The sequence below is a fragment of the Columba livia genome, chromosome 1 (genome assembly GCF_036013475.1).
Source record: "Columba livia isolate bColLiv1 breed racing homer chromosome 1, bColLiv1.pat.W.v2, whole genome shotgun sequence".
NCBI lineage: Eukaryota > Metazoa > Chordata > Aves > Columbiformes > Columbidae > Columba > Columba livia.
This window is the reverse complement of record NC_088602.1, coordinates 19,234,915-19,364,532: the sequence shown is the minus strand read 5'-3', so window position 1 is coordinate 19,364,532 and position 129,618 is coordinate 19,234,915. Positions and strand designations below refer to the sequence as shown.

Here is a 129,618-nt window from a genome sequence, read left to right as displayed (position 1 = left end):
TCCATTCCTGGCCACTCTCATACATCCTTATATGGAGAATCATAGAAATCATAGAAAATATTATGAGAATAGATGTCATTTGGCCCATCTTTATACTCCACAGTAGGATCATCTCCACCTCAATTAGTCCTGAAGGTGTTTGTCCTACTTCTTCTAGGGAATGCCTGGTGATGGAGACACCATATACTTTGTAGGCAAAATGCTCCAGCACTGACTGGTGTGTACTGTTTGAATAATTTCCCTGGGAAATGTCTTTCAGATAGTCTTTGTGGGATTAATTCTCTAAGTATGGATGTCTACAGGTACATATCTACAAATACTGTAGGTTTCTAAGTTTCTGCTAGAAGAAGTGGAGATCTGGATCTTGATTCAGTTGTCTCCAGATAGGTTGTGTACCATTTACCCTTATTTATCATGCTGCTTCCCATCTTAGACTTAACAAGTCAACTATTTCTTTAAATGCTGTTTATTCTCAAATCCTTTTTGTTCCTCTTTGGACTCCTCACAGCTTGTTTGCGTAGTTCTCACAATAAGGAACTCGAAACCAAACACGTGGTGGAAGTGAGACTGCATGGCATTAAACGTACGCTGCGTGAACCCCAGCTTATCTTTTAGGACAGTGGGTGGGGAACTTAATCAGAGGAAAAGCTCAGTTCCACTACATCACGGCGGAAGCAAAAGCAGTGAGTGCAGCTGCACAGTGCTCGCTCCAGGCTATACTTACTGCAAAGCTGAGCATTAAGCAGGGGTACACAAGGCCTGGTAGGAGAGGACCCAATTCGGCAAGCATCATGTCAGCAAAAGTGTGCTGGCTGTTTCTCGACGATTTATGTCTACAGTGCTTTAAAAAACATACTCGCAAATACAAGGTGCCAGAAGTGCTCTTAGGAAACTTCATTATCTCGATCACTAGTTTAAGAAGGTATTGCCTTCATTCTTGAAGTTGTGGAGTAAATTTTCAAGTTCACGTGTGGGGGAGGAATACTGAGAGGATTTTTTGCATGTGTCTAAAAAGCAAGTGGATCTAAAAATATGCTCCATTGTAGCTGAGTGTTCAGAAATATTACCTTTTCAGTTCTATTTTTATAAACAGCTTAAGTGGTTTATAATAGTTCCTTAAAAAAAATCCTTATTACTGTAGTACATTTTATGATAGAGGATAATTGTTTCTGAATTTTCTAATTGTTCAGGTGTCAATCAGACTATAAGAAACTCAGAAGAGTTTTGTGAGGATAGTGGAACAAACTTTAAGTGCAAAGAGTTGTCTGAGGTCAAAGGTAATACAAAGGAAATATCAACAACTAGACTGACATTAGGACTGTGGGAGAATGCATGAGTGTCTGCAAATAATAGTAGTAAATCTGTAGTAGTAAATCTGTACCACTTTGATCATACCTTGATTTTGTTTTATATATATATAAACTTTATGTTGTTCAGGACTTGCTGACGTACAGGACAGCCTGCTGCTTCTAGTTATTCAATTATTATTTATAGCTTGTATTACTGTTACACTTAAATGCTTACAGTAAGAGACTGAGAACTTGTTCTAGGTGTTGTACAAGCACAGAATGAAAAGAGGATGTCTGTCCCCTCCATAGCACCTCACTTAGAACAAGAGAAGATAGATGCCACAGTCAGAGGCATGTGATCTGAACAACCACTGGCTTTGGAGATAAGAAATGAGATATCTGGAGATCCTACATAGACAATTCATCTTTTTCTCATTTGAAAGTAACTTTCCTACTGAAACTCTATGGTGAAAAAAACAAAATCATCAAAACTGAATTGAAATATCTTTTTAAAACCAAGTAATTTTCTATGTTTTCTTTAACTGACACGAGTACTTGTCCCAATTTGTTGCTGAGAATTTTTTTCAGTTGTTGAAAATTTTCCCAAGGTGAGAAAATTGTTTCCTGTCTGTCTCTTCCCCAGAGTTCAGTGAGACGAGGGAAAGCTCTTCAGTCTTGTGGCAAGCCTGTGCTGACACAAGGATGCACACAGTAAATTGTACAGTGCACTTTTCATGATCAATGAAGTAATTTTTAGTCAGTCTCCCTGATTTTGACTTCTTCAAAGTAATGCTTAGTAACAATTCCTAAGTATGTCACTAGTGCTTTTCAAAATTTAGAGTTAACCATGTTGTAGGTGATCTCTGTGTAAGGACGGCTTCTTTCTAGGAGTACCACGAGAAGAAATGTTAAGAACACATGGAAACGATGGCTCACAGCATGGCATTTGAGAGGTGGGATGTGGAAAAGGCCCAGGCACTGGTTCTCTTTTTGTTTCTAACCTCAAATGTCAGGTTAATTTTAGTTACTGCTATTGCTTTTACTTTGTATTCTATCTGTAGCTGGTCTGAATTTGCTTGAGCGTTGTAGACTACTGAAGCTAAGGCAGAGCTGACACTAAGTAGGGTTGATTCTGTGTCAACAGAAGATTTGGTATTGTTTAGACACACTGTTGTGAAGTGAAATCTCACCATCTATTTAAAAGTGACAATGTGAAAATATTGACACATTAAAGAGGCATAATGATTTCCGATTTGATGTTTTAATATGTCCTATTGCAAAATTCACTGGTTTGATTGCCATGTGTGCAATTTCCCAAAATTACTTATGCAAAACACATTATGAAAGGGCAGAGTCTTAGGCAGAGATAAAAAGACAGCTCAGAAATGCTTTCCTAATCCAAATATACTTGCCCCATGCTAGACCTACCCTAAAAGGGATGATTAATCTTTTAAATATCGTGAAGACCTCAAAAGCATTCCTGTGTTTCACTGTACAACACATTAAATACAATGTATTGTGATCGCCATCCTGGTTCAAGTAAAAATAACAGTGCAGTTTTCTATTACAATCCAAAATGAATTTAGTCTGGAGAAATGTACATTATGCTGGATGGAAAGCTGCTTCTCTGTCAGCAGCAGCATGTGGGTTTTCAGTCATCGAGGACATTTGGTGATGTTTCAGCTTTCACAGATGAAAGGTAAGGAAGATTTACATTTATACATAAACATGCACAGCATGGGGGAGGTTTGTCTGCCTCACTGCTTGCGGCAACTGTTCAAACGAAAATGAACACTTGTTAAGAGTACTATTCTGGGAAGTGCTAAGAGTCCATGCTGCGCACTGCGCCAAGGGCCCCAGGAGATATACACCTTAGATGTGAGCCACACCATGCTCTGGCGAACAGGCGTATCCTCAGCTTCAAAGGGTTATGGAGATCAATAAATTGTTTATTGACCAAACATGAGAGAGCTCAGCAGCTAGTGGTGGAGGTTCCACCATATACCAGGAACATCCATACTGTGACCTAGGGAGAGACACAGGTTGATAAGAAAACATCAGTACAATTACTAACACTGCAGGAGGTAGGGATGTGGGAAGAGTCTGTGCCGTGTATCTGGCTTGGTACCAGAGCACTTGTGTTTCTGCTTTTAATGAAATCCTGTTTGATTTGGGACAGGGCTTTATTGCAAAATCCTCAATGTATTTGTCTTACTGGAGGCAAATCTATCTTGCTGTTCGCTGAGGGGATAAGTGCAGAGCCACTTTCTTCCTGGCACAGATGGGACAAAGTGAGCTCTTGGCTGTTCCAGATTCACATCGTGCTATAGGATCCTTATTGTTGGGGATGGCAGGAGTTGCTTGATGGCAATATTGAACAGCTTTGATTTTAGATCGTGTCCATCTGTGGGTTTTCGCCCCTGCTAACGGCCCTGTGTAGTGAGTGTGTTCAGGGTTCTGGTGTCCAGGTGTTCTGCATGAGATTTATGTTTGTTTTGCATCCTTGGGTAGTTTCTCTCCACATGGATTTTGGTTGGCAAATAACCAAACTGTGCCTGTTTGTTGAGCAGAGGAACGGTTCCCTACCATGGAAAAAAAAAATCCCCAGGCTGCTTCTGTTACAGACAGAGCTGGGTGTTCCTGGGACAATCTAATGTCATGTTAGAGAGAACTGAAAAGAATACTGAAAAATTACGAGGCTACTGTCTTTGCCTTATCTAGATATTACTCAAAAGAGAATCACTTGTTCTCATATTTGCTGCTTTTTAGTATGTAGCAATGAGACTTTAATATAAAAGACAGCTGCCTGACATCAGTCAGACCCTGAATTTAGTCTCACCTCTTTTTTCAAGAGGTATCGCTAACCTAAGATTAGAACCTTGCAGCTTTGGCTTGGCTTAGCTGTCTTAATAACAGCTTATAAGCATCTTGCCAAAATATTAGCATAATATGTACCAGGACTGGCTCTGGGAATACTGCTGTGTGAACCAAGCCTTTCTGTGTGCCTCTTCAAATGTGTTGCTGAAGGCTACGGTTGCAGGATGATGATAATCCGGTAATGGTTTGCACAAGGTTAAATTTGTATCCTGTTACCTGAACAGAGCTTGCAGCAAGCCTGAATGAAACTTGCTGTTCTTGCCTCATTTTCTGTTACTATATTTCCAGGATCATCTGCTAGTGTTACTGCATATATATTTGCATCACAATCAGTATGATTAATCTGCTATTTTTACACAGGTGGCAATCTTCTATGTTAGGAAAATGCCAGGTCCTTGCCTTAGATATCACAACTCTCCCCATATCAGTCCTTAGTTTGACAATTAATTAAATTTGATTGAAATGATGCCATACCCTGGGGTTAACCTTTTTATTTGAGAGTAGATGAATGTTTCTTTCTTTAATGTGATTTATTGTTTGGCTGGGTCAGAGTTATGTATTCAGAAGAAGGCTAAACTTTAAAACAACAAGTAAAAATGCAGACTTCGGGTCAATTGATTCTCATCCACATAGGGCAGAAATTTGTAAGATACTCACTTTAGCACGCGCTAACCAGGTTAAGACCATGACTTCGTTCTAGCTGACAGTGCTGTATCTGATCTGGTTTAAAACTCAGTTGCCTAAGTACCACCGGCAGTTTTGATGTGCCAGCGTGGTACCACATGTGAGCTGTGAAACATGACAGCGTGACTTTGGGGAAGCTCTGGTGATTCGGAGAGTCTCCCTGCTGCTCTATTGCATGCCACCGACACTCGGCGTCAGTCTGGCTGCTCAAGTCTGTTCCTCAGCCCACTCCTGCAAACCTAAACTCCCTACTCCGAGGAGTCTGAGAGGGAATCAGTCTTCTCCAGGATCACCACTAAGTCTGGTCTATTTTTGTCTCGGCCTTTCTAGCTACTCGAAAATCACAGCACAGTGAGTATTAGTACTTTGATAACTGCATTTTTAAAAATAAAAATTGAAAAAGCTACATACAGTAAAGCAGAAGATGTTTGAAAGTCATTGCTTTGTTTAAGGTCAAATTCAGAGAAATATGGCAGGTTCTTTCTTTTTCATTCAGCTACAAAGCTCTCGGGTTGCTCACTGAATCCAGTTCTTCGATGAGCCTCACTCTCAAATTTGCTTGTCTTGAAATGGATTCTGATTTGAGTTTAAACTTATGTCAATATTTTTCTCCAGAAGCCTTCAAGGAAGATTTCAAGGAAGGTCTCAGATGAACCTCTGTAAAGTTCTCAGGAGTGTTTTGGAGTGCAGTTTATAACTGTAAAAAGTAGCCACAGAAAATGAAATTCTATGTGAACATATTATTGGGTATCCCTCTGAGACAGAATGTTTTTATTGATAAATAAGTGAAAAAAAAAAGTGGTTACTGGTGCTTTATAGAAAGTAGTTATGAAGATATGAATCTGGGAGCAATAGTGCATTGGTGGTGACTCCTCTGTTTCCCTGTGGCCCCCCAGGTCTGGCCTTCTGACACTGAGATACCATGATGTGTGCTAGAAGATAAAAGATGTATGCTGATAAAACCTTAAACAATTAGTTCTGTGCAGTTGGCAACTCCACTGATCCTTGCACATGAAATAGCATTTTAGACTGAGCAGATGCAGTTGCAAAATCTTTACTTTGGAGCTGCCTGATTCAGCTGAGAAAGGGGCTTCACGGTGTAGCTTCTCACTGTTCATTCCTGGCTTGATGGCACTTGTATTTCACTGCTCTCTTGTGGGGGATGCATAGGAAACTGAGCCTTTTGGGAGGTTTTATTAAATTCTGTTATTGCAAACTACAATAAATCCAGCTGGTGCGGAAGTAAAGATCTCTTACGTGTGCTCATGTATTTTTAAGAGCTCCAGCTAATGCTTGGGGGAGGTTTTATATATATATTTATACATATATATAACTATAAAATTAAATACTTTCTGTATATTCATCTGTGAACTTGTTTTAGTCAGTGAGTAACAATCAGATGAGGTATGTTTTAAATGTCTTTTTGTTTTCACTGGACCTCAACATCCATGTAGTATCAAGGAGGGTGGCATTAATTACTCATACTGTGTGATGTTCTGCACCTGTTGCTTGTGCTATTTATTACTTTCTATTGTCAGGAAGTGCAGTACCTAACAGGTATCTTGAAAAATCTTGCCAGATTTTTCCCCCTATTTGACAAATGTTGTTTCACCAGAAAGGATTTTGATAGAGGGTTATTTCCCCCCCGCGCCCGCTCGGTGATTTTGTGCCAGGCTTTGTGAAATGCTGATCTGTTTTTTCTGTCCAGAGAAAGCGCTCAGTAACAGCATCAACATTTAAGACAAAAATGCCTGATCACAGGGTTACGCACTAGTGGTTATGGGAAGAGCCGTGTTTGCTTCAAATTCAACTGCTAATGGGTTTTGCATTAAATTAAAAGTTATCACGGGCTTATTGCAGTAACTTGCAGACCAGCCAGGGTCGTGTTTGTGTTAATCCTGCACCTGCACTCACTGCAGAAGACTGCTGCTGGAACCTGTCAGACGGTGTTGATCGCAGCTCTGGTGTGTGTTGCTTTTGGGTGAAGCATCCTGGACTGCTCTGAGCAGCCGTGGTGCAGAGCTGCGGGCGCCAGGCCCTGTGTGCAGCCCTGGCTGGGAAGCGGCTGCTCCCAGATAGCAGCTCAGGTTGCTCAGAGTGACTGTCGCACTGTCACCCCTGCTTGTGCTGAGTTCATAGCACACTTCCCACTTGGTTTTGGCCTGGGACAGCTGATGCTCTGTTGGACAAAGCCTGATTTAGCACAGGCCTGGGACTATTCCCTGCAGGCAGTTTGGATGTGGCCAGTCTTTTGGTGGATGGAGGGTATCTACATGGATGTGAGCTCTACTGTGCCAATTGGTCAGATAAGAGTCACTGGCATGGTTATTTACTTGTATGGATATGGTGTAATGGATAGTTGAATCTGCCTTAGTATCTGTGTTTTAATTATTCCTGTGCCATGGGTTTAGAAAGTATTACAGAAGTGCTATGAGAATAAGTACATTGAGAAAAGGCAGTGAGATGCTCAGAAAATGTGGCTACCAGGACTACTTAAACACCATTGATCAAACTGGAACACTTTGCAATTTCTTTTCCTGCTTTAATGTTCTTGCATGCACAGCATAGGTGACACTTACAAAGCATTGAGAGGTAAATGCATATAAGCCAGCTACCTCAAAGTAAATGACAGGAGAAAAATAACTGTGCCATCAAGGGTGCATATTACTGTATTGCAAAGCATGGGAATGTTTTAATTGCTGCCAGGACTGAGTGAGTCTCTTGTTATTCCTATCTGTTGTTCCTCTTTGTTTCCCTGTTTGGCATAAGGAAAAGTATTTATAAGGCCCTCTTAAAAGAAACAGGCAGTGTGCTACCATCCCCAAAGCAGCTCTTTCTGCACCCAAGGAGTCATTCTGGTCTCCTTTGCAGTATTTTTAACACGTAGCCTGACTTGAAGAATACAACATGCTGGCTAGAAGGCTGCCCCGATGACGTAGACACAGACAGAACTGTGATGGGCCATATGCCAGAGCATTTATGGCTTCATTATTATAACTCATTAGGTCTTAGTCAGCTTAAAAAGAACAACACTTGATTGTGCCAAGTGACAATGTGTTTGCTTCATGACTGTGCTCTGCTCTGTACTGTCTCTCCTCCCAGTACAGTGCCTGGTTCACAGAAAATGTTCCCTCAAAGCCTTTTGTGACCCTGGCATGAGCTTCCTGGGCCCTCCTGCTCCTGGTGTGGTGTGTGATGGAAGGTGTCCTCTGCTGGGGGATATTCTGGATTCATGCCGTAGCCAGGCCTGCTCCAGCTCCCTCAAGGCCAAAGGCAGTACCATGGCCTGAGAAAGGAATATTTAAAGACCTGAATGTACTGGAGCTTGTTTAGTGTCAGAGCAACTCACACACCAGCAGCTAAATAAATGCCAAACTAACTGCAGACTCACAAACGTAGAAAGCCCTTCAAGCTGAGCTTTTAGTTAAGAATCACTGTTCTCAAAATATCCATCTAGCTCATCCCATGGGTCACCCGAGCTACCTACTGTATTAAGGAGACCAGGAATTACTTTCTCTTTCAAGTGAAAATATGTGGCAGGTGTGAGCATCCTTTCCAAGGTAGAAGGCCAAGCTGAATGTTTCCTGTCCAAATTAAAGGTCAAATGTGCCAGCAGAGAATCACGGGAGCCAGGGCAAGATGCCACTAATGAGATGTTTGAAGCATCTTGGCTCAGGATGAAGCCTGGGCTGCAGGAACAGGGATCTGAAGCCCTTCTCTCTCCTGTCGTGCAAGATATCACGGCCCTGAGCTCCAGCGCTCTGTGTGCCATGTGTGCTCTGCCCATCAGCGTCCCTCGGCAGCAGATTGCCCATCCCTTGTACCTGTCAGGGACTGGCTGCTTGTAGCCCTTTTGAAGTGCTTATTTTGAAGGGCAGCAGTATGAGGGAGGTGAGGTGGGGAGAACGATGGGAAAGATGCTCAAAGAATTAGCAGATTCAGTTGCTGAAATTTATGACTCAGATTTCACCCCCCAAATTGGTACTGTTTTCTTTAAAACACCAATTTATTCCCCAGGCTATAACACCAAGCTCCTCACGCAGCCCCTGGCCCTGGGCTTTGAGCTGGGAATGGGCAGGAGCCAGGGTACCCGCATGGCAGCCGGTACCAGAGAGTTCAACCTCAAGTGAGGGTGGAGATTCCACTCTCAAACTTTTAGGCAGGTTCAGAGGGCAGAGACAAAAGACAAGAAGAGGCAGCAAAGTGTATTTGAGCAAGCTCAGAGGAGCAGGGTTGAACGAGCCGTTTTGCAGCTCTGTGCAAATCCAAGAGGCATTAAGGAGTGTCAAGGTGTTCGTGATGTTTCCTCCTTGACTCTCTAGCAGGACTGTCTATGGCAAGTACTTTTAAAATTGGCCCAGTCTTGGGATTTCTTTTTTTCCCTGAGAGTAATTAAGATGCACAGAAAAAAAGATGTTTTTTCCTATGTCTCTGCTGATGACTGCTGTCGACCTGTTGCAGATATTTTGCCTTGTCTATGTTAGAATTAGACCTGCTGTTAGTTGGTGTCATGCCTGGGCTTGTTCTGAGTCCACTGGCATCTGCTTAGCTGGACCTGAAAGAACATCCAGATAAACCCCAAATAAAATTAGGAGAGTTCAATGTCCTAAAGGGGGGACTGGTGACTGGGGCCAATCTGTCAGGGCATTTCTTAGCCGCTAGCTCTAGTAATGAATAAAAGCAGTGCTAATCACTCATCTTCTGCAAAACATTCCCCTTAAAGATATCAAAAATCAAATTTTTGAAATTTGGACTATCATTTATTATGTCTTTAGGTTTTTTGGCTATGAAGATTGTGGAAGAGAAATGGAAAGTTAATGTATCCTAAAAACTGGATAATAATATTTTTTTTTCTCCATTATGAAATGTAGCTTTTCCTGAACCCCTCTCCTGGTGGGTCAACTCCAGCAGCGGGGCTGAACTTGCATTTAACACCTTTGAATGCTCCTGTGGCTGTTACTTGTGGTGATATCCAGACCAAATTTGTCAAAACAGTAGGCAAGATAAGGGCAATTCAGTCTGAACAATTTGTCCTTGAAATTATGGGCACAAAGTTAATAACATAGCTAAGACCTTAATTAATGTTGTTTTCAATCCCCTTTCTGAACCAGAGCTATTGACTTGTCTGGTGTAATCTCCTAAATGCAACCCCATGAAAGCCTTCACCCACATACCCCATTGTAGGAACCAGAGCACCTGATCACAGCCTTCTTTGTTGTCCTGTTCAATCAACCTTAAATACCAGTAGCTTTGCCTCAGCAGCAATGCCTTGGGCATGATTTGTCATGCTCTGTGCACTGACTCAGTACCCTGCACTTCCTAGTGAATCTAACCTTCCCTTTTCTTCTTCAAAGTCCTTGAGGGCAAAAAACTATTTGCTGGTAGTAGTTCTGCTTTTTTACGGACAGAGAGAATATTCTATTTATTTCTAGAGATGTATATTTACCTTTCATGTCCTTTTCGTTTTCTTGTTAGCTAAGAAGCTATTGCAAGAGTTTATTTTTCCCTCGGTGGATTTTTCCACATAATTAGTGAGAAATGGCAATTGCAGTGTTCACGATGTACTTCTGCTGTGGATAAATCACATTCAAGCACTGTGAAAAATGTAGTGTCATTTCCCACCAAATATAATAAACAATATTGTATCACCTACTGAGTGGCAATCTGTAAAGCACTGGCTGCTCAGGAGTTGATGCAGAATGACAATTTAGTGGTTGATGTCTTCTGTTTACTGACAAAGCCTAGGTAATATACATTTGTAGTCCACAGGCTGATGTATAGTGCTTGATTTTTATTTCACAGAGGCCTTCTGGAGGGGCTGGAGTGGAGATGATGGTGATGTGACTATTAAACACCCTCAGGAGTGACAGCCATACAGGGCAAACAGAAGTGGTACTGGTACCAGTCTAGCTGTGGTGCTTGTCTTGTGCCCTTCATCCCTGCCTGCTGACTGAAGCTGGCAGCTTTTGGGATGCAGATACGATGCAGATACAATCCCATCAATAGTGGAACCGGGATCAGAAACCTAGTCATTTCTAAAATTACTGCCTGTTGAGAGGACTGAGATAAATGGGCATCTTGGAGGATAAAAGGTGCTCTACCCCTTCATTTAAGCTTTTCAGCAAACCCACTTATGTTTTTGTTGAGATAAAGCAAAAGAACACTCACCACCCTGTTTAGTGGCTGCCCAAGCCAATCAGGTAAAGCCGAGGACTCAAAGGAATGTCATTAATTACTGTGCAAAATCCTGGTTCCCCCACTGAGCAGTGTCCCTTAAACAAAGCAACAATTCTTCGCTGCTACACCACGCAACGTTTCCTCATGCGGTTGGTATGCAAGGGCACATGCTGCATGGCAGCAATGAAATGTGATGCAAAGGTAAAAAAAAAAATTCTCCGTCATTTACTGGTACCTGGCTGACAGCCCTAATAACAGTAATTTAATAAATGATTCAATATTTTTTATATGAGCAAGAAAAAGGTCAGTTCTTCACTGTTAAGAGAATGAGACTTGTATCTCAGATGCCCAGCATGCAGTCCATTTGCTATGTGCAACATCCTGAGAATAAACCCTGAGTTTAACTCTTCTAGGCAGATTCTGACTCAGGAAGAGCACGAAGGCCTGATCCCGTGTCCTTCAAAAACAGGGACACTACTCTACTGGACTCCCATATAATACAGATAAAGCTCTGACATTGGTTAGTTAGGTTAACTTCAACCATTGAAGTCAGTGAAATTGCTGAATATTTCCGTGGATACAGCAGAACAGGAAATCCAGGAGATTATTTCTGCAGCTTACCTTCGTTCTCAAGTCTGCAAACTCTCAGCCTGGTCATAGGAGATGCTCCTTGCTGCGTACTTAGAAATCAGTGCAACAGGAGCTTACTTTCTACTCACAGCTTTCACTTAAAATCAACTGCAACAGCTTTCAGCCAAAGAAAACTTTCATGACTTTACTGAAGAAGCCACTTAAACAATTGTTTATGGAAGATCATAGGAAACCAACTGCTATTTGTTTTAAACAGAAACAGAATCAGTATCCTTTTAACCAGATGTTTTTTCCTAGCAGTGTCTCAGCTGTGGATGTCACGAGACTTGCCATACTCCTAATTCCTAGATGGGAACCCAGGTGTGATATTGGACACGCTGGCCCCTTTTCTTGTGCCAGTTTCCTACATAGGTGAGAATTATAGCTGGAGAAACCAGGGCTGGATGGTTCCTTATAGGTCACCTATTGGCCTTTTACCGCAGGAAAAATTAACTGTAACTACTCCACCCCTGGGACATGTTTCTCCAGTATGTTCTTAAGGATGATGAGGATGGGCAGGGATGAGCTGAGGCCTCATGTGCTCTGAGCAGGTTGTGGGCATCTTCCACACCTTTCCTGGCCACTCACCTCCGTTTTATTCACTCTTTGGGTGATTTGTGTCTTTTTCCAAGACTTTGGCTTCTCTTCATCCTGTGTTCCTGTTTAACTGTACCCTTTCCTGAGCAGTGCTTCATCTTTCATTCTGTAGATGCGTGTCTGTAAATGGGAATTGTGGAAGTATGGAATTACATGCATTACACTAAATATAAACAGATTATTTTTTTTTTCTATTTTTGTTGTATTTATTGAAATGTGTTTCAACACAGGAGTTTGGGAAAGAAGGGTAGCACTTTTTGTCTTGGTTTCATAGCAAAGACCTCAGCTGTACTAATTCAAAGCCATTATCATGCCTCTTGGTTGCCTGGATGATATCAATTAGCTGGTTGTGGCTGAATGGATCAGTGACATGTCCCCCATGATAGGAGGGACATGAGAAGTGACAGTCTTTTACTCAGGTATAAGCCTGGTCCAGCCACCTTAAGTTTGAAATAAGAAGAGAAAGTGGCACATAGGGCTGGTTCAATAGATGAATAAAGAATTTCAGAATTCGTAGCTAAAATTCGATAGTGTCCACTTGCAGTTAATTTATGAAGGCATGCAAACCCAGAAAAAATGGCATTGTTTATAGGAGAGTGTCACAGGTGGAACAGATTAACTGAGATCGTGGTCACATCTTTTTTAAAAATCAGTAGCAGATCTACATTTCAAATGGTATTTTCTTTCTGTTTTCTCTCAGCTTAATTTCAGCAGGGCTAAATTCCTGTTTTCAGGCTGATTTGCACAGATGGATTATCTGGCAGAACATAACACAGACTCCTGAAAGGATCAGATTTCTGTAGCTGGTTGCCATAATTCACAGCATATTTAAGGCAGTGCAAATTTGCAGCAGAGGGAAAATAGAGAAGACAAGACAGGAAGCAGAAGAAATGATGCCAAGGTCACATCAAGATCATTGAAGTAACGGGAAGGAGATGCACTGATTTCCTCAGCCTGTGGGCTGGGCCCATAGGAGACAGTTACTAGGGCCCCTGGGCATTGGGGTGAGTTCATTTGTGCAGTTTGTGGCTTGTAGTGAGATTACAGCAAGAATGAGTTTAGCAGAGTCATCACACTTTCGTAAAAATCCTTTCATTTATGCTTGATGTCCTGTCCCTTCCATATGTTTCACTGTTCCTCCTCTGCACCCTGATTTTGTAGCACATGCATTAAGAGGCAGATACATTTCAGGTGGGATTGGGACAGGATAATGAAGCCTGATCTGATTAATTAACTGTGGGAAAGGATGGCAGGTCAGTAGTGAGAGGTGACACCAGGGAAAGTTTACTTCAAAGTTAACTGCATAAGAGCTGCAGGCACTATTTCTCTCTGCTTTTTGGATCCAGGAGTACTGCTAAGCCCTTGAGAAACTGTCCTGACTATTTTCTCTTCTCCTTCTGTGGCCCTGGAAAATGGGCTATTTTATTAACAGTGGAATGAGATGATTGAAACAGCCCTTGCTGTTTTGTGTACTAATGTAGGAGAGCATCATAATGAAGCTCCTTTCAAAGCAGTAAGATTTATTTAAATGTTTAACATATAAATACATGTTTAACTGTGCCCCAAATAAAAATGCTTGAACTGGGGTATTAGTTACCAAAACAAAGGCACAAAGGACAAATAAAATTCTTCAGAGGCCACTCCAGCTTCTTCAGCAAGATAGTAAAAGACAAGACAGAATTGTCCGTTTTTCAGGGAGGGATTCAGTCTGAGATTCTGAAACCTGAATATAGGGGACTGGGAGCTCTAGTGCAGAAGATCCCATCAGATTGGATGTGAGGAAACATTTCTTCACAGAAAGGGTTGTGAAGCGGTGGAACAGGCTGCCCAGGGAAGTGGTGGAGTCACCATCCCTGAAGGTGTTTAAAAGAAATGTAGATGAGGTACTTAGGGACATGGTTTAGTGCTAGAGTTAGGTTATGTTTGGACTTGATGATCTTAAGGGTCTCTTCCAACCAAAATTATTCTGTGATTCTATGATTCCATGATCATGGGTAACAGCATCCCAGCTGAGGCATCCCTGGGTGGAGTGAGCTGCTCAGCAGCCAGGCACTAGAGACCTGCACGCCTGTTTGGTTGCCTGCACATAGTGTCATTTCAGCTGCTTGGCCTCCAGCAGGCCATGGCTCTCCGTAGGTCATGGGGCTGTCTGCCAGCCCCATGTGGAAGTCTTGGGTGTCCCATGGTATCCCAAAACCCACTAAATCCTCAAATATGGAAAACTGAATCAAGGAGTAGGTAAATATGTCAGGGTGAACTGAATTATTCTCTGGGGTCTGCTGGCTGTGCTTTCTCGGGATTCAATCCAGTTGTCTGCACATAGGGGCCTAGTGCTGATCAAGATGTCTTTGAGCATCCAAGATGACTGTTTGAGTTGGCACAGGACCTATAGGAGACTAATGTCATTTCCAGCAGCAGCTGGTGACCAGACATGTCAGATGGCACTCAACACTTATCTGAACTGAGTCCTAGATTTCCACAGTGTAGATTACTCACATGTAGACATCTCCAAATGCATGCCCAAATGTACATGGGTACTCTGCAACTGCTTGCTACCCTGGGTTAAGTACTCTTATCTCGTTGAGACAGGGGCATCAGCTGATAAACCCAAAAGGCACTTTCAGTAATTGAACCCTGTCGTGACTGCAGAGTACATAGTTACATTTGAACAAAGGATGCAAAAATAATAGGATTATGGCTCAGAATTTTTATTCTTTACTTAGGCAAAACAACATTCAGGGTTGTTTGCAGTACTGCTGAAGAGTATTACTTCACATTGAATAATTATTTAATACTGTGTAATCATGCTAAGATATTGCAGTAATTTCCCAGGAACTAATCTCTAACCACAGAGAATGATAAATTGGCTGACATCCATTGATTCGTTTGTGACAGTGTTTAAAAAGTAGAAGTTATTAAAGCACTATTTTGATCAACACAGCTTTACTGATTATATATCTCATCTATCTTGCTAGGTTGATTTCTGTCTGTATTATTATTAATTCTGAAACTTGGCTTCTTCTAACAAAGAGCTATTTCTAAATCTAGTATTTCCATTATGCAGTTAATTCCGTCTGTTTTTTGAGCATGTGCTAGTTACAGCTGAAAAGTCAGTGTTGGCAACATGGTATTATGTGAAGTGCCAATGGGGTACACAAAACTACTGACTGATCAGTGGCAGACTCCCCTCGTGTACTGCAACTATGCTGGAGAAGTCAATGTCACCAGGGCATAATGTCACCATGGACATTTTCTCCACACCTCCAAGCCCCCCTTCTGTGGGGTCTGTACCTGTGGAGCACTGAAGTCATGGCAGACTTCACCTGCCTTCAGTCATCTAGAAGTAAGGTCCAGGCTGAGCTTGTGAAAGAGCCTCTATCAGTGACCAGAGAGGCAGAGAAAGGCATCTCAAAGGGGTGTCACTTCCCCCATTGACTAGAGAAGGAACTAAATAATGAACTGAGGCTGGATACCTAAATTTTAGGCAGCTGAAGCTGTGTGACATGAATACCTTCAAAGTCCTAAATCTGTAGGAACTTTTGCAACAGTTCTGGAGTCTTTTGCTCTGCACTTGGAAAATTGCTGCATCTGCTATGATTTTAAGTAAAGGTCTATTGTCAGTAAAATTGAGACTTCAGTAATAAGCCTGACATTTAAAATTGTGTTAATGAATTGAAAGACCCAGAGAGAGCATTTAAAATTACATGCCCTTCTATCTGTGCATTGAGTAACTAATGCTGGTCTCATTACTAATTTCTGTGTAGTTTAGCAGAGTACTCAGCCTATTATCTTACTCATTTCATCTGGAGCAGAACTCAAGATTGACAAGTACCACTGTGCATATCGTTATCAATCACTGGCACTATTTCTGCATTGCCTTAGATGTACTTTATTACTGATATCAATATCTTGTATTCTAGGACTCCAAATAAAATGATCTTAGTTTTAAAGGTGCTAGAGGAGAGGCAAATTTGAACTTTGGCATCCCTGAACATTAATTAATAGTGAAAACAGATTTCCAAATGCAGAAAGCTTTCAATTTTTTTTTATCTGATATTAACTTATCTCTAAGTGTGATTTTAACATTTATTTTCCAGTCTAATCGATCATATGTAATGGATTGTATGTTGATCATCACCTCTGATTTTAGAAGTTTTATAGTGGTGTTTGAATCTCCTAAAGGACCTTGTTTTTCAGTCATAGGACCCTATAGCTTCTTTTCGATGGCACTAAGAACCTTAATGTCCCGTTTTAGGTTCACACAAACCCAAGATCATTGCTTTAAATAAAACATAACAGAAATACTAAAAAATGGGCAATTGTTATCAACTATGCCCTACATTTCATTACAGTTACAAAACATTTTAGGAGTCTTTGAAATGATCAAATACTAAAATGCAAATGTTGGCCAATACCTTTCAAAGCTGACAAACCATTTGGGACATCTTATTTCTTAAGTACGCACCTTGACACCTTGAGTAAAATTGCTAAATTTGACAAATATGCCAACTCCTAACCTCTAAAAATCAATTCCTTTCATTCAGTTGAATTAAAACTCTAGAAACATGGACCACTGAATGTACTGATCTTATGTTCAGGAGGAAAAAGGCACGCTTCTTCCTTTGAATGCTGTTTTTTTCTGTCAATCAGATTAATGAGCAATCTTGGCTTAGATAGAGATTTTCTGTACAAGTTTTCTTTTGACCTTGAATATTAAATTTGGCTCTGGCAAGCAACACCAGTAAGTATTTAAATATGTATACTTGGGATTTCAAGGTTTGTTTTTCTATTTTTCCTTTTTATCTGGTGCCAAGAAGGCTTTATTGCAGAATTATTTCTCCTCTCTTTTCCAACGAATCAGTAAAATTCTACCTATGTCAGGGAACAAACTTCCTTTGGATAGGTATGCTTGCAGTATCTTCTGCCTATTTCCTCCTGATGTCCCAGTTGTAGTGACATAATTTTGCACTTACGATCAACAACAAAAGTAATTCTAGTTTTCCAAATGCCATGTTAAGGAGTCTGATTATCTCAAACCAGAAGCAACAGGGTGATTCTTTTCATGAACTCTGCATTATCAAGTTGAGAGAACAGAGCTGTGATACTAAGTTGATTAAGGCTGTTTGTGATATAATCTGATATCTTCAATGAGATGAAGAAGAAACCCACCACCGATGACTCCAAAAAATGTCTCTTAAACAGAAGTATCTGTATTTAGAAAGACATACAGGCTATTGTTTAGCTTTCTTCTTATTTTGATGTGTAAGTCTGAGAGGTCCATCAGGCATTGCTTTTTTTCAACACATCTTTTTCTTTCCCTGTTGCTGCTAGTAGCTGATGGGAGCTTCATCTTCCAACACTAGACTCGGTTTTTGGTGGGAGTCCTTTTTTCTCCTCTGATTATAGGTCAGCCTCAGACAGCTCAGGACTTGGCCATCTTGCTGCCTGCCTCAAAGCCTGTAGATAGCCACTACTCCTATGACACTGAAAGCTGCAGCATTCCCATTATATGACATTCTCTTGGACACCTGAGGTGACAGCTGATGGACCTCTTTGGTGCAGAGCAGCCTGATGGGGAGGGCAGATGTGGTGATGTTCTTGCCCTCAGGTATGAAGGGACTCTGATGTCTCCTGAGTGAAGAGAGAGTGAATGCGTTGATGAGATTTGGAAGATCATGAGAGACTTTAAGGGCTGGTAGTTAAAAGCAGGCCACTCTCTCCTCTAGAGCTTTCCTGCTTTTTCCCACTGTCCTGTAACCCATCCTGAAATAAAAGTGACAATGTAGGAACAGTCACTCAGAAACAGGTACTCTTGGATTAGTCTTCTATGAGAAAAATCAAGAATAATTTATCAGATTTCTGGAGCAGGAGGTTCTGTGCCATCTGCAATCCAGATTCTGTATCCAGTTCCAGGTCCACTTTCTCAAATTGACCATCAGATACTGAGGTCACCAGAATCAGTGGCTGCTCTTCAAGATGTGGACATTAATATGAAATGCTTCACATTGAGATCAGAGGATACACAGTTGAAAATCAGTGGAAGAGACATTAATATTAAGAGATTAAGAGATTACTTAGTGGATTTGTCTGCTGCTACTCACAGTGCTTCACTTAAGTGGATCTAAAGTTTCATCTTAGTTATGGAATTTGCATCATGATGTGAATAAAGAGGTCATGGAAATGGTTTGCCAGACGTTGCAATGAGCACATCCCCTGGAAGCGCATGTGCAAGAATTGATTCATTGACTCACTGAATTAATTTGTGTTTCAAGCATTAAACTGACAGCTGCTAAGCGATTAAAAGAGATGCCTATTCTTAAGTGCTGATAGAAAGAATATAGTGAAGAGTTTTTAAAAATGTACTGTTACAGCACACTTTGTGACAACTTTCAGTCCCTTACACTTCATTAATTATTAGCAAGTTTGACAGCATAGGACGGCTTTGATCAAAACAGTCCAGTGCTCCAACATCACCCCAAAATGGCAGACAGGAATTCCTGGAGAAAAATGAAGCAATATTCTTCCCTGCTTTGGACCACAGTAAGTGGGAGTGTAATTGCCATTCCCATGTAATTTTCAGCAATTTTATGTTTGTAATAATGGAACCTTTTAAATATTTAAAAATTTTTTTAGTCACAAAGGAGCCAGTACTGCACAGAAGGCAGTTGTTCATAGGTGTATCTTTTGTAGAGGCTGACTAGGAGCCAAGGTCCGGCTGCCAAAGTCAGTGCAAACCCTCCCACTGAGCCTGATGTCCTGCACAAGCACACGGGCACGAGTCCCAGCATTGCCTACGGGTGACGGGTGCCCCATGAGCAGGCACCCACCAGAGACACTCCTGCTTCGATGGTGGAGAAGAACTTCCCAAACTCAAGACATCCTGGCAGCATCTTGACAAGATGGGTCTGTCTGCCGGTTAGGTCCAAAGTATGTTTTTTCTACTCAATAATTGTGCCTCTTCCCTTCTCTCACCTGTCATTTCTTTGGTGAAATAACAGGGTCAGTAACTATCTGATTTAAGAAAGCCCCCTCCCTGCTTCTGAAGAAAAGCAGATGCTACTTTGGGGATAACTTCCCAGAGTTAAACCCTGGTTTGAAGAAGATTATGATTCACAGGACATGTATAAATGCTACCCACTGTTCACCACCTCTTGCTGTTATACAATCTCTTAAATCTGATAAACACTTCTAGAGCTTTGTCATATTCCCTTTGTTCAGGTACCTGAACAGTCTTCTGTAGGATAAGATGTAATTGATATAGTTTAACTTTCATTGTACTGCAGATTTAAATCCTCATGGAAGATCCTAGTTTATCAGAGGGAAAAGTCTTCCATTTGGGATAAAAAAAGGGCTCAGTTCAGTACAAACTGCTCTCTAGTGAGCGTAGGGGAAAAAAAACAAACCAAGCCAAAACTATTTTAATGAAAAAATAAAGCTGGTAATAAAGAAAAAGGTTCACCATCAGGACTTTGAGGCAAATAATAGAAAAATCTCACTTCTAGGCCAGCAGGCCCAGGCTGCTGCAGGAGAAAACCGTTTAATGTCAGAGAGGCAGCAAGCTGCTAGAGGGGGACATTATCCTGTTGGTAGACCCCTTCTGCTCAGCAAGGACTCTGCACCCACTTGCACCCACTTTGAGACTGCCATGGGGAATTTCTCCCCATGGATAGGAAGAGACAAGTTAGAATGGAAGATACTTTTGTTGGACAGCAGATGTCCAGCTGGGCGCAACAGTGGATGATCTTGTAGACGTCTACAGATACTTGTTGGGAGGAGCTGCATGGTGGTCTGCCTTTTGCCATGGCTATCTTTGCTGAAATGAAATGCTCCCAGTGCCACGTGGCAGTACAGAAAGAATGAAAATCAGTCTCTGGATGTGATTTAGCAAACGAGGGAGAGAAATGATGAAGAGTTCATACCCACTGGAAGCTTTTGAAAATGTGGGTTCTGCACTTAGAAATGTTAGATGTAGAAAGTGGCATTCAAAATGGAAAAAGTTGCATGGGAGATTAATAAAGAACTGTAAGAAAGTGAAGAGGTATGGTATCAGAAAGGCATGTTCTCTGTAGCGAAGGCATGAAAAACTTTGCATCTTCAGATGAGTGGTAGTATAGAGACTGATAACCCAGGAGAGAAACTGTGGAGATCAGTCTGAAGAAATAAGTCCTGTTTAAATATGATACATGTGTGCGCACACACACATACACACCAAGGTAACCATATCAAGTGGTATGTATTTCCATTGAAATGCTTAAAGTCTAAAAGCTGAAATCAGAGAACAGGTATGTTTCCTTTTAAACTTGGAAGCTGACATAGCAGACACCTCAGAACTGGAATTGAAGAAACGGCAATCATTGGGATAGTGTGACACCTAGGAAAAAATGACTAAAAAGAGTGGCTGCCCAGCTCTAACAGTGGTGCTATGAGTTAAAGAAGACATGGAGTCAAATCTAAAAAATAGTTTGTGTAACTCAAAACACAAAGTCACCATGGATAAAAACTCCAGACCTAAACAGCAAAAATGCAGTGTTAAGACTATACGTTAGACCAGGATGGATGGAGACAATGACTGTAACATAGTCACAGAAATTAGAGAGATGACAAATGCAGAAAACCCAGTAGGAATGAGATACATGAGTTGCTTTAGATAGATTAAATACCTGCAGTGTGATTGCAACATGATGCTGGGAAGATATGAGTAGACTGCACCCTAAAGGAGCCAGTCAGGGAAAAGACAGGTAGAGCAGCAACTCCCCACTGAATCCAGAGCTGTGCACAGCCCTGGTTTTAAAATACTAACGTTAAAGTCACAATGTCTAATTTAAAACAAACAAACCACAAAAAAACAACCCACCCCCCCAACAAACAAAACCCCCAAAATCAAAACAATATAAATATTGTTACACTTGTAAAGAGACATAACAGGGTGAAGTGTTCACCGATGACATAAGAATTATCTGAAAATATCAGAGACTTAAGTAAATGCATGATCCCTCTCAAGAGCATCTGTAGGAAGACCAAGCGAAAAAGCCACCACAAAATTGTTGTGGTTCAAGAACTGCCAACCTTAAAATAATGAACTTAGTGAAAAAGTAGAAATAGACATTAACTCTGGGAAGCAAAATGTAAAATGATGGTAAGGCAGGCCAAAAAGAAACACAGAGTTTAAGGCATAAAAGTGAAAATGTCCTTTCTTAAATACACGTGAAGCAAGAAACCTACTGGAGAGCCTATAAGCACTCAAAATGCTAAAGAAGTTCTGAAGAAGTATTGGTCTATAACAGAAGAACAATGTTAATAATTTGCTGTGTTTGTTTTAGTGGAAGAGATTGGTGTTTCTTTAAGGACATGAATGCTGGAGGGTCACTCTTGAAACAGACTGCCACAGGATCACAGAATGGCTCAGGCTGGGAAGGACCTCAGGAGGTCTCTGGTCCAAACTCCTGCTCACAGCAGGGCCAGGCCTGTCAGACCAGGCTGCTCAGGGCTTCATTTACTCTAAAATTAGCAGAGAAAGTTTTACAGCGTGGTCCTTAAATCAGTGGAAGATGCTTACTGCTTGTGGAGGAAGGGCATTTTGAAGTTGCTAAATAGTAAGTTGTTCTGAGTGTCCTGTTGATTAAAGCTGCGTCAGTAACAGAGAAGCTGACAAATGTGGCTCTGATTTTCCACCTGAATTCTACAGATGGACTCAGAAATCAATGGGCTACCCTCAGCAAACTGAAGGGAACTACAGTAATGAGGAGGATCTGCAGATACACGGACGAACATGGCCTTGGGAAGGACTAGCAGAGCTTCTGCAGGGTTTCTATCCAAAAGCCAGTGAGCACAGGAGCTAAGGCAAACTGATTCATGTACATGAGTTTCCAGAAGGCTTTCAGGAAGATCCATCACTAAAGACTCCCAAAGATAGTAAGTTAGTGAGGATCAAGGAACACATTTGATCATGGATTAATAGCTCATAAAAAGATGGGAAAAAATGAAGCCATGGATATAAAGGTGTTGCAGAGACTTCTGAATCCTCTGCAGGAGTTACTAAATCTGTTGCTGGAGGTGGGGAGGTATCAGATAAGTCTTTTGGGGAAGGTCATAGCTGTACTTTCATTTAATAGCATTTCCTTCTTGAGTGACGTGTGAGAAATGAAACAAATATCTCGTAGTTACACAAAAGCAGCAGCAAGTCAGGACCTCACAGGATTTAGTTCAGTTTCTTCTTTTCCAGTTTCAATCCAGTTTAAGTTTTTTGGTGAAGGTGAGTCTGCACTGTGAAGACTAGTGTTTCTAAGACTAGTATTTCTTCTCTGTCATCTAAAAACTACTTCATTTATTTTTTTTTTTACAATGTACTTGGCTAATTAACTGAATAAAGAGGTTTTTATTTTTGAAAAATAAACTCTTTTCATAGAATCATAGAATAATAGAATCATTTAAGTTGGAAGACACCCTTAAGATAATTTAGTCCAACTGTAAACCTTGCACTGCCAACTCCACCACTAAATCATTCCTCTGTCACATCTATATGACTTTTAAATACCTCCAGGGATGGTGGGCAGCCTGTTCTAGTGTTTGTCAAACCTTTGGTTAATATATTTTTCATAATATCCAATCTAAGTCTCCCCTGGTGCAACTTGAGGCCATTTACTCTCATCCTGTTGCTTGTTATTTGGGAGAAGAGACCAACAGTCACCTTGTTACATTTTTTTTTCAGATGGTTGTAGACAGCGATAAGGTCTCCACTCAGCCTCATTTTCTCCAGGCTGAACAGCCCCAGTTCCCTCAGCTGCTCCTCATAAGCCTTGCTGCATGATGTTACTCAGGATGATCTGCTCCATAACCTTCCCCAGCACCAAGGTCACGCTGACAGGCCTGTAGTTCCCCGCATCCTGCTTCTGGCCCTTCTTGTAGACGGGTGTTACATTTGCCAGCCTTCAGTCACCTTGGACCTCCCCAGTTAGCCAAAACTGCTGACAAATTATTTTGCTTCTATTTAGGCTCCTGAAAATAAATACAATAGTTCTAAAAGTTGATCTGGCTAGGGATCGCAATAGCAAGCATGCATTGCTATGTCCTGTATCTCAGGACAGGAGAGTGTCCTGCAGGACAGCCCTTGGACCTGTAAAGCACCATCACTTCTGCAGTTCTGCTCAGGACAGAGGTCTGCGCTGGTGGCCTTCTTCTCTGGTGACATCCATCTCTTTACATGAAGGGTTCCTGGGCCCTTATATCTCAAAGTCTCATGTCGATCTCCCAGAGATGGTGTAGATGGTGTTTAGAGGTGATTGTGATGGACATCCCAATGTGGAAGCTCCTCTCAGGTTGGTGCTGTGCTGGGCAGGGCCAGTCATGGCCCAGGCACTATGGGCACATGGTGCAGAGGTCTGATTGCCCACACCCTGATGCCTCAAGTGCTTATGCATGGATCCAGGTTGTCCTCCAGCTAAAGAAGGAGTGGCAGGAAGACACTGATCGGGGCAGTTGGGTTTTGTTGGTCTGGCTGGTGGTGCAGTGCTCAGAAATACCATTTGGGCCTTTTCCAAAGGTTTAAAAAGAGTTTCAAGCTCTGCTTTAGGTCCAGAATAGGTGAGGGCAGGGGACTGAAGTTATCTCCTCAGTGCTGAGGAGGCTGCAGTGGGAGGCAGAAGAGCTCTGGTTCCACTGACTTCCTCACTGCGAGCTACAATGAACGCAAACCAGTCATCTCTCAATGAAAGTTTTAAGGACTATTAAACCCCCTCAGATACGTGTTCTGTAATTAAAATAAACCCATGAAAAACTGAAGTAGGCTGTGACGAAAACTTCCAAAACGTGTTCTCTCATTTTGTGCAGCCTACATCATGAAGCTAAAAATGATACTTGTATTTCAGCGTTGCTGTGGTTACTGATACTATTCTTCTGAGTCTTCAGAGGAAATGAATTGATTGTGTTGAGGAGGCTGTATACAGGAGATAACCTCTGACCTTCAGGATGGTTTCATTTATATTCATCTAACTTCAGACTGTCATGGCCTGATCTGCACTTAGCTGAAGTAGCTGTAGTTTTATTTTTCTGTCTTTGTACAGACAAGTTTAAACTCTAGCAGGCAAGGTTGAAAGTTTTCGTCTGAACTTCCAGAAGACAGGATTCATTGTTCATTTACTATTGCTCCTCAAAACACTTAGTGAGATAAATACCTTGTTGAATGTCCTGGTAGACTTTTGCATTTAATTTGATGAATTCAATGTATTTAAGAATGCAGAAGGTATTTTTTTTAGTAAGCATGAACTTACAACCAAAAATACTTGCTCTTTGAAGCCTTTCTCCATCCCCTTTCTGCCAGTCCCACACTGATTCCATGTGCCGTTTGCTGTGAATCACAGCACCAGAGGATACCTCAGGCTGGAAGGGACCCTCAGGAGGCCTCTGGTCCGACCTCCTGCTTGCAGCATGGTCAGGTATGAGGTCAGGCCAGGCTGCTCAGAGCTTCATCCAGTTGCAGTTTGAATACCTCCGAGGATGAAGTATTGGTTCCTGCCCCAAAATACCTGTGACTTTCCATGTGTAGGAGAGACAAAAAGGCAGAAGAGGAGCCAAGTCATAGGAAGGTATTAGGGCCATTCAGAAAGCTGATTTTATGTAGTTTCCAGTTTCTCCAGAAGGAATACAGCTATGCAGCCCTTCACTGTAGGCAGGCCTCTCCCTGTCATCAGGGTATGTGGTCATGCAACAGTTAATACCATCTCATAGCTGTGGTGCCAAGACATGCAGCATGTGCCAGTGTTGGGAGAGGCTGAATTCATTACAGCAGATGTAGTTGTGCATTAATCTTCCTACCTGGATGTGCTGGATGGAGTGGCTTATGGCTGTTAGCGCATGATGGTTGAGCGATGCCCCGGGGGAGGAAAGATAAGAGGTGCTGCTGCTTGATGATAATACCATTCAGCAATGAACTGTGAGTGGTTTGAGGTGAGTATGTGAATTGTTTAAATAAAGAAACATGCAGAATTGGCCTTGTTCTCAGTACATCTGTGCTATAATTGTGCTGTGCTGATGACATTCGGCTTAAGCTAACACGTTAGCTGCACTCAGAGCCCACTGATGGCAGCTTGGAGCTAATGCATGTCTCGTTCTACAGTCTCACTTACTAATGAGACCATTTGTTTCTTGGCTGGAGAAGATTAAAGCATATGCAGTGATTTAAGACTAGCATAATGTTGTAGGAACAGCTTAACTTTGTCTAAACCTAGTTTAGCTTAAAGCAAATGGGTAGTTGTTTGAATTGATACACACAATGCTTGTGTTGTTTTCATTAACTGTGTTTGGCAATCACTCTAAGCTAAATCAGGGCATCCCCTGGAGTGATATAATGAGGTGTCTCCTCAGATGAGTTACACTGATATAAAGAAGCTATACAGAAATGGTCAATGGAGCATAAAGCTGTCTGTAAATAAGCCTTAAGGCACAGTAGATTAAGATGGCCTGCTCAGAGATTTGCGCCAGTTTAATTAATTTGGTTTGTTATTTGAATTCCATTAAATTACAGAAAGTTTTGATTTTAGACAAAGCCTTGGGCCCTGATCTTCCATTCAGACCTGTCGGTAGTGCTGGCTGAACTGCTTTTGGTGAATGCTTTGTTTCCAACAACACAGTGTTGGTCATCACCAGACTATTAGTGAGTATGACCCAATTTGCCAAATACTTTCCCTGAAAGCAGTTTTGGGGGCTGATGGTGAGTTGGTCTCCTATTTACGATCTCTGAGCTCACTAGCTACGGCACAACTCAGGGTCTATAAGACCCAGGTTCACTTCAGATCCTCTGTGTGAAGGGATGTGAACTGATAGCACCTTGTCTGAGCGAAAAAGTTTTCTTCCTCCTCCACTGTGAGAGCTGTGTGCTGTGTCTCTGCTCTAATGCCATTTCTTGTATGTTTGGTTCATGCAGCAGCTTGGAGTGTCTTTGTTGTGGCTGCTCTGAGACGGAGGAAAATTAGAGGGAAAGAGTGGGAAACAAGAGGAACATATTGGCTGAAGTCAGGAAACAGCTCTGTCAGTGTCCTTTCTGGAGATTGTGTTATGTGGGTGGCTGTTCCTTGTCTGAGCAAAAGCTGTGGGCTGTTCTGGCTCCTCCTTAGACATGGGGTGAGGCAGTAATGTGAACTGGAAGATTCATAAAGGGGGTGTTTTCTCTAGAAACTAGTGTGATGGTCTGGTATGGAGTGAAAAACTCATGTTCTGACTCATCGGATTGCTGTGTTTCCACCACTGTTTGCTTGTGCCATGTTAACATACAAACAAGCAAACAAACAAAAACATAGCAATTTCGGACAACAGGGTAAGTCACTGTAACTGAGATGAATGTGTGGTACACACAGCAGTTATTTATAAAAATGCAAGAAAGGATCTTTACATAAAAGCATATAAATTTAATGTAGCTTGATTAAGCTTTGTATGAGTGGTATGTATTTTCTTAGAGTGCCAAATATGAGCAAAAACAAATAACCCAATGAGTAAACGGCAGTATTTGCAAGGAAATTTCCAAGGAAAATTTCTAAGGACATGCTGATCTGTGCTAGCTCCCTGTTTCCCGCTCTGAGAGGTTTCTCTGGCAGCGAAGACAGAGCATCTTCTGAGGGTCTAGAAGTACAGCTGAGCAACCATAGATTTGCTTTGTTTTGTTTTGTTATTTCAGCCCTCCCTTCCCGCCCTGAACATTTCTGTTCCAAAATATTTCCTGAGGCACATTAACCTGTGCCTCATGGGAGCAGCAATTTGGGTGACTAACCCTTCCATTTTCCTTCTCAGATGGTGCTCTCTGGCTAAGTGGTGCCTTACCAGGGCAGCACGTCTTCCAGGACACCTCGCGATGTCTGCTTGCCATTGAGAAAGAGGTGTGATACATCCTTGGAAACACAGCTCCTCCAAACAGCCTGGCTCAGGGAGAAAGGGGCAGAGGGCCTTCGTCTGGGGCAAGGTTGTGTTACATCTTGGCTTGCGTGTTTGGTGCAAAGCGGGGAATACCTGGCATGGAACAGTTCATAACGATGTTTCATGTATTTGCAGCTCTGAGGTGCTGCCAGAAGGAGGTGAGACCCTTTCCCTGCGCTGGAGTCAGACTCTTTGAGAGGAGGGAGGACCCTTCACTTCCCTGGTTGAAGGAGAGATGGGATAAGATACCAGGAGGTGTGTAGAAGACGGGACAGTTTGGTTGTCTCCTCACACTGCTGGTTCTGGCTGGTTTCCCCTGTGTCAAGGGCTGAGCTGCACACATGTCTGAGCTCCACACCTTCCAAGAGGTTTGTGCTCTGCTGGCTTTGGCATGGGATGTGCTTGCAGCCGCAGTATGCAGGTGCAGCCGGGCGAGAAAATACATCAGCACTGCTTTCAAAATCTTGCAGATTACTCATCAGGTTATTGTTTTTTTGCTTGTCGTTGGCACTCTGTAGGAAAGCACGAACCCAGCTGCACCCAGATGCTGTTCCACAGGACCAGCACTGCTGCTGGGGCAGCCTGGGACCCGTGGGCCTGTGGTGGTGGGCGCAGGGGCATTTCTGCAGCAGGGCAGGTCTTACGGGTGGATGCTTGGGTGGCATCTCTGGGGATCTCCGGCCAAAGAGGTGTCAAGGTGGGTCCTCCTCCGGCAGCAGATCTCCTGTGCACACGCAGATTTGACGTTTAGCTGTTTTGCGTGGGGTTTTTTTGGTTGTTTTTTTTTGGTTTTTTTTTGCCTTTTTTTTTTTAGCTTTTAGGACGGCACCGTCTAGCGGGCTGTGTCGGTATTACTGACTGCCGTAGGAGCTCCCGTCCCAGAGCATCCTCCCTCACAGCCGGTGGTGGGGGACAGGCAGCGCTGCAGCGTCGCCAGCACCCGCCGCCGGCCTCGGGATGCTGCGGTCCAGCCCCAGGATCCTGTGGTCCGGTCCCAGGGATGCTGCGGTCCAGCCTCGGGGATGCTATGGTCTGGTCCCAGGGGCTTCATGGCCTCAAACCCAGCTAATGGCCTCAGCAGAAGCACTACTCCTCAGCCTGCTGCAGGACTTGCTGCTCCCTGTATGCCATATCCTCAGGGAAAGGATGGCAATTTTCATCCATCATTATCCATAATTTTTTAATTCATCATTCCACATGGCATGGGGCAATATTAATAATTCTACACAGTGTTGTTTGTTTGTTTGTTTGTTTTTGTTTTTTGTCCTGATGAGAGGGAGAAAAGGAGAGGGAAACAGAAAGAAGCTGAAATATTTGAGATGTCCCAATGCAGATGCTGCAGATGAAGGGAGAGTGCTGAAGTCCAGAGGCCTATGCAGTGTCCCTTTGCCTGCAGAGGTGTTAGATGAGATGTGGAATAGTAATTTCAGGGTCAGAGAACTGAAGAGACAAAAAATACTCACTGAAAAAAGCGAACTCTGAAAGCCCTGGGCTGCCTAATGTCTTTTTGGAGTTGTCTCTGCTTTGAGCGCACACTGGGCTGCGTGACCAGTTGCAGTATAAATTATTCTTTGATTCTGTGATTCTGCTCTATGTCTGCATTTCAAAACAACAAAATTATTTGATGATGTATGGTCTTTGGGGGGTCATACTGCTGGCATTAGCCTCATAAAACTGACTAGTTACTTGTTTAAAGTACTGACATATCTGTCTGCAACATGGGCACATTTCAAATATTACTGGGGTCATCTTCTTTCCTTGGAATTACAGGATGTTTTCTGGCAGCTTTGGAAAAGAAAGACTACACTGCAGGGCCTGGCTGTCAAATTAGGGCTCTGTGCATTGACTGCATTCTTGAAATTACGTTTTAAGAAGTAGAGAAACCTATTTGCTGATCATAAAAGTGACAACATGCAGGGCAGAAATGAAACGTTTTAGATTTGAGGGAGAAGGACACAGTGCATATTCCCTGGCTCAGCAGAGTTCGTAGCTGCAACAGTGTTATTCCATACAAGCAGGAAGAAGATCTACAGATTTCCAGAAGAAGCATAAGTACATGTTCCAGGAACAATTACATTGAGTAATAGTTGAATTTCCAAAGGAAAACTGAAGGTTAGTTTGTGCCTTCTGTTAGCACAAGTAGCATGTAGAGGAAAGTCTTAGTTAACTTCTGAAATCAGTTGGACTTCAGAGCACAAATTGGGGGTGACACTGTTTGTTTCCCCTCCCTATTGGAGAAGTGAACCTACTGGTGATTTTGTCCCCTGGCAGGGGTTCAGGGTTACATGTGGTTTTTGAAGGTGCAGTGACCACACAGCTGTCAGTGCAAGCAGATGAGATCGAATGGCAACAGAGCTGAGCCATGTTGTACAGGTCAGGATGCCCTGCTCATTCCCACTGTCCTCCTCCATGCCTGCAGCAGGTATGGGGATTACTGCTTAGCCCCCATTTCACAGGTGTGACTAGCACTAGCTGCATATGCTTGGCTTTATAGATATATCAGGAAAAGGCATCATTCTGCTTATTCTCCATAGTGAGATGAACGGGGAGTGGAGAAGGTAAAGAAATCCCTAGAGAAAGACCACAACTGTAGCTGCCTGCAGCATTACACAGCTGTTGCACTTCTTGCTTACTCCAAGCGCATTTGCCCTTCAGTAGTTTCTGCATTATAAATGCTTAAGGTAGGAAAGGGTGAGCTTTGCAGAGATTCATGTGATTTGGGGCACAGCAGGTGCCCAGAGGTAAGACCACACTAAGTATGAAGGCAGGACCACACTGGACCCCTCAGAACCCCTGGGTCTGTCCCATCTCCAGCAGCCAGGTTTTCCTTGGGGTGACATGCCCCCCACAGCATTCCCCTGTGTGCCCCCCAGGGCAGAGCAGCCCCTTGAGAAGGGGGTCAGGGAAGGGGCTGGAGCAAGAAGGTGGCTGGTACTGGACCCGCTGCTGCACTGGCCACGGTCCTGCATCCTCTGCACCGCTGAACTGAGAGCTTGAGAAGAAACAAGATTATTGAATTTAAAAAAAAATAAGTCCCCTCAGAAACAAGATAAAGAGAAAGATTGGCACTTCCCCATGCCTTCTAATATAACCACGAAGAGGAGCAATTTCACTTACTTATACTCTTATTCTCCAGGCACCTGCTGACTGTTTATTACTGTAACGTCTCTTGTGCCTTTCTATCTGTTCATAAACAGCTCAATACCAGTGATTTGAGCATTCATTGCTTTAAACTGAAGCCAATAGTTACTGAAAGTGCTTATTCCACACAAGTTTCCTGCATTTTCCACAGAAAAGGTGATTAATGGACAACTGTAACTCAGGGGCTCTAGAATATTATAATGATGCCCTGCCTTTGGGAATGAGCCACAGTTAATTATCTGCCTTGGAGTGATTTGATTGTTGCTGGTGGGTTTCAGATAAGCCAGCTCCCAGGTACAAACCTCCTTTTCATTGTAAGAGGGGAAGGATCTGCGTAGCTAAACACAGCATTTCACAGCTGGGGGTCCTGGAGCTCTGCTGGTCTGTAAAGCATCAGCAAGTGCTCTGCAAGTTAAGAACAAGGACTTTGCATGTTTGCGTGTAGGCAAGGAAAGAAAGTGATAACTACACAAAATGGTCAATTTATTTTTTTTCCCAAAAAAGTCTCAGTTGACCTTAATGGAAAAATAACTTTAGTATCGCTCCTTTGCTTGCGCTTCACCATTCGTGAATGTACATCATTAGATGGTCAAATCTGTGGGGTGGGGGATGGTGATGAAGACATGCAGACTGTGGAGTTTGTACTTGGAGCTGAAACTGAGCTGGTTACCTGCCCTAAGTTCCCGCTGATTCCTGGGGAGGCAGCACCTGAATTGAGCTGGACATAAAAGTAACTCCTGATCTGGGCACAGCTTCCATGGGTTGCTCATCCTGATCACTCCTTCAGAGCTGTGACCTGCATTAGCTCAGGGTTTGTAATCAGAAAAGTTTTTCTCCATCCACTCTGGCAGAATTTCTGTCTTCTCAGAAAGCATTTGGTTTTTCTTTTGTGGTTGTTTTACTGGGTTTGCTTTTGTTTTATTTTCTTGTGGAATGGTGGGAAAATTGGTGTTGGAGACAAGTCCAGTGGATTCACACTGAGACTATGAGTCACTGTTTTTTGGCTTAATTTCCTCAGGAAGTGAGGCTTATTGGATCATGCCATTTCTCTTTCCCTCTGTTCTTCTCCCCCCAGTAACTTTTGGATCCAGTTGAAACCAAGATGGACAGAAGGGTAGATGTATCAAATAGTATGAAATGGCAGTGTGTGTTGGGTGAAAATAACTGGAGAAGGTTGGTTGCTTATGGAGGAAAAAACAGAGGTGTCCTGTCTCATCAGACACCCAGAGAACACAGCACAGTGGCTGGGATTGAGAGGGAGATGCTGGATACTGGGACACACTGGTTCTGCTGCTCACACAGGCATCAAGCCAGGCCAGCAGTGGGGAGAACCAGCCCAGACCACCTCCAGTTGTCCCTTGCCAGCAGGGCACTGAGACCTGGTCTCTGCTGCGGCTCGTGGATGGGTACATTGGGCAGCAGGGATTTAGAGGAAGGTCTGGACCCACTGCTTGAACAGGGATGGTCGATGCCTGAGCCAGGAGTGCCTCCAGCACCTTGTGGGAGACTGCTGGACCCTCACAATGTGTCTGGATGATGCCCCGCCACCCCACCACAGATGTGGTCTGTGGTGGTGACATGATGCATGGGTGGGATGTACCCATTTTTGTCAGAAGAGGGATGAAAGAAAGTGGTGGGAGAGTGTCCTTCTGTGCTCCAGAGGGGATTGTCCTGTGGGATGCAGTGTGTGCTACAGCAGTAACAGAAATAGTTAGTTCATCAAGCTCTTAATACCACCACCATGTTCAGAAAAACAGGATGAGGTTTAAATATGGTGTTCATAATTTTTTTCATCAAGCTGTGTGTGGTACTGAGCCAGATGGGTGCAGCCTGTATTGACAAGGGCACTCGCTTTCTAAGAAGGAGTTTTATTCATCTATCCATCTGCTTCATATCCATGCAACAGTGAAATGGAGCAGCTTTTGCATATTTATACCCTTGTTCAGCCTGCAGCACTTTCAGAACCAAATTACATGATCACATGGAAGTTTGCCCACTTAGAAACACTCCAGCAACCATAGCAGAATAAATATGAAATGAATGTTATAATTTAATTATTTTTAATCAATAGTAGACCTTGGCAAATTTTGCAAAGAAGTATTCATCAGCGTTAGCTCAAACGAAAACTGTGCTTTTGCTTTGGGATTCACTCTCCTTTTTAATGGTGTTCTGAGAATGTGCATATAAATGATTTTAGCTGAATGCAAATGCGGTGCAGAGAGGCCATTCTTCAGAAGGGAGGGTGGTCTTGTAATTATACTATCATGTGTCTGGAGCTTGTGGACAGATACTTAGTGCTGTTGCAAACATTCTTCATGATCTCAAGCAAGTCACTGAGGTGAAGCATTTCAGAACATGTACTGGATCACACACTTGTCCATCAGTTAGAATTTGGGTGCTAGATCCTACCTTGTGCCTTTGATAAATTTTCCCTTGTATGTTTCTAAATAGCTTCAATTCCCCTTGTGCAAAATCATATTTCCGTCTTGTCATCTGTAATTTTTCTTGCCTACTTACACCATAAACTGACGCAAGCAGGGGCTATCTCTATCTGTGCACTTCTGGGGCTCGCAGAACAACTCTGTGACCTCTGGAGCCACCATGGCAGAAATCAGTTCACGCAGAGTGAAGAACTTCACCAAGGTTCCTGAAATAGCCATCTTCAAACTACTTTGATTTCTTTCTAGCTGTGTGTCATTCTGGGCAGGGAGCAGGGAGCACAGAGCACAGGAATGTACTCTGCCAGGTCTATGTCAGCTTCTCCTGGGCTGCAAGGTCTCAGGCACCGTCTCCAGGAGATCCGGGCAGACAGGGCATCCTTTGGTGGGGTGAGAGTGGCTGTGAACAGCTCACCAACAGAGCTGGAATGCCAGGGACAGTCTTGGGGCTTTTGAACCATTCCCATTAAGTGACAGATTAAAATTACTTCTGTGGATAGTTCCCATATACAGGAAAGGGCTGTCATGACCTGCTAAAATACTGGTTACTGGCCACTATGGTGTAAATGAACACCATGGATAACTGGATAGTGTCTTCATGCTGCAGTGGGACACATGTAACACACCTTCTTATATGCCCAAAATATATGCTCATATACATGTTCAAAAGAAGTTGTGTTGGACAGAGGTAAAGTGAACGTGGTTTGTAGAGGCAAAAATGTCACATTTTTTGGAAACTTATGTATTCTCAAAAAGAATTCCAGAATTATCTCCCAATTCAAACAAAATCTGTAACCTCTCGTTTTCTCTGCAGGTTCCAAGGCCAATGCAAGTCAAGGCTGAATTGAGGTGTAAGAGCTTCCCCCAGCAACATACTCTCAAGACCAGATCTACCGTGCCATGAAGGACAGGGTAGCTGAGCTTCAACGAGAGCGACCTCAGCCCAGCTGCCACTTCTGCTGGTGGCTGTCACTGCCCCTTCAGCTCACCCTGTTCGGGCAGCGTTTGGCACACGCAAAGAGAGGCTGCAAGCAGCACATACGCAGCGCCATACCCTTCCGTACTAGGGTTTTCCGCCTAACCTTTGAGCTGGTAGCAATGCCATCTCAAATACCCTATCTCTGCCTGTGGTGCCACCTTGGTGTCCCTGCCAGGCTGTGCACTATGGATGTCTCATGGTTTCTCCTGATGACTGTACAACAGCCACAGCAGCCTGAGCTGTGGCTGTGCAACCACAAAGGCTGTGTCAGAGATGAGCTGTGGGGCCTCACGTGCCAGTGGTTGCCCCAGCCAGGGATGGGGAGGGGATAGCCAGTGTTGCAGACAAAGGCTGCAGCTCCCATCATCAATGGCTTGATAGCATTTAGTCCCAGATGCCACCACCAGCTGACAGCATTTGATCATGGATACCATCTCCACAAGCAGCACTAGGCTTAGTACCAGGCTATTTCTCCACTTGCACTTCTGCCTAACAAACAGGCTGCAGCCTCCAGCCAGGGTGAGGGTTTCTGCAGGAGCTGGCCGTGCCCCACTCCCTCCTCCCTGCGGGGCGATGCCGCTCTGCTCCAGGCTTGTTATGTCTTGCTCTGCAGCCTGCGGCACGAGTGGCTGATGTGGTTGGTGTTCAAGGAGCTGTGACATGGTGGATGATGGTGCTGAAAGCTGCATTAGCTGTTTGGGGGTTGTTTACAAAACCTGACAGTGTTTCTTGTCCTGTCAGTGCAACCTCAGTGCTAACAATGTGAAGGCATCAGCTGTGAATCTTTCTCTCCAGCTTGAACACAGACAAATCAAAGTATGCATATTGCAAAGCATTATACCGCATAACAACTCCAGACACATAAAAGTGGGTTTCACTGACATTTAATACTTGCTCTTCAGTGACAGCAATGCTCACATTTGTGTGTTTTCTAGTAGATAAATAAAATATATTATCTCACCTTGTTATAATCTATGCAAATGTCAGTGTCTATATCAACTCCAGTAGCTTGTAATGACAAAGATGGCACCAGAAGTGATCATCCATAGAGTGAATATTCTATTTTAAGTTAATTCATGCAGCAAAGTGAATATATTTTTCTAATTTATTAGCTAATATTCCAGCCAACAAGGCATTGTTTATCTATGATCTTTCAATTGCTTTTGTTCTTTATTTGCTTGATATCCATTAGTTCCATCTTTTTCCACTAGTAAACAAATTTTCTTTATATTGGGCATAAATAAGCAAGCAATAACACCAGGGTGACATTTCAGTGCAGCAGAATGACAGATACTGAAATCCTTGTGTTTTCTGGGCATAGTCAGTCTTACTGCAGAGATCTTTTAACATTTCTCCTTTATGCTTTCTTGCAGCTTGGACGGAAAATGAGACATTTAATTGCTAGAGTGTTCAATACTATTAAAAAATGGTGTCTTTACCTTTATTTCTTTCCCCTGATTAAATTTATCAGTTACCAATTCAGTTTTTCAGTTAACTGTCTGCATTTGAAACATTATGTAAATTGCCTTGGTTAAACCCCAGTTAGTAGACAGGTATAAATTTCCTCTAATAGCTATCTGTACCATCTGAGATTGTTACTTCTGTCCTAATTCAATCATAGTATTTTATTATTTATTACTCACCTGTCCTAGATTCTGTCCATACTTAAACACTTGTTTGATAGGACTTACTAGACTCAAGAGTGATGTCTGTTGAGCTGCTTTCCTTTAAGTTCTTGTGCCGTGGCTAACCACCTTGTAACACAACCCAACAAAACCCATCAACATGGTTATTATATTTTTGAGTGCATTCTCCCAAAGCTTGAACTAAGATGGATGAAATCTCATTTTCCGAGATGGGTTTGCTCTTTGTTTTGGTGTTTCTTTGTGCTACTCTGTAGGGCTGACAATTTTCACAGATACAACTGGATTTTGCCCTTTACTGGAAAGCCCCTGTGGGGTTTCACAGAAGCACTGGCACACAGACGGCCCTTCTATATTGCACTCTGTGTAGTTTTGGGGCTTTCCAAGTCCCATGCCTTTTTTTTTTTCAAGTTGCAGTCTATCTGGACAGCTATTTTTTCTCTCTCTACAATTTGTCTTATTTGAATAAGTAGGTATTCAATACTTAACATTTTTCACTGATATTCATCTGGTACTCCATTGTCAACTCACTATTCCTGAGGTGTCCTATTTCCTGGATGGTCATTGCCATGTGAGAGGAGAATCCATGTATGAGAGAGACAGATCATAAATCATTACAGTGACTGGAAGTTTTTAATCCCAGTCTTTTCCTGTGCTGCTGGCCTTTCCCAAGGCTTCTTCTAACGTTCAGGTCACACTGCCCACTGAGTCAGAGCTTCGGGCATGTCCTTTCATGTGAAATTATCGCTTGACTCCTAAAACATCATTCGCTTTTAGAGCAGATGCTCTGTCTCTGTGTCTCCGCATACTCCGTGTCTCTTAGGACTGCAACCTTTGCTAGTGTATCCACTTTGTTACCTCAGTCCCCTCTTTTAATCTGATTTTTGGCAGTCTTTCATGTGAGTTACTTGTTTATATTTATTTCTCATGGTTTGGGCCTCTTGTTCCCAGGGAGCAACATGTAGTATTAGTTAGCCATCTCCTGAACATGGCCCTTTGTTTTCCCATGTTGGCAGCCAGACAGCAATAGCTTGGAAAATCTATGAAAATAACAAGTAGATTTTCCCAGTCCTCATTTTACAGTATTTCTTTAGCAGACCAAGTTTCAGCTGCTTGAGCTGAAAGGAGGAGTACTTTCATTTTTGTGTATGTTTTTGTGCTTATGCAAATAACTGCAAATCCTCTTTCACGCTCCCCATATTTACATTAAGTGGATCCATCAGTAAACAGTATTAGCTTTTTTTTTTTTTTTTTAAAGGCTGAGTCTGGGTTCAATAGCAAAACTTGCTCCCTGATATTTTCATGTTCAGATCCTCATATTTGGTAGAGGTGCAAAATCCTTTCCTCTTCTTGGTGTTTTGCCCCGGTTCATTCAGGCAGGCTTCTGCAGCACTGGCTGTGGTTTCCTACCCACCCTTTTGAGCTTTCCCAGTGCTGTGCATTTGCTTGGTCTGTGCTGGTGGTGACTTCCCCGTGTCCCCTGGCCCGTGTCCCAGTGCTTGCTCCTCTGTGTGGTGCAAGAGCTGACTGCAGGGCTCTCAAGGATTTTGCCCCACACACGATTTTTCTTTTTGCGTCAAGACCACCTCCACTTTGTCAGTGATGGATCACTGCAACATGTCCTCTGTGCTGGGGCATGACAGAGTCTGAGCAAAATCTTCTTTCAGCCATCTTGGTGCCCCCATGTGGTCCCCATGGCCACCATCTCTTCTTGAGTGATATGGTCTGTGTCTGGCTTTTGCCCGTTAACATGGGAATAAAACCTCTGGAAAGTTAAATATTCCTTGCAAGGCCCATAATCCTGGTATGATTTGGCATGCATGTTTGTGTGTTTCAATGAGCTCTACCTTGTCCTTTTGACCTAAAATCATGCTCAACTCTTTAAGTTACCATTGTACTAGTTGGGACTTGGGTCACCCAAACTGAAACCTGGCTTCTTCTGTTACTTGCAGCACTATCTCTTTATTTGCTCTCATGGCCACCCAGGAGGGTCCATGGGTCAAAAGGCAATCTACAGAAGGTGTAACTGAAGCTTCTCTGTTTTCCAATAAATATTCCATGTTTTTGTAACACACACAGGGCAGGTTGCTGGAGCATTAGGATCCTGAAGGCACTGTCTGCCCCATCTGAATATGAAACAGTCCTAAAGTCCATGTTTCTTTTTTGTGTCCTGTATAGGTCACGGCTGCCTTGCTTGGTGGCTCTCTGGGCTCCCCAGGGGGCTCTTCCCTTGAGCCAGCTGAGGCTCCTGCACCTGTTAGCATTTTGGAACTGTCTGTGTTCACTTTGTTGTGATCGGTGCTCTAGTTGCTGGTTGCCCCATAAAGTCTGGATGGGTTTGGGCAGGAGCAGCTGGAGGTTTTGAGGAGGTGGGCATCCCTACTGTGCAGAATCAGATCTGTCTGGGTCAGGTGTTACTGCTTGTTCCTTATACAGCTCTTGTGATTTGTTTAATTAGAGTTGTTGTTCCAAAAAGTCACTAAAGGGTTTTCTCCTTCAGTCCTCAGCTCTGTGACCTGCTGAAATGCCCTCTGCATCTTCAGTATTCCAGCAAAATCACAGGTCTTTGCCTCAACTTTGAAATACTGGCTTTTCTCTGTTAACCTGGTTTTCCATTGAGCAAATAATCAGTGGCAAATGTTACTGCTTGGACTGTTTCACAGACCCCCTTCTTCTTTCTCTTTACATTTTCTGCCTGAGCCTTGTCAAATTGTTCTGCCTGAATGACTTTCCTCTTAAACTAGAGCTGAGTCAAATGCTGTTGATTTACAGGTTCGGTAATTGCCCTAGGAGCTGGTACCATCATTGCAGGCTTAATTTTGAACCTCAGCATTAGGTTGCTGTCTTGGTCCCTCCTGCATGAAATCTGATCCTGTATTCTGTACCTTCTTTCTTGATCAAAAAAAAACTCTTTGGGGCTTTCTCTTCTTCTGAATCGAGCAACCACATCATGGTTAGGGAGAGCAGCAGTACCTCTGCAGTCCTCTGCAGTGGGCCCTGATGTTCCCCACAGCTTCTTCCCCTGGTGCTGCTGACACCGGAACAAGGTTGGACAGCACTTTGGTGGGGTTATGATCATCCACAGCTGTTCCTGGGGCTCACGCGAGTTCCAACACCCCGGTAGAACAGTACCCACGCAGGGTCCTAGCAGCTGTCATACAGCTCTGGCTTGTTCCAGGCTCTCACTCAGGCCTGGCTCAAACCTGCTGCTGCAACCTTTCACTGGCAGCCGTGAGCCAGCAGTGACCAGGGACACGAGGAGGGTTGGGGATCCAGCACTTGGCCGAGGGGCGGTCAGAGGGAGGGGCGGGTGCTGACTGAGTAACCTGGTGACTCCCCATGAGCCAGCCCAGGGTCAGGCTAACCATCCCCTACCAGCCCAGGATCAGTATCTCGTCCCAAGAAACCTCCTGGAGGGCTGCAGCCACAGCCTGCTGCCGCATGGCTCTTCCAAAGACTCAGTCCTCCTCTGGCAAACCTAAGCATCAGATCCATGACCCTGAGTCTCTTTTGGGCTGTCTTCACAGGTACTCATTGCCAATCTGGATCTTGATCTCCAGTTTATGATATATTATCTCTTGTAAGCCATCCATCACATCCTGCCCGGGCTCACTCTGCCACTGGTGTGCATGGCAAGCTCTCTGCTGCAGAGGCACATGTGTTTCTGCCTCAGCGCCTTCATCAATTCAGTCTCTTGTTTTAAATCCACCCTTCCTTTTTCTAGACCTGCAATTTTCTCTCCAAGCCTTCCCTTTATCAATTTAGTAGCTAGTCAGTGTAGCTGGAACTTTCCACAAAGCCCACAGACAGCAACCTTAACAAGCTTCAACTTCAGTGCTCTCCTGGCAGGCTGTAAATGCATTCCTTGCCTTCTCAATGCACTTTTCCCCAGGCATTTCACCAGCTGCCATGGCTGGGCTCATACTGCATGTCCCAGATCCCAAACTGTGCTGTGTAGGGGACAGTCTCTCTTTCCCTCTGTGCACAGTCTTGTTTGTCTTGAGGTTGTAGTGCTCAGTACAGGAGCCCCAGGAAAATCTGAGCCTCGCCCTGGGGTCGCTCTGTTTGGGCCCCCTTCAGCATGTCAGGAGGTGCTGCAAGCAGGACACACACCACTCCACAGAATAAATTTGCTGGTTAACACACACAGGATTGCTGGGGCTTAACAAGCTATCCAGCTGAGCCCATGGCACTCACCACTGAGATGGCTCTCCATGCCTTTGCTGCCTGCACAGGCATCACCTCAAAGAAGAGTTGGTCTCTGCAGCCCCAGGTCCCATGCTCGATGTTGCTGAGTCTCCCTGTTTCACCTCACTGGCTTGCTTCTTGAGGGTTTTACACCTTCCTGTGATGGGGTTTTTCTCATGAATTCTTGAGCTGGTAGTGATGTCATCTCAACCACCCTACCTCTGCCTATAGTGTCACCTTGTGTCCTTTCCTGGCTTTGCTTTATGGATGTCTCATGGCTCCTCCTGACAACTGTGCAACTCCTGCAGGAGCCTAAGCCATGGCCAGGCATCTATGAGGTTTGTATCAGAACTTGACATTTTTAGGATGGGTGCTGTGGTCCACTAGGCAAGCTGTAACACACCAAGCAGAGACCTACACTGGTGAACACTAGGAATGTCATTAAGATTTTTTACTCATGCATAGAACAAAAAGGTTTCTTCAGAGCAAAAGAACAAGCAGATACTGGGTGTATCTTCTGGATGTTTGAGCAGCCGTGATTACGGGAGTGCGGTAAACAACAGGGCTGAGTTGCACAACTGTTGAAAGAACTTTAACTTCTATGTTGTGTGTGTGTGTACACAGGCTGGCACATGGCTTTTGTAGCCACAAATCAAGCCTATCTCTATTATTTACTTACTCCTCCTACCAATTCCCATTATTAAGTTAAATCAATCATCCCAGTTCTCTGTGATTTATGGCTTTATATTTTGCTGGGAATGTGTCACAAAATGAAAAGCTGAAGTTTTGATGTATTATTAAAACAAAAATTGTTTGCCTAGGGTGAGTCTGGAAGAATTTAGTTTTCTCTTGGGTGAATTCTGACAGATTATATAAATTTCCATCCTTCCCTCTTCTTCCTCCTCTTCCTCAACCCACACCAGGCTGCAAAGAAAGACTGTGAAATAGGTGGTGGCCAAGGCTCAGCCATCTCCCAACATGTTGGCCTATCCTGGCACACCTTTGTCTGCACCCTGCAGTACGTGTGGCACATTAGAGCTCTGCATGAAGACATGGATGGATGAAGCTGAAGAACTCAGCCCCATCCTAGGATGCCTAGATGGCCTCCAATAGCTGAGTGTGGCTGGCATCAGCCATGGCCAACTGAGAGTTCATGACTCCAAGCCTGGAGGTGCCATCAGCTAGCTGTCTGGGCAACATTACATGACATGGTCAGTCTTTGTCTTTGCAATGTTCAGCCGCGGAGAATCTGACCAATGTGAGAGACCTTGTGCTGGGAGGGGATGGAAAAGGAGTTTCCTATCCAAGTGAAGGGAGAAATGGCTGATCAGATACCAAGGCCACAGTCTGGGGGAAGCTGCAGTCCAAACATGCTGGCTTACCACCCCATGAGCTCTCCACTCCAAACATGGACACAGAGTTTTATTTTTATGTTGGAGTAAAAGGCAGAGAGGCAGGTATGGCCCTGCCACAGAAACAGGGGTTCTCTCCTGCATCCCCAGTGGTGTTTGGTCCACAGCTCAGCTTTGGCATCTGCACTCCTTTTCTTAGAAGACTCTCACCCTTCTTTGTTCTCCACCTGATCTTATACCTCATTTCCCATTTTTGCCTTTTCCTGAATTCACATTTTTGTCTCCCTTGCATCTTTTTTTTACCCTTCGGACTCCTCTCAAGTAAACAATCATTGATCTCAACTCTGTTACATTCACATGCAAAATCAGTGTTTCTGACACTGTTACTTGGGCATTTTAGGCCTATTATGGTATTAAAGATAGAATTATTTAGATGAAGGATGTCTTACATTGCAAGACACCCTCCTAATTGTACAGTCCACACTGGCAGAATCTGATCTACATTTTATGCTTTTTGGGGAAGAATTATCTTACTTTAACCTTACTTCCCTTCCCAATTTCAATTAAGGAAAAGTTGCTTCTCACCTCAGGCACAGCGCTTGCATACCACAGCAACAATATTTGTGCACGTTGTGCTCACATCCTGTCTCCATACTGGACCAGTTTTCAGCACGGTCCCCATTCCCGTCAGAGGCCCGTGCCAGTTTTGGAGCCTTGTGTCCCAGCCCATCCCCTGGCTCTCAACCTCCAGCCCTGTGGGCAGACCCCACATCCAAACCTCCATAGAGCTGCTCCAATAAGACATCACTGTGGGTGAGCTGAGCTTGTTTATTCTTGCAGAGACCTGGTTCACCTCCCTGTGTTGTCCTCCTCTGGCTCTGTGGAAAAACATGAGCCAGTTGTTCTACTTCCTGCTGCCCAACTGCAAGTTATGGTGGGGAGATGGAGGAGCCCGGGTTTCACTTTGCACCAGGGCCAGGAGGACCCATGTCTTTCTTCCTTTGTCCATGAGCTTAATAGACCTAAACTTGTCTGAACTTTAGTGCTGTCCAACTGTGTGTCCTACTATTACAATAGTTTGTGTGTGTGCAGGTGTGTATGTGTATTTATATATGTGCATGTACGTGTATATATAAAAAAAATAGATATAAATATATGTATGCATATATACATAAGCACATATACAATTATATACACATACACGCATACATATAGTGACCAACACTAGTAACAGGTAGTTACTATATGCAGAACAAAGTATGTATGACCCCAGAATAAAAATGTGAAGAGGAGTTTAGGCATGGAAGGAGAGAAGAGACCTTGAAAATAGAGGTGTAACATGATATTGGAAGCTCTAGGGCTGTACTACTCACCAATCATCAATCACTTGTCACCAGCGGAATTCAATCTTTGGAACAGGGATCAGTTTTGGGGATACCAAAGAAAACATAGCTGGGATCAATAAGGAAGCACAGCAGGTACTCCTAGGTCAAGGACGACCAAAACTGAAGGCCTGATCTGGTACAGCTGAAGTGGTGACTTATCATCTCTCTCAAGGTGCAAAGTCCCCAAGTATGGGTATAAAATGAGTCTTCACTGCAGCTGTGAAGCAAATCTTTATTGTGCAAGTGCCACTGCTGATCCAAGCTTCAGTGCTGCAGCTGCTGTAAGTTTCTTGCTTATGCTTTTATTTCTAGGTGTATTTTTGCTTACATTGCTTTTGCTGCCTTGATATCCTAGCACAGCTATTAGGAAAAAGCACAAAAACAGTACTAAGCATTAAAATGAGGTTCCCTTTCCCATCCTCTTTCTAGTTGATTATTTTTGGTAACCTGCTCTGAAACTTAGATGCAATAAATTGGCAACAAACTGAATGGTTGGTGGGGAGAAATATAACAAGGGAAAGTGTAGAGTATTGCATCTGGGCAGGAACAACCCCAGGTTCCAGTATAAGTTGCAGAATGACCTATTAGAGAGCAGTGTAGCAGAAAGGGACCTGGGGGTCCTGGTGGCCAACAGGATGACCATGAGCCAGCACTCTGCCCTTGTGGCCAGGAAGGCCAATGGCATCCTGGGGTGTATTAGAAGGGGGTTGGTTAGTAGGTCGAGAGAAGTTCTCCTTCCCCTCTACTCTGCCCTGGTAAGACCACATCTGGAATATTGTGTCCAGTTCTAGGCCCCTCAGTTCAAGAAGGACAGGGAACTGCTGGAGAGAGTCCAGTGCAGGGCAACAAAGACGATTAAGGAAGTGGAGCATCTCCTGTATGAGGAAAGGCTGAGGGAGCTGGGTCTTTTTAGCTTGGAGAAGAAGAGACTGAGGGGTGACCTTACTAATGTTTACAGATATATAAAGGGTGAGTGTCATGAGGATGGAGCCAGGCTCTTCTCTGTGACAACCAGTGGTAGGACAAGGGGTAGTGGGTTCAAACTGGAACACAAGAGGTTCCACTTAAATTTGAGAAGAAACTTCTTCACAGTGAGGGTAACAGAGCACTGGAACAGGCTGCCCAAGGTGGCTGTGGAGTCTCCTACTCTGGAGACATTCAAAACCCGCCTGGACACTTTCCTGTGTAGCCTCATCTAAGTGTTTCTGCTCCATCAGGGGGATTGGACTAGATGATCTTTCGAGGTCCCTTCCTGTCCCTGACATTCTGTGATTCTGTGTGAGATTTTTGTCAGGGAGCAGCAGGCGTGGGGCTGTTCCACACAGGAAAATGAGCTCCAAGCAGAAGGCCACTCTAGCAGAAACAAGACAGTGTCCCCACTGACTGGGGACAGTACCACAGCACCTGGGCAGAGCCAGATTCTACTGACTGCCCAGTGATCATCAATCAAGGTGAGGTGATGAGGCAGGGCCAAGGCCAGTGCTGGAAGACTAGTAAGTAAATCAGGATTGTTAGGGCACAGGGCTGGACACCAATGCAACTGCAGCATAGCTCAAGCAGGGGCAGAAGGTCCAGGGCTGAGCTTAAGTGGAGCTCCTGGACCAGTGGACAATGGGTGCATGTGTGGAAATACTGGGTGAGGTTGGTCAAGACCATTAAAGCACTCAGGGCACAGACAACTGGGTTGGAGAAGCTGCAGGTGGGTTAATTTCTGGGGTACTTAGCTAAAGTTAGGTTGTCACTCCTGTATATAAGTAGGGCTATGAAGTTTGCTAGCCCTCACAGCTGTCTTCCAGATGGAAACAACATTCTTCAGTAGTAGGTCTGGACTCAAAGTGCCTGTCAGGTTTGCAATGGAGGCATCATCTTGCCTGTCTTCCAGGAAGGATCTGAAAGTCTCCTTCAGCCTGTGGGTGAGACAGATCACAATTTTAAGTGCCTGGATAACTGCTGGGTTTCCAAATGCCCTGACTTTTGGCAGGCAATGCTGACAGTCAGTGACACTCCACTCTGGCACCCCTGAGATGACCTTGCAGCTGGAAGCCAGGCAGTATTCTCTGGGGTGTCTTTGGTGGTAGCAGACAACAATGTGGATAACTGTTGGTCAACATTGACAACTGCACCCAAGCAGAGGTTGTGGTCTTCTCAAAGCTGAGCTCTCTCAGCTTCACTGACTGCCTCTCCCTTCTCAGGTATAACACAACATGCTGAACTCTACTGAACTCCACTCAATATACTCCATGGTCCCTTCTTCATGGGGTCTGTCATGCTGTCGCTATGGTATTAGGACACCTTTCTGGTGCATGAAACAGGGAAAGAGAGGTGATATGGTCATATTTTCACACTGGGGATTCTCATTGGTCCTGTGTAGGGGGCACCTTTTTTGTTCCCTTACATGATTCCCCCTCTTTTTTTCTTTCCCCAAGACCAGACACATACTGAACTGTTTCAACAAGATTGTAGCCATCTGGTTAAGGAAAGTGATTTTTCTCCTCTGTTGGCACTTGTGATATCACACCTGAAGGATTGTGGCTGATTTTGTGTTTCCAGTACAAGAAAAACATTGACCTTTTAGAGTGAGTTTAGGGGAGTGCAACCAGTACGATTAGAGATATAGACACAGGACATATGAAGAAAAGGTAGGGAACTGGGTTCAGCAGAGAAGTTGAAGGGGAATTCTAAATGCATCTTTAACTACATAGTAGAAGGTGTCAAGAAGATAAAACCAGACTCTTTTTGGAGTGCCCAGTCAAAACACAAGAATTAACAAGATGCAGCAGTGGAAACCCTGACTAAACACAAAAAATATTCTCCACGTGGGTGGTGCAGTCCTGGGGCAATGCAGAATGGTGGTGGCATTATCCTTGGAGAAAGTCGGAACACAACTGGACAAGACCTTGAACAGTTTCTTGTAGCTTGGAAGTGAGACCTGCCTGAAACAAGGGGTGGACTAGAAACCTCTGGAGGACCCTACCAACCTAAGTTTCCATGATGGTGTGATTTTTAGTAGTTTTCTTGCTTCCCTGTGACAGCCAGGTGAACTGAAGCTGCTGGGGTTTCTGCTGTATTTTACTCCCACTTCTCTTTGCCTGGGCATCACAAAAAGACTCAATGATGCTCATCACAGCTGCAGTAACTCCCACTTTTGGAAGGTATGGTCCTTCCCTCCAGCAAGTTTGAAGAGCCTACTTTAAAAGGGACTTCAAGACCCCTTCCTGCCGGGTCTAAAGAGTTGGTACCTACCATTGGAACAAACCCAGAAAATTCCGCTCTTACCCCCAGTGTGGATCAAAGCTATCCAGAGGTACAATGATCATCTCATGGAGCTCAATGAGGAACAAGTCCAAGTTGACTGTGGAGAGTGCAGTAGTCAGAGTCTCTTTCTCCTCTGCACTCAACTCCTCGTGGTACTGCTCAGAAACCAGGCAGAAGGGATTCTGCAATGACAAACATCAGCAAGAGGACAGCCTGGGACTCCCTGAAAAGACCATTTGGGGGCTATATCGGATGGAAGAGGTAGGACTGGGATCCTCTTTGCTCCTGTCTCTTCTGCCAGGGCCACCAGGGACCACAGCACCAGCTGCTGATGTGACCCATGTCAGAAAGCACCACTGCCTCTACTACAAAATCTTGTGGATCACTCTTTTCCAAGGATCTTACATGACTAGAGTAGATGAATATTACTTGGTTCTTGCTGAAATGTAAGATATTAACATCAAAAATTTTTCCTATTTTTTCCTAAAAATTTCTAAAGTCTTCCACAGAAAATCAACTTTGTCAAAAAGTTTCTCTCTTCCCCCAGATTTTGTAGACAGTTTTCTGAACTGGGCTGCCTCCCTCACCTGATTCATCTGCACCAGCAGCACAGATCTCTTTGCTGACAATGTCTGCCACAGAGACAGGATGTGCCTCAGCTGAGTGCTTGGTACCACCTGGAGGAGGAGAAAACAGATGGGCAATCAGTCAGTCAGTTCCTGCTCTTCAGAAGGGCCACAGCTGGGTTAACCGTGCTCTGGGTTAGCTCACAGAATTATGTGGCTTAAAACTTCATGTCTTAATCCTTAGGGGAGGGTATGAGGGATAGAAACGTTCAGCCAATTTCTCATTCAGCAGAAGCAAAGTGCCTTGCTTACCGGCATGTCTCTGAACTGTTCCGCACTTGCATCCATCTTCAGCTCATTTTTTATGTACTCAGACAACTGGCGCCCTGGGTCCCCACCAGTCACGGCCAGGAACTCAGAAGCCACTTTCAAGGTGGCAAGTGTTTGGGAAATGGCATTCACTGATCGCGCTTCTTCCATGATCTGTTTCAGCTGTTTCACACTTAGTGATTCCTATCAATAGGAGAAATATAGCCATATTGTGACTCTCACACAAGGTCTGCATCCTGCAAGTGTGTCTGTACAGTGAAGTGACCGTATGACCTTTGGTACCAGTTCTGCCCTCTTATCAGAGGGAGACTTAGAGATAACTAAGTGATGTCCAAGAACACATTCCTGTGTAACCTCGTCTAAGTGTTCCTGCTCCGGTAGGTGGGTTGGACTAGATGATCTTTTGGGGTCGCTTCCAGTCCCTGACATTCTGTGATTCTGTTTACATGGGAAAGATGTAGACTCTACAAGGACATGGGTTCCCCAGTCTAGTTGCAAGCAGGAACAATAACCCACAAGTTGCCACCTGTGCTGATCTACCATGCCAGTGCATGGCATGCTGTGGTCACCATATCCCCTTGGCTTAGACACTTGTACAGATGAGTCCATCTGAGGTGCTTAGATTCTCTTTAGAGCCAGCAAAGAAAGCTGGCTCCTTGTGAGGCTCCAGCCACCTACATGATTTGGATTCGGACATTTTTACACATCCTGCAGGTGCTGTATTCTCTGTTGAGCTCTCTGTCCTCTGTGGTGGCTTAACAATAAACATCACTAAGCAGAAGAAAGCTTAGATGGACAAAAAAATTAAAGATGGTAAACTCTTTCATACCTGTTGCAGCTGTTCTCTCACTTTTGTTTTTGTGTACTGCAGGGTCTTCACGCTGTTTGGTGCAAAGGATGGAGCCGTCTGGAAAGCAAATGAATGGCTATGAAGACACAAAGTATGACCTGGCACAGGACAAATAGGAAACCCATGGCCATGCAGTAGGACATAGCTACCCATCTTGGCTGCAGGGCTGGTGGCAATGACAGCCTGGTGTAGGAGGCATAAGGTTGGCAGAAACAGGGAGAGACCACCCAAGTGGAATACAGAGACAGTGCTTGGGCATGCAAGGACGGAGTTAGGAAAGACAAAACTCATCTGGAGTCGAAACTGCTGAGGGAGGTGAAGGCCAACAAGAAGGTCTCCTCCATCAGTACCTCAGAAGCAAAAGAAAGACCAGATGAAAACTGGGCACACTGCTCAAAAGGGAAGGGGGCCTACTGACAAAGGACATGGAAAACCAACTCATCAAGATGCTCACTGCTTTCTTTGCCTCACTTTTTATTGTAAAGATCTGCTTTCAGTCCTCTGTGTTTACTGGCAAAGTTTAAAGACATATCAAGAAAAAAGGACAAAATTAGGGACTGAGATAAATTGCTGTTGTGGCAGCTAAGCATCACAGGGCTGCTCATTCACTTCCCTCCCCTCCTTACCCGCAGTGAGATGGAAATAGAGGAAAAGAAGAATTAAAGTGAGGAAAACCCCCAAGTGATACAAAGGTAACCACTCACTACGTCCCATGGACAGACCCATTCCTAGCCACTTCATGAGCAAAAGATGACTAACATCCCTAAAAATCCCCTCTTGCCCATTTCATTGCTGAGCATGATGTTATGTGGCATGGAATACTTCTTTTGTTTGCTTGGATCATCTACCTGGCTGTGTCCCCTCCGAAACTCTTGCACATCCCCAATCTGTTCACTGGGGAGGAGCAGAATGAGTAATGGAGAAGGCCTTTGATGCTGTGCAAACGCTGTCTGACAATAGCTGAAACATTACTGTGTTATAAGCACTGTTTTGGTCACAAATCTAAATCACAGCACCATACAAGCTGCTGTGATGAAAATTAACCCCATCGCTGCCAGACCCAGTACAGCTGGATATGCACATGTCCATGAGACCAGATGGAATGCATCCACTGGTGCTAAGGGAGCTGGCTGATGTTGGTAAGATACTTCAGCAACAACTGACATAACATCTTAGCAAGTTTGTGTATGATATTGAACTGCGGGAAAGAGCTGATTTGCTGAAGGGCACAGCTGCCATTCAGAGGGGTCTCAACAGGCTGGAGAAACAAGCCAACAGGAACCTCGTGAAGTTCAGCAAAGACAAATTCAAAATTCTGCATCTGTGATGGAACAATCATATCCAACAGCATAGGCTGAGAGCAGACCACTTCTGGAGCATCTTTGCAAAAAAGACCTGTGTGTCCTGGTGGACAGGTTGAACAGGAGTCAGAGGTGTGCTCATATGGTGAAAAAGGTCATGCGCACACCAGGATATATAAGCAGGAGTGCATGCAGCAGCATGAGGGAAGTGATTCTTTCCATCTATTTGGTGCTTATGAGATGACATTTGAGTACTGAGTCCAGTTTGGGGTTCCTCAGTACAAGAGACATTGACAAATTGAAGTCAGTCTAGCAGAGGCCAACAAGGTAATTGAGGGGCTGCAGGGGATTGTTCACCCTGTAAAAGAGAGCTCTGTGGGGAGAATCTAATTGCTCTTCTTCTACTAAATGGGGAATCACAGTGAAGGCAATAAGGACAAAGGGGAACCAAGGATCTTAAGTAAAGCATGCAGAAAACATTTTCACAGCGAGAATGCTAAAACATCAAAACAGGGACAGAGTGGTAGTGAATCTCTGTCCTTGGAGATTTCCAAAATTAAACTATACGACACCCTGAGCTGTCTGCTCTTGCTTTGAAATTAGCCTTACTTGGAGAAAACAGTTGGACCAGAAGCATCCAGAGATCCTTCCAGCCAAACTTGTTCAGTTTCTCTGTGACTGTATATTAGTTTCTCTGCTTATCCTACACTACTACTGGACAAGCTGGTAGACATGAATCACTATGTGACAGACACATTATAATGCCCTTGAACCGCTTTTTCCTCACTCCCTCATGGCCAGTTTTTCACATTTCACAAATCCAAGCACCCAGTAGGCCCTTCCTCTGTCATAGGAAATATCTGGGACAACAACCAGGCAAATTTTACATAACCACTTGAGGGTTATGGGGAGTTGTAAAGGGGCTGAAGGGACTTAAGTACTGAAATTCATTGTCCCGCAAGACTTAATTTTTGAGGTATGTACCTCTGGCCTGCCTTTCTGGACAAGAATAACCATTTGCAAATCTGATCCCCTGAATGCTGCTGGAGGAAAGTCAAAGGCTAATGTGGATAAGTGAAGATGAATATCACAGCAGAAGATCAGTTTCGCCAACATGGTTCAGAGACACACATTAGACTCCAACCCCATACTATGCCCAGGAATTCAACCCTTTTGAGTCTTCTTAGATGGTGTTTGACTCCTCCTGCATTATAAGAATATCCAGGCCAACCTCCTCTTCAGGTTTTGAACAGAAATGCTCACACTGCCTTTCACAACACAAAGGTTTACTGAGCAGAGTGTGGTTTTTGACCACACAATGGCTACAGTCCAAAGAATGCAGATAGATGCAGTGGCAGGCTGTCAAACCTACAAGCGTATTTGTTCCAGCTCTGGAGAGGTGAGTACTGGGTCCTAGAAATAGCATCCTACACCCTCTGCTGGCCTGAGGCACTGCAACTTGGCTTGTGATGAAAGTGTGTCATGCTAAGCTCACCTGAGCTTTGATGATAGGTTTCCCACTGATAAAACGTTGAATCACTTGCCGCTGCAGTGTCTGGAAGTCAAAGTCTGTTGTCTTGGTGTTGTCTTCCTCTATCACATACTGGGAGTTGGCCAGCGCCGCAGTGATCAAATCATTCTCAGTTATTGTCAGCACCGAAGATGGTTTCACCTCTTCTGCAGAGATGAACCTGGAAGAGAAGAAGTTAACCATTTGCTGTTAAAGATAGCAGCTTACTTTTTACCTCATCCCACTTTGCAATCAATGACATATGCAGCTCTAGACACCTCCTAATTTTCTCTACAGGTATAGTTTGAAACGTACCATTGCTTTTCCTTTGTGATCTGTGTAGCTGTCTCCACACATCTGTTCTGGAGCTGTATGAGAAGACTTGTCACAAAATAACTGATAGAAGCTGGAGTTGGAAGGAGTTTTAGGACAGCAGTGTTGGCATTGATGTCCTTTGGCAGCAGGTCTTGGGGGACACCGACATCTGTAACAAAATGGAGAGTTTATCTTCTGCCTCATGCGATGTTAGGAAGAATCCTCCCAAGGGTGAAACTCAGGCTAGCTTTTGTTAAAATATTTTTGGAGTTTTTTTTTATATAAGTTTTTCTGGTTTTGAAGGGTTTTTAATTTGTTTTCAGCTAAAGGGTCAAACCAAAGCAAGGTCAGCAACTGGCATGTGCTCTAGCCCTCATCAATGGCTTAGGAAAGGGAAGTCAAAATACCTGGCAAGTCAAAATACCTGAGCACAGTGGCTTCATTCTGATATTGCTCCAGACTTTCTGGATGATCCCTATAGCTCGGCAGAAAGTTGAGCGCTGGTCCTCTTCAGGAGCAAAGAGGGGAGAAAAACAGCAATGTCAATGCATGGTCTGAAGAGAAAGCTGTTGACAAGTATTTATTTTTGTCTCCTTTAAAGATAAAGCTTATGGTGTGCAACTGAGGAGTAAACTGTGTTAGGCTGGACCTTGGTTGCCTTCCACAGCTGTGGCTCCAAGCTTAACCAGAACTAATTTTTTTCTAGTCCATATTATAACATATTTGGCATTAAGGGGTGCTGAATCCCAGTTCACATGCACCATGATAATACACCTGCTTGGAGTCTTAAAAGCCTGTCTTGTGTATGTTGCCCATCCATGGCTGAAACAGCAGGAAAAACCTGTACAAGTTTCTCAGGTCCTGATGGCTATACCTACTGTGAGGGTGGGAGCCAATCTGCCCAAGACCCATTCCAGTGTTGCAGAGATCATTACAAGGTCTCAGAGATCTCTACCCTCTCCCCCAAACCCTAAAGATGACCATGAAGATGGAGATGAGTGCAAGTCACCACTGTGAGCTTGTGTCAGGGCCCTGAGGGCACTAATAGGCCTGATCAGCCTCACCTGGGGACTCCACCCCTTCCCCATGAGCCCAGGAAACACATGTAAACTCAGGCCAGTGCTTGAGTTGTAAGCAGACCTGTCTCCTGCTCTTGTAACTTACTGACTGGGCTTCCTAGACTTATTGCCTTGCCTTGTGTTATGATCACTAAGCTGTTGACCGAACCTGGCTCTGTCACTACCCTGGCCTTGCCATGATAATGTGGGACTGCATCCTGGTTGCTGCCATGGCTGTTCTGTGGTCACCACTAGCTCCTGGCTCATCTTACCTCATGGAGCAGCCTTGTGTTTGCTGTTCCCTCACAGCTTGCAACAGAAGTCACAAGTCTAGCTATAACATCAGGGAGGAGCATGTAGGTGTTGAGGAGTAGTAGAGGCCAGTTTACTGTGATTGGAATAGGCCCACGTCATACCTGAAAGTTCACATCGATCTAAGAACTGTTGTACTGAGTATAATTCCCCTTTATGGTTGTTCTGGAAGAAGTGGATCAGGGCTTTCTGCAGACTGAAAATATCAGGCAGGTATTGGACATGCTGGATGTTTTGGATCTGGAAGGGAAAATTCAGCATGACTTTGCTATCCACACACTTATCTGAGAAACCAGGATTGTATCTGGCATTATGTGGTATTCAAGAGAAGGGCACTTTACTGGGAAACACAGGAAATTTGCCAACTTGGTGCCCCACTGACACCAAGAATGGTGAATCCACATGCTGCCTGTCTCTGCTTGAAGGAGGAGGAATGTTTCTATAGCGAACCTTAGACGTGAGCTCCAGAAGAATAGGGTAGCGGTTTCCTTCACCTTCTCTGTGTTCTTGTTGAAGGAGATGCATCAGGGTCTGGATGGACATCTTCTGTTCAAATTGCCACATGTCGGACAGGCCAATCAGTCCCAGGTTTGGCTCGTCTTCAAAAGGAGCTGTCTCACCATAAGCTATTTGTAGGAGCAAGTTGGAGCCCTGAAGATCTCTCATCCTCTGCTGCTTGATGGAAGTAAGGTTCTTCTCCAAGGCCTGTGTAATTTGAAGGGTTGTTAGGATCTGCTTTTTGTTATAAAAGGGTTTGGGAGGACTTTTACCGTCTTCTCATGAGGGAAGACAGTGATGGCTCTGAAGGAAGAGAAGAGACAATAAAACCTCCTGTTTAAGAGCAAAGCTGAGACAAGAATAAAATTGTCCATGAAGAAACCAACAGGGAATTTTCTTGCCATTCAAGGCATAAAGCCATATTTTTCTAAAGTGGTTTTGAATCAGCATATAAAAAGTATCTTAAAAAAGAGGTGATAATACTAGGTGATAAAACTGTTTATCATGTGTGAGAATGTCCCAGCTTATTGGGTATGTCTGGGTATTCATAGAATCATAGAACTCTTTTGGTTGGAAAAGACCCTCAAGATTATCGAGTTCAGCCATTAACCTAACATCATCACTAAATCATGTCCCTTAGAAGCTCATTTATGTGTTTTTCAAACACCTCTAGGGATGGTGACTCAACCACTTCTTTGGTCAGCCTGTTCCAATGCACAAAACCCTTTCAGTGAAGAGATTTTTCCTAATATCCAACCTAAACCTCCCCTGGTGCAATTTGAGGAATTTTCCTCTTGTCCTCTCTCTCACTACCTGGGAAGAAAGACAGACTCCCCTGCTACTACAACCTCCTTTCCGGTAGCTGTAGGGAGTGAAAAGGTTTCCCCTCAGCCTCCTTTTCTCCAGGCTAAACAGTCCCAGATCCCTCAGTTGCTTCTCATAAGACTTGTGCTCCAGACTCCTCACCAGCTTCGTTGCCCTTCTCTGAACTCTCTCCAGCACCTCAGTGTCTTTCCTGTGCTGAGGGGCCCAAAACTGAACACAGGATTCAAGGTGCAGCCTCACCAGTGCTGAGTACAGGGGGACAATCACTGCCCTGGCCCTGCTGGCCACACTATTCCTGATACAACCAGGATGCTGTTGGCCTTTTTGGCCTTCTTGGGCACACTGCTGGCTTATGTTCAGCCGACTGTCGACCAACAGCCCCAGGTCCTTTTCCACCAGGCACTTTCCAGCCACTCTTCCCCGAGCCTGTAGTGCTGCCTGGGGTTGTTGTGACTCAAGTGTAGGACCCGGCTCTTGGCCTTGTTAAACCTCATACAACTGGCCTCAGCCCACTGATCCAGCCGGTCCAGATCCCTCTGTATGGCCTTCCTACCCTCCAGAAGATCAGCACTCCCACTCAAGTTGATGTTGTCTGCAAACTTACTGAGGATGCCCTGGATCCCCTTGCCCAGGTTACTGCTAAAGATATTAAAGAGAAGCCCATATGTGCTCTGAACTCAATCCCTAGTAAAGTGGTAGTCTGTATGTGGGATACCCGGAACACCAGTGACCAGTCCCTTGCATACCTGGAAGAATGGCTGAGCCAGGGTTTTAAAGCAGGTTTCCCACTGCCTTCGATCTTCTTGCCTAGGCAAACTGTTCAAGTCCATGTTTTCTCCTGTAGGAAATGCAATGCAAAATTAGGACCCTCTCCCAGTAGACAATGGCATCAGTGCAGTACAGCTGCAGTCCTGGGATGAGAGCCACCTGTTTCACTGGCTATGTGAAAACCAACCTGATGCAAACCTGCTCGTACTTTTACCTGTTGTAGCATTGCTCAAGTGCTGGAGAAACAGATGGACAGTCACTGTGGCATCCTCTTTGTTTCTGCTAAGTGCCTCTGCCAGTAATTCAATATCTTTTTGAAGGTGATCCCAGAAGAATTTTGCCACATCCTTTGGCTTCTCTGTCATCAGACTCAGAATTGCCTGGAAGACAGGGTAATTTCTTAATTTGGCTCTCAAGAAAGCTTCCTCCCAGAGTAGGGCAGTAGCTATTCATCATGTGGAAGTTGCAGTTTAAGTGAGGTGGACAGACAGGCAGGAGGTAGGGAGAGGAAAGAAGCAGGGGCTGTCTCACCTTTTTATCTGTATAGGTCCCCAGCAGCATGGACGAATGCAGCAGAGCTCTTGCAAGACAGACAAAGGCAGGTGACAGGTTCCTCTCCAACTCAATTACCCGTATTGAAGGGCTCCCAAGGATATATCCTTTTCCTGTTTTATCTTCTGTGCTGTGATAAAGATATATAATTCAGTTTATACTTTCAATGACTGGGCTCATCTCATGTAAGTTGACAGGGACAGAGGCTCAACCATCCCTGGGTCAGAAAATGTATGAACTCGGGGTGAGATGAGACACCTGGAAGGGAATAAATGCACTTTCTAGCTATTTCATGCCATTCAGGCTTTCTCTCCTCTCTGTTCTCTCTAGTAGGTATTTGCAACATATCCACCTGTGATTGGACCCTGGATAAACAAGACCTTGCTTTGCACAGGTGCAGTGTTTCCCCTGTGCCCAGAGAATGGAAAGAGGTTCAAGTGGCCGTATCCCTGTTAATCTCTCTTGACCTGTAGAGCAGGGAGCATCAACTTACATATTCTTCTTCTCAAAATCACTCAAAGGATTGTGATGAGTTCCCCCAACTTTAGCACCACATGGGCATTGTTTAACTACCCAGGGACGTCCGCACTGTAGGTAAAGAAATGACAGCAGTGTAAGACATAGGGCAGAAAACCTAACAGCAGACAGAAGACACTCAGCATCACAAATAAACAAGGCACTTACATCTGTGATGACCCAGTATGATCCACACTTACAAGCTGTGTATGAAAGGGAATTAGATTAATCAGTTAGTTGTCTCCCAGTTACAAAATCCCCCATGATGTAAATGCAGCGAAAAACTGACTGGGGGAGGCAACAGCCTAGGGCCTTCCCAAGTAAGACCTTCTTCCCATCTACTGGGATCTGGTCTCACAAACTGGTTCTCCCAGAATTTGCCTTAAATGGACTTGGAGTTGCTGCAGCTGAAAGGAGACTGGTAAAGTTCCCAACAGAAGCACAGAGGTATCTTTGAAGAAAGCCACCCTTCCCTCCATCCATCAGTTCCTCCTTTCCATCCATCCCCTGGCCAGGCTATCTCAGGGCACTTTTCTAGCAAGATTCCTATGTCTGCCATCCATATAGGAAGAGCTGGGCTGGGATGAAGTAAAATTTCCTTGTACTTACTCCAGAGAGTATCATTTTCACCAATTTTCCAGTTCTTCTGATCAAAAAGCAGGTCTTCAGGCATGGTGGGAAGGTATGAACACTTAGAAAGAAAACAGGTATAAAGAAGGATTGGAGGAATCATGTAACCATTTTACTAGTTTGCTTCTCATCTACTGGAGTAGTAACAGTGCTGAAGATAAACACATTATGTTCAAATGAGTACATGAGAAAGCTTGACTAAGACTAAGGGATGTAGCTTTGTATCGTCTGGGCATACATTGGGGATGGCTGGGCTTAACAAGAACAGTGAGGCCCAAGTTTGCATCTTCATCACTTCTTCAGTATCTGCCTATCAAACTGAGGATTCGGAGGGAAGCAGCAGGATCTGGACACCGTTATTGTCTTCACAGCCAGGACATGGGCAATGCACATCTCATTTTCTTTCTGCACTCCTCAAACAACAGGAATAATTTATGTATCTTTAGATGCACAGAGGTGCCTGGTCTAGTAGAAAGATTATCTGTACCTGACAACTGGCTTATCTGGGGTCAGAATGAAGAAATCTTGGCTACAATTTGATCACATAAGCTCAGTCAACAACTAGCATTTGGCAGCCCCCTGGGCTCCCTTAGACTCACTGGAGAAATATCGGTATCTCCAGCAGGCTATGTCCCCCACTTTCAATACAGATAGTGATTGATAGTGTCAGTTTGTTCTCAGTGGACTGTCCAGAAGAGAGAAGAAGGACTAGAAAGCTCCATATGGTGTTTACAACAAGCCAAAAAGCAGCAAACTGACCCAAACCAAATCTGTCTGTAAGCTAACAGAGCTTGTTGTGTAAAAGCAGATCCCACCCCTGACAGTGTTATCATGAAGGGAAGTTTCTCTATTCATACATCTTGACCTACCTTTACCAGATGAGGCTTAAAGCAGATATTTCTGAGAAGCTGAGTGAGGGGACTTTGGGACATGGCCAGAGTAAATGCAGTGTGAAATACCACCTCCATCAAGACATTGTTTTTGTGCGTGCACAAAGCATCCACAATCTTCTTCATTTTGTTTTCCAGAGGCTCTTCTGGGAGCAATGGTGTTTGAAGGATATTTTCCATTTGTTCTATGACAGGCTAGAAAAGAAATTGAACAAACCAGATAGAATCTAAAGAGACCCATAAGGCACCTAACATGTCTGCTGGTAGGCTTCAAAAGTGGTGCTTTACATGAATGTGATGATCCCTTTGTTTCCAACTCAGGAGGAAATTACTACAGCTTTCTATAACCATTCTGAAATACACTGAAATCTTCTGTAGGGGACACAATGGATACTCACCACCAGTCTCTGGACTTCCTGGGGATCTTTGGCTTTTATTTGATTTTCTGCTCTGTCCATCACCGAAAACATCAGTGTTATATTTGACCAGGCATCCATAGGCTGTGAAACACAGATGTAAGTTACGTTATCATAATGAAGATATCACCAGCATGCAGAAGGCTCTCTCAAGCCCACTGAAGCATTCAGATGGACCCCTTGCAAATTATCATGTCATTTTTGTGTTATTAATATTACAGGCTGGTTTTATATCTTTTAAAATTTGCATTTGTATCATGGGGGCAAGGTTGGGGTTCTGTAGAGGTATGGAGTCTGAAATCTCTTCTGCTTGAATTTTACTGTACAATTATTTCATTTCTGCAGTCTTCCAAATACCTGAATAGGTCCCTCCAGGGGAACAGTCATGTGTTAAGCAGGTATGAAGGAGGAATGAACTGTTCTCTACAGGAGCTTATATCTCTCCCCAGAACAGAAGAAAGCCCCCAGGAAGCAATTTTTCATTACTTAAGCTGGGTGATTCCTATCCCACTGACTATATAGGCTATATAAGATGTATTTCACCAGGCAGGGCTCAAGTTAGCCAGCCGTACACCCTCAGAGCTGACTGCAAAGAAAAGCTTGTGTGCATCTGTATGCTTGGGTCGCATAACTTCAGTGACCTGCAGGTAGGCTTTTGAAAGATATTCACCTGTGAAATTTCAACCCCTCTGGGTAAAATCCATTCTTCTGCTTGAAGGATCTTCTGCAGTGCGATGAACCCATAGTTGTTATAGAGATTTCTGATGAGGAATGTTTGAGGCCATGGTGTCTGTGCATTTGCCACCAGCTGCTTCATTGCATTCACCAAGTCTTGCTCTTCTTGCTTGTTCCCAAGAGGAGATGGTATGTTTGGATCTGCAGCTACCAGTGGGATTTCTCATTAAGCTCATTCCCATGCAGTCAGATATCACAGATCTTTTTTACAAGCATAACACCTGCTTAGCTTACAACACCACTTTTTCCCCAAGGATAGGAATATGGCCTGCAACAATACTATCTTGGGCTTCTTAATACCTACAGCATGCAGGGAAGTTGAATGCTAGGCAGTGAATACAGGGACTGAGTGGCCCAATGTTTTCCCATTTTTGGCCCTTATATGGTCTTGGTTGGTTAATCTTCTCTAGCATCTATCTTAAGTCAGAGAGTAAGGCTCTCAAAGGTGTCCAAAAGGCAGAGAGGAATCTCATTACTCCATTTTAGGTAGCTGAGAGAAAAGGGAATCCTCTGGGCTACTTTACATCTTGCTCTTATGAAGCGCCTCCTGTATCTTTGTTGACTATAAGGGTGGAGGTAAGATTGTGTTAGTCTCTTTACTCAGACTTCACCTTGGCACACTTCAAAGCTGACAAAGATATAAGAAAGTGAGTGAACAGAGTTTAAGGTGCAATACATCCTCTTCTAAACCAAGAGACTCGCATGTGTTTAGCATGAACTCCACTGAGCCTGCCTGTGATTCTCAACGGACTAACAGGAGAACAGAGTCTCAGCACATGCACCTACCTGTAGACACCTAAATGATTATTGTGATACACTGCTGCACACCACCCCTTAAGGCTGGAGAACTGTTTATTTGGGGGAAATGTCATTATTCAAATAAGTTGTTTTTAACTCTGAACAAAAATTAGATGTTTCATACTGATAAAACAATCCAGAAAAATGAAAATGTTTTCACAGCAAGTTCTAGGTAATATAGACATTTTGGTTGCAACACACACATCTTTGGATGCAACCTGTTTATATACAAAATTTAGCAACTTCAACTCCATTCAATTTCAATATTGCAAAAAAAAAAGTTTTATAGTATCAGAACAAGAGGGTTAAAAATGATCTAGATTTAAAAGAAATAAATTAGCCCTTCTGATCCTGAATCACCTGTTGAAAATTTGTCCATGAATCCTTTTGAATTTAGAGAAAACTTTGTGGTTTTCTAACTCTTCTTTTTTTTTTTTTTTTTTTTACCCTCATAAGAAACCTCTTATACTGGTAAATATTTGGCTTGTTTTAAACCTGCTTATAAGAAAACACAAATCCAATGCTCTCTGCTGCTAGCAGAAGGACTCACCACAGAGCACCTGTCTGCCAAGTACAGTGGCCACGTGGCTGATGGAGAACCGGAGACGGGCTATGAACTGGAGGGTGTCAATTTTTGAGACCTTGCATGAGCAGAAAGCAAAAAGGTCTGCAGCAGAGAGGCAGCTTTCAGTGAGCTGGCTGACATCGTCTTGGGAAGAAGGATACATGAAATCCTGTTCAACAGAAAGAGAGAGAGGGAAAGTTGACTCCAAAGCTGCTGGAGGGTCTGGGTAGTACCTAAGCCTTTTCAAGAGATGCAGAGCTTCTTTTGCTGTCGTGTTGTACCCTGTGAATCTCAAGTTCCCAGCAATGACCCACTTTGCAGATGGACTATTTTTTGTCATCCTTGAGGCTAGCCCCAACCTGACAGGAGAGGATGGCCTCCCTTCTTGATTCACTTGGTGGAGAATCACATGTTGAACAGATGTGTTTGTGCATTTCTGTAGTGTACCAGTTCAGAGTGGAGCAGAGATCAGGGACAGTTCTGCTCAGGGTAACAGCTGTGCTCAAGGGAAGCTCTCATGGTTTACAAATCAGGCCAGTGGCACTCCTGAAGTTCAGGAACCCCAGGTCTGAAATTCATACTGTACATTGTACCTTATGAACTCAGGCCTGGTTTCTTTCAGATAATGTTTAGGTACATTACTAAGAGAGGTCAGCAGCCTGTTCCAGACAGCCTTAGGAGCCAGTGGGGGGAAAGAGAGAGGAAGAGTGTGATCTGCAAAGGGCAGGACAGAAAATGATAGTTAGTTTGAGTATGGATTCCAGAAACATCTTCAAAGATATTTGATCTTACCTCCAGACAACGCACCACCATGAAGTAGAAATGGTTCCAGTTCCTTTTGTTGAAGGTTATCTTTTCCTCCATCTCAGAAAGGTATTTTTCCAGGTGCACCTTTATGTTGTTGAACCTATGACAAAAAAAAAGAATACATAGGATGTGAGCATCCAGGTAGCCCATATGGCTCAGTGATCAGGCTGGGAGCTAGCTCATGCTAACCCATGTCGCAGGAGCAGCTTCAAGAGGGAGGACTTGATTGTTGTACTGGTGTCCATGCACTCTTCAAAGGGTGACAGCTCACTTTTTGACTTGCACACTGAAAATGAAGGATGACATTCATTATTTTTCTTCAGTACAAGATCAGGTCAGGGTCCCAGTGAAGTCAGGCCCTTACCCCTTTTAACTGCCTGCTGCTCAGGGTGGGATGGCTTGCAGGCCACAAACTGGATCAGCTGAGCGATGACTTCTGGGGATGGTGTGCTTCTGTCTCCCAAGACAGTGGTGGTGACGAACTCCACAAAGAAGGAGTTACATTTCCTCCTGAATTTGTTGTGACATGCAACAGCTTCCCTGCAGGGAGGAAAGAAATAAAAATCTGCCATCAAAATGCAAAAAAACACAGAAAAAATGTATTTTTCTGCTTCTCTGAATGTGACCAGGAGACCAGGTACACGTAGACTGTGGAGAAGAAATACACTTTTAAACTAGACAGGGTAATTAACTCCCAGAAAACCCACTATAGCATTTTTTCTTGAATACTGACGACAAACTTTCTTTTTCCCTTGTACCCTCCTTCTCTGTTATCTCCACTGAAGACAGCTAGAGAACAAAGGAAAATGGATTCTCATATAGTATATATTCCTGGATAGACTGCCTGTAGAGGTGGAGATAAAGGGGCTGGAACTGACTCCAAATCACTTTGTGTGAATTCTTTCACCAACAATGGTTTGCTACATGTGGTAAATATGGACATTTCCATGAAGCTCGTGTTAACGCCATTTGTGTAGCCTCTGCTCTGATAACTATTCCAGCATTTTATACAAAATGATAGAGACTGAAACAGAAAACCTAATTGTTTTACTAGTTACAAGATACCTTGTGACTGCTCTAGCTGTGGGTGTGTAATCCTCTGGGAAGGCTTCCTTGCAGATCTTACACTGTTTGCTCCTCCACTCACGGATGCACTGTGAGCAGAAAATGTGGCCACAGGGCAGCTCTGCTGGGTCAGTGATCTCCAGTAGACAGCTCTTGCAGTCCTTCACACCTTTCCTGAAACATGTCACCAAAGGAAAACACAACTCAGGGCTGATTTTACACTGGGGCAAAGAATTCTCAGGCCCAGCATTTGCCATGTCCATTGACACTGGATGGTCATTTTTAACTAGCCTTACTGGTGCACAGAGAATAAGGGCAACATCTGCTAGTTTAATAAGGGGGTGGCTCCACTGGGGATCATCCCACCTAAGGGATGTGGCCTGTCATGCTAAGAGTGGCTGGGTGAGGGGGATGGGCTGTATTCACAATCTCACTAGACCTGTGAGTTCCTACATCAATTACACCACTTTCAGTTCCAGGGTTGTCTCTGTCAACAGCCAAGCACAACGCTGCATGGGAAAGGTTTTGCTCCAAGGCCTTCTGAGGTTGAGCATTACATGCCCTGGCACTACAAGTCTCCAGGAGGAATCCTTTGGCCTGAGGAGCCTCATCCCCATTGATTAGTGTCGATCTTACCCCACCCCTTACAAAAGATTTTGATGTAAAATGTCCCCCAGAACAGCTTTCTTTTCTTTCTCTTTTCTTTCTTTCTCTTTCTCTTTCTCTTTCTCTTTCTCTTTCTCTTTCTCTTTCTCTTTCTCTTTCTCTTTCTCTTTCTCTTTCTCTTTCTCTTTCTCTTTCTCTTTCCCTTTCCCTTTCCCTTTCCCTTTCCCTTTCCCTTTCCCTTTCCCTTCCCTTCCCTTTCCTTTTTCTTGGCCTGGACTTACACAAGGTACACGGTGTCAGCATTTTGGTTGCAAATCTTGAGCACTTTTGTCACCAACTTAAAAGTTTCTGCTGGCTCAAAATTTTGTGTTTCAGTCAGGCGCTGTAGAAAAAAAAAAGAAAGGATGGTGAAAGCTCAATGGAAATACCTTTTTGGCCTATGAACGAAGAACAATATGGGATATCAGCACCACAAAATTGTGTAATAAAACAGCAAAATCAAACAGACCCACCAAATGTATTTCCTCGTGTAATGTCAGGGATAATTGGCCTGAAATAGTTCTTAAGCTTTCCAGGAAACCTTCCTTTAAATAAAATTCTGATTTTGGGCGGCTTTCAGGATGATTCTAAAATCTCAGTGTTTTTTGCACTGGATGGTGTTTCCATCCTCTTCTCACCCTCTTCCCATTTCTGTGCCCCCCCTCAAACTGGGATCAGAGGAATCCCTGGAAGGTAAGGTTCCTTCCAAACTTTGCTGGTCTTCAAGGCTATAAATTGTCCAGGCGAGTACTGCAGTGAGCACATACTTTCCAGATATAAATGAACTGCTTCACAAGAAGTCTCAGGAGCTTCTCATCTATTTGTGTCTCATTATGGAGCAGATGGTCAAAGAACATGTAGACAATGTTGGTGCAGGTCCACTGGTGTCTGGAAAACACACACACACGCACGTTGAACAAAGCTTCATGACTGGCCAGAGACAGCCACAGGTGACCTACTCTACTGTTGGCAATGATGCAATTTAAAGTTGGAGGCTGCCCTACAGACCTCTGAGGTCCTTTCCAGCCAAGTTTTCTATAACTGGTCTCAGGTATTGTGAGATGATTTCAGGACACAAGACCTCCTGGGCTACTTTTGGATGACTGGACTAAACAAGGAGAGGAAAATAGGGCATGTTCCTGTCTACCTCACTTGTTGGAGTATCACCAGACCAAATTGTGTTATCGAATCATTACTGGGTTTTGTCTATGGAGGTACATACTCTATTAAAGCAAGTATCCTGGGCATCATCAAGCTTTTTGAAGGGATTTTGCCAATTGGACTTACAACACAGTCTTCAGGAGTTCCCTTTTCTTCTGGTAAAGATGTATCTGGTAATTGTCCATACTGATCCTCTCCATCCAGGGCTTAATGGACTTGACCCTTCTAAGCCATTCTGTACAGGCCTCGAATGACATAAGATTGCCCGTGGGCTGCACATTCTTCAGGAGAATGTTCAAGGTGTCAAGAGTGACAAACTGAAATTATATTTAAAAAGAAAAAAGAAAAAAAAATAGCTTTTATAGCTGACCCAGACCCGTTGCATCTTGGTGGAAAAAAAAAAGCTTTGGAGGCTGTGATGGGGAATTATCTTAAAACCTTAGCTTGATGCACACATCAACAAACACCATAGTAGGAATTTATTAGGTAGGGAAGTGAGAAAAATATAGAAACCATAATTGTACCATAGTGTAACTCTGTGTTGTGTCTTGGATACTATTTGAATACTTGCACCAGAGCACTGATTTCCCACCACAGGGAAACTTTTGTCTCTAAGCTTCTAAGCTTGTTGCCTTCAGTCCCGTTGATGTTTAGGAGAGAGAGCTGGGTATCTCCAAAGAACAGTTTTTCCGTTTCACAGGGAGATGTTTAAGATTGTTGAATGAATTGTTCTTTGGAAGGACTTAGATATTTAGGTAGGATCTAGTTGCCCTATTGCAGATCTGTGCCATCAGCTGAAATGCCTTTGGATGTCTGAGATATCTATATGGAGCTGACAGGTAGGGCATAGGACATACAGGAGACTCATGCCCTACCGCAGCAGCAGCTGGAGGCCTAAACAGCATCTGAAATGTCAGTAAATGCCTACTTCTGGGCAACCGACCTGTACTTTTCCCTTCAGTCATGAGTCACTCTTCACTGTTTCTGTTGCCCATGTTTTCACTAGCAGTCACAGGAGATCAGACAACCATTGCAAATGTAGACACAATCCTGTAGACAAGTAAGCTACAGTGTCTGAATCCACACTTGGACCCCACCCCAGAAGTTAAATACTATGACCATCACCTGTAAGGTCTGGGTATCTAAGAAGACATGACTGTCATACTGAGAATAACACATGCAAAAGGATGTGTAATATTTTTCTACGCAATACAGATTAAATTATAGAAGTTTTGAAGACCAAAAGTATAAACGGACCAAAAAGTATAAATGGAATTAAAAAGTGTCTAGAGGAAGATGAAGGACAGGTCCTTTGGTGGGGAATGAGCTGGATATGACCAGAAACTCCCTGAGACTTACTGGAAGCTGGAAAATACTTCCAAGGAAAGATCTCCTGAAGTCTTGACTGTTTTCTTGCACACTTTCACTGACTATTTGCTAGTGACCATGTTAGAAACAGGCTGTGCCACTTTGCTCTGTGAAACACCAGTTGTTCTCTTTTGCTCACCATTTCTGTTGGGTCGTTCTCATACATTTTTTGCAGCTCGCTTGTTACAGTCTCATTGCTTTTTACCAAGTCAACAAAGAATTGATACTCCTCTCGTAGGTAGAAGTATTCCATATGAAGCCAAATGGGTGAAAAGCTTATCTCCTCCTGACCCACAGAGGACCAGAGCTGTTTCGCATTGACTAGGAGGGCTTTTGACAGAATCTGCAGATAAAATAAAAGGTGTTATTTCTGTTAAAAAAAAAAACAGCAGGGGACTGAGGATGATACTCAGCATTTCTGAAGCAGTCCAGCCAAACTCTCCATTAAAAAAAACCCAACTTTTGTTAAGGTGGAATTAAGACTGATCACCAGTAGTTGTTGGGAAGTGTGCAGAACATGATAAGCTACTCTTTTTTCCCCCAGTTCTTGGAGCCATAGATATCTGTAGGCCTGTGTCTCAAGCCAGTGCCATTTAAATCTTGTATTCCACCAAACCCCATTTACCTCATAGACAGAAAGAGCTTGCCCAGGAAAAGTCATCCTTAGAAAATCATTGGTGTAATACTGCATCACCTCTGGATTACTGCCATCTGGCATCAACACATTCCTGATCAGCTCTTGGAACAATTTGGCTGGTTCCTTCATAGGCACTTTTGGACAACCTAGAGGAAAGGACAGAGATGTCAAGTAACCAGAAAATAGAAGCTATCAGGAAAACAGAAGAGCACAACAGATGTTCTAGGTCATTATGGTTGTGTGGGGAACAGAACTGATACAGTTGCTCCTACCACAACCTTTGACTATTGTGGTTCACTTTGGAGATCAGCTTCCCTGGGTTAAACAATACCTGCTTGCAAAATCTGATGTTACCTTTCGTATTATAGACTGTCTCCCAAAGTTCCTCCAGGTAGGCCTTCAAAACCCAACTGAATGGGAACTGGCAAAACACAGATGTGTTGGGATCTTCTGTCATTGACAACACGGAAATCTTAGCATCTTGTTTCCTTAAACAGCACAGAATGAAATAATCACATCATATGCTCTATATGTACTGAACTGAAGCATCACAGAGAAATTTCTGACTGCCACTTCTATATGTTCTGCTTAAAAGGTTAAAAAGCACAGAAAGATATTTTGTAAAAACTCAGCAACTCTGCAACAGTGAAAAAGTTCCTGTCACTGGGAGCTGAAGGCTAAAAAGGATTCCAGCAGGGGAAAGACAACTGAGTCAGACATCACCTGTCTTGTCTCTGAACACAGATGCTGTTCAGAGTAAGCTAACTGTTCAACTAAAATGTGATAGCTAGACACTAAACGCATTTTGTTGTAAGGAGGGGATTCATCTACTCTGACCTTAGGGAACTCATATTCAAGTTTCTAAATTCTGGACTTATTGTTTCTGACTTTAATGTGTTAATCACTGTTGCAAAGAAGCAGAGTTCCTTGCTAATGTTCCTGAGTTGCTGAAGGTTTAAGAGAACAAGAAGGTTCTGATTCCAATATCATGACACAAAGGGCTTATCGTGGGTAATTATGTGCTGTGTGAGCTTATCTTAACTTCAGACTTGTTTTTTTACCATTTTTTTCCTGCAGAGGTTTGCATTATGTAACAGGTTTTTATTCTCCTAAGGTAAATACTGTATTTTCCACTATGTCTCTTACTTGCTGCTATATTTAATTCTCAAGAATGATTCTTCTTTGAACATCTGAAGCCACAGTTCTGAGAGTGGAGATGGAGGAGAGAGATGATCCAGGTTGTTGTTTGCATCCACCACTGCGAGAATTTGAGCAAACACATTGGCCACGATGTCTTCTAAATGCATCCAAAGTGCATGCCTAGGAGGAATAACATGGCCTGTCAAGTGTCTTCCTTGTACCTGACCAATCCTCTGTTCATCAGAAACCCACATATAGTTCTGTACACCAGATAGCAATATCCCTCCTGGTTGTCATATCTGAGCCTCATTAAATATTGTGCTTCATGCGCCACAGCTCTTTTAATGCCCTGAGAAAGAGACCTGTCAGAAATTTGGAAAGGGCTGCACAGATGAACATACCTGAATGAAGTGTCTTCAAGGATGAACTCACTGGAGACAGCTCTACGGAAAACCCACTCCCTTGGCTCAAGACTTATTTTCTCACGTTCTTGTAGGAGGAGGCAAATTCTCCTTTTCAGCACACTCATAAAATGACTAGAAACTGATTATAAAACCAAGTTTATTAACACATTTGAATGAAAGGAGTTTCCATGCAAACTTCTAATTCAAAGTAAAGCTAGTAATAGAAAGTGACCTCTATGTCTTGGTTTTCCTCCACAATAAAATTCAGAGGCTTTATGTTCTACCCTAGTCTCTTCCCTTTCCTCTTTATTTCTAGTGACTTGATTTTGGGGGCGGCATTTAGTAAAGACATGCCATTTTTGATGAAGGAATGGAAAACCACTTTTATTTGTCTCAGTCTTTTAAAAACATTGTATGAATTAGGTTATTTGGTGCGTAAATACCCTGATATTCATATTTATATGGAAAAAAGTTGAGTAGTGTATGTCACAAGAATAGTCACAGTGTTGCAGAAGGATTGAGATCCTATTCTTATCTATATGACACTGATGTCAGTATAAAATAAAATCAATAGGATTGTTTTCATTTCAGTACTGATATAACCACAAACAAAATTCATCCTGCAGTGTGCTGAGGACTGAAGGTGTCACTATGCAATCACAAGAAAACCTCTTTTCCTGACGGACTTTTTCTTATAGTCAAAATTCAGTACAGAATGAATTCTGGTTTTGCCATATGACCACAAGGACTTATGCACGCCATCTTTGAAGTGGCAACATGATCTCTTTTCTTTATCAGTCATTAACAAACATCCTTGGCACCTGACAGGAACCTACTGCTCAAAGAGGAGCAAGTCATGCAACACAGTGACTATATCTTTCCATACGCAGGAAAGAATATTTTCCAAATGCACCTACAAGGATTTTGGTGCTTGGTTTCTGATGAAATCAGACCCTTTCCATTTTGTTGAAGCCACAGTTTTCTATCAAGATACCACACCACCTGCATGAACAAAGTGTACCAATTCTATGTAGAAATCTGCTGGGTGGCTTTGGACTCCAGAATAATCATGAGGGTACAAAGTGACCCCTGCCTCAGATTTTTGTACCAAGGTCTCTACCCAAGGTTATGCAAAAAGCTAGATGTTTCAGTACAGACTCTGAGAACACACAACACGGGGTTCATGGGGAGCAGAAGAGGCCCTGAGCAAACCAGGTCATCTCTCCTTTGGAACATCCCCCCAAGTTGGCCTGGACAGGAACCAGGACAGGTCATTAAACCACTCATTTCATTCCCCTGTTCTATGTTTTGCAATATGCAGGGTGCAGCCATGTGTAAATAGAAAACCCCAACCCACTCTGGGCCTTCATTTGTACTCACATGTTGTTCTACTATGATCCTGGAAAAGCAAGTTGTGAATGATCATTATTCTCTTGGTCACACGCTGACTGTTGTCTGTCTTGTCTTCCAGCTGGATCACAGCTTTCTGGATGCTCTGTTTGATCATAGAGTCCATGCTGAAAAGCTGCGAATAGAAGAGGTTGGAGGTCAATATATTGCCTAACACTCCATTGCATTTGCTGTGTCAATTCTTGCATAACTTGACACAATGGACTCCCAGGCATATATCTACTTCACCATTCCATCCCTGGTAAATCAATTCCAACATTGCAGAGAAGAGTTAAATCCCTGGTGTGGGATAGAGAAATGGGGAAAAAGATTTCATGCTTCATCAAAGTTCACAAAGGGCTTAAATGTGCCTTTTCTGGCCTTGTGCTTGTCTGTCATAGGGTGGGGACTTCTTCACCCTCACTGTATGGCACACAAAGACCTGCAACTACTTCTTCTAGTGGCAGATGTACTATTCGAACCAGGGACCAGCGTAACTGAATTCTGAAATGCCTGTAAAATATATTGTTTCCTAAACCAGATCCTTTGTAACGTCAGGTAGTTGAAATAAGAAAAATAAATAAATCATACTTTTCTTTCTGGAAAAAGACTGGACTTGTCTGGATCTTCAAGAGCAGCAGTTGCCTCTGGAGAACCTGAAATCACAATCAGTCATAAGACTCTTTTGTAAAAACTGTAGAAACTTGTAAAATAGATACCTCTATGTAAAGGAAGCATCTGGAGTTTCTCAACAATCAATGAAGGGCTGCAAAGCTGTCAGTCTAAGAATTACAGCCTGGGCTTTGTTCTCTTTGGGGAGAATTGTCCAGGTCTCAGTTCTGGTTGGCACCCTATAGGAAATGCAGGTGTCAGGACAGGGAGTGGAGAACATCCCCAACTGCTCCTGCCTCCCTTTGTCCATACATCCTGAAAACAATGGCAGGATGTATTGAGTTGGCTTTGAACTCGTCAGATCAGGAATATTTAGTGGTTTTATTTGGGCAAGGTGGGCAGAAAGACTTGCTGGGAATCAGTGCGAATAACTGTGTGTCTACTGTGTGCTGGATGCCACAGCAGTACAGCCAATTTGTTATTGTAACTGAAGAACGAGCTTAGGTACTCTGCTACCCTATGGTCACAGCCTACAGAGCAGGAGGAAAAAATGCAGCGCTGTGAAGACTTCAGAAACAGCACGTACAGTGAGTCCTGCTGAGACCCAGAGCCAGTGCCTCCATGGACTGCTTGATCTAGCTGTACTTAAAGCTGTGGATGGATAAATGAGACAAAGAGGAAGAGGCAGAGCTGGGCAGGTACTGGATGAAAAGCAAGTGGCTGCCTACCTTTTGGGACATGCTCCTGGAAAGTGGTCATGAAAATCTCAGCAATAGTCATTTTGGCGAGCTGGCCTAGATTGGCTGTAAAGTTGTTTGGGGGCATCAGATCATCCAAGTGGATCGACATCCATTCACCTGGAGAGGCAGTAAGCATGATAGAAATAGTGATACCAGACATAACTGGTGTGAACAGTTGACTTGCTCTCCTTGGTGCACCACACCCGTTCAGAAAAATTAATAAACTTTGGCTGCCCTGACCTGCCAGCAGCCTGGATAATAAGATATGGAGAGATGGAAGATTTACCACTTCCTGTTTCTTTTTGCTCTGAGGGACGATACACTTCTCTTATACCATTCTGTTTCCCCCTCTCCGTCTTCCCAGTACTGATGGGCACAAATGCCCTGTCATTCTTATCCATTAAGTGGGGAAGAAAATGATCCTATAACCCAAAACATGCTTGACCACCTTCAACATAAAGAAGGTTTTCCTTGTATTTGAATGAAATTTATTTTATTTTGGTTTGTGTCTATTGCCTTCTTGTCCTGTCATGGGACACCACTTAAGCATCTGGCTCCATTTTCTTCACAGCCCCTCATCATGTACATATACAAGGTGATAAGATCCCATAAGCCTTCTCTTCTCTAAGCTGAACTCTCAGCGTTTCCTCTTATGACACGTGCTCCAGTCCATCAGTCATCTTTGTTGCCCTTCACTGGGCTTGCTCATTTATGTTCACATCTCTTTTATACTGGAAAGCACAGAAATGGACACAATATTCCAGGTGTGGCCTCAGAAGTGCTGAGTAGAGAAGCATCACCTTCCTCAACCTGCTGACAGCGCTCTGCCTAATGAAGGCTGTGTTGGCCTTCTTTGCCACAAGGACACATTGGTAGCTCATGTCAAACTTGATGTCCACCAGGATCGCTAGGTAACTCTCTACAAAGCTGTTTTCCAGCTGGTAAGTGCCCAACCTACACTGGTGCCTGGGGTTATTACTCAATGAATGGAGGACTTTGCACTTCCCTTTGTTGAACTTCATAAGGTTTGTGTAGGCCCATTTGTCCAGCATGTCCAGGTTCCTTTGGATGGCGTGATGACCCTCACGTCTATCAGCCAGTCTTTCCAGTTTTGTATCATCAGCAAACTTACTGAAGGTACACTCTGTCTCATCATCTGGGTCATCAATGAAAATGTTAAATGGTACTGACTCCAGGATTGATCCTTGAGGTAATACCACTAGCGCCTGGCCTCTAGCTAGACTTCATTCTGTTGAACAAAGCTTCCTAAGTGCAGCAGTTCAGCTACTTGTCAGTCCAACTCACTGTCCATTAATCTAGTCCATATTTCATTACTTTGTTATGGGAGACATCATCTCCCTAAAGTCAAGATGAAAACCATCCACCATTCTCTCCTCATCCACCACACCCGTCATCTCATGATAGAAGCTATCAGGTTGGTCAAACTTAATTTCTCATTCATAATTCCATCTTCAATTACTGCTTTTTATGTTTATTGGAAAAGGTTTACAGGATTATTTGCTGCATCAACTTTCCAGAGATCAATGTGAGGCTATCTGGTCTGTAGTTCCCTGGATCCTTCTTCTTGACCTTGCACAACCTTTCATTTCCCTCCCACTCTCTCCTCGATCCAAAAAAAACAATTTCAAACTTACCACTGTCAAATGCCAGGTAGCTGCAGCCTCCCAGAACTCGCGGGACTTGAGTGGCCAGCACAACGTGTGATGGGCCTGTGCCTGTTGATTTCCTTCTCTCATCTATGATACAGTACCTGGAATCAAGACAGAGAGGCTAAAAAGTCCATTCTCTCTGTCATCTGGAGAGTCATTTGTCTCCCAAAGTCATCCCCTGCCTTTCCAGAGCTCAGGCAGAGTTTTGGGAAAGACCAACAGCTCAAGGCACGGCTGTGCTGCAGTGGTGAAGAAGGAAAAGAGAAGCTCAGCTCAGTTTAGCCCAGCCCGGGTCTGCCAAGGCTGACAGCCAAGCTGGTGTTGGTGCTTCAAGACTTAGGCCAAATATATCTCGCGTACACCTTCTCCAAGCAATAACTCAGTCACATGTCTCAGCAAGCTCTTTCCTGACAAATTTGCCTCCCTGCTGAACACTGAATCTTCATTTTAATTGGAATTTGTATTGTTTTACGTAAGGATCTCTGCCCAGTCATATTCTGGCAATGATAGGAATATCATTAGCAATATCTGCCACAAACATACAGACAAATTAGACAACAAAAGCCACAACACAAATGAATCCAGAAACAGGGGAAACAGGCCAAAGCCCCTCACACCTTTCCTAGAAATAGGACCAGAAAAGTTCAAATCCCTCTCTGGAAAAGTACAAATGCACCCAGAACAAAGCATTTCAGGAGGCAACATGCACATTAGCTGATATGATGAAAAAAGGATATGAACAGGAAACGTAGATGAGTGAGAAAGGGGGTAAGAGAGATCATATTGGAGGAGGATGTGTCTGGTTGGGGGAGGATGTCACTAATGTGCTTCTAGGGATTGAGATCAACCTCATATAATGCTGCTGTTAATAACTTGAGCCCTCACTGGTGCCCAGAAGGGCTTAAGTCTCCTGAATGCCCTGTGTCCTATCAGCCAGCCCTGAGAGATGTTCTGGATACCCGGGATGTCTCAAATGGCACCAGGTGTCAATTTTAAGTCCTTTGGTTTGATTACTACAGGGAAAAAAAAATAATCTGGTGTTAGGCTCTGTTTGAAGTAGTTTGTGCTATGTGAGTCAACCATGCTGGGGGAAGGTGGTTTTAATGTGGGAAGGATGTATAAAGCATACTGCCAAAATGAAGAAGATGATCTTTTAGACAAATAAAAGCTGAGATGTTTGGGATGTTTTATCTTAATATCTTAACAAACACAGGCTTGGAAATCCAAGCTACAGAACAGAGGCATGAACATGCACACACAGATATACAGATAACGATATATGAGAAATCTGCAAAGACTCCACTGAACAAGTCACTAAAAACAACGCTATATCCGATGGCTATTTGGCCACTGCATCTTCCATTACCTTTGTACCTGACTAAATAAATACAGAAAGGAAGAAGAAAGAAGGAAGGATATTTACTTGGTACAAGCTAGAAGCCTTTTGCTGCTCTGTGGTTCATCAAAGTGAAACTGGATGAGGAGCAATTTCTCTCCTGACGATTGTGCAAAAAAGTTCCTGCAGAGAATGAAATAGTCTGTTATTGTGCTATTCATAAAACCACCTCTGTTCTCCACTCTCCCTGCTCCTCCTCACCCTTTTTCCCCAAAATCCCAATAAAGTTAACAAACAAAGGTGAGAAGGAAATCTTTCCTCACCTGAGTTCCTGGCGGAAAGCATATTCAGTGTCAAACTGGCTTAGAAAGAGGCAGTGGATTTTATTTTGAAGATTAAGTGTCATCCTTATCTCTTCTAAATCTCTCTCATTTAAAAGTCTTGCATGTGTAGAAACCTGCAGTGAAAGGGAAATAAATTCCAGGAAAATATTATGTAGTTATTGTGTTACTGTCCCTAATGGGTGGGGAAATTGAAGTGATTCCCTTATGGACCTTTTCAAGTGCTTCCAAAAGTCAAGACTCATAAATGTGCCCTGCTCACAGGGAAAAAGGGTGGGAGCATTGTTAACAACCAGGAAAACCCCAATTCCTCGTACTACAAGAGACTTAGACTGGAGCTGCATCCTTAGGAATGACTCAGATACTGTGAGGCAGTGACACCAAAAGAATCCTTCTGGGAGATGTACTTTGAAACTCGGGCCTAGCATGATGGTCACATGTGACTACTGGGTTGACTCTCTCCCAAGGCTATGGGCTCCTAGTACTGTGGGATCTGTTTGGGGATCCAGCTGCTACCCTTTTAGCTGTCTCTATGCAACAGAGTCCTGAGCTCCTGTGACTGTCACTGGAGAACTGATCAGGATGCTTTCTTTGGCATGGACAGCAAATACTGAAAATAGATGTCAGAGGGCAGTAGGCATGACCTGGGACCTGCATAATTGCCAGAACCACCTGAAGTCCTGCTGGAGACTTGGTGAGACCCCCACAGCTTATCACTTGTCTGCAGGCAATGAACGATGCTCTGGGTACCTCAACCTTGAACCTCCAGAGCCTTCAGAGTTAGGGGCTGACACTCACTGCCTGTCTGTTAGCAGATCCACCATATCTGGGTGAAGAGGAGAAGTAGAGCCCACCCTGACTGTAGAGGACCACAAGGCAGGGTCAGATATATATGTGATACAACTGATAGGGCAGGAGTCAAAGAGGACAGGTAGCAGCCCATCACTGTTCAACAGTGGAACTTATCCAGGGGCTTAATGGAGGTTATGTGTCAACCTCCCTTATCAGGAAAATAAAGACTACTCTCACGGCTTGACAGTGAAGCACACGTACCTGCAGGCAGACCCCAGTGGTCCTCTCCTTCCTTGTTTGCTGGTTAATTGTCTCTCCCAAAACACTAACAAGACTGTTGTGCTTCTGCTTGTGGAAGTACAAGTCTTGGATCTGTTCTGCATCATCCAGAAAAGAGTATTTAAGGCGAAGGATGGAGTCAGGGGTTGCACACTGAACAAGTTTCCTTTTGGCAAGAGAGAGCACTGGCTCTTCATAGGGTTCAAGGTCTCCCACAGACCTGCTCTGTGTGCTCTGTAGAGCAACAGCTGCACATGTGTCATTGCTGAAACCAATAAAGACATCCTGTTCCTTGGGGCTGAGCTTGGTGGACCAAACATTGGAGAACTTGCTGCTGTCAATGGAGACAAACCGCCTGGCCCAGGTCTGCAGGTCCCTCTTCAGCTGTTGCTGCTGCCAGTTCAGAACAGTGTTCATATCCAAGCAGTGCTTCTCCAGCCGGCTCAACAATGGGGTGGGGAACTGGGTGTAGACTATGTTCTTTTCCTCTATCACAATGAGTCTGAACTCATCCTTTACACGGCTTTTCACTCTGTGAGTGCCAAGACCCAGGTCCACATAGTAATTTCCCCCCAACCTAACAAAACACTGGTTGAGTGCATCATAAAGGCTCTCATAAAGGTTGTGTATATTTAAAAGGACAACCGGTCTGCCTGTCTCCATGCAGATCTTCACTCTGCTGACAGACCGACATACCTGGGAATAATCTTGGTCTTGTGGAAAACCAGAGCCAAATATGATTTCAGAGTTCTCAGGATCTATAAGCTGTGTCATCTGAATGATGTGGAAAGCTGCATGGTTGGTTGTCAGTAGCAGGAGGTATCGAGACATGAGTCCTGCCTGCTGTTTGCCCATATTTTCCTTCAGCAAAGAAAGTGTGTGGCTGATTTCCAAGTCAGGAGGAAGAGACCTCTCTCTGATGCAGTTTTGGAAGAGCTGTACGGGATTGATATCACTGGAGCCCCCAAAGTTTCTCTGAATGGTCTTTGTAATGATCTCCTCGTGAGAGATGCACTTCTGGTCCTGGGTATAGGACAGCATCATTTTGATCGAGCTGTAGAAATCACGGAGCCCAAAGAACTCATTTTTTTGAGTTTTTAGCACCTCACAGTAGAATTTTGCTAGCAAAGAGAACAAACCCTCAATGCTTTCAAGGTGAGGCTGTGCAGCAGCAATGCCCTTTGCAGTCTTAACTAGCTCTTCTTCGTTAGGGTCAGTCCGAAATACAAGAAGACCCCTGTTCATTTTGGCAGGGTCTAGGGCCCAGTTTGAAATGCCCACAAAGCCAACTTTTTGGTAAGACTCTGGGTTTTCATCATCAACACATCCATCTTCAAGAAGAGGGTGCAGTGTCTTCAGTGGCATCTCTGCTGAGTCTTCTGCAAGGCCGATCTCATCCAGGAGGACCACGGATGCAAACTCATCCAGATTCTTCCCCTTCTGGAACTGTGCACATTGTCGGAAAGTGGAGATGATCCCTTCTGGCTTTGAATGGGGACTGCACTGAAAAGACACCAGCTGGATCTCCTTGCATCTTTTGAACAACTGGTTTTTGGACCACCTGCCCTCCATGGCATCCACAGCAATAGTTTTAGACAGTGATTTTGAGCTTCCTGGTTTTCCAACCAGAAAGAGTGGAACTCGTAGGTCCATGCATACAATCATCATGAAGATGTTTTCCCTCAGAGCATCATTGCGGGCAGTTGCATCAGGAACAGAGAGGTTATCAAGCAACACCTCTTGGCAAAGCTGAATTTCTTCCTGCAACACAGATGCGGGGACAGAAAAACATTTTGCGACCTCCTCCAGGTAATCTTGGCGGCTCTCCAGGGATACATAGTAGCAAGCTCCCACTGAAAGGATCAAGGCCCTTTGTGCATCATTTAAGATTAACCTTTGTTCCTTTTTATCTTTCTTCTCATCAATCTGAGGAAACAGCAGATCTCTTAATTTATAAAACCAGAGTGCAATATTCATGCAGCGCTCTATGTCCCGAAGACTGGCAACTCTGCATTCATCTTTCTTCTTCCTGAGAAACTTCTGGGAGGCTGAAATGACACTGGTGAAGATGTTCAAATTTCCAATGGCAATCTTGTTCTTCATGGTGGACTTTACAATCTCTCTGATGTACAGGGTCTGTGTCTTTTCATTCAGCTCTCCAAAATCCCAGACAAGAGGCAATAAGCTAGGCGGAAGGGGCTTGACCCGATACACCAGCTGCCTCAAAGGAATGTAGCCCAATTTTTCCAGTGTGTCTTCACTCCGGACCCGGTATCCCAAGCCAGCTTTTTCAAGTTTCTCTATGGTTTCTTTGGTGTGCCTTTTGTAAGGGTTGCAAGCAGCTACAACTTTTAAACGGTCAGTGAGAATCTTCTCTCCATTTACACTGCGGTCACACAGCACCTCTTTGATTGCAAAGATAGCTTCTGATGTGTTTGCTTCATCGAAAAAGAGTACAGTGTCCACTTTATGCCTTTCTTCATTGATGTGTGCCAGCTCAATTGCCTGCCTAACTTTCTTGTGGATGATCTTGGAGGTAGTGCCACCATGGACACGTAACACCACCATGTTTTGAATGTCCCTGCCTGCCCTTTGCAGGCTGCACATGAATTGCACAAGTTTTGTCTTCCCACAACCTGTTTCACCCATGATGATTACAGGGATCCCACACTGGAACCGCAGGTGAATGGCAAGCATCTTCATGGTGTTATCCAGAGTGAGCTGATATGATTCATCCGGATCTTGGGTGTAGCTCACACCAAAAACTCTGCAAAGGGCCTCCAGCTGCAATCTTCTGGGCAAGTCTTCGAACTTCTTATTGAAAGGAACATGCTGGGCTTCCAACGTGCGGTATAATTTATTTGTGATAACATTCCTTTCCAAAACAGCTTGAGAATGGGCATCAATAGCATCCAAGTTATTGTTGATGTGGAAACCTAAGAACTCCATGGAGTTATTGTCTGCATGGAAGACTATATAGGGGTGGGACTCTTGTTCCCATTTTCGTCTTAGCTGGTACTGTCTCATACTGCTGTTTTCCTCATAGTCATCTTCTGCACTTGGCACGCTTTCATCAGATATGTCAAGAGAGGGCACAGCAAAGTCCTTGGACATTGTGATCATGAACTTTACCACAAATGTTTTAAACCCCTGGAAATCCTTTCCAGCTACTGGGCTACAAAAAATTGATTTCTCACACTTACTTAGCTGGAAGTTTAGGAAATGAGTGAAGTTGCTGAGCTCAGTCCAGGAAGGGTTATGTCTCCCACAGAAGTCCAGTAAGAGCTTCAGGCACTCTTTCTCTGTCCCTTCAGTCATCTTATGGTTGAAAAGGAAACAGTCAAGGTCTTCTCCCCTCTTATATTTCCTGAGGTACTGGTAAGACCTCTGGAAAGCTTCACTCTTCAACTTGTTTCTATCAAACTGCTCCTCTTTCATTTCAGAATGGCAAACAGAGCTGGGGTGTTCCAGCAAGTCAAGTACTCGCTTTGGTGACACACATTTCACTGCAGGAAAAAGATCCAGGAACTTTTCTTCTATTTCACTGGACATCTAAAAGAAAGTTAATAAGGAGTGCACAGATTACAATAAGAATAGTTGCTCAACCTTCTGCATTTGCCTACAGCTCAAGAGCTTTATTTTCTGCACAGAAATAGGTCAGGAAGCTGAGAAAATCATATGTAGATCAAATTTGTCCAAGCCTGCATACATGCTCCTAGATGGATATGTGCTGACATGCACACAACCTGTAAGGTCCTGGTGCTGAGTGGATGTCTATTGAAAAACTAGAATAGAGAAAACATTATTATTTTCAGCTACTAAATGATCTGCCAAAGAGACAGGTTTCAGCACAGGGTACTCTCCGTCTTCATCTGCTTTCTCTAGTTAGTAAGCCACAATGCCTTTCCCCTCTAAATACTTGGCCAGACTGTGTCAACCTGTTAAAGGGGACACACACAGCCCCCTTTGGCAAGAACCTTCACAGGTTTATGACCCATATAATGAATAATCTTCCCCTTTTCATTTGTTCTAAGCTGATCTTGTTAACATTGTTTGATATTCCTGGTTCTTGTGTTGAACATATGGGATGACTATGTCACACCAGGAATGGACTGGAAAAACATCCCAAACCCCACACAGCACCTTACATTTTCTTTCCCGAGTAGACATGTTCTGGGACTACTCGTTCCTATGTAGATGAGCCATCACTCCACTGGAGAGACAGACCCTAAATTACACATAGCTTTAAAAAAGACTTTGGATTTTAGCAGATTTACTGCAGGTTATATTGGCATCCTCCCTTGCTGTTCCTCTGACCTGAGCACACTGTCCCCAAAGCAATACCTCTTGTTTTCTTGTTCTGCTAACACCTTTCCCTTTTTCCAGGTACTCAATCAAGTAAAGATGAGAGGATTTGCACTTCCAGACTGAGCCATTGGGACTCTGGATATGTCTCAGGATGCACAGCTCTATCAGCAGCCGGTAGAGACCTGTTGACACCTAACAGAGAAGAAACATTTGAAAATTGGTGAAAAAAATGTCTATCAAAAACACACTTTAGTCCACTACCCATGGCAGGTAGTGGTACCGGCAGCCAGACTACAGCTTTGCTCCCATTCTTGATCAGAATTGCTGTTCTAGCACACACTGACACAGCTGTAACTGCCAATATGTTCAGATGCTTGGTACTCTACAGTCCCCTGAGGTAGGACTAGGTCATTTGGATTCACTCTCTGCCCTAAGCCCACTACCTTTTGTTTTAATAAAACCCCTTTCAGAGGGGTACCAGATTGGATGTGAGATGGACAGTCCACCCCTTCTTTTCCCTGTATATGGGGCCTTCTGTGTCTGATCACTTGGTTTGAATTCAGCCATCCTCCAGTGTCCTATGGTCTGACTGATGCCACTGTAGGAGGAAAGATTGCTTTTATGAAATGGAACTAATTTCATACAGCTTCCCTACCTGTGGGCATGGAACAAGGCAAATGCAGACACCTAAGCTTCCAAAGTGTACCCAGAACTCTTGTTGTTCACTTTAAATTTTAAGCACCTGCTGCTACTCCTGTAGAAGAGAATAAGCAAGCACAAGAGGCTGTGCAAATCCCCTCCTCTAAAAAATCCTATGAGGCCTTCAAAACACAATGTTCAACCACCAAGACAAAGACTCTTACCACTGGTGACACGTCAATATGGAAGACAGTGGGGTGGCTTTCAGTTGGGAATTCCTCCACAGAGAGTAGCTCCTCCAGAAGGAACTGGAAATCAATCTCTGACTCCATCAGCCTAATGGTTTTGTGAACCACAGGTAAATCACCCAGCTGGGTGCGGATCTTTTGGAGGATATTGTCCACGAAGAGAGACTTCCCTAAGGAACAGAGAGACAGACAAGATTCACTCTCAGAGTCAGTCTGCCCTTTCCCGTGCATAGGACAGTTTTTTTCCAGACATCTGAACTCCCTCCAAACTGAGTGGCCATCTCTGAACAGCCTCTTTAGGACAATACCTGGGACCAGATCCCAGTCACATGAGGGACATCCTCCAAGTCTGTTCTCACAATTTTGGCAGTATTTCACATCACAAGACAGAACTCATGCTCCTACTCCAGCCTCATTGAGGTTACCAATACAGACATAGCTGAAAGGCCTGGAAGGCCTGGATCCTGACCAACTTGCCTCAGATGAGCCCTACAAGATGTCAGAAAACCTTACTGTCTAGAGACATGTCTTGAAAGGTTTCAGAAATAGTAGGAAGCATGAGACATCCTGCTGAGGCTTGCAAAGAACCTACAGAAAACTTGTTCCTTTTTGAAATGGCGGGTGGAAGCCAGTTGGGCTAGTTTATGGTCTTTCAGAGGACATCTGGGCTTATTTAAATAATTGACTCTCATCCCTATGATCTAGCTTATCCCATGGAGAGAGTCTTGTGTCTTGCTGTTTCCCAGAGTCTCACACCATTATTTGTTTCTGTTTAGATTGGACAACTCTAACTTCCTCAAAGCTTATGTTTTCTAGACCGCATTATTTCCCTTTGGACTCGTTCTGGGTAGCCTAAAATCCTGCTTGAAATTCACTACTCAAAACTAAAGGCATATGAAGAGAATGGAGGACTCTCCATTGCATAACATGTTCCTCTCAAGGCCACCTGGTTTGAGACAAGACTTACAGTAGGACTACTAACACTTACCCATTCCTGCTTGATTTGATAATATGAACTTCACATTGTGCTGATAGGGCTCTTTGAAGGCTTGAGCAACAGGGGCTGTCCCACGAGGCACTTTGAGATGTGTGCTCAGGTATTCCTGGATTTCTGTCTTAGAGCAGCATGGGATAGTAGCTTTGTAGGTGTCAAAGGCTGTGATGACATAAGAATTGTGAGCTTTGGTGCTGCAAAAGATAAGCAACCTGAAGTCACGGACTGTAGAAGATTGCAGCAAGCGGAAGAATTGGGACTCCAGTTGCTTGGAAACTTTGTATACTAATTTCTCAGCACCCAACAAGCAGTATATTTTCTGGTTTTGAGAATCAGATGAAAGAGCTCTCCTAACAATCAGCTCCACTTCTTCCTCCTCTGTGTTGGGTGTGCACACCAGAACCTCATCATATGTTGGGAGAGGTGCTGTCTTGGTGTGTCTGTAAATGGAGAGCATGTAGAGCAACATTTCCTCTTCTTTACACATGATGAGAGAAGGTTTCCTGGTTTCGAGGCCTACTGGTAAGCTTCTCTTGATACATATGGTTTCAAGAGCAGCTAATTGCTTCAGTGTTTCACCAAAGACATCCAGGCTGATGTATTTGTCTGACACAAGGCCGGTGAATTTCTTACAGAAAGCATCCCAGAGCAAATTCACCTTGTCACAGATGGATGGCAAACTCTCAAAGGAGGTGGCCAGTTCATCTTTTGCAAGGTTACTAAAAGTTGCCTGATTAGCTTCTCTGTTCTTGTTTTTAAACTTCCTTGTCTTCTGCAGAAAGGCTTCTCGCTGCTCATCATATAATTTGCTCAGTTTTTCAACCTCTTCCTTGTCGTCACCTCGTTCAAAGGCAAAATTCATGAGCTTCTGCTCTGTAATATCAGATTTTGGAAGGCAGCTCTGCAGGGCTGCCTTCGCCACTGATGTATCATAGCCAGATTCAGCTAGGCTTTTGATGAGCTGGGGAAAACGAATGACATAGTCATGCCAGGTAACAGACTTCTTGTCCCCTGCTGATGTGTTGACAGAGTCATGTGGAGTCATGAGGGCTTGCTCCAGGGATTTTCTAATATCTTCTTCTTTAATGTCATGCTTTATGACAGAAAGCATATTAAGAACCTGTGGCTCTATTGCACTATTGTGGGCTTTAGCCAGTTTGCTACATAAATAGAATAGCTGGTGTGCAGTGAACAGGTTGAGATGGTAGTAGGTGTCCCTTTGAGTCTTCAGATACTTCTTCCACTCTAGCAGGCAGTGCTCCATTGCTTTGAAAAGGCCATCCAGCTCCTCTAGGACGGGTTTGGTGCCCTGAACAAGGATGCCGGCAATTCCAAATTCTGTGTAAACTTTTACTCTGTGTTGTGGGTTGCAGTAGATGTCAGCTTTCCAGTCTATGAAGAGGATATTGCCAACACTGAGAAGCTGCAGGTACAACTTTCCAACCATTTGAACTTTTTCCAGGATCTGCAACATGCCACAGACAAAATAGGGAAATGGATTATCATTTGTTTACTACAACTACTGAATACTTATTACATTTTCTTCCAAAGATCTATTAAAACCTGGTAAACAAATGAACACAAAACTTTGATTTGGCTCAATTTTTGTGTACAGATTCTTCTCAGGATACATTCCTGAGCAAGGACATGCTTTAGAAGTGCATGTTTCCTGAAAAACTTCTACTACTCTTCAAAAATACTGATTCCATGGAAAATAGCACATATCTATTGGAGGAACAAGAAAGTAACACCCCTAAATATTATGATGAGCTGTATCCCACCCTCAGAATCATCACCTTTGAGATATCTGATCCTTGTGAGGTTTCTTCATCTTTGACTGAAGCACTGCACTGCTTGCAGTTGATCAGACAGCAAGCAGTTGAGGTGGTTTTTCAGATATGTAGGAGAATACCTCACTTCAAACATCTTCTGAATAAACAGCTTGTATATGAAATAAGGAAAAGGCATTTTCAGCATGTGAAACATCTGGTTTGTGGTGGGTGCCCACACTGGGGTGACCTCCATCACACACCTGGAATTGCCTATTTCTCTTCATTCACCACAGCTGGAGCTTAGATGGCTTGCTTGAGTGGAGATATCCACATCGTTAACAAGCAGGTGAGGCCAAGACATCAGAGAGTAAGACTTCTACACATTCCACCATCACCTTGCAAGGGAATGGCTGTACGTACAATTTGCCTTACACTTGATATCTGGGAGTCTGCTGCCTCCATTTCTGAAGAGGCAGAGTTGAAGGTCAAGGATGAGTCTTCATGAAAGAATTCTAGCCAAAACCCTCAAGTCTTATACACATTGTTTTCTGAGCACATACTGGTGTTGCACTGTGGCTTACCTCTAGGAAGCGGTTTGCCTCCTCTCTGCCTTGCTCAGCTTTTGTGGTGATCAACATAAGCTTGTTCTGGAGCTCTGTGAGCTGGGCCAGGCTGTATTCTTCAGCCTTCTGATCTGTCTGACATGCTTCCTCTGTGGTTTCCTTTGGCAGCTGCACTGAAATACAGTCCTCAAGGACAGCCTGGAAAGCAAGTAAGAGGATCAGCCCTGCTTTTAATTCCCCATACTTGTGCAATGGGCCTTCAAGAATAGTAGTAGTATATCCCTGCATATCACAGCCAAACATCAAGTTTTCCCATGTTTTTAGATGTGGATCATTCCTGTTGTACAGGGTTCACTCTTTTGCCTTGTGCTGCAAGCACCACTCTCCTTGAACGATGGAGTGACAGTTCAGATTTTAAATCTTCCCCTTTCTTTCTTCTTTCCCCCCCCGCTTTCTCAGTGATCAGGTTGGCTGTTTTTTGTATTAAAATATTGCTTCTACTCCTCCCTGTGGACAACCCCTCACCTCCCCTGGTTCCACCTTGAAAATGACCAAGGTTTAATGGGAAATGTGACATAAGGTTGTGCTTCTTTCAAACCTGACTAAAGATGTATTGACTATTTGACATACTCCTTGAGAATGGATTTCAAAAATGTTAATTTATTTTTGGACAGAAACAACCCCTCAGAAAGCACTCTGCAAAGCATGGAGAACCATTACCTTGAATTTTTTAGGTGCTGAGATGATGAAAATCCCTCTGCTGTTGATGTCTCTGGCTTGAGAGATTGAGGAATGCTCTATGGAGCCATGAGATTCATGAACCATCCGTATCCACTCTCTGTTATCACAAGAAGCTTTCTGTGAAAGAAAAAACCCAGCACAACAGAATGAAACCTAATAACCAGTTGGCAGCTCTGTAAGGATGTTTTTGGTAAGAGTGGGTTTTCTTGTGCCTGCTGCAGCTGAAGGGACAAAGCACAGCTGTTGCACTCAAATCTGCCTCTATCTTATAAGCTTTCTGAAAGCCAAAGCCAGTGAATAAGTATTTTGTGAAGCTCCTGTTCTCTGCCAGTCTTTGGTAATTTGGAGGAAGAGTGTCAGTTAAATGGTAGCCTGAGTAGGAGGTTATAGTTTCTGTGGAGAGGATTAAGGAAGACAGCACTAGAGCAGACTTTCCGAAAACAAAGAGCATTGGATTCACTTTCTTCTGCATGTGACACCTAATGGGCTTCCTCCATTTGCCCTCACATATGCATGTGAGCTCTTTTAAGGTGTCTCAACTGAAGTCCCAAACAGCATGGATTTCTCATAGATCTCATGTCATATCTGCTACGTGCACTTGGCTGTTTTGAGTCCCCTAAGCTATGACACCAAACTTTGGCAATTCATGCTCCTAATATGAGTCCAAGTAATTTTGGAACACGGGATTTGTAGACTCACCAACTTCTTGGGCAGATTATTGTCTTTTGAAATGGTTTCATTGATGAACAACAGGGCTGCAGAGAACTCTTCAAATCCAGATGTGGATCTCAGGTCAAATATAATGGGTGCTGAAGCAGCCATGGAATCACGGAAGAACAGCAATTTGTCAATATCTATGTCATTTTCACCTGCAGAAATTGATGCTAGCTCCACAAATACAGGGATTTCTGTTTTGTCTGGAAAAAAAAAGTAACAAAAAATACAAATAAGAAACACATAGTTGAGAAGTATCATAGTTGACTGAGTAGCTCACATAGGTGATTCATACAATGCCTCTGGCTGTTGTGACAAGTAGGGACTAACTGATCCCTTTCTATTGCTTTGCTTTTCTGATAGGTTCATTATATCCCAGTACAACTCACTTTTTATTATGGTTTTGATCCAGGAGACAAAGCCTTTCCTTGTGCATTCAAGAAGTTCCCTCAAAAAGTCCAGTGTCTCTTCTCGAAGGTGGCTCAAGCTATTTTTCACCTTCATTAAGTCCTGGGTCATATAATCAAGTGTCTTTTTCCTGAATTCCAGCTCTTCCTGCAAAAAAAATCCCAACATTCTGATGTGCGTAACTTGGTAAGGGAAGGGGGAAGGTAAGCTCTGCCTCACACATTGAATTTTAATCAGTCACTCAGGGTCTTTTCCAAAGGGCCAGCTCCCCAGAGACCTGTATTCCTCTCATTCCATCTGTTTCACAAACTCAATCTAGTTATTTCAATACAAGTCACTGCAGTAGAGGCACAGAATCATTATATAAAACTTGTCTGCCATGTGCATTGAAGTCCTAATCACTAAAAAGACCTTTCCACAAAAGTTACAAGGTCTGCTCCAATTTAAAATTTCTGAGGAAACCTGCCCAAAACATGGAAAGCTATTCAAAGTACAAAAACTTACAGAACATCCAGCTGCTGCTTGGAGCTACCCATGCAGTGGCCCATTATTACTACCCTAATAGAAAGGTTATGACAATAAAACATTTGAGCTTTTACAGGAGGCTTCAAATTCTGAAAAAAAAATAACATGTGGAAAACAAAAGAATTTCTGGAGTTGGTAGAGAATATTAGGTTGGGATCTGTTATTTAACTCCCAGAGTTTTTTACTCCTGGTTCTACCAGAAACTTTCCAGAGGTTGGGAAAGAGATGATTTCCCTGTCTATCACTTGATGCAGAATTTGGCTGCTGACACACACAGACACCTGCATCCATTGTCCTCATACAGTTGCCTCAGATGCCCTTGGGCATCTCTAATGTCACTGGAAGCTCATTTGTAGACAACCAAGAGTCTGATTAAGGGTGAGCTGAATCACATTCCTGACTCCACTTACTCCACTGTAAAGGTGCCAAGCTAAAAGAGGGACTGTTACAACAGTAAAATTTATATTCCAGAAGAAAAATTCCATCTACTGTGTCCAGTATGACTTAGTTAAATGTTGACACACAAGAGCAGAGGTTGCCCATTCAGATCTCTCAAAACAGAAGACACAAAAGCACTCGGTATAAGACAGATATCCATGTATGTTCTACATACGTATTTTGTTAGGTCACTGAGAATCTGAAAATTTCCATTAAGATCAAGTGTTTTCCGCAGTTCATCAATCATCTTGGCAGTGTTCACCACAGTAGACAGGGTGACATAGTTTTTAATCTTCTCCAATGCAGCATCTATCCAGATGGCTTTTTCATTCCTTTCCCCTTCACTCATCTCCATAATTTTAAACTCCTTTTTGAGCTGACTCTCATCTGCTAACTCTTTATCAAAATAGCTCTTCACCCTCCCAAGGGTGATGGAAAAGTCTTTGAGGGTCAGATAGGTACTCTGAAAGTCAGCAATGGCTGGCTTATAAATACTTTCTTGCACAGCTTCTACCGAGAGAATTTTGGCTTTAGGGGTTTTGGCCTTGATTTGCTCTGCTTTTTGCTTCCACAGTCTCAAAAAATAATTGCTTTCCCTTAAGTTATGAATTTTTTTCATCATGTCACTGTATTTAGGAGGGTGTTGCAATGCAGGAAGTTTCTTCTCTCCATTCACAGAAAATTTGCTTATAGACATCTGATCCTTAAAAAGTCTTGTTTCACTGAAGATTTCCATCACAACACTTGTGTCCACTAAACAAGGCAGAAACAAACAAAAAAAATTAGTGCATTTCTCCATCTAGAAAGTTGCTTACCCTCTAAGCACAGAAATATTCTGAACCTGACTGCAATACCAAAGAGGATGGTGTGTGTGTGTGTATGTATTTGTTTGTAGCAAAGTTCTTGAGGAAAAACTGAAGCCAAGAACACCAAAACAAATGGTAGGCAAAATCAATTGCTCTGTGATGAGGAAGGGAGTCTTCAAACCATGGCCTTGAAACTGTGGTAGTGTCTGTACTCTTAGAAAACAACTTAACTTTGAAGTAGAGGTTGAGAATTACCTCGCCATTGTCTCACACCAGCTGGAGAATCACTTCTGTCGATTCTTGCGCCCAGTCTGAGATCTTCAACACTGGGACATGTATGTTCCCCTACTCTGCAGGAAGAGCTCACTAGGTGAGACTTCCCAGCCAGTATACCTTTCTGCTACTTTTTGCTAGTTCTGTCCTTCTCTTCTCAGATCCCAGATCTTGTCTGAAATTGTCCTATCTGAAATGCACTTTCCCTCTACAAACATTTGTCTAAGTAGGTAATCTAACCTTCTATGTCGCTTAGAAAAATGAAATACCTGGCACTGTTTAATCTTTCCCCATGATTCAGGTTTTCCCACTATTCTGACTCCTTCCGTATATAAACCCCTATCAGACTTTCCCCATCCCTTTTTTCCTTAAAGAGCTCCCCGCTTACTCTCTCTGAGCTACTGCTTGCCACTAGACAGTCATGCAGCACCATTTTCTGGAGTATTTGCTACCAGCTTTTTATTTTAGGAGGCAGCTCCCCATTCAAGAACCACATAGGCAATCCCATCCTCTCAAATAGAATGGGATGGTACCATTTATCACATCCGTTATGCTGCTGCATAGATGCAGAAATGAGCGTATCTGCTTCTTTTGCTCTTCCAATTGCTCGTATTCCTCCTTTCTGACTTTCAGCACTGTTGCTATGCAGCTGGAGACAGAGGAATCTGGGAAAAGAAACAAACAAAAAAAACCCAAGCTTAGATCTCAGATACAGAGGATTTTTGAGCAAATAACCTGCAGAGACAGAAGAGCTACTGGAAACATAACCACTGCCAATGAAAAACACATACTTGAATTTGCACAAAGGCTGTGTCACCGAATGTAGAAGCAGCAGTATCAACCCAGAGCCATTCTGATGTGATCCCTGCCAAAGTCTAAAACACTCTGAGACATGTGGATGAAGTTTATTATTGGAGAAGGATTTGAAATAATTTTCTTCCAGGTTTTTGTTAAAGATAGGTGGATTTTGAAACTGGACCATGATCTTGAAGTGTATTCTGTAACTGGCATAAATAACAACAGGAAAACAAAACGTAAAACACTAAACTAAGCTGAGTGGTGAAACTAACACACCTGAGGGGCAGGATGTAATTCAGAGGGAACTGGACAAGTTCCACAAGTGGATGCATGTGAACAAGGCCAAGTGCAACTTCCTGCACCTGGGTCGGGGCAACCTCAGATATCAATACAGGCTGGGGATGAAGGGATTGAGAGCAGCCCTGCAGAGAAGAACTCGAGGGTACTGGTGGATGAAAGATTGGACATGAGCCAGCAATGTGCACTTGCAGCCCAGAAGGCCAATTGTATCTTGGACTGCATCAAAAGCAGCGTGGCCAGCAGGTCAAGGGAGGTGATTCTGCCCCTCTGCTCCACTCTGGTGAGACCCCACCTGGAGTCCTGTGTCCAGCTCTGAAGCCTCAGTACAGGAAAGACATGAACCTGTTAGAGAGGGGCCAGAGGAGCCACAAAAATGGTCAAAGGGATGGAACAGCTCTCCTATGAGGACAGGCTGAGAGAGCTGGGGTTGTTCAGCCCCAGTTTCTCTGGGAAGACCAGGTTGTGATCTTTCAGTACTTAAAGAGATTTTATAAGAAAGATGGGGACAGGCTTTTCTGCAGGGCCTGTGTGACAGTTGCACATCCCCCTGAGATCTGGAGCTTTCAGTGGGACAGTTGATGGCTCTTTTAGCACCTTTTGTGCACCACTGTGCCTGTCCCAACATACACACCTAGGGAGGTACCAAGGTACTGATAGTCACATCCTCCCCTACCCTGGGGCAGGGTGACTTCACCTCCACCAGCTGGTGGGGCAGAAGGGGTGGGACCCTCAGTCAATTGGATCAACAGGATCTTTAATGGGACCCTGAGTCAATTGACAGGGTCATCAGCAGGGGAGGTGCCCAGAGTAACTGCAAAGCTTCCAGACTGTGTTATAAAGCCCACAGCCAGATCTGACCAGACTATAAAATGGGGTTCCCACTGAAGGCCTCCTTTGGAGTGGTCTTCTCAGAGCTGTGGGCCTGTGAACTGGAGCCCTCCCCTTAGACTGGGGTGCTATCTAAGAAGACTTCCTGGGACTGACAGTGCTTCACCTCCTCATTTGGGTGAGTGGTTATTTACTGGATATATCCTTGAATGAGTCCTTGCCTAACCCGGCAAGCATGAGTCCTTGCCTAGCCCAGGCAAGTGATTATTGTGGATGCTTGGAGTCAGAGGGCTCTGTTTTTGTTTCTTGTGAGTGTATGCATGCACACCATGGATCCTCATTATTCTTATTTTGCTGTGCCCCAATAATTTCCTCAACTGATATCCGAACCTGTATTTTATGTTGTTGGAGTGCTAACTAATTGTACAAAATCTGTTCCTAGTCGGTTTATTTTCTGCATTTTTCTGGCTAGAATAAAGACTGTTTTGGAACTTGTCTGCCTAAAACTGACTTTGGGGTGCCTCTGTGACAGCCTGTTGCAACAGGACAAGTGGTAATGGTTTTAAATTAAAAGAGGGTAGGTTCAGACTAGATACAAGGAAGAAATTTTTTTACAGTGAGGGTGGTGAAACACTGGCCCAGGTTGCCCAGAGAGGTGGTAGATGTCTCATCCCTGGAGACACTCAAGGTCAGGCTGGGTGGGGCTCTGAGCATTATGATCTGGTTGAAGATATCTCTGCTCATTACAGGGGGGTTGGACTATTACAGATGACCTTTAAAGGTCCCGTCCAACCCAAATTATTCTATGATTCTAACAACATAGATACAATTCTGTAAATAAATCACAAGAACACTGCAATATTTTAACGGCTATGCATTGTACAGAAGAAAAGTATTGTTTTCTGTCCTTCTTATTGTTAACAGGTCTTAAAAAGATTGTATTTAATTTCTATATTTTTTCTTTGTGTTTGTTCTCTTGCAGATATTTTTTTGTTTTCTTTGTATTTTAGATATCTTTCAAATATATAGATTTTTATTTGCCTCTTTCCAATAGATATATATTTTTACTTGCCCCATGCATATGAAAACACATCACATGGAAGTACCGTTTTTAGAAATGAATTTGGAAACTGTGAACTCACCACAGATGCACAGTATATTCTGAAATAGCACTTGATGTTGTAAGATGATGGACAGTATGTTGCAGGGGATCTCTCCTGAGAAAACTTGATGCTTCAAACAGCAGAAGAAATTGGAAAACTGGGAAAGCAGATTTTTTGCTCTTTCACTGATCTGATTTTGACACTTGTGCTCCGATTTTTCTGTAAAATATATGAGATTAGTGATAGAGCAGTGCTTTCAGAAGAAGCAGTTTTCCCACTGGATTTCTTTTTAATGTATCTCCTCAGGAAGAACTAGGAGCTTCACAGCACCCCACCCCAAGCAGTGAATACCAAGGGGATCTGTTACAGCCATCTTTGTGGACTGTGCAGATTTGGTTGTTTTCCAATTAAGTGGCCAACACCAACATATGGGAAAAATATTGCTTTGTTCCCAGTCAATGTAAAATAGCATTTTTCAGTTGTTTCAGGTACATGAAAACCCTGGCCTATCTTTGGTTATAACCCGCCTTCAAGCAGGAGACAAACCTCTGGGGTGCTTCTCAATTAGCATTTCTGTTATTTTTTTTATCTTCAGAGAGCTTTTTTGTTTGTTTGTTTGTTTTATATCCTTCATTTAATAAATGAAACATTTCCCAAGAATAAGCAACAAAACTGAGATGCTTCTTAGTTTCTGAAATGAAACATCATTTTTTTTTTTTTGAGACTACATGAATATTTGGTCTCTTCCACTTTGTGTTGGCAACAAACCTAGCAGAACTTTGAACAGAGCTGGTGAAACCTCATATTACCTTCTAGCAAGAGAAAGGACTTGATCACAAATTTCATTCACCCAGCTTCATGGCTGAACTTTTGTTTAGTGTGAGATTTTAGTGATAAGTAACATCAGATGTTGCTTGGCTTTCAGGGCCCACCAAAACTCAGTTTCAAACCAAGAATTTTAAAAAGAGAAACTCTGTGGGAAACTCACTGTAAGCAGAGAGGAGATCATAGATCACAGAAGAGCTGAGCATCTCTGCAAGAGCTGGGCCCATGCTGTCAAATCTATCTTTTTCCAATGTGCTCATCTTTTCTGAGAATACCTTTTCAACAACAGCAGAAAGCACTTTCCCAACACTTGACCTGTTTGTTTTGAGGGCTTCGGAAACCATTTCTTCTAACATGGCCTCCTGTAAAGACAAGAAATTTTTCCTCTTAGTTGTAAATAGGTTTTGCAGAACCTATGCCTTTACAGAAAATTCCTCTCCCGCTCCATTAACCCACCACAGGCCAAACAAGCACAACCAGCAAAGTGGTCAGCTCAGTGTGGCAGGGGGTAGAAACTCCATTGTGCAAGAATGAAGTGTGGATTTTAGACAGAAAGTCTGTACCTCGCTTTTCTCAAAGTCTTTAATCCTTTGAATGACACAGTCTGTAAAGCAGCTTTCCAAATTTGTATTCCAACACTTGCCAATCTTCATGAATTTCAAGTAGAAGCCCAGAAGTTTTCTGACATCTACCTGCAGGAAGGAAATGCTTAAGCTGCAGTTGCTTTCTAGGGCCTTACCCAATATAATTGGGAACTCACAGTGCAGGAGGAGTTATGCCTCTCTGTACCTCAGCTCTCATCTCCCAAACACTGGCTAGGATCAGAAGAAGTCTGACCATCAACCCCTGCTTGGAGTTAAGTAACTTACTTTCTTCAGCCACCTTTCCGCTGTGGAGTATATCAGGATTTGCCATTTCTGGGTCCAGTCCACACAGAGGATCTTAAATGAGAACAGCTGTTGCCACATCTGTGGCAGAAAAGTAAAGCTGGTCAACTGGGCCTCAGGGTACAGACAGACCTTCCAGGGTGGGTGGTTATCCCTTGTGTGGGTTTCATTTTACTCACATCAATGTTTTCCAGGAATGGTCTAGTTTCCATGGGTGGCCTGGGAAAGGATTTTTCCAGCCACCCCTTGATGTAATCTGCAAACTCATTGAACCTTTTGGAGGAGAACTGCTGAAATTCCTTAGGAAATGAAAAAAAAAATGAGAGAATTGGCAAGGAGAGTTGGATTTTCACTCTGACATTTGATCCTTAACTGCTGTGAAAATGAAGTCCTTCTCACAACTATCAAGGGCCTTCAAGAAGAAAAATGGCTAGCACATCAGCTACCAGCTTTGCTTGCACCTCTGTCTACACAAACCTTCTTCATCTGCCCCAGCACAAATTCTGACAAGGTTAGAACTAGTAACTGAGAAGGGTAGCCACATGCTCTGCCGTCACTCCTTTAGTTGTCTGTGTTTGGATGAAGCAAACCTGAACTACTGACGCTTCTCAGCAAAAAAGACATGGGTATATGTCTTCATGAAAGCTGTGGGTGTTGTTTTTACCTGATCTTCTTGCAACACATCTGATTTTGCAGCAAACATGTCAAGTATCTGTAGCAGTGATGTTACCAAGCGAAATGGCACCATATGCCAATGCTTTAAGGAAGATGAAAGGAGCACATATGTTGAAATCAGACATGGCAAGGCATCCTCCATATTTGTAGGCTTCGTCAGCGGATCCATACCCCTTGGCAGGTGCCTGTGGACACAGAAGAGCACTATACTCCTCTTGTGCTAATTCTAACAACAGCATTTAAAAAACAGTCAACACAACCTTGAGCCTAACTGTCTTTCATTTGCTGGACAACACTACGCAATCTCAGACAACTTATGTGTCCGAATTTGGAGCCAAATCCCACAACATGAGATGGAGGCAGACTGTCTAACAGGACCTCCTTCCCACATCATAGTCCTCATCCCCAGAGGGGTTTAAAGGATTATGATGTACAACAAACAAAGAAAATTACTACAACTTCCCTTGATCTGCTCAACCACAACTGTAGCCATTCATTCCCACCTTCTCCACAGACCTGTCCCAGTATTTCTCCTCTCAGAAGGTTAGCACTTACAAGTCCTCGAACCAGGATGCCATCCTTTCAGCAATGTTGTTCAAAACTCCAATCAAATCCTCTTCCTGAATAGAGGGAAAAACATACACTGAAAACAACTGTAAAAACATATCCATTCCTAGAGCTGAGGTGGTCTCCTATGAAAACTGAGAAGTGTGAAACTTCAGAGATTTTTTTTTTTTTCTGCCAATGTTTGACTGAGTCCCCCCCTCCCCCCCAGCTCTTCCACATGGAAAGGCAGATCTAGTTCCTATTAAAACAATCTCTTCAAATCCCACAGAAGCCAGCTCTCTCCAAGATCTTTGGAGTTCAGAGGATGATGTGGGAGGGCTGACCTCAGATTTTTTCAAGTACAAATCAATGTGTGTTGGGGGTGAACCCTATAATAAACACTAATAAGTTGATTTTATGTGGAATTCCTCTCCAGGGCTTCAGAGTATATTACAGCCATCTAATTAAAATGTGAGAATGACAGGAAGTAGGTTCCTTCATGCAAGTCCGATTTTGATTTAAAAATAATCACTCTCCTAAAAAATGAAGTTAGATCTTTAACTTCCCTCTTTCAAGTTTTCCAACTTTAAAGAAAGTTCTAGTTGGTTCATTGCCACAATGTTAATTTTGGTTACTGTTTCTGGGGACAGGATGCAAAAACTGCTAAAAGACTGTGATTAAAATTCACTCAATACAGCATTTGCTAGTCATTTTCCAACCAGGCCAAAAACCAATGAATGAGATCCCCCTGCATTTTCTCTTTTGCCACTTCTCTCAAGACATAGGTAGTGAGCCCTTGCTCCAGGTTACTATGATTCAACCCCTTTGGATTTGTTGAAAATTTCCTCAGGAGACAGAGACTTTCTGGTTCACCTGTACAAAATTGCACAATTTTCCATAACCTAGCAAAGAAACACCAACAATAAGTTGATCTACTACCGTGTGTATTGTCTGCTTGCCTTACATGCACTTGGGATGCTTTACAGATGACGTCAGCAGTGCGTTCATGCACAGTATTCAGAAGAAGGTAAGGTGGAAGCTTGATTTGGAGCAGGGAGTGCTCGGTGAAATTCTTCAGCGCCAACATCTCCAAGACCATCTTTGCTAGTGGACAGCAGCTTTCAATTAATGACTTCTGAATCTCTATCATCGCCAGGACTTTCCTATGGAAAAGAACTATCAACAGCAGATACTCTTTGGAGCATCTGGAGGCACTTTGTGCCATCTTATGTGCTTCTGTGGCTAGTAAATGTGGTACTGGACTTAAAAAAGAGGTTGCTGGACACTAAGATATATGGGAATTTATAGCAAGTGAATTTACACAGTAAGCCTTTTTTTTCCTAGGCTATTCAGAAATTCAGTCCAGGGGATACCACCTTGTGTGAGTGCACATATGTGCCTTTCTCCTGTTCACTTTGCTTGGAGACAAGATATTTTGGAGCGAGTCCACATTTCTCCATGTGAAACAATGCTCAAAAGAGGATCTAGGGGTGGTTCTTTCCCTAAGACCACTCCCAACAGACTGCCTAAATGAGATTGCACAATTCTCAGCTCAGTCTTCCTCTTCCTCCAATTTGCCTTCAAACACTGTCCTCCTAGTTAGAGCTCAGGGAAGGAGTAGGATGCATCAGAAAGGCAATTGCTTGCATCCCAGGGAAGAAACAAAGTTTCTGGTGGTTAGAAGTTCAAAAGCAAAAGCAAAGAAAAAATATTTTAACAGTACAACAGCTTTGTACCCTGAGTCAGCCTTGATGATCTCTCCCTTTCAAACATACCTCTGCTTCCCTTCATCATTTCTCAGCTCCAACAAGTGTTGTAAGGGAATGGTTTCTGGAAAAAGGGGGTCATCTGTCTTCTCTGTGATTGCATACAGCAATGGAATCAGCCAAATCAACAAGGTGTTGCCTTTATTTCTTATGCACATTTGCTTCACAGCTGAAATGTAATTGCTGAAAAGAAAGAGAACACCCAAAAAACTCCACCAATGGTCAGAGCTCACAAAAACACCTCCTAGGATGGTGTAGGAGCTGTGTGCTTTCCCCTCAACCCAATAGCATTCATCTTGCCAACTTATGGATCCATGAAATAGTGTGAGAGGGAGAGCTTGGATCTAGTGATCTTATCAGCAAATATCCATGTACAACAAATAAGTCCCACCCCAGCCTTGCCAAACAAGTCTCCTTTCATAAGTTTTATGTAGCAAAGGAAAATAAAAAAAAAATAACTCAAATGCTATAGATTATACCGAAACAGCACAACAGAATACAGTAATCTGATTTTGTGACCTAATATACCTATTTTTGTAAGGCTCAATTCAGCTGCCTATGCAAAAATGCCAAATTCTCTTTGAGATGTCTGGGACATTCAAGACAGACCTGCAGGGCCTTCAGATATGAACCAGAAGTTCTGGTAGACATTAATCCTTTCAAAGTTTCAGCAGGAGACTTGATGAGATAGCACATGGAATCTAAAATGACACTGATGCCCAGCTGAGTCTTGGATCTCCAACGATTATAACAGAACCCTGGACACCTACAGAGGTGCATAATTGTAAGGGTCTGAATCTCAAATCAATTTCTGTCAAAAATAGGACCTGCATCTCTCCTTCCATTGGAGACCTGGCAGAAGAGATACGTTGTACTGGTTATGGCAGCCAGTGGCAGAAATACAGCTAGGAAGCATTGAAGTGAAGGGAAAAGAGTGTTGGGGGACCACACTCCAACTCTGTCTTCACACAATTGCTCCAAAGTGAACAGGTCCTAATGAACTGAATGACTATGAAAGGATTTGTAACTCAAGAAAGTAGGATGACAATTTTAATTACCTCTTTCCTCTCAGATGCTTGAATTTGCCTTGAAATGGGCCAATATCCTGGAAGAGTTTTTCAGCCTTGATGATTCTATCTTTGCTTAGTGTGATGTTATAACAAAATGAGGTGTGTAAGGCAAAAAGCAGGCCACCATCTTTATGCTCCTCTGTCTCCAGGCATCTCAATATCTTGTCCATGAACTTTATCATGTTATCGTGCAACTGGACGAAGAGAATAAGGAAGAGGAGTTTCACCAAGACAGACAGGACAACTTTACTTGAGGAGCTGGGAAGGGTTCAGGAAGGGGAATGGAAGATGCAAGTTGCTAAGGATCATTATTTGGAGGCAAAAGCCTTTCAGTTTAACCACTTACTTAAAGACAAGTTCCTGTCTTTGCAACAGCTAACAAATTCCTTAGCTTCCGTTGTGTCTCACTGCCCTGGCACTACCACAGGGAACAGTTTTCCTGGCTGTCGTAAGTTTATGAAGCAGTTCTTCTATGCTGAATCCACACCAGCACCAGGAACCTACTAGCTGTCCATTCTAGGATGCTGAAGCCCCACCACAGATGAAAATAAGATCAGATTACAAGATGTAAACAGATCTTCAGTCTCCAAGCTGAGCTGGGAAATTAAAGAGAATCCAAAGGAACACTGGAGATTCCCTCAGAGGCCTAGCTTGGTGTAGGAGTGTGATTCTATGACTGAGAAACCCAAAAGACAGATAAACAACTTTCACCTAGACAGAGATGCAGCATGTATCACTCAACTCCTCTCATTGGGATTTCACTACGGATGACTTGCAAGGCATTGCTCTGCATCCTGTGAAGCCTGGGTGTATTTCAGGCCTTCCACTCTGTATGACCTCTCAGGATACATCAACAATGTAAGATAACATCCTCACCTAGCTGTTTGTAACCTAGGTACCCAGTCCTTTTCTGGACACACCCTGCTGACTCTCTCTGTGGCAACCCCAAACCATACCAGGTGGATATGGCACCTCAGCTCAAATAAGGCTTCCATTCAACAGCACTGGTATGTTGAGCCTGGCCAACAGCCAGACCCCCACCAGGCTTTGTACTTAGTTTCCTCTCCTGTGGGCCAGGGTGAAAATATAAGGGAAGTCAGAAGACTCACAAACTGAGATAATGAGAGTTGAATAGCGAAAACAAAAGCTGTACATGTCAACAAAGCAAACAATAATTCATACATTGTTTCTCACTGGCAGGCAGATGTTCAGGCCCTTCCTGGTTGGCAGTGCCTCACCAAGCATAGCAGTTGCTTGGGAAGACAAATGTCATTACTGTAAATATCCCTCCTTCCTCCTCATTTCTCTGAGCTACTATTACTGAGGACAACGACATATGGTATGGAATGTCCCTTCGGTCAATTTGGCTCGGTTGTCTTGGCTACATCCCCTCCTAACCTCTTGTCCACCACCAGCATACTCACTGTGAGGAACTGAGGGAGACAAAAAGCCTTGATGCTGTACAAGTCGTGCTAAGCAATAGCTAAAACATTAATTTGTTATCAACACTCTTTTAGCCACAAATGCAAGACACAGTGCAACACGCTGTGAAGAAAGTTAACTCCATCCCAGCCAGACCTAGTGCCATCTCAGACAGAAGCCAGTCTGGGATGGCGGTGGACACCAGTGGTCTCCTTCAGATATGGAGTTTTTGATTTTTATTGCATTTGCAGGGTAGGGATTCAATTCCATGAACAATGAGGATATTTGCTTCAATCTTTCTTCCAGGATTTCTGCTCAGTCCATGACAAGAGATAGAATCATCAAATCATTGAATCGTAGAAGCATAGAATCATCGAATCATTTTGGTTGGAAAAGACCCTCAAGATCATTGAGTTGAGCCATTAACCTAACACTGGCACTAAATCATGTCCCTAAGAACCTCATCTATACATCTTTCAAACACCCCCAGGGATGGTGGCTCAGTCACTTCCCTGGGCAGTCTGTTCCAATGCCTGACAATCCTTTACGTGAAGAATTTTTTCCTAATATCCAATCTAAATCTCCCCTGATGCAACTTGAGGCTATTTTCTCTTGTCCTATCACTTGCTGCTTGGCAGAAGAGACCAACACCCACCCTGCTACAACCTCCTTTCTGGTAGTTGCAGAGAGTGAGTTGGTCTCCCCTCAGCCTCCTTTTCTCCAGGCTGAACAACACTAGAACCCTCAGCTGCTCCTCATAGGATTTGTTCTCCAGACCCTTCACCAGCTTCGTTGCCCTTCTTTCTTGTAGTGAGGAGCCCAAAACTGAACACAGGATTCAAGGTACGGTCTCACCAGCACCAAGTAGAGTGGGGCAATCACTTCTTCAGTCCTGCTGGCCACACTATTCCTGATACAATCCAGAATGCTGTTGACCTTCTTGGCCACCTGGGCACATTGCTGGCTCATGTTCATCCAGCTGTCAATCAACACCCCCAGGTCCTTTTCTGCCAGGCAGCTTTCCAGCCACTCTTCCCTGAGTTTGTAGTGCTGCCTGGGGTTGTTGTGACCAAGTGCAGGACCCAGCACGTGGCATTTTTGAACCTCATACAATTGGCTTCATCCCAATGATCCAGCCTTTCCAGATCCCTCTGTATGGCCTTCCTACCCTTGAGCAGATCAACACTCCCACCCAGCTTGATGTTGTCTGCAAACTTACTAAGGATGCACTTCATTCCCTCATTCAGATAATTGATAGAGAGATTAAACAGAACTGGCCCAAATACTGAGCCCTGGGGAACACCACTCGTGACCGGTCACCAACTGGATTTGACTCCATTCACCACAACTCTTTGGACCTGACCATCTAGCCAGTTCTTTACCCAGTGAAGAATACACCTCTCCAAGCCATGAGCTGCCAGTTTCTCCAGGAGAATGCTGTGGGAAACAGTGTCAAAGGTTTTACTGAAGTGTAGGTACACAACACTCACAGCCTTTCCCTCATCCACTAAGTAGATCGCCTTGTCATAGAAGATTGGATTGGTCAAGCAGGACCTGGCTTTCATAAACCCGTGCTTGACTTGGCCTGATTGCTTGGTTGTCTTATATGTGCTGAATGATGGCACTCAGGATGATCTGCTCCAAAACCTTCCCTGGCACCAAGGTCAGACTGACAGGCCTGTAATTCCCTGGATCCCCCTTCCTGCCCTTCTTGTAGATGGGCATCACATTTGTTAATCTCCAGTCAACTGGGAACTCCCTGGTTAGCCAGAACTGCTGATAAATAGTTGAAAGTGGCTTAGTGAGCACCTCCGCCAGCTCCCTCAGTACCTTTGGATGGATCCCATCTGGTGCCATAGACTTGCGTATGTCTAAATGGTGTAACAGGTTGCTAATAATTTCCCCTTGGATTACTAGGGCTTCATTCTTCTCCCCATCCTTGTCTTCCAGATCAGGGGGCTGGGTACCTGCAGCAGAACTGGTCTTACTATTAAAGACTGAGGCAAAGAAGGCATTTATTACCTCAGCCTTTCCATCATGCCCTGTTACTGTGTTCCCCCCCTGCATCCACCAGAGGGTGGAGATTCTCCTTAGCCCTCCTTTTGTTGCTGATGTATTTATAGAAACATTTTTTGTTGCCTTTAACAGCAGTAGCTAGATTCAGCTCTAGTTGGGGTTTGGCCCTCCTAGTTTTCTCCCTGCATAACTTCATAGCATAGTCCTCCTGAGTTGCCTGCCCCTTCTTTCAAAGGTCATAAATTCTCCTCTTATTCCCGAGTTCCAGCCAAAGCTGTCTGCTGAGCCAGGCCAGACTCATGGCTCGCCTTCTGGCATGTGGGGACAGCCTGCTCCTGTGTCTCTAAGATTTCCATCTTGAAGACAAATCAGCCTTCCTGGGATCATTTGTCCTTCAGGGCTGACTCCCAAGAGACTCTGCCAACCAGCCTCCTAAACAGATCAAAGTCTGCCCTTCAGAAGTCCAAGGTAGCAGTTCTGCTGACTGCCTTCCTTCTCCAAGAATAGAAAACTCAATAATTTCATGATCACTATGCCCAATGAGACCTCCAACAGACAAATTACCCATGAGTCCTTCTCTGTTCACAAACAGTGGGCTGCCTTCCCTAGTAGGCTCACTGACCAGTTGGATCAGCTTTTTGATGTTTTCTGTCTGTGGTTCAGAATCCTATGTGGAATTAGAGTCAGCTGCAGAAATTCTCTTCAGAGGTCTTTCTGCTTGGGAGCTCCTTGCTGCTTTGGCTTTATGTATACTTACCACTTGTTCAGTAAGATTAGTTGGAGAATAGGGTTCGCCTTTTGCAGCATCCCCGAGATAGATTTTGAAGCTCTCCGTGTAGATCTTCAGTTTCCTTTCTATGTTCTTAAATCCATTCTGTAGCCTGATGTGGCAGAGAAATTCATCTACAAGGTGTTCTATGATACCGCAATTGACAGACTTTCGGGGCATTGTTGTTGAAGACAATTTAAAGCAAGATTTGTTTTTCCTATTAAAATAACACTTCATGTTTTCAAAAATGGTCCATGTTCCTGGGGAAGAAAAAGGGTTTGTAAGTGAACCTTCAAACCTATAAAGCATGAGTCTTAAACTGGCCCTGAGCTAATGATACAAATTGTTTTACATGAATGTCAAGCCTAGCTGAGCCATTGTGGAATAATTACTGAGGAGGCAAATTATTGAAACTAATTATCAAAGGTACAATTATTGAGAATAAAGTTATGTCCACATCCTTGGCACATAAGGCAGCTGCTTGGTATGCAAGGAATCTACTCTGCCATGGTTCCCATTCCCACCCCACCCCAACCCTCCACCCCACCTGGCCTACGTTCTTGGATGTTCACATATGGAGGGAACAACAGAGAGAATGGAGGGTGGAGTGGTGTGGAGATATCATGGGCAGGCTCCATGTACAAGGCAGGTGCAGGAACTAAACGGAACTGTGCACATAGTTGCTGTCAAGTAAGAGATAATATTACATTCCATCCAAAATGCTATTTGCTGAGCTAGTAGTTGTGGTGAAATTTGCCCTGTGGATGAACTTTGGCCATTATAATCTCATTATAATACCAAAACACAACTCCATACCAAAAGCTACACGCCTCCATCATGCCTTCATTCTCTTGTGAGCATCTTCCCTGAATTTTTTTAAGTCTATACCTTTAAAATTGAAGCAAGAGGATTTTACACCAATCAATAACAAAGGTATTACTAGAGTCACTCAAGCTCCACCTAAACATGGAAAACAATATAAAATACCCTAAGAATGGGCATAAGTTAGGGAAAACATAATCACAGAGAAGTCAAAGAGACAGCATTGCAGACTTCTGGGATCAGTTGACAGGCTGAACCTATCTTTGCCCCCAAAGGGATGCCTTTCGGTAAGATTTGCGCACTTGGTTATGCCAAGTCTTTCCCTGAGAAACCGAGGCTTCAAGCTTGTATTTGTAATCGTATTAGTAGTGCTATATAGTCATCTTTGGTGCCAAAGTGTATTTTTGCAACTAAAGTGTATTTTTTGCACACTGTACTATATCAATGGCAATATAAAAGAACTTGTACCTGTTGCTTTAATAAAACTCATTATCTGTGGGTCTAGTCGTGAGACTCTCTCATTGGATGAGCTCAGACTTATGGTATATATTATACTATGAATAAATCTGTGCAAGCACATGAATTCAATGATCATGACCATACACTGCACTATTGGTGAATCCCTAATCATGTGAATTTAACATAATGCCAGATTGGCTGTTGAATACAATTGGACCTATAGTGCTGACTTGAGGTCATTTTGATTTAATTGGGCATCACTCAGAAGCTAAGCTCAGCTATCCCCAGCCCCCAGCAATATACTGAGGACAAGGTGGAACACAAGGGGGGTTTAGTTTCTGCCAAATTAATCTTTTTAGTGCAACAGTGCCACTTAAGCACAACACTCACCATGTGTATTTAAATTCACTCATAGAGTTCTCAACTGTGCTTTAGATGGCCCTGGTATGCACAGCCCATAACTGATTCAAATGCCCCAACAACAGACGTCTACTACTTTTTGAGTCACTCTGGCATATTCAAAGCATCTGCACAGGGTGGCAGATCTGAAGCTGGGCCTCCAGCTCACCTGCACCCTTCTGGAATTGCAAGTGAAGCCTGATGGCAGATGCAAAGGTGATTCAAGACTTTATTACACACTCTTCCTTGCCTGACAATGAAAAGTCTGATTTTATTCTGGGAAAAAGCAAAGTAACTTAAACACTCTTTCCAGAATAGTTTGTGTGTCCTTTACATAAAGAGTTTGTGTTAAATAAGTAGCCCGTGAGCCTATGTATCAAAAATCCCCACAATGACAGTGCTTCTGTTGTAGGAAGCAGGTGCTGCCCCACTGAGAGGCAAAACAAGAGAGAGTTTATGTTTGTTTGCTGCATGCAAGGATTTATTGGTCATACTTCATTTGAGTCTCATTTTTGAAGGAAGTATGGCACCTACCATCTGCTTTGATCTCTTCCTTGGGAATGCTTAACACTCGATGTAATTGAATTTCTGTATTCTTGGAGTCTATTCCATATACATGCTCTAAATCCCATATTCTACTTTCACGGTCAGCTGAGAGTGCATTTTTAAGGATAGCATATTTATAAAAAATTGGTCCTTTCTGTAGATCAGAAATGGGGATCCTCGCACAGCCCATGATCACTTCTCCTCTAGAATGGAATAAAGAGGATGAATTAGTTACTACACCCAAAGGAGCTTCCATCAGGTTCAACCCCAGATGGACTTTAGCTGTACAGATCAGTTCATGCAGCAAGAACGGGCAGCCAACATTCACATTCAAAAATGCAAAGTTCCACAAAATGTCTCTGGCCTTTACAGCGGCAGAAAAAATCTTGGCAGTCTGACCTGAGCTTGAAGGTTTATCAGGCAGGAAAGAAATAAAAATAACTGGTAAGAAGTCTTGATATGAACAACCCTGATCCTAGCCAAAGCTGAAGCTCCTTTGTAGGAAGAATGGGAAATATATCTAGAGATATTCTTGCTGAGTGCTGCAACTGTACCAGAACTGAGTTGACTCTGTTCACTCCATCTTCTCTCATGCAAGCTGTCTGGTAACATTTCAGAAGCTCCATAATGTTTTAGACCCTCGTGCAGATCTGGCAGATCTGACACAGGACATACAGAAGTTAGACTTAACACTATACCTCACTTCTACAGACAACTAAATTTAGGTGTCTTTGTCTGGAGCCCACGCTGGGTCCCTGAAGTTGGGGTGAGCCATATGCTTTCAGAAATGTGACATCAACATATATTTAGGTATGATTTTTACCTTTTTCTCATAACAGCAAATTTCTGGTATTGTCCAGGTTTCTTGTAAAAAGCAACACAGACCGTGGACGATTTTTCAGAAAAAAATGATTTTTTTGACAATACAGCAACAAATTCTATGGTCATTATTTCTTCTGTTCGAAGTCTTTCACTGGACAGATATGGATTCTCCAGGAAGCTATTAGAAGGGAGAGAAATACTGCAAAGTCAACATCAAGCCTCCTTCCACCACTCTGTCACCATCTTCACCTGATCCACCAGGGCAGCATTCAGAAACTCACATGCATTTCTCCCAGCTTGTGGTTGCAGCTCCTGGAAGAGGAGTATCTTCTGCATCATTTCTTCCAGTCCTGTACAAACATCCAGATTACCATAAAGCATTTACAGCATTTACGACTGTCTACATGCAAGTATCAAGCCACTGTGTGACTAACTCAGATACAGGCAGCATGCTGTACACCAAGGGGCATTGTAAAGAGACCAACTCCAGTCCTGGACGGCCTCTACCTGTCTCCATCTTCATCTACTGTTGGAGGAAGGAGTTTAAGGGTGGAGTAGCTTTACAGTACTAAAGCTACATCTCCTCCCAAAGACAGGCCTTTTCCCAGCAATCTCACAGAGCTCCTTGAGGTCTGAAGGAAAATCCCACAGCATAGACCCCCACATCAACAAACCTGCTATTGAATCCCAGGTGTTCTTCACTTTCACGGTCACCTGCAAGTGAGGAGAATGCTTGTGTTAACATCAGCAGAACATGCACAAAGCCAAGAAAAAACAGAAGACAGTTGCATACTGTGAGTGGGACAGAAGCTCTTGAAGTTAAAATCCTTACAACTTGGGTGTGGTCTTCTGGATGTTGGAACCAAGAATCCTGGCCCACTTGTTATATGACCTCCCACCTATCTTGCCAAGCTCCACCAGTATGTGGTACAGCTTTCCTGGAGACGGGGACATGGAGCTATCTGTACTGCCGGGTGCAAGGGTGGGGGCAAGGAATGGGCCTAAGAACAATAGTTAGCGCACTTGGCATTGGTGGAGTTATGGATGGGGGTAAGGAGCAGAAGGACAACAGGTACAATTACACTGAACAATCAACTTTGAGGCTTCTCTTACCAATTTTCTTTCTCCTCCAAGGGCAGTTTATGGTAGCAAGACAAGTACCTCTAGGCATTCAAACAATTTACATGTGACATTACCAGGAGCCTCTAACTCCCAACCAGACCCTGCACACTCAGATCTGCTATTCACAATAGCATCAAATTTGCACTAGAGCAGAGATGGGGATGCTAAAATACACTTGTCAGTTACCTCTTCTGTTACAGTTTCTTTCCATCACTGTTTCCTCTGTTCTCTGGTGATCCAGGACCTTTTTATTGGAAAATAAAGTCTTAAAGTTAAAGAAAAAGAGACCCCCAGCAATAATGCAAACCCAAAAGCCCAAATGACACAGGAGGCACAGTGCCAGGGAGGGTGCAGAGCTGAAGAAGTACTTCAGTCTTTCTTCCAACTTTTCTTTTCATGGCTTCTGCTTTGCACACAGCAAATTATGAATGTCAAGAGCAGAGCTATGTCTCAGCATGAATGTAAGTGAACTCAGGCTGTCATCTTGTGATGTCCATGCTAGTGACACCTTATACCCAAAAGATCAATGCTATCCTGTGTGCTACTGAGGTGGAAAATACAGCCCTCATCCATGTCCTCAAGATTCCCCAAGGAGTTCAGCTGTGACATTCTCATCATTATTATTGTTGTTATTTTCTCTTCCTTTGCTGTCCTATTAAACTTTTCTTATCTCAACTCACAAGTTTTATTTCCCTTTCTGAGTCTCTCCCCCATCCCACCTGGGGGAGGGAAATGACTGACTGCCTGTGTGTTCCTAGTTGTCAGACCCCGCAGACACCAAGTAGGGTGAAGCTCAGGTCTTATAGGATGGGTACCTGGATTTCTCTGCAGCTCCAGATCCTGTTTAAGTGACACTCAGAAATCATGTAACCTGACCATCCGCGACCTAGAGAAACTGGGTTCCCAGTTTTCCCTAGTTTTGTCCTAGAGCTCATACCTGGGATCCAAGTGCAGTATCTGTCAGATAGTCTGTGCAGAGAGGTTGCCGCTTGTTACTTTTCGGTGCTGCAGATTTCATTCCTGGTGCAAAAAAATGCATGTATTGAACACAGTGTCTACCTCCACGATATCGGCTATAATTATGCTAAACTTTCTCCTAATAATGAAAGAACATCAACTGCTTTTAAAATACTGCCCTTTTCCAGTTAGCATCTGCTGAAAGATCTGAGCTGGGCCAGCAGTCACAGAGCCCAGATTTCCATGCTAGTGGGTGGACTCATCTGAGCCAGCCAAAAGCTGGTACATCTAATCCGAGACACTTATCTAGATTTAGTAGTGAAAAGTTAACAATATTGCATGGAAAAAAAAAAGTGTCATTGTAAAGGATAAAAGGAAACAAACTTGCCTGTGTCAAATTCGTGTGGCAAGAGCAGATTGTGTCTGCAACGTGATGCTCAGCCAGACATCCAGTTTGCTGACAGCACCATAAAAACACGCATGTCAGCACTGCTGTTCCCCATTGCTTGGGACTGGCATACAAACGTGAAGGCAAAGTGTGTGTCCCCACGGAGGCCAAAGGTTATTACAGGGCCTTTAGCACAAGTTGTAGCATCTTCTTCATCTAGTTCTGCAGACTCCCAGATTAAATCCCTGGTGTAGGGGGTAAGAGACTGACTGTCACACAAGTGTGACATGCTGCTTCTTGCAGACAGCCTTTCTTTGGGCCTTTCTTTCTTTTGTTTCTGGTAGGACTGGTGGGAAATCGGCTTTATATACAGTTGTATACATTTCTTTATAAATAACATTCAGGCATTTTAAACACAGGTGTCACCATTTATTGCAGGGCAACAATAAAGTGTGGCAGATGCTCTCTACTAACCCCAATCCTCCCCATCAAGGAAAGGGATTAGGAGAAAAGGCAAGAGAGACTGACAAGTTGGAAAGCTAAAAATACTTTACTAATAATACTAATAATGAGACAAATTTATGCAAAATATACAAAACCAATGTTGAATTTCCCAGCCTAGCACAGCCCTGGCCTGCAGGGGGGCTGGCATCATGCCAGAGGCTGCAGGGCGGGCACCCCAAAGTCCTGAACTGGACTCTGAAGTAGACAGGAACTGGATTCAGGAATGCATGAACTTCAACGAGGATCAGGACTGCAGGCAAGAGAACGCGCAGGGTTCTCTTTGTACACAGGCCATGGACAAGGAGAGTGAGACCCTTGTGATCTCCCAGTTTTACACTGTGTATGATATGAATGGCATGGAATATCTAGTTGGTTGATTTTGGTCATCTGTTCTGTCCACCTCTCCTATGTAGGTTTGCCCCTCTCACTTAGGGCACATACAAAATTTATCAGTGACTTTGACAAACCTGGGCCTTTCTGCATACCATTCCTACCATTCCTATCATTAGCTCACTAAAACTGTAAATATTGGCTGTTACCAGGTCCTGAGTGAACACCAACCAAAAAAACATGCAATCAACTTCAGAAAAATGCATTTACTTAGAAGAACTTAGCTGAAAGGAAAACTCACTAAAAGAGAAGTGATCTTGTTTTATACAAAAGCAGGACAATAGGTTAAAGTTAACTCTCCATTACAGGAGCTGAAAGTCTTCAACAGGCAAGTGCTCTTTACTAGTTAGTTTTACTGGACTTTCCCGTACTGTATAGAGGAGGAAGTTGCTAGGTTAGAGACACCAGGGATGGTTTGGTGGCTGTTTACATCACCTCCACCTACAACATTCCTTCTTACCTCCGTTCTCATGTAGCAGGTTGCTGCCACCTTCCTGGAGAGATGGAGACATGGGATGAGGTTCCTCTCTGCTTTCATCCTCTCTGTTGCTCTCTGCACTCTCCATTGCAGCAGCTCAAACCTAGGCAGCCAAGGAGAAAAGTTCAGCAACGAGATTTGCAGCTTTGAAGCTAAAGACCTAAAGCAAAGGTTAAAAGATCACAAAGATCAGCCCGAGAAGCCCAGGTCTGGTCATTTTACCTCCCCGTCACTGTCCCATGCAATGAGGAGCAGACCCTCATTTAGTGGTTACAACCCCACTGCTTCCACACCCCTCTTCAAGCATTGTAGAGGTTTGCAAACACCTCTGAGAGTGCTCAAGAGTATGTAAAAAACAGGTGTTTTTTATATCCTCTCCTGGAAATACGACTTCATCTGTGTGTTTTGAGGGTTTTCTATGGACTGGGACTTTCCAGACAAATACAGTTCCGCTTACTCCAGCTCTGCTTTGCGAAAGTGAAAGAAAAGCTGAAATTTCGGTCCTGGACTCTGTGCACTTTCACCCTTTTTCTGGTATCCTCCCCTTCTTCCTTCCTGATACTGCTCTCAGCTGTATTGTGTATTGCTCATATCTCCCTCTCTCTCTGCAGCTTGGTCTCTAAAAGCTGAAAACTTGCCCAATCCCTTTCCCATACTTGCAGTTATGTCTTTTGCTCTGAAACCGCAAAACTAGAAGACAATTCAAAAGGCAATTATTTTTTCCCCTTTGCTGCCAAGTATTTTTTCCTGTGATGCAGGAAGGGGCGGGAGCAGCACATTTCCAACAGCTTTGTAAACCCTCCTACCTCTGCTTCAGGTACACGGGGAGACCAGACACCCTGTTCTGGCCTGGTCATTAACTGAGTTGGAGGAAATGAAGGCATGCCCAGGCATGACCCCGGAGAAGCCTGCAAACAGGAGGCTGGAGGAAGAAGTTTGGAAGCAGCCGAAGCTCTGCATGGCGAGACCAGGGGTCAAGCTGGGTGAGAGAGAGCAGGCGAAGTCCTGGCACAGATGCAGGGCTCCCTGGAGACCCTGGCAGGGAAAGCACCCACAAAAATATCCCCCCCAAAGCCTCCCGCTTCCCTTGAGTTTAAAGCCTGGAAAGGTCTGAGCAAAACCCCAGGACAGGACCCTGCTGAGCTCCTACCTTATGCTGTGGCTGCCTCAGCTGCATCTCCCCGCTGGGTTGGGCTGCCACCGCCTCTTATATCCGCCCTGGGACTGCAGGCTGCCGTTTCTGGGAAATCAGTGAAAATGAAAGAAATGGCCAAGACACTGTGGAGCACTGTTAGTTCCCCATAAAAGGGCAAAGTACAAAGTTTGTCAACAAGAACAAAAACCAAGAACACCAAGGATGCGTGTCCACCTTGCCAGACTGTGTGGCAGCCCTTCACTTCCCTGGCAAAGGTGTCATGTGGGGCTGCTTCAGCCCCACGGGTTTCCCCCTGCCTCAGGGATCCTGGAGTGCATCCGCCCCAGGGATCCCACCCACTCCTGCAATCCCTCGGGTTCCTCAGTGATCCTACTGGTGTCTCTGCCCCACAGATCTTCCTGTGCCCACAGGGATCCTTACTCCACCCCACACACATATCCCTCTGTGCCCCAAGGATCCTCACAGTGTCTGAGCCCTACAAATACCCTTGTGCCTCCAGGGGCCTGGGGGCTTTTGTCACAAAGGCACCCCAAATGACTTCAAATAAGTAATAAGCTTAGAACAACTTCCATTTGGAACGGAAAACAAATGATTGAATGAAAACAAATGACAGAAACCAATGCAAGTGGGGGTGGGGTAATCCAAAATCAATCAGCACTCCAGCAACACTTGATAAACTGCTGGTTCGATATACCAGTTGAGGACATTATTACCATACGACCATACAAGAATGATGATCCGCAGCATGCACGTACTCACTCAAAAGAGAGGACCCTAAGTCAATCCTCTATGACACATCACTGTACCTAATTTTAAGAATAGGGGAACAATCAAAGTTATCATGTTAAAATCCATATTGTAATAAGTGATGGTCAAAATTGTTAATGTTGAACAAATCGAGTAGGATTCAATTGTATTATGCATATTATTGTAAGCAGTAACTGTGCTTGTGCGAGTTTGATTATGTTTTGTAGAACCTTGTAGTAGTAGTTAAAGACAATGCCATAAATAACAGGACTACCAGGTGGTGCCATAAATAACAGGACTACCGGATGGTGTCATAAATAACAGGACTACCGGATGGTGCCACAGATAATAGGACTCCCAGATGGTGTTACAGATAACAAAGCGCTCGGATGTTGCAACAGATAACAAAAGTTCCAGAGACGGAAATTCCCAGCACGTAAACGAACGCATAACGTATATAAGCACATACGAAAGGTTGATTTGGTGTGCCTGTTGGCGGAACTGAGCTTCCCCCGGTCACCCAGCGCTGTTTTGCCTAATTACCGCTTGCTAAATAAAATCGATTGATTGACTCAGAATCGATTTATTGGCTCTTATTTATAACAAATTTTGGTGCCGTGACTCGGATTAAGGATCTCTGGGAGGGACTCCTAAACTTCAGGGAGGCGCCCCGTCCCGTTTTCAGACGGCCCTGGAGTGGACGGAGGATCGCCCTGAAACCTTAACCTCCGAACCCTAAATTTAGGTAATTAGGCAAAAGAATTGAACCCCGTAAACCTTTGTGCACGAAGAACCGGACGAAGACCCCGGGGAGGGTAAGTATAGAAAGCAATTCCGTTCGGTTGGGGTGGGTATCCTGGAGTGTGCATGAACGAGACGCCCCCCCCGCTTGGGGAGGAAGCGAAGTGAGTGTGGACCCTGCCGTAAGGCAGGGCGGGACTCTCTAGTAGTGCGGTTCTCATAGCCCGCGAGGGCGTGAGCCATGAACGAGGGGTGCGTGTGTGTGTGTGAAAAGAAGACACTCCGGAAGATGGGACAGAAGAAGGGCAAGCCTTCTGATCTCATGGGGAAGGGACCCACAGAGAGGTTGCCAGATATTCCCCGAGAATCCTCATTGGGCCTTGTGTTCACTGGGAAGGGACCCACGGAGAGGTCTAGCACGCGAAACAAAAATAGGGAAAAGATGGTTTCCTATTGCATGCATGTCTGGGGAAACCAGCAGATTAGACCAGATCATTTATTTTGGCCAATTTTTGGGTCATATGAAAATTGGATTTGTCAGGCCTTAAATCTTTACCAACGGCACCAACAAGGGCCGGGTGCTGACATTAAGTGGCCCCAGCAGCGCCCTAACTGGGATAATCAAAACCCGGAACACAGGGGCCATATGGGAGATCTTCGCACTATAATCGTCCAAGGGATTAGGAAATCTGTCCCTCGAGGGCAGAACATAAATAAAGCCTTTAATGAACAACAAAAGAAAGATGAAACTCCCACAGAATGGTTAGAAAGACTAAGAAAGAGCTTGCAGCTTTATTCCGGGATAGACCCTATGACACCAGTCGGGCAAGCCCTTTTAAAAACACAGTTTGTGGCGAAGTCATGGCCGGATATTAGAAAGGAGTTAGAAAAGTTGGAAGATTGGCAAGAGAAAGGGTTGGATGAGTTGCTAAGGGAAGCACAGAAGGTTTATGTGAGAAGGGAGGAAGAGACTCAGAAGAGGCAAGCTAAAATTTTAGTAGCGGCTGTTTGAGAGGGACAGAAGACGGCTCCACAGAAGGGAGGGCCACCACGCATAGGTGGGAATAGGCCACCTCAGGGAAGTCAAGTCGGACTGAAGGGCCTGAAGGAAATCAAATGTTTTTACTGTCAGAGGAAGGGACATATGCGAAGGAGCTGTAGGAAACGTATACAGGATGAGAAAATGTATTATGCTGAGTAGGGGTGTCAGGGGCTCTATCTGCTGGGGACTCCTAAAACAACAGAGCCCTTGATAAAATTAAAGTTAGGTCCCCAGTGCCAGGAAATGGAATTCCTGGTAGATTCGGGGGCAGAAAGATCTATTGTCCAAACTGTGCCCCGGCGATGTGCTCCATCTTCGGAGAAAATAGAAGTACTAGGAGCAAAAGGAGACCCCTTTTCTGTACTAGTAATTAAAGGGGTAGAAATAGAATCCCCATCCCGAATAGGGATAGGGTCCCTTTTATTAGTGCCTGAAGCTGAATATAACCTATTAGGAAGGGATTTAATGGTCGAATTGGGAATTAGTTTAGAAATAAAAGATCGGGAATTGAAAGTAAAACTATACCAAGGTAAGAGAGGATTTAGAAGAAGAAGAGGAGTTTTTATGTGGATCATCACGGGTAGTGGACGGGAAAAGGAAGTCAGGATACGCTATAATAGATGGAAACAGCTGGACAACTAAGGAGTCAGGTCCCCTTAACTCAGGATGGTCAGCGCAGGCTTGTGAGCTGTTCGCAGTATTGAGGGTATTACAGTTGTTAAAAGATAAGAGAGGAACAATATTTACAAATTCTAAATATGCATATGGGGTGGTTCACACGTTCGGAAAAATTTAGGAAGAGAGGGGACTGATGAATTCTCAGGGTAAAGGATTAATACATGAGACCTTAATAAAGCAAACTTTGGAGGCATTAAGAGGGCCCAAACAAATTGCGGTAGTTTATGTAAAGGGCCATCGGAAGGGAACGTCCGCGCAAATAAGAGGGAATAATTTAGCAGATGAGGAAGCTAAGAAAGCTGCGTTGCTGGTAATAAAAGAAATGGGCAGCTGGAATCAGCAGTTTCCAAAAAGTGTTAGAATGGAAGAATCCTTTTTGCACTCTTTTCTTAATATTAAGGACATTCTTAAAACTAGTTAACACGTCAGTGTATTAGTTTTTAAACTTCAAGGTATTTTCGGGAGCTTTTACTTAATAAGAATAAAACTTTGTTATTGTGCAATATTTGTTCATTAGTTTAAAAATTGTCACCTTTAAGAGTTGGTCCCATATAAATGTATCTTCTGTCAGGGAGTTTTAAATTCCAGATTTCTTTTTTTTTTGTTACTTTGTATTTTGAAATCTGTTTTCCTATGTGCTTGTACTCTGTGCCTTCAGCTTGTGCACTTTGCAACTTTATAGACCATATTTTGTTACTGCAAAATGTGTTCTTGAGGCAAAACTTGACATGAACAAACATGCTGCAAAGTTGCACTTTTCTCTTGCTTTAATGGGAGGTGAATCTGAAAAAAAAAAAAAAAAATCGAACCTATCACCGTCCCTAATCGTGACTTGGAAGTTTGTCCCCTTTTATTTTACATGTGTTTTAGTGTTCAGTGTGGGGACCAACTCTCGTAGAACCCCTTTCATTGACTTTTCAGTGGCTTCCATAATCGCAATAGATTGAGGTGTGAATTCCAGACTGAATAAGATACTAAGATGTGTTTGATGCTGTGCTATGTAGAAATATTTGGGGCAAATTCTTGGGTTTTGTAGGTCTGCAAAGTGCATCTCTGGCAGCACGAACCAGACTTGCAGCTGGTTGATCAGTGAACAGTGGCACCTGTCCAAGGTCACTTTGTGGCTCCTGTGCCGTTTCTCCTGTCCAGGGGACCGAGCAGAGTTGGGGGGGGAGGTGTTGTCCCTGCCGCATATGTTCTTTGTTTTTTTTTTTTTTCCTGCATTGTGTGGTGAAGTCCCGTGGGCCCTTTTGTGCTTGTGTGGCTTCGTAAGAACTGTTAAAGCGAGGTCTGGTGGTCTAGAGACCACCTTTAGATATAGCAATAAATCGTATCAAACCAGGAAATCAAGTACTCATAAAAACATGGAGGAAATCATCGCTAACCCGTCCTGGGAGGGACCTTTCCTTGTTTTACTCACCAGAGATATCGCAGTCTGCACCGCGGAAAGAGGATGGACACACGCTAGTCGAGTAAAAGGTCCTATACTGCACACAGACTGGGAAGTCACCGGGAAACTGGATGAGTTGAAGCTGACCTTCAAGAGGAAACAGACACGTGACGCATAGCCCTGAACACTAGGCTTTTTATGGACAATTGTAAGGAATTACATAAGTCGCCCATCGCATGTCCTGTATGTAAGCAATGCAATCTGTGAGTACGTCGGGTGTGTAACGGGTGCGGGATACAGCAGTAAAAAATTCTGTATGTTGAACGATGGTGTAATGAGTGTAGAGGAAAAACCTTAGATACCATTGGGATATTAATAATCACCGATAAGTCCAGACATTTGGGAAATAACCAAGAGAAAGTGTTCCAAACCCTGTGAGGATTCGGGACAGTGGCAAAACCCTTGTATTTGAAGATAACCCTATTGGGTTCAGTATTGGAAAGTGGGTTGTGACAGAACAAGGAGAGAATTTAGGAGGCAGTCCCCTGAAGACTACAACTGCTGCCGAGAAGATAACTTACCCGGCTGCTCTGAAGCAACAGAGTAGGCCCAGGGCAAGGCAGAGGGGTATCCTTGTGGGGATTGGCAAGTGCCTCCGAAGACTTCTAAAATAAAGCACCTCCTTAAGCAGAACAACCCTCAACAAAATGAACCTCCACTGGCTGATTTTCAGCCAACCAGGGGCCGGGTCGCTCTCCCTAATCCTCCTTACCTTACCGGTAATAATAGCAATAAACCAGGGGAGTTCCCACCAACCTTTTAAATGGACTCTCTATCGATGGGAGGACCAAACGATAATACAACAACAGACCACATCAGGGTCACCTTCTTTTACTAAAACCTTATGCCAATTAGTTCAAATTGAGCCATGCTTTAACAAAATAGAGTTTTATATGTGCCCCAGCACAGGGCCCTCATATTGTAATACCCCAGGACACTATTGCTGCACTTACTGGGGGTGTGAAACGATTGCTTCACACTGGCCAATTCCTCGGGCAAATACTGATAAGTTCTTAAGGGTTGGATGGGGACCTGCAGGGTGCACTCCTCCCACGGGAGAAAGGAGTTCCCTACAATTAGCTCCCCGCGGGTACACCCCACCCGATGGCAACTGTGAATATATTCCTTAACGTAACAGATCCTGAACATAGTGGATGGTTTGTTGGAAAAAACCTGGGGAATGTGATATTATCAACCGGGTGCTGATCGAGGAGGCATGTTTCTCATAAAGAAAGAAGAAGTTAAACCGACCTCTCGAGCGATAGGTCCCAATCCAGTAGTAAGATCCCCTCCCCCTCTGGGTAGGGAGACAAAGACAGTAGAGAAGGAGAATATAATAGTAATAGAGGAAACTGTCACTGAAGCCTTGAAATCTCTGAATATTGAAGCCCCGGAATCTTTGAATCCTCTATGGGGAATTATCCTGGCTGCTTATCAAACTCTAACTATACACAACCCAACCTAACCATGGGTTGCTGGTTGTGTTATAATGTTAATCCACCCTTTTATGAAGCTATAGGGGATAATCGTTGGTATACCATAAGCAAGGAGTCTGTGCCTATTCAATGTCCTTGGGAAAAGCAGAAAAGAGGGATAACTATGCAACATGTAACTGGGACAGGGACTTGTATAGGTAAAGTACCAAATTCCAAGAGACCACTTTGTGGGAATATCGTACCGAGCCTTAATGAAACCACAGGATATATTATTCCCCCGAATGGAACAAAATGGATATGTTCTAGGACAGGACTTACTCCATGTGTGTCTTTAAAGGTGTTCAACAGTTCCCGAGAGTATTGCATGTTAGTTACCATCATCCCAAGGATATTGTATCATCAAGAAAATGTAATGTATGATATTTGGGATACAGGGCTCCATCGTACCAAACGGGAACCCATTACAGCCATTACTATAGCCACGTTGCTAGGGTTAGGGGTAGCCGGAGCAGGAACAGGGATAGCTTCACTTGTTCAACAAAATCAAGGATTCAATTCCTTGAAGACTGCGATAGATGAGGACCTAGAGAGAATTGAAAACTCCATAACCGTCTTAGAGAGATCTCTAACCTCGCTATCTGAAGTAGTGTTGCAAAACAGGAGAGGGATGGATCTCCTTTTCTTACAGCAAGGTGGACTATGCGCAGTCTTGAAGGAAGAGTGTTGTTTTTATGCAGATCACACAGGGGTAGTCCGAGACTCGATGGCAAAATTAAGGGAGAGACTAGAACAGAGAAAAAGGGAAATAGAAGCTGCAAAAGGGTGGTACGAGTCTTGGTTTATTCAGTCCCCGTGGCTAACTGCATTGCTATCCACAATAGCTGGACCCTTGATGATATTATTACTCACCCTAACCTTTGGACCCTGTATCCTAAATCGACTTATTGGACTAGTTAAAAACCATGTAGAGCGGGTACACCTTATGTTGTTACAGAAACATGGAACTGATGAAGAAGCTGAAATAACCTTACTAGCCCGAAAAGCGGTAACTCGATTTGATCAACAAATAAATGAGTAAAAAAAAAAAAAAAGGGGGGGAATTGTAATAAGTGATGGTCAAAATTGTTAATGTTGAACAAATCGAGTAGGATTCAATTGTATTATGCATATTATTGTAAGCAGTAACTGTGCTTGTGCGAGTTTGATTATGTTTTGTAGAACCTTGTAGTAGTAGTTAAAGACAATGCCATAAATAACAGGACTACCAGGTGGTGCCATAAATAACAGGACTACCGGATGGTGTCATAAATAACAGGACTACCGGATGGTGCCACAGATAATAGGACTCCCAGATGGTGTTACAGATAACAAAGCGCTCGGATGTTGCAACAGATAACAAAAGTTCCAGAGACGGAAATTCCCAGCACGTAAACGAACGCATAACGTATATAAGCACATACGAAAGGTTGATTTGGTGTGCCTGTTGGCGGAACTGAGCTTCCCCCGGTCACCCAGCGCTGTTTTGCCTAATTACCGCTTGCTAAATAAAATCGATTGATTGACTCAGAATCGATTTATTGGCTCTTATTTATAACAAACAATATCACTATTACAAGTAGTGTGTATGGTACACAGAAGGGTGTGTAGTGTATTGCAGAGACCAGTTCTGCAGATGCCTCAATTAAATTATTAACTTTTTCCTTATCTTTTCTCATACACACTCGCCAGGCACCGCTCACCATTTCCTCTGGGGACTCACCCCACCACTCTTCAACCCTTTGCAATTTCTTCTCTATATCCGACGAGGATGTGGCAACAAAATGGACCTCTCGCAATGCGCCATTGTGTTTTAAATAACATACAATTCATTCCCTGCTACTTTCCCTCTTAATCACATTCATCCATATTCTTGTTCAATTAATTTCTTTTTAGTATCTATTAGATATAGAGACAAGTTCTGACGTACTGATACATCATCCCTACCAAAAGGTCACCAGTGATGTCCCTCAGCTACTTGGTATTTTGGCCATGTAAAATGTCTCCTGAACAGTCTCAGGAACCAAACTGATTGTCCAGGGTACTGGCAGCCATAGAAAGGAACTGACCACCGACAATTTTTTGGTGGGCCCACTGCCAGATCAGTTCGCTGTCTGCCGTCGCTGAATGGTGGAATTCTCCTGGATGAGCCCCCAGCTGTACAGAAAATTCTCTGCACTAGAGGTTAGTATTCACAAAGGAGACAGGAATAAAAGATGTTACTTTATTTGAATAAAGGAAGAGACCAGTAGGGGCATCAGTGAGTCCACAAGACGAGTTCTTGTGGGGTCTCTTGACCCACAGGAGGATCAAAACCCCTTAAATACTAGTTTCCTGGCTGCAAGATCACTCCTCCTTTCCCCTTTGGCCAAAGTACTCAGAGTTTACAACTTTCCAACACACTTACTGCACAGAACATGCAACATGGGTTCGCATACATTGTATGTTGATTATATCTTACTTTAGGCATCTCAGGGCAGAGAAGTTAATATGTATAAGGCAATTAAGCATGCACATTAGGGTCAAAGGTCACTAAAGTTCAAATCACAGTTTAGTTAGCTGACTGGTGTGTATGTGACAAGAACCAGGTAGGAAGAGCTCTTCTACTGGGATTTTCAGGTAGCAAAGACATTTAGTCATGGTGATGGGCTAAAGTAAATACTTTAGAAAAATCTTAGCTCCTTGAGCTAAAAGAGATTATGTATTTTGATACCTTATCTCCTGCTCTTGTTAGGAGCTGCCACTTTGTCTTACCACCAAAAACAATACCGTTGGGAATGACTTGTGTCGACATGGACACAGATGAGCTGACTGAAATAGCACAGTCTCTTGCAGTAGGGTCTTGGTAGATGTCAGTCCTTAAGAGGTTTTCAGCTCTGCAGAAGTACAAGGAGAAGAAACTAGGTGCTTGAGAGGCCCATAGCATTCAATGTAAGTGAATGAATTGTGGATAAGATGATCTATGCGACAGCAAGTCCTTTACCAATAAAAGATTAAAGTGATTGTACTTGTTCAGAAAAAAAAAATATATCCCTCCTGAAGACATGCATTCCTGTAAAGTTACATGCTTGGACTTAGTTAGGAGAGTTGGTTTTGGGCAGGAGCAAAGTGAAAGCTTTAAGCTGTAAAGTAATACGGCTATAATGTCAAAAAGTGCTGAACCTGGTATGATGTATGTGAGACACACGGTTAACCTGTAAAATTCGTATATAGTACTGCATAAGAAAAAAAGAGATCAGGAAAGGCTTGAAAAAATGAATGTGTAAAGGAGAAAATGTACATATAGAGCATACACATAAGTTTTGATGTGTTTCTAGATTTTTCCCTTAGCCTGGTATATGCACTTAGCATCTTATTTTGCCATGCCATGTTAGAAGGCTAAAGGGTACCAGAATGCCATGAGAAGTCATGAGCTGAGTTTATCACTTGATGAAGAGCAACCGCTTTGACTTAATAATCAAGATGTATTAACTCATGTCTGTGCTCAGCTTCTGCTGTGTGGATATAGGACCTCCCTAAGGAAAATTTGAGAGTTCAACAGGACAGAAATAATATAAAATACCTTGTATAAACTTCCTGTGAAGTTTACCCTCTGCTCTCTCGAATAGTGCAGCTCTTTACCAATGTACCACAGACATTTTAAATATTCCCTGCCCTCATCAGTCAGGAATTGGGTCTAGAAAACACAATTTTCAAGCCCTCTTACTCTCACCAGTCTTTGAAAGGGCTGAGGGGTCGCTATAGCCAACTGTTTGTCTTTCTTCCCTTTCTCTTCACTGTTGGTGATTTCAGTCAGAGTTTCATACCCACATATCATTTAGGATCTGGTCCCAAATCCCCAGATGCCTCTTGAAAATGAACTTTCGAAACCAGTGTTCAGGGCATTGAAATGTACAGCAGGATACCGCTTCATTTTCCTCAAAAATTCAAATCCTTTTTGATTCAGTATCAGTGTAGACTTCAAAATAATTTAAATAACAAATTTGCACTGTTGGAAAATCTGTTGTTTCTTTTTTTTTTCTTCCTGAGGTAGTTGAGTTTGGTGTCTTGTGTTCCACTCCATTGTGTTCCGCCTCCCACCCCACTCTACTTTGGCTTTTCTCATTTTGCTTTATCTCCTCTTTTTTTTTTCTGAGAGCCTTAGTCCTGTTGCATTTTCTGGGGAGTGAATATTCTGGCACAGTAATGCTGCCTAATGTCTATACAAAAGACTAACCAAACCCAAATACTTGCATCTGAGATGTATGAGGCTCCTGATCTAGAGACTATTTTAATCACAATGCTGCTTTCACAATTTTTTTACTAAACCATTAAGAGAGAGAAAGAATCATTAGGAATGACTAATCTTACTCTCAGGACCCTGCAAAAAACCTCACCCTAAAGCATTTAGCAAGGCACAGCATTTGTTTTAAATAAAGGAAATCCTGTCATGACAATACTGTGATTAAAAGGCTTTAATAATCATCAGAGACATCATAGGTATCTCTTGATTTAATGGACATTGATTAATTATCATATGGAGCTTATGCTGAATGTTATTCGGACAAATTAGAAATTCTGCCTCAGGCCATCAGACATTGTACTCCTGGTGCTACACAAAATGGGTGTATGCTAAACAATAACAGGATCTGACTCAAAATGCTGAAAGCAAGCCAAAGAAAATGCAACTGCTTTTTCTGTAAATCATCCCAGGGACTTCATCTGCAGGAGGAAATTAGAGTTTTGCAATTGCCCCACAGAACACCTGTACCAGTAGCTTGTGTGAGAGTGACACATTTTAATTCTAGAGTCCCTTGTCTCCTTTGGGTGAGTTTAGAAGATGGAGCTAAACATTCCTGCAGCTGGCTTGTGGCACCTCGCTTTTGAGAGACTGACAGTACCGCATACATTCGTGTGCACTGAGGCACCTCTCCAGCCGTACCAGGGTTCAAGCAGAGAGACGTAAGTTTCTGAAAGATCTTGTGTAGGCTGTGCTATGCAATTTTCATAGCTTGTTCTGAAGCTTATTTAATTGTCAGTATATTCTCTCCTAATTCGTGACTGACATCACGCTTTACAACACTACGTAAAGTTTCGCAAAATATTCAGAATTAAATCAGAAAAAAATAATATGTCCAATTTAGGGATTATTCTAATAAATTTTGGATGCAACCTATTTGTTTGCACATACAGAGGCCCAAGAACTATGCCTGGTCTCTAGCCATGCAGTTTTTTACTCACTCCCATAAAACTTATAGAAGTCTCAAGTTCTATTCTGCAAACCATTTTTCCACCCTGTGAATATCAACACAATTCAGTTAAAATGAATAACAACCTTCATTCTTGTTTTTAATGGGCAGAGTTCAAATGGTGGTTCTGTTCTCCCAAGTATTTTAGCAAAGTTTATTATCTTAGTGCTCCCCCAGCTGCATCTCACCAGTAATCTTTCTGAAGGAAGAGAAATAAGCTCTGAATTCCTTCATGTAACTCAAGTGTCTGTTAAATCATTTTGGCATATTAAGAATAGATCAGGAGAACACTGAAACTCTTTTCTCCCTCTATTATAATCTGAATTATTTTATGTCTGCACCTACTATTGACTAATGTGCCTTTTCCTTCCTTTAGGACATTTTCAGTATAGTCTCTGATGATCATTTTCTGATGGCAAAAAGAAATACCTTTTCAAAGAGCAGGTCACTCTGAGAGCACAAGAGCTGTATTTATGTTATTATAGTTGGTTACATTTTCCTTTTGTCATTGAAATTTTACAGCATGGTTAATATTTCTTTATGTTTAATCTTGATGCACAAATCTACACTCTTGGCACCAGTTTTCTCTGTAGAAGAGAGTGAACTGTTACTGCTGGTACTGCCCAGCTCAGGTCCTTCCAAATGGTGTAAATCAGAGATATACAGGTAGCTCAGGACCTACTCTCCTTATTTCTAGTCATGCTCATGTGCAAATAACAGATCCCACTGTTGCCTGATGTTGCACTGTCTATATGTGTCCTGGTTTTGGCTGGGATTGAATTAATTTTCTTCCTAGTACCTGTCATAGTGCTGTGTTTTGGATTTAGTTTGAGTAGAAAGGTGATAATACACTGATGTTTTGATTATTGCCAAGTAATATTTATACCAAATCCAGTACTTTTCAGCCAGGAGTCTGCAGGTGCACAAGAAGCTGGGAGGAGGCACAGCCAGGACATCTGACCCGTATGGCATTCCATACCATATGATGTCATGCTCAGTATATATTTTGGGGGGAAGAAGAAGGAAGCAGGGGATGTTCGGAGTGATGGTGTTTGTCTTCCCAAGTCACCACTGTGATGGAGCCCTGCTGTCCTGGAGGTGTATGAACACTTGCCTGCCCATGGGAAGTAGTGAGTGAATTCCTTGTTTCGCTTTGCTTGTGTGCACAGCTTTTACTTTACTCATTAAAATGCCATTATCTCAACCCCTGAGTTTTCTCACTTCTACCCTTCTGATTCTCTCCCCCATCCCACCAGAACAAAGTGAGCGAGCAGCTGTGTAGTGCTGAGCTGCCTACTGGGGTTAAACCACAGCACCTGGACACTTAGCTCAGATAGCATGGTTCCCCTTTTCCCTCAGGTTTTCATCAAGGCTTCACCCTGTCAGAGGAATTATTCGTTGCTGATGTTGACAGAGAGAGAGGAAGCAGCCATGATAATTGTTTTATTCCATGTACTCAGAGATACCAATCTGCTCTTGGCTCAGCATACTGGATAGGCAGGGCTGATTGCTGACCTGGTCTCTGCACTTTATGGACATCCAGAAACTGGAATCCCTGTCTATAGCTGTCAACAAACCTCTGTGTCTAATGTACAATCACTTTAGCTTTTAGCAGCACAGATGAATGTAGAGCTGGTGGCTACTGCCAAACATCCAAGCAGAATTGCAGACTCTGCTGGAAGTTGCTTTGAAGATGTAAATGATCATATAGCGGCATCCGCTGCCAGGTTGCAGACGCTTGTGTGGCCCATCCAGAGCCACAGTGACATGGAACTTTCCACAAAGCTGTGGATTTTCTGGACTGTGGTTGTGCCATAACACACAGCAGGGAAGTAAATGTTTCATGCTTTGGATTGGCATGGAGCAGCAGATGAAAACTGTGCCAGACAGTAGCTTAAGATCAACAATGAATGTTTCACAGCTGAAGCTTGTACCTTTTCAACCAACACAGCCTGGCAAGTAGTAACTTCCTTAGCATTATTATTAGTGGTAGCCTTCCCAAGTGCATCCAACAGAATGTGTGACTGGTCAGCATCACCATCTCTGGGCAGGAGATGAGCGTTCAGCCAAACTTTTCTTAAGTACAAGTCAGGAGGCTGACTTCAGTAGTACTTGATTCCTGAGGGATTTGCTCTGGTGAAGGTGACTTTGGTGACTTTAAAATCTGTCACAAAATGGCTTAAAACCAGCTCTTGACCTGTATAAAAATATGCTAGTTTGGGCAATATCTTTAGGGCTCTAAATGTGTTCAGATTTTTTTTTGTTGTTGTTGTTAAATCTAAAAAACTCTCCAGAATGTCAAAATATATGTAAAGCTATAACTTTACAAGTGCATCCATCAGGTTAGCTCAGCAATCGTGTTCTTCCAAACTCCTCTTCCATGAGTCAAAAGGGAATAGAGACCTCTGCTGCTGTAAGAAACAAAGAAAAAAAAAAAAAAGATCAATGCTTTGAATATTATACTTTTCTACAACATTTCCGTAGTGTGTAGTGTTTATGCTTTGATATTTGTTCACTGCCACTTCGTAATCTTGAGTTTATTCTGTTAAAGGCCCTGCCCTTCTCTTCTTAGAGGGACCTACTGCTGTTCAGCAGTTGTTTTTTGATGAGATTTATTCAGGTAGTCAGTGAACTTTCCTATACCCCCTTATTGATTGTCTGGAATGGCTATCCCGAATATCTACAGTGTTTTATCATTTCTACTTCTTATTTATTTACCCAGTTATGCAATGCACTTATAGACTAGCTGGCTGATTGGTTTATTGCCACTTGCTACTGCTGTCAGCATCCTTCTGGGCAACAAAACTGGAAAAGAACTTTCTGCAGCTGAGAGTTTATGCCAACGTCCATGCATTAACAAGCTGCATGTAAGGCATTTCAGTCAAAACCATCCCTTGTAACCCATGATTGTCCATTTGCCCAGGTTTTGTGATTGCAAATCTTGGCTTATACATGCTGTCAGACTGCCAGCTGGCAGTGCAGAGAGTTACTGCTGAGACAGACTTTGTCAAAAGCAGTATAAATCAAACAGGGAAACCATACTGTAGAACACAGTAAAAGAGCCTCTCTGACTTCTGTCACCCCTACGTAACAACCTCTAAAAGAGCAAAGTGGACACAGGACAAAACCATGTCTTCCTCCACAAATGCTTGCTCCTGGGATTACTCTGTGAAGGCATAGGAAAGAGATCTTGGCTGACTGGACAGAGGGCGAACCTATGGCCAAAGTGCGACTGCAAAGCTTGAATGAATGAATGAATGAGGGTGATCTTGTGCTACCCTGGCAATCCAAGGATAAAACAGTTACCACGCTTCAGAAGCCACAACATGTTTTTCCCCTTTGCAGCTAACTTGGGACAGCTGGTCCATATGAGCAGAATGAGTCCTACCACAAGAGGCAAGTCAAGGTGAGGTCTGGCCTGTCACAGGGCAAGAGGCCAGTCAAATGCTGTTGTATGCCGTGTTCTGCCACAGTCCCTGGTGTTCAGGAGCAGATGATGGCCACTGGGAGAGCAGAGACCCATATGGAAAAAAGGAAAAGAAGCGGGGGACTAGTTAGGTTTGGGATCTGGGGAATGGGCAGTACTAAGCTTAGAGATGTTCATCCTCCTCTCGTAGGTCAGATGCCTTTTCTCATACGTTTAGACAAGAAGTTATCAACTGGTTGATGAAGAAAGAATAAACTTTCTTCTAGTAACTCAGTCACCATGATACTTTGAAACAGATGTGCATGCAAGAACCCACATGTCTTACCTGTCTGATGTCAATAAACACTAATAATGCAAAGCTCTGGATGGTGTGCATGGAGGTACTGTGTTACTCCTTGGTTCAAACTGCATATGAGGGTAATTAAATCTCAGTGGGGTAACACTGCATCTGGGATGACCAATCCACAAAATAATTCTTAAAGAGTTAGATGATACCATGCCCTTAATGGTTGGGACCAGGAGCCTTGAAACACTCAAGGGAAAAATTTCCTTTGTCTTTTCGCACTAATCAGTAAAAGAGAAGAACAGCTCAGAGGAAGAACTATGTTCAACTGGAGGTGCATGGTTCTGTCAGAGAAAGTCGAAGTCATGAATCTGTAGAAGGAGGATTCTAACTGTGGCTTAGGATCGCAATTCAACCAGTGAAATCCAAGCAAGGACAATATAAGTACAGGACTTTCAAAAAAATGGAGAAGAAACCTGTGGAGAAGAAGCCTACTGGGATCATTTTGTGAGTCACAGAGAAAGTTTTGGATTCTCAATCAAAAGATCTGTATGTAGGAAGAGGCCTAAGGTGGAGCTAAGGGTGCAAACTACTTAGCAAAGTTAGTGACAAGTGGACAATCTGTATCCAGAAGACCTGGAAGTCAGCAGAATGTTCAGGTGGAGAAGAGGGAGCTTCTGTCTGGACAGGTGAACACAGTGGATGACTCCCTCTGTCAGAACTGAGGAAGAATTGTGAAATAACTAAGATCAAGGGGATGAGGACGTCTTCAGAAGGTGGGAATGATAGGTCTTAATATTGGAACCACCCGAATTCAGAGCTGCAGTTCCACTGAGTTTCAGAAGAATCACCACCTTTGCTACTGCTTAGGTATTTTCACATGCTCTTTAGATACACCCCTTCTTAATATGGAGGTATAACACATTTTCTCCATGGCTCTGTTTCCAGTGGCTTTGGTTTCAAGTACATCTGACAGTGTGCTTGGCTCCTTTCTCTGATGGATGAAATGCAAAGCAGTTGTATCAAAATCAAGCAAAGTACCACTGGGAAAGGACAAAGTTTTTTGGTGCCCCCTTTGACACTTCTTCCCAAAGACATCTGTGCACTCATCCCTGGAGGAGTGGCTTTAGAGCTATCATTCAAGGCCAAAACAACACTGAGGCAGGAAACGCCTGACTTTCTTGCTGGATATAAATCTGAAGCCCAACTAACTTCCCAGGCTCAATACAGTCGGAAGCACTGTCTGGTGGGGGCAGCTCAGTTCAATTCAGAGAGAAGCAAATTGGCATAGCAACCTGCACAGTGCAGCCAACATCAGAAAGGAGATAAACCCCTCAGGTGTCTACCAAAAATAGATACATACCATCTAACACAGCAATATGTGTTGTGCTGCAGCAGGTTCACGTTTAGGGGAGACTGGTCGGTTTTGAACCATTGTTGGTATCATTCACGCCTGATTCAGTGGCAAGTTGCAGGCTCTCCCTAGGCCATCTTTCTCCTCCTTTTCTTGTGGAGATGCTCTTTTTTTTTCATAGCCTGACTTAGATTCCACCCAGTAACAGTTTTTGTACAAAGAGGACATTACACAATTTTTGCACCAGTCCTTTTGCAACCTATATTTCTACTATTACACTTCATATCTTCAGTCACATACTCCCCCTGTTCAGTGAACTGAAGCCCCCACAAAAGTTAAATATGTTGCTTGCACTTCTGGAAGAATGTAGTTAGGACTCTCATTCTGCATCACTGAGGTGATGCTCTATATTTTCCTTCAACCTGAGTCTATAATAGTGCATGCACTGCAGGTGATGGAAGTGTACACAGAGTTAGGCCAAGCTGGATTTAAGGATAAGTCAACAAAATGAGCATGACTTATATACCAGAAGTCCTGACTGTATTTCCTGGGGACTTCTGAACTTTTAGTCTCTCCTGTCAATATGGGTACTTAAATCCATTTGACACACATGGAAACATAGAATGATAAAATCATAGCATCATTTTGGTTGGGAAAGACCTTTAAGATTGTCTACTGGTGTGCCCCACAGTCACTCTGATCACACCTAGGAAAGCATCGAGGAAAAGTTGAGCCTTTTGATGAAAAGATGTGGATGAAAGTAGGTTGGAAAAGACTCTTGCTTAAAGAACACCCCTGGCTGATACATGGGAAAGGTGATCACTAAAGAGTGTGTAGAAAGACACCATGTCCTTTTAAAAGACTTTAGCCGATCTGAAAGGCACATCAGTTATTGGGAATGGAACCTAACCATTGATTTTTTGGTGATATATGGACTCTTAATACCTTATAGGTTCTGACTGAGATGCTCAGTTTCTCCCTTCCTCACCATGTTGCCTGCATCTCTCATACTGGCAGCATGACAGGATGGCTTCTTCCTCATTGCTGGGCACAGTAGGTCATAGTGTGATAAGCACATTATCTACATGGAAGTGGGAAGACCTAGGAAGAGAGGCCACAGTGCTCAGTCAAGGACTGTGCCTGGTCCCAGGGACCTGCACACTGGGGGCTGCTATGGGCCTGCACCTAAGGCATGAAACCAGGCACATGTGTGAACTCATCGCATGTCACTACATTTGTGTGTGTGCTGGCTATGTTCCAGCCAAGCAACCCAATGCATAGAATTTCACACTGACAGGAGAATAACTTGTGAGATCTCCAGTTACTGTAGATAGTAAATACCTAGATGCCTACCCATATGTGTTTTCATGCCAATTGACCTCAATCAGCATCTGAAATTCAGTAAAACACTAATATCCTGGTTCTTTCCTGCACTTTGGCCTTCAGACAGTGCGGCCATGGCTGCACAAAGTGTGCCAGAGCAATCTGTCACCTGTGACTTCTCAAGCATGTGCCTTTGTGGTGCCACTTCCAGTCTTTCAGCACTGGGTGGCACCAACAATACAAAGAATCAGTGCCACGTCTCCAGCCTTTTCTTGTTCAAAGGGACTTGTGATCCTGGGAGAGGTGAGGTGCTATCAGTTTATTTGTTTACAGACTCAGCGCAGTGAATGTAAGAAAAACATTATTCTAGCAAGACACCTCAGGTAACGGTAGGATTAGGAACAGGTGAGGATATAAGATAGGAAGAACTGTCTGTAAAGTTTGATTACTTCCACTGTGGAACTACTTCAGCTAAAAAAACCCCCAACATCTGTGATTAGAGCTTTTTAAATCTTTTTGTTATGAATAAACCTCTCCGCAGGCACTGGGGAAAAAAAAAAAAAAAGAGACAGAAAAACAGTGGATAGGTAGGGTCAGTCCCAGGCTCTGTACCTGTATTGTTCACATCTTAGAGACTGACAGAGAGAACCAGGAGCAGCACCTGCAGCTCCCCAGCTCCCTCCATCTTCAGCTGGATCGCCTTGTGCATCACCCGGCAGAGCAGGGCCAGAGCCAGAGGCAGAGCCACTACATCAGCAAGCGGCTCTTTCTCACACCTCATCTAACGTGGGGATGCTAATGGCATCCCTTTAGCACACAGGACCAAGGTCTTGAAGAAAACTACACCGCATGCAATTTTTTTTTGGTGGGGCTTAGAGATAGAAGCTTCTAGATGCCAAACTGGAGGAATGCCATGTGCTCATTATTGATTTCTCCTTGCTGGCTATGATAAATTCCAAGAGTGTAGCAACACAGAGCAGAAAGTCGTGGAGGAGCTGACATCTTGCGGAGTACTTTGTATGCCTTCCTTAACATCTGTCATTTATGACCAATGCCACTGAATGCAGTTATCCCATAAGATGCCAAACCGTCAGCATTTCATTAAAATATGCTGCAGGGAGTAGTTCAGTAAACTACTTAGCATGCCAAATGCATAGTATGTGCCAACATATTTGTCGTGTAATGTTCTTAAGAGCTGTGAGCCTCTGTTCGTTGGGAGTAATCAATTCCATTTTCATATGCAGTGGACCTTGAACCCAGGTCTGCACTCACATTGTAACAATTCAGTTTTTTCAAGGGACAATCAGAATAAGTAGACACAGTACCTCTACCAGGAGCTTTGGCAGTAAGCTTTATTGATATTCTGGGCTAAAAAAGCCCCAGAAATCTCTGTTTACTCTGGGAAGGATCTAAAAATACATAAATAAAAGCATGATTAGTACAACATGCAATGAGGTGAGGCATACATGTTGCTGAACAGAAATAAAATCTTGACAATATAAAAGCAACAAAACCAAATAAAGTGATTCAGCAACAAGAGTATTAATCCCAGCTTTATTACAGTCTGAAATAAAGGACAGTTATGTTTTTAGTGGAGCTGAAAGAATCTGTGCCAGTGACTGCTAATTAATAGTTCAAGGAGACCTTCAGTCCTCTGTTCAACCTTTGGATTTCCTCATTAGACGTTGTCAGTCTCCGGGACTCGCAAATCCCATGTGTCAATAAACACTGGTTTTCATACGCTCAGTGACCTTTCTCATTTCCTATATCACTTCTTTCCTTTCTGTCTGATTACCCCAAAGTGCTTACAGGAACTCCATTCCCAGGCAATTGTTTGTTGGGCAGCTCTCCCACAGCTGAAATGGTATCTCCTCTGGTAGTGAAAGCTAGGCAGCACTTTGTTAAGCCAGGACTCGTGTACGTGTTCAGCAGCTCCCTGCAACCTCTCACCGTGGGAATCCTGGCTCCTCAGCCTTGGGGTTTTCATCTTTACTTGGTATAAGGTGCTGCCAAATACTTGTAGTCAAACCCTGATGCTAGCAAAGGAGCATCACCATGTTCCTGAGTCTTGTGCCCCATCCCCAGCAATGGTGCCCTGTTGCCCACATCTCTCGCTAAGGCAGGTATCTCTTTAAATCCTAAAATGCCACTCTGGCTCTACAGCAACACTAACAGGCATAGTTTGTGTTTAGTTTTTGTCTGGTTGTTTGGTTGTTTGGTTTGGTTTTTTTTTGTTGTTGTTTTGTTTGTTTGATTCTTTGTTGGTTTGGATTTTTGTGTGTGTGTGTGTGTGGGGTGGTGGTGGTGGTGTTTGTTTGTTGTGTTTTTGTTTGTTTGTTTGTTTTATAGCTGGGAGGCTCACAGCGGCCCTACTGCAGTGTTTTACAGCTACAGTTAAACAATTCAAACCTAGAGATAAGTCTGAGGTAAAATCTCATCTGTTACACCTCTGCTCCCAGACCATGCTCCTGGGGGCTTTATTTCAGATCTTAGTAAGATCTATAGAGAGCTTTACAACCTTGAAATTCAGACTGCATATCTGGATCCCAAAAGAGAATGTGGAAACCAAGCTCTAAGCTTCAAAAATCAATAAAATAGAACATGTAGAACACACTGACACACCAAGACTTGCAGAGACTGTATATACATACAAACATCCTCATAAAATCAACCGAGTTTTTCCCCAAAATGGGTGTCAGCTCAGGATGAGCTTGCTGAAGGGGAAGGTGTGGGAGGAGTGGAGGAAGGAAGGGAGGAAGTACAGGAATAAATTCAATTTAAGTGTGCACAGAAGAAGCAAATAAACCTGTAAACATATCGAGAGTGATAAAAGGTAACTGAAGCAAAAAGCTTTTAAAAACATGAAACCCACCTGCTCTGCCAAGCAGAGCTGAGGATGAATAAAGACTTATGATCTGAGTGAGACATTTTGCTGTGTGCTTGTCCCTCCTGGCACTGCTGCCTGTTCCCCTGAGGCAAATGGGCTTGTTTGCTGCTGTAGAAAAGACAGTGGCCCGGAGTGCTACCTGGAAAGCAGCTCCTGTGCTGCTGTATAGCCCTGATATATATGGAATAAGGGGCACTCTTTAATTATACACAGGTCTCAGAATGGCCAGACCAGGCCAGGTGCTTACAGGGTTTACTGCTTTGCCCATGTTTACAACATACAAGCCCAAATCGCAGGTATTTATTGTGGCCTTTCTCACTCTTCTGACCCTATGTTTTGGATGCGCTGGGCTGGCCCTGCAGCCAGAGGACACATGGCAGCAGTACCTTGCAGGGCAGCAGGCACCAAGGCCCCTTCCCAAGCTGGGAGCACAGGCCCAGACCTTCACAGTTCAGGGGAGAATATTTGAGTGGTCAGCTCATGTTGCAGTGTTAATCACAGCAGAAACATAATGAATAATTTTTTCTCCTTCTGCATTATGTAAATCATTTTCTGGGCTGTGTCAGCTCTTCTGAAAGTGAGAGCTTGTTTTAAGCACTTGAGAGAAGATCTGATTGACAGAGAGGCATATCTGCTGAATATAGGAACGTGTAATCCACTAGAGTTGCTTTTCAGAGCAAAGATTTCAGGCTTTTTCTTGTATTTCCACCTGCTATTTTCATACTTCCAATACAGTAGACATGACAAAGAGCCAATGCCTGGAGAAGGAAAGACTGCATCAGACTAAGAATACATTCAAAATGCTGTGTTTACTTCACACATATTACAGGACCACAGTGATACTTTGATCATACATTTCCTGGGCAGTTTCTAACAGGGAAATTGATGCTTGGCAGCTACATTTAACTGATAAATTTTTGCTCCTCTCCTCTCCTCTCCTCTCCTCTCCTCTCCTCTCCTCTCCTCTCCTCTCCTCTCCTCTCCTCTCCTCTCCTCTCCTCTCCTCTCCTCTCCTCTCCTCTCCTCTCCTCTCCTCTCCTCTCCTCTCCTCTCCTCTCCTCTCCTCTCCTCTCCTCTCCTCTCCTCTCCTCTCCTCTCCTCTCCTCTCCTCTCCTCTCCTCTCCTCTCCTCTCCTCTCCTCTCCTCTCCTCTCCTCTCCTCTCCTCTCCTCTCCTCTCCTCTCCTCTCCTCTCCTCTCCTCTCCTCTCCTCTCCTCTCCTCTCCTCTCCTCTCCTCTCCTCTCCTCTCCTCTCCTCTCCTCTCCTCTCCTCTCCTCTCCTCTCCTCTCCTCTCCTCTCCTCTCCTCTCCTCTCCTCTCCTCTCCTCTCCTCTCCTCCCTCTCCTCTCCTCTCCTCTCTCCTCTCCTCTCCTCCTCTCCTCTCCTCTCCTCTCCTCTCCTCTCCTCTCCTCTCCTCTCCTCTCCTCAGCAATGACTATGGTTGCCAACAGAGTACAGTGCAGTCAGAGGGGGAAGAGCAATCATGGTGCAGATGGCAAAGTCTCCATTTCTTACTTCACACTTGCACAAACATTGGCCCTAGAAGGGAAGACAGGGGCTATCAACTTATTTGAGTTTGTCACCTTCAGCTTCTGATGGGCAGGGCTTGAAAATGTATACAAATTTTGGCACAAAAAAATAAGAAAGAGTACATACTTCTGCAGTGAGATTTTGTGGCACAATTCTTTTCCCAATGCTTTTTTAGATAGTTTTGCCCAGCAAGGAGGGTAATAAGAGTCTCTTTCTTTCTGTTTTGGGTTTTCTGTTTTTTGGTGGTGGTGGTTTTTTTTAATGTTTTGGTTTTGTTTGGGTTTGTTTGTTTGTTCGGTTGGTTGGTTGTTTTTTTTTTTTTTTTTTGGTCTTTTTTTTTTTTTTCCTTCTCAGGTTGTGCCTGTTGTCAGTGTAGGAAAAAAAATGCAGTGTTTTTTTCTTTTTTTCTTTCTTTTTCTTTTTTTTTTTTTTCTTAAATTATTTTTCTTTTTCTGTATCTCTTACCGGTTTCACTGGCTCTGAGGTTTTTTTCCAGTGGGTGTGGGGTCCCAGTCCAACTTTGGACTCAGCAAAGTTCAGAAATGATTCCAAGAGTGAGATTAAGACACAAATGAGGTCAGATGCTGCTAAACGATCTTATTTTATTTTTATGCCTAAAGACAG

The 129,618-nt window shown here is 43.5% G+C and overlaps 1 protein-coding gene across 8 annotated transcripts; it reads right to left on the bottom strand.

Moving 5' to 3' along the window:
* Positions 1–42,499: 42,499 nt before the first annotated feature.
* On the bottom strand, positions 42,500–107,052 carry LOC102095620 (E3 ubiquitin-protein ligase rnf213-alpha). Of its 8 annotated transcripts, none has more exons than XM_065049049.1 (67): positions 106,829–107,052; positions 105,661–105,781; positions 103,899–103,981; positions 103,148–103,205; positions 102,514–102,553; positions 102,121–102,189; positions 101,841–102,038; positions 101,006–101,220; positions 98,780–99,051; positions 94,573–94,778; positions 93,524–93,697; positions 92,713–92,911; positions 91,758–91,822; positions 91,192–91,387; positions 90,707–90,826; positions 90,510–90,608; positions 90,204–90,332; positions 89,804–90,002; positions 88,855–89,034; positions 86,320–86,451; positions 84,883–85,460; positions 83,726–83,891; positions 83,322–83,539; positions 82,602–82,739; positions 81,900–82,079; positions 79,541–81,011; positions 78,529–78,722; positions 77,702–77,857; positions 73,340–76,909; positions 72,269–72,402; positions 72,033–72,128; positions 70,595–70,710; positions 68,928–69,056; positions 68,179–68,243; positions 67,579–67,723; positions 66,196–66,337; positions 65,801–65,974; positions 65,009–65,142; positions 64,643–64,800; positions 64,157–64,360; positions 62,776–62,966; positions 62,256–62,376; positions 61,731–61,831; positions 60,844–61,017; positions 60,143–60,318; positions 59,968–60,064; positions 59,764–59,878; positions 58,957–59,140; positions 57,544–57,755; positions 56,856–56,957; positions 56,437–56,652; positions 55,547–55,628; positions 55,106–55,140; positions 54,915–55,009; positions 54,401–54,551; positions 54,084–54,249; positions 53,848–53,939; positions 52,229–52,483; positions 51,883–52,018; positions 50,833–50,916; positions 50,409–50,577; positions 50,079–50,274; positions 47,262–47,339; positions 46,415–46,615; positions 46,124–46,213; positions 45,558–45,718; positions 42,500–44,188 (listed from the first exon to the last, which is right to left on the bottom strand). In XM_065049049.1, the coding sequence occupies exons 2-67, from the start codon at positions 105,764–105,766 to the stop codon at positions 44,020–44,022; spliced, it is 14,757 nt and encodes a 4,918-aa protein (XP_064905121.1). In that variant the 5' UTR covers positions 105,767–105,781; positions 106,829–107,052; the 3' UTR covers positions 42,500–44,019. The 8 variants fall into 8 exon arrangements, with proteins under 8 accessions (XP_064905121.1, XP_064905132.1, XP_064905125.1 ...); XM_065049060.1 differs by lacking the exon at positions 106,829–107,052 and adding an exon at positions 106,136–106,156; XM_065049053.1 differs by lacking the exon at positions 106,829–107,052 and adding an exon at positions 106,005–106,129.
* Positions 107,053–129,618: the final 22,566 nt, after the last annotated feature.

What these genes read in the sequence shown, in the direction of transcription:
- LOC102095620 (XM_065049049.1), bottom strand. Translation starts at nt 105,766, where the DNA reads ATGGAGAGTGCAGAGAGCAACAGAGAGGATGAAAGCAGAGAGGAACCT. An exon ending in AATGATGAAGGGAAGCAGAG is followed by an intron (nt 92,912 to 93,523) that starts GTATGTTTGAAA and finishes TCTTTTCCATAG; the next exon opens with GAAAGTCCTGGCGATGATAG. An exon ending in AGCTTTGATCCACACTGGGG is followed by an intron (nt 44,189 to 45,557) that starts GTAAGAGCGGAA and finishes TCTCACCCACAG; the next exon opens with GCTGAAGGAGACTTTCAGAT.